At 36.7% G+C, this 144,179-nt stretch overlaps 2 protein-coding genes across 2 annotated transcripts; both read right to left on the minus strand.

Moving 5' to 3' along the window:
• Window positions 1-5,346: 5,346 nt before the first annotated feature.
• LOC114471451 (sodium bicarbonate transporter-like protein 11) lies at window positions 5,347-42,906 on the minus strand. The gene is made up of 20 exons (XM_028460274.1): window positions 42,618-42,906; window positions 27,002-27,052; window positions 24,194-24,286; window positions 23,972-24,015; window positions 23,634-23,853; window positions 23,455-23,536; window positions 22,622-22,745; window positions 19,661-19,873; window positions 17,354-17,438; window positions 17,142-17,267; window positions 16,901-17,014; window positions 16,620-16,752; window positions 15,113-15,186; window positions 13,799-14,075; window positions 12,380-12,486; window positions 11,178-11,343; window positions 10,839-11,012; window positions 9,240-9,435; window positions 8,014-8,183; window positions 5,347-6,483 (listed from the first exon to the last, which is right to left on the minus strand). Exons 1-20 carry the CDS (start codon window positions 42,676-42,678, stop codon window positions 6,417-6,419), a joined length of 2,577 nt encoding a protein of 858 aa, XP_028316075.1. The 5' UTR covers window positions 42,679-42,906; the 3' UTR covers window positions 5,347-6,416.
• Window positions 42,907-60,964: 18,058 nt separating this feature from the next.
• gfra4b (GDNF family receptor alpha 4b) lies at window positions 60,965-119,958 on the minus strand. The gene is made up of 8 exons (XM_028459852.1): window positions 119,653-119,958; window positions 76,840-77,115; window positions 76,037-76,117; window positions 71,740-72,085; window positions 69,839-69,948; window positions 69,027-69,161; window positions 63,524-63,684; window positions 60,965-61,682 (listed from the first exon to the last, which is right to left on the minus strand). Exons 1-8 carry the CDS (start codon window positions 119,693-119,695, stop codon window positions 61,539-61,541), a joined length of 1,296 nt encoding a protein of 431 aa, XP_028315653.1. The 5' UTR covers window positions 119,696-119,958; the 3' UTR covers window positions 60,965-61,538.
• Window positions 119,959-144,179: the final 24,221 nt, after the last annotated feature.

The following is a 144,179-nucleotide window of genomic DNA, read 5'->3' on the forward strand; positions in this document are numbered from 1 at the left end:
CAGAGGTGGGCAACTTCTTTCTCATCAGGGGGCCACAAAATCCTGTTTGTTTGATGGAAGAGCCATATTACCAATATTCATGTCAGCATTTAGAATAATTATTAATCTGAGCGTTAACACAGGAAAGAACAAAGAGTCTTTATCGTAATTTTGTGTCTCTTTCTGTCATTCTGGTTGTTTTGAGGCATTTTTGTGCATTTTTGTTGTCCTTTTCTGTATTTTTGTTGTCGTTTTGCTTGTTTGTTATTACTGTGGGTTTGCAGATTAATTTTAAAAAACTTTTTTCTTGTCATTTTGTGTACTTTTCTTGTCATTTTCTGTAATCTTGTATCATTTTTTAGTTATTTGCACTAAATTTGTGTACTACTGTTATTGTTTTGTTTATTTTTGTAGTAGTTTTGTGTATTTTTGCAGTATTTTTTGTTTTTCTCGTCTTTTACTGTATTATTCTGCAATATTGTAATTCTTTGTATTTTATGTATTCTTGCTTTTGTTTCGTGTATCTTTCTGTCATTTTGTACGTTTACTTTGGGGGCCGCATAAAATTAGACTGAGGGCCGCATGTAACCCCCGGGCCACCAGTCGTCCATGTCTGGTTTAGACTGCACGATGTGAAAGATATCTGTCACTATTCCATACTTCTTGTTGAAATGGAAAGAATGAATTCCATCGCAGTGTCAACACTGTTTTTGTGTGTATTTTTGTATCGAAGGTGGAAATATCCCTCACACACTCAAAGTCTATTAAATATATCTGTCACAGCAATAATTCAAAGCTAAACTTTTCCATCTCTGAGGCATCCTCACTAACCCCTGCGTTATTCTGCAGCTCGAGCTGCTCTATAGTTATTAAAGAAAAAAGCTGGATAGAGGTTGATGTATTTTTCTTTCTGCTTGTTGAGAATGGCTTTTGCTGGAACTAAATTTCTTTGCATTTCAATAGAAGTCTAGTAAGCTGATACACACTCCACACTAAAATCAATCAGCATTTTCTGATGGATCATTCTTTCTTTTTTTTCCCATTTGTCTCAGAATTGTAACAAAGGTTTATCGATCTGAGTGCAAACAACAGCCATAACATCAAAAAAGAAATCTTGGACTATTGAACATTTGTGAAAAAATGGCAGTTGGTCTGAGGTTTAACTATGCACCAGTAATTGATGGGTAGGAGGTTTTCTCCTCGCTTGTCTTTTACTTGTTATTAGGTGGTGGTTGTTGTTGTTGTTTGTTTACAGTCTCTGTATGCCTTCGTTTCTTTTCTTTATTGTGGTTTGAGTTCAATTCAGCATTTGATTTGTTATGTGGTTACACAACATGTCAGCGGCTGCAGTCAGACGTATAAAATGTGGAAAACTGCAGACAGTAAAACAAAAATATTTGAAAATGCCACTTTGTGCAAAACTTTTTATTGGCACCTGAACTTTTAGGGCATTGCTGAAGATGCCGAACTTATTCCTCAACCTATAAAATGTTTACATATATACTGTAGCAATGAAACCAAACACCAACTGAAACTGTTGTTTTGCATGTGTAGACGTCAGTGGTTCTCAAAGGTTTTGGGCTGTATTCAAATGAAGGGTATCAGGGGTAATTAGGGCCTCAGGGTTGTTTAAGCTTAGAGAAAGCTTGTAAGAACATGGTTTAGTGTGTTGTGCTTTGCACTCATGCACATTTCAGAAGATGGACTTAAAAACCTGTCCATGTGGGGTTTGCTTCATAGCCCGCCAGGTATGCAAAAAAAATATGTTTACTTCTGGAGGAAAACATGATCATTTGTACATGGGGGTTTTTTGAGGATGTTGGATCAATTTTTAATTGGATCCATTCTGGCAAACCAACGTTTCCCGCTCAAAATAAAGAAATCAAAGATGGCCGCCATCCGTATTGCCAATTTGGATATTCATTCATAACTTTTGTTATATTTGACAAAGAAGTGTCGAGCTTAATTTGTGCCAGATCCTGCCTGAGCAAGATCCGACACATCTGAAAAAGATCTAAAAATTTTTAATGACCTAAATTAGGCTAAATTAGTGGTGACTCAGAGTGACAGACGGATGCGCTCGGTAAAGGGCGATTGTCCGTGCTTCTTTATCGCTGATTCATCATTCTTTTATTAAATATTTAGGTGAATTGATTGTTTGTGTTCACGTGATGTAATTGGTTCATTTAGTAAGCAAAGGGCACTTTAAAAAAATGTATTCTGTGACATTTTTGTCTCTCTCTCACTGCCACTGCCACGTTTGTTCCGGGACCTGATGAGGGTAAAAAAATGAAATAATATTTCCTAAAATACCAGATCCAATATGGCCGCCATCCATGCAAATTTCATTCTTACCATGACTTCCGTTCTGTTAGACGTAGAAACATGATCGTTGTGGCAAAATATAGGGTTTTGGGGACAAGGAAATCTCTGAAAATACTGTACATTGCATTCAGAGCAAGATATAAGATGGCCACCACAACACTTTACACCTGGAGAGGGTTAAATTGTGGCCTTTGCAGCCAAAAATGTATACGACAAAGATGACTTTTAAAGGGTGAATGCTTTGATTTAAACACCCATCAAAACATTGATTAATATATCTATTTTCATTTATGTCTCAGGAAGATTATATCCATTGTAATCCTGGTGCCTACATGCATAAGCATGAATCTATTGATATGTTTATTTTGTTGGGGTCAATTATAATTGTAATCGCTTAAATGATAACAGTAATTGTAATTGGAAAAACATGTTGCTGTTGTAGTTGTAATTTAATAGTAATTGAGTTCAGATAATTGACTTTTTAATTGTAGTTGGCATGGAAATTTTATAAAAACATATTTATCATTTAAACACCAACCTGTGGAACCACGTTACAGTTCTATGGCTTACACATACGTACCTAGCAATTATTAAAATATCTTTCATGTAAACTTTTTTCACATAAGTCACTTCTCTTGAGGATCATTTCAATATTAGAAAAACAAAAATTTAAATCAAAGGGTACATTGACAGAAAAAAATGGTCAAACACCCACACCAAAAATATTAATACCAATATTTTCATGGATAAAGAAGCCTAACAAGGTAACGAAGAGATGAAAAACAAATTCCATGATAGACAATATTTTTTAATGTACTTTACAGCTGATTTAAGACATTGGTCAAAACCGACCCATTATCAAAAGAGATGCTAACACAAGCGGAAGGCTATGTTTTATGGGGTTATTTATTTCAGGCTCAGTAATTGTAATTAATTGTAATCTAACTTTAGGAATTGAGTACGTAATTGTAATTGACTTTCAGGTGAAAAATAAAAATTGTCATTGTAACTGGAAAAAATGCTGGTCAACGTAATTGTAATTGAGTTGTAAATAAACATGGATAATTAAAGACATAATTGTAATTAAAAAATGTAATTGATCCCAACCCTGAAATGAACGTAACAAATGTTTCAATTATTTTCAGAATTGAAATATTGGTTTCCATTAAAAATGGATCTGTCTTCCAGAGGTGAACATTTTAGCCTAATATCGCTGCATATCTGCAGCTATAGTTTTCTTAATTACAATGAAAGCAGCTTCAAATGTTCCTATTAACCAGTTTAGACTGTTTTTGTCTGCGTGTGCAGGTTAACCCCCAGTATTAGGTTTTAAACTCAGCTGTCCTGCTCTCTAAGACAGGAGCTGATGGGTGTCTGATCAACTTAGTGAAGAAATACTCTGTTGCCTTTACCGGGCATCAAGGGAAGGCCAACTGCTGCTGACAGCTCAGAGACTGGGGACAGACAGCAAGTAGACAAGGCAACACAGGTTCACTGAGTTTTCTTTGAATTCGTTTTTCCCTCTGAGCTAAAGAAGAAGCTGGTCTCTGAGTGTTTGGAAAAAAGAGAAGATAAATCAGAGCTTATCTGTGATGAAAAAAAAGGTGTTCCGTGCCACTGGAAGATGATAAATCCAAGAATTTCAAAGTGGCAAATTAGTTTGCATCATAATGATGACCGGGGGGCAAATATATCTCTGTGATGGTATATTACATCATCTCTGTGGCTCCTCTTTTTCATAATCATATTATATCTCTGCCGAACAAACCAATTCTAGTAAATCTTTGTCATTGGCTGCATCTATAAAGTAGAAGCTTGGTTGACTGATGATGTTGGGCTGTAATGAAAGATCAGCTTCTGCTTTTAAATTGACCTTAGTTTATTAAGATTATTTTGGATTTTTTTATTTTTATTTTTTCAGGAAACAGGCCTTTTTAAAGAATTTTAAAACATTTAACATGCCAAAACTCATCAAATCAAAGTATTTAGTTATCTAAAGAAAATACATATTTAAAGAATGGTCTTCAGTTGAATAAATGATGTTTGTATTGACCAAAAAACACACATTCGTATATTACAAAGACATTCACATGCTCAATATTCCCATTGCGGAATTTACTTCACAGATGACAAAAAATAAATAGATAAATTGCTCTCAATTCTATAGTGTGCCGATTGTAAAAAAAAAAAAAAAAAAAATACATTAAAAAACGCATGTGAATTGTTTTGTTACTTTTGACCAGATTTACAGCAATATTTGTGAAATTTGTGATATTTTTTTTGTGCGTAAAAATATGATGTCAATGTTAAATCTAAATGTTAAATTTAAATGTAAATATAAATGTTAAATGTTAATTTAAATGTTACATTGAAATATACATGTTAAATCTAACTCTTAAATGTTAAATCTAAATCTATTCCGTCTATCGTTTTTTCAGTGAACTTTTATTTTGGTACTTCCGGTGAATTTTCATATTGGCTAAATATTTAGTTTCACACGTGACATTTAAATTTAACATTTAGATTGGAAAGTAACATTTAGATTGGAAAGTAACATTTATATTTGAAAGGAACATTTAGATTTACATTTAACATTTTGATTTAATATGCAGCATTTAGAAATAGATTTAACATTTACATTTAACATTGACATTGTATTTTTTACGAGAAAAGTAAAAATCACAAACATTGCTGTAAATCTGGGCAAAAGTTACATAATAAAAATTCCCATGTTTTTTAAACGTGGTTTGTTGCTAAATGTTGCAAAAAGTTGATGTTTATTATCCCATAAAATTCTAATACTTTTATGCCATGCTCCTGTTCATTACTTTGTAATTAAAGGAGGTAATTGTGCAGTAGTGTGCAGTCTCCTGTTGTCAGTGTGCTCAGGCATGTATTGTTTATCTAAGACATTCAGTTCAGGTGGTGAGTGTTTCCCAGGAGAGGAGGTTTGTGTTGATGCAGACAGAGAATGGAGAATTAGTAAAGGTGGCCTTTTACAGAGTAAATAAAAAACAAATACAAGAAAACACGTAAAGGTGGTGACTTCTAAACTCATTATCTGTTTAATCTTAACTTTATTATCCAGCATTTTTACTTTTCTTTCTGTAACATGTTCACGTTCCATCCAGGAGACAAACCTCTACTGCCATCTGTTGGGGTGGAATCACCCAATCATAACCCTCGAAACTCCCAACATTTGCTCAATCAAAGTGAGAATAAAGCTGTTATGAGGCTGTATTAAGTAGTTTGGAAGTTTATGAATAAAATGTGGCCATTCAGACCTTTTAAATGCATCAATGTTGATTAAAAACTTCTAAAAGCAGGTTGATTGAAAAAAAGTTATTTATTTTTTTTTTACAAAAATGTCTTTTTAATTGTACATTAAATGCTGAATGCTTTGAGGGTATTTTATTCCATATCAGAAGACTGGAGGAGAAATTACTACATATTTTATTATGTTTAATATTTAATTTGTAATTTTATATTTATTCCCATTTCCTTTGGGACTAAAACTAAATAAATGAACAAAAGTGAAGCTGAATCTGTTCAATGTTTTATTCTAAATCCATTGTGGTGATGCCGAACTAGTGTTGAAATGCTGAAGATTGCTTTACAGTGTAAATGTTTGTGTGTGTGCCTCATTTACAAGAATTAACATTGGTAATAATTCTCATAAGCCGATAATGACACTTGATCCAGCAGCAGAAATGATGGGAGTTTCTCAAGTTTACACCGATGTTGGTACATCTTTCATTCAGCTTATCAATATTGCACCGTTTAGATTAAGTTATTACATTACACTGTTTGACTCTATTTTGATAACATTTGTATTCTTAGTCTTTACATCAGCATCGTATTCATTACACTTACATAATAATCCTGTAGGAGAACCTTCATTATACTGGTGAATATGCAGGAATGTCACATGAACAGCAGATATGTTTAATAGCATCAAGCATAGAGGGGAGGAAAAATGAAAATTGTAAAACATGTAATGTATACAACTGAAGCCCGAGTAGAAATTTTCTGCATTTCAAATAGATTTTTTTTTCTGTTCTTGTCCATCTAAAATGATAAATCATTCATTCAAGGTCAACGTGTTGCATGTGCTACATGTGCTGAGCGTCCATGGTGTCCAGATATTTGGCTTCAATCATTCTAGGCAGCAAGCTGGTCCTGAGATGGAACACATAATAAAGACAAATGAACATTTAATGTTGTGGATGTCAGAAAACAATATTTTATGATAACAGTCTTTAATGCAGTTCAATTGCATTCTGTTGGTGTGAGACAAAAAATAGAAGCTCACAGGATTGATTTGTTGTCAGGGAGCATTTTTTTTGGAGATTTAAAGACATTTAAAGAAACTCAGTACCGGTGACTGTGTCATTACTAATGGTCGGACGATAAATTGAGCGACAAGATATCGCTTAAGATGAATTGTCAAGGGAACGAGTTGTATCGTGAATCGGGGCTCAGATAAGAAAAGTTCCTCCCTATCTACTGCACACCAGATTGTTATGGTTTTTGGTGTTTTTTATATTCATTTTTATTAAGTTGAAAAGATAATACTTAGAGTAAGTATGTATGTCCAGAGTTGAAGTCAAATAAAAACGTTGTTTTTTCAAATGCATTTTTTCTGTATCAGTGTATTATTCAACTGATACATTAGGGTTCGCCAAAAAAACACTTTTTCCAAGGAAAACACCCTCCCTGGAGGAAATCGTGTTCCTTTTGAGGTTAAAAAAAAAAGCATGCCAATTTTTTTTATTTTGATTTTGAAAATGATTCTCTAGGTTCCCACATGGCCCCTCAAATCTGATCAATGTTCATGAAATATGATATTGTATGCATGTGGAAATAACATTTCTATCATGCAAAATGTAAGAAATAGATGGAAATGAAACATATGGGACGTTTTACATCTTTCATTCAGTTTTATCTCTATCATTGTGTTATGTAACAGTTGTAGTTTTTACATGAAAATGATGAAATATCACATACCGTTAACCCATATAATTGTTTGCTAGAGCACCTACCCACTGTCTGTACTGGTTAGTGCCATCAGGTGATAACTTTTCATCACTGCCAGATAGGGTAACACGACAATATTTTCCCCATCCTTTTCTTAGGTGTCCAATTGAGAAGAAAGCCACTGGCCAGTGTAATCAAACTCATGCATTCTCTCATATATTATATGATAAATATTTTATTTATTTTTTTTACCCCAAAAGGAACACCATTTCCATCAGAAGTGTTGCCTGTTCTTTAACTTATAATAGAATAACTAATGTCCAAATCAGGTTGAACAAAACTATGGCTGGATGCAGCTTGATGGTATCTTGCTTTTTTGAATAATGAACATCATCTTTCATACTCAATAATTATAGTTTGCAATACAAACATCCTAGTGTTTCAAAAATCCAACTCAGAGCTACAGATTGATCATTTCTTCTCTGAAGAGAAGTTCACCTGACTTCTAGAGTCTCCTTGCAACATCCCTCACCCTTAAGACTCATTAGCATTCAACGCTGTGAAAGGCCTGATGATGAAGCAGCCTTTCTAATCAGCTCTGTAAAACATGCAGGGCATAGGACCTCTCAGACTGGACTTCGACACCTAGGTTCAGGGTATCATGCTAGATCCTATTAGCTTGTGGTCAGACAGAGATGCCTGTAGCTTTACTGTTGCCTCTGGTTATCTCACCTGATGGGAACCAGCAGGATCATCAGGAGGGGGAAGACCATCTTCATGTAGGGCAGAGGATACATGCCAAAAGCACACAGGATAATCAGCTGAATCATTTGCAGAGCTGTGAAGTAGTGGATCTTCCTCTGCGGCACACGGCGAATGTAGTGGGTGGGAGGATAAGACGTCTAAACAGAGAGAATGAGATGAGAATTAATGTTTAAAACTGTTTATTACGGCCTCAATTACTGTAAAAACAACCATCTTTTTAATGGACTTCAGCAACTCACTTTACTACACATACTATTCACTACAAACTATTACAGAAAAGGTGAAACCAGACTAATTTCCTTTCAATTCAATTGAACTTTATTTATATAGTGCAAATTATAACAAAAGTCATCTCAAAGTGCTATCAAAATATAAAATTTGTAAGAAAAAACAAAAAAACAACAAATCCACATGAACAAGCGTTAGCGACAGTGGGAAGGAACAACTCCCTTTAAATATAAAACTGAATTTATTTTTACATCAAAAAGTTTCAACCAGAGGTGTAAAGAGTACCGATATATCCTACTTAAGTAGAAGTAAGTCAAGTAAAAGTTACTTTCATCCCCCACGTTTATTTTTGGTATAAATATTGCCACGGTTCCCTATACAGTAAACATCCCCCGTATAAACTTAATAAGGCACAATTAGAAGTTGATTTATTTCCTACAAAGGCATCTGTATAAAAGAAGAGGTTTGTCAAAATGTACAATTATTTAAAAAAAATAAAATAACATCAATATATTCAATTTAAGATAAAAAAAAAAAAAAAAAAAATGTATCAGGCTCTAAGTATAGCTGCATTTATGAACAGAAAATAAAATCCATTCAATGCTTGTTTTGGCGCGGTGCATTACGTTTAATCTGATTGGTCGGCTATGATGTCATGCATTTGATTGTTGCCTGGTCATTTTTTGTAGTTTCACAATGTCCGTTGATCATTTTGAAACCAAAAATTATAACGTAACAAATTCCTTTACTTCATTTAAAACTTAAGTGCAAGTAAAATTACCGACGTAGAAATATACTCAAAAATGTGCAAGTACCCATAAAAGCAACTCATTTACAGTAATGTGAGTACACCTCTGGTTTCAACCAAGCTCATCACAATACTTTACTTTTCTTTTAAGTCATCAGCCTATAGAAAACCAACCCAAAGAATCAGATTCACATCTCGTTACATCCTGTCTGTTTACCTGTTCCTTTAACAGCAGGGCCATACGATCCACCATCTGGTTTCCATCTAAGGAAGTAGCAGCAATGTAAAGGAAGAGCCCGTAAAGCACAGGCTTGGGGATCCACTGCAAAGGTATTGGCAGCATGAACACAGACAGGCCGATCAGGATGTTGGCCACCAGTGAGGTCAGTCGTGTCTCTCTCACGCTGACGATACTATCAGGAACACACAAAAAGGCTTTGTTGTTGTGACCCATTCCTGCAACGTGAACACTGAATTGAGGCCGTTGGCAGTTTTCTTTTCATCCCTGGTAACTACAGATGGCCAAAATTATCGATATAATTTGCAATAAAATTTGGTATTGGTCGACATCGGTAACAGTTTTTCCACAGATATCGAGAAACCCATATTTGACGCGTCGTGGCAAAACCTAAGTTGGCTTGAGAGAAACAAAGAAAAAGCACAAAAATCTTACATTTCTGAGAAAATAGTTTTGTTTTTTTTCTTTGCTAAATATGTTAGTTGTAGTTATAAAAGCACTCCCTCATTCACCATATTGGAGGTTTTAAAACTGTAAACTTTGTCTTTGAAAAATGCTTTTTCATAGCAAGAATCCTGCTGAGTTGCTCCTAAACTTCATGGCAGTGAATTCAGGTGAGGGGGTGGGGTAGGGGGGGAGGGAACAGGGAGGAGAGACTCGAGGTGGTAAATGGAAAGGGTGGGGAAAAGTTGAATTCAAACAGTTGATCAACATACCGACTTTCTTTGGCTATACAAACACTTTTATTATTGGTTTGGGTCAAAAAACTACACCTTTCCTCTCAGATGGCTGCTCTGAATCTTTGAAGACCGTTTTCTCCCTTGTGTACTTTCGAGAGTGACATCACTTCTTTTGATTATTTTTTTTTTTTTATTTCTATGTGTGACATCATTGAAAAGCTGACTAGTCAATTAGTAGTCTTCAGAGGCCCTATTATGTTTAACAACAATATTATTTATTCTAAACGTTAATAATGGGGTTAATAAGGGTTAATGACATTTATTGTGGAATCACCACGCATTCTCTTTAAGAAAAAAATATCAAAAGTAATAAAAGTTAGTGTAAAATTTTGCCATGATTTGATGGATCAGTTATCAATACTGCACCAGACCTATAAACCTATAGACCCAGACCTAACAGATTTAAAAGTAAGTAAATTGTATTTATAAAGCGGTTTTCACAGGTAAAACCCACAAAGTGCTGTACAAACATTTAGTAAAGTACACGATTATCTGTCCTGGTCAGAATGTCTACGGCAAGCCAGATAAAAAGCACACTGATTACATACACCAAGGTCTCTGCACGGACTCCAACATGTTTTGACTAACGCTATCAGCAACACACATAAGCAGAGAGAGCACCAAACATCAGCAGATCCATAGAGAGACACACTTCTATTCTGGTTAATCTTTCTGTCATTTGCTGCAACCTTTGACAAATAAACTGTGTCCCCATCTGACCAAACAACCCTACAGCTTGACTTCATCTCTGTGTTAAAATTGGCAGAAAGAATTAAAAATCAGAAGGAAAAAAAAAAATAAATCAATGTTAATGGGCAAATATCCACTCTGTCCTCACGTTGAGTAGACGTGTCCATTCTCCACGTGCTGTTCCACTGTAGCAAGCTGACGGGCGTGCAAAGAAGAATGTGGAAAGGCAGCGTGCATCCATGGCAACCCCAGGCAGGACATGAGGATGTTGATAAAGCCAGTCAGAACTAAGTCCCAGTGGAACGCTGTGCCTTTTAGCAACCTGATAAGGACACACATGCACAAACACACACACGCACAAGCACACACACACACACATTTCAGCAGTGTTTATTTTGATAGTAGTGACACACTCCTATATAAATCTATTCAACAGTAACACACACTGTTGGAAAAGGGAGATAGTGTGAATAAGTTGTTTTCTCACTTGTGTTCAGGCACGTGTGTTAGCGAGATGACAATGTTCTGGTCGATAAAGATTAGCAGTGCAAGAAGAAATCCTAGCCCGACTGCACTGAGAGCATTCAGTCCTGACAGCTTTTCAAAATTAGGATATTTGAAGACTGGGCCATCATGAATGCTGAATACTGGAACTGTTTGGAGCAGAAGATTCAAAAAGAAGACATTATTAGCCTTTTTGTAAAATACATAAACATTCATCAGTCACCAGGGTTGAGGTCAGTTACGTTTTTCAATTAAGTCTTCAATTATCCATGTTAATTTACAACAACTCAATTATGATTACGGTGACCAGCATTTTTTTCCAATCACAATTATAATGATTATTTTCCCCCTGAAAGTCAATTACAATTACATTCTCATTACTAAAGTTCAATTACAATTTATCACAATTACTGAGCCTTTAATAAATCACCGTATTTAACTGAACCTTGCTCTTGTGTTAGCTTTCTGTCAGCATCTCATATGTCTTAAATCAGTTGTAAAATACAACTAATATCATCTAATTTGTTTTTTATCTCTTGGTTATCTTGTTAGGCTTCTTAATCAATGAAAATATTGGTATTAATACTATTTTTTGGTGTGGGCGTCTGAGCCTTTTTTCTGTCAGCATACTTCTGGAAATGGTAAAATGATCCTGAATAGAACTGACAGGTCGTGGGAAAAGTTGATATGACACATGTTTTAATAATTTCATCAGTAAGCCATAGAACTGTAACATGGTTCACCAGCTTTGTGTTCAATTAAATTCAGTTTTTGTCGAATTTCCATGAAATTCCATAGAAGTTTTCATAGAATTACAGTTATAAAGTTAATTATCTAATCTCAATTACATTTCAGCTATGATTACAACAGCAACCTAATTTTTTCAATTACAATTTCAATTGTAATTAATTACAAGTGTAATTGATTATCAATTATGTGATTACAATTTTAATTGACCCCTACCCTGTCAGACACTGTAAAAATGCCAATATTAGCTCTAAGCTTTACCAAACAATCTCTAGAATTCAACCTTTGACAATCCAGTTTAAAGTTCACTTTGAGATAATGTTTCCTCTTTTTTCCCTTATGCTAGAAGATTTATGAACAGTAAAAGGTGACATATGCCAAGCTGTGACTTATGTGAGTCTCAAGGGTGCTCTTATTTCCCGTGGGATATCTACTCACGCTTTATGTCAAGGAAAAGGTAGGATCCAATGAAGGAGAATATCACCACTGAGATGGGTAGAGCACAGTCAGACACCACCTCTCGGATTTTACTATTCAAGTATGGGCTGGAGGGGGAAAAAAAAAGGCAACACATATTATAAGTTTTGCAACTAATGTAATAAATTATACATGTAGTTTTACAGCATTTTTTTTTTTTTAATGTAGTTCTCATTTCCGTGTGAAATATGCTTCACCACACGTCATTAAAGTTTGCCATAAAGAGTAACAACGATATTCCATTATCCCTGGAGTCAGACGTCAAAATGCACAGTGGCAGCCTCGCGTTGCCTGATGTAGTAGAAAAAAAGGGAAATCAAATGACAACTTTCTACCTGACTCTTGAGACTCTCCACATTCAGTTTTGTGCACCATCAGCTGTTACCACATGTAGAGACACTTTTTTGTTGTTGTACCGGGCCGCAGAATTTTTTTTTTAATATAGTTTTTGCAATCGATTATACAAAAGTAGGTATGCATAAAGATTTTTGCGCTTTTAAAGAGAACACTCATGGTACCGGGGGCTTTAGAAATGTCATAATACCTAAGGTTGGAAGCACCAGGAAGAGTTTTTGTTTGTCTATATGTGCAGGTGAAACTATGGAACAGCCTGGATTTACATCAGAAGCAATGTATTCAGAGTTTTAAGTCACTTTACAAACATATGGTCTGGTTACAGTACAAGGAAATGGGGTTTAATGCAACTAATCTATGGCTAGTCTTGTTTTTATCTGTGAATGTGTTTTGCATTGTATTCTTGTTTATCTATTCTGTTTAGTGTTTGTTTATATATTTCTAGAAGTCCCAGCAGACGAGGAAGCAATATGATAAAGTTGTATAATTAAGAAATGGGGGTGGGATTCAGTAAGTCTTTCTTCTTTCCATTCCTTTTCGAGCAAACGTGTTATTGCAATTATAAGTGTGCATGGATTGTACATATTATTTTTGAACGTCTTTGTTCTTTCTGTTGAGGTTTCCTTGTACACAAAGAGTTTTTGTTCCTTTTGTTTTCCTTTTTTCCGCTGCTCGAAACAAACAAATATATTAATGTAAAATGAATAAACTTAAAGATATATCAGTTCAAAAGGAAAAAAAAAAATCGATACCAGAGACTATTTAAATGAAAAAGTACACATTAAAAGATCACATAAAAAACAAAAAACGATAGTTTTGTTTCTTTTTCATTCTTGATGCATGAAGTGTATCGTGCACATTTACTGTATATTTTGAATTTCCATCTTGCTTAGAGTTGGTCTTTTCAGTGCTTGTTGTGTTGCTAGTTTGATTTTGCTAAGTGTAAGGTGTTTTTTAGGTTTTCAGCTGATCGACTCTTCCCAGTGAGCTTAAGTCAGATAAATCCAACTTCACATGATGCTGTACCTCCTTTTGATGACATAAAGTGCATAACCCAGCCACAAAGTCCCCAGCATGAGCAGCAGGCAGAGGATGGGTCTTTCTCTTGTACATAATACAAAAGTCTCATCCAGAAAAATGGGCGGCTGGCCTTGAGTGTTTTTCAGCATAGATTCAGTCTCATTATGAGGCGTGGGCGTGTTTGCAGTCTGGTTTAATTCCTCCAGAATGTGATACATTTGTTGAAGCACCACTGTGCTGTTGTCGGTCCCCAGTATGGGTCCATGGTAGTACTCGTTAAAAACTAAAGAGGAAAAATAGAAAGAGGAAAGGGAAGACAGAGGACAAAGTGAAAGACTGGTATTTGAATTCGATATTTTTTTTCTTATATAAGCCTTTACCCTGGGTTAAGACGAGGACAAATATTTATAAAACCATAAATTGTGTATTATGTGTTGTGTTATGAAAGGGTTTTGTCAACAATCTTTGCATACATGTAGCACATTATTGGTTATATTTTGTCCTTTTCTGCTTTTTAATGCATATACAATTTGTTTTCAGTTTATTTGTTTGTTTCAGTCTAAGAAAAAAAATATTCCAACATAAATCACAATTTAAAAATACATAACAAGACCGAAACAGGCAGAAGCAAAAATGCTTATATGCCCAAATATAAATAACATTCAAGTTACCTTTTCTAATAACACATACAAAAGAAATGCAAGCATTCAACAAGTACATTAGAGTTACCTTTTTTAAAATAATGCAAAAAAAAAAAAAAATAATAATAATAACATATATTCACACACACATGTACTGGTGTACTGGTTCTTTCCTTTAAATTTCTACTGCTTCACATAACTCACTAAAATATATTGTGACATTTTCTTTTTGAAATCAGTGTGTCACTCATTTTAGTTTTTTTATCAACAGTATTCCACAAATGAACTCCTAGAAAAGACAGAAATCTTTGTTTAACTTCTAATCTTGCTTTTGGTCAAATAAACATAAATTGATCTCTTAGGCTGTATTTGCTGGTCTGTGGTGAGAAGTATTTTTGAATGCCTTCTGGAAGTATTTATTTTTGCTTTGAACATTATCTGTGTATTTAGAATTTCATACGTTTTGATTTAACAAATAATGGATGTGTGTAGTCATAATATTCTGCTTTGTTTATCAATTGAACGGCCTTTTTTTGTAATAAAACAATATAATTGATTATGGTTTTAAACAATGACTCATTTCCTAGTATATTGGCTGGGTTCTATCAATGTTAGCAGTGTCCATGTTTAATGTAGTCCGAAAACGATCGCGCCCACAATCGACCTTTGCTCAACTCACTTTTGACTGTGCTTTTCACTGCATCCACCACGAATGCAATGGAGATAAACAATGCAATAACTTCCTCTGTTGACCTGTGGAGACAAGAGCACGATCACTTGGCTTGTTATCAACACTGTGCTTTCCATGCACGCATAGACAAAACAACCCATCTGAGACATAATAAAGCATTAGATAACCAAAGTAAACATTAAACAAAACAAAAGATTGGGAAGGAAATCAAATGTCGGAATAAAAGTAGTTTTAGTATCTGAAATTTTCCTCCAGAGCAGAGATGGGCAACTTCTATCAGAGCAGGGGCCACAGAAATGTGATCGTTTGATCCAAGGACCAACACTTAGAATAATCACTCATCTAAGAAGCAATACAGGAACGATTTTGTTGCTGTTTTGTGTTTTTGAAGTCATTTTGTGTAGTTGTTCTTGCAGTTTGTTTAATTTATTATAATTTTTGAGTATTTCTGTTCTCATTTTGTGTAGTTTTTTATGTTTTGTATATTTTTTTTGTTATTTTCGTAGTCATTTGTGTGTTTTTGGATAATGGATTTTGATCATCTTAGCTGTCTCTTGTGTATATTTTGTCATTTTATAACTTTCCAAGTTTTTATGGATTCATTTTGTGTATTTTAATTGTTTTAATATTTCTTGCAAATTAAATAATTTATTGTCATTTTGAGTATTTTTCTTCTCACTTTGTGTATTTTTCTGTTAATTTCTGTTAGTTTTCATGTGCTTTTGGAGTAATTTTGATTATTTTAATTGCCATTTGCATATGTTTTGTCATTTTATGTATTTTTACATAACTTTGTTAGTCTTTATAGATTTCTTTAGTCTATTTGAATTTTTTTAGTTTTTGTTACCAATTTGCATAATTTATTGTCATTGTGTGTATTTCTGTTATCATTTTGTGTACTTTTGACTGTTATTTATATTTTTCCAAACATTTTTGTGTATTTTTGTAGTCATCTTCTGTGTTTTTGGAGTGATTTTGATTACTTTAGTTGTCTTTTGTGTGTTTTTTTGTACTTGTGCATTTTTTTTTTAATAATTATTTATGTTTCTATAGAGTAATTGATAATGTTAGCATTTTTTGGGTGAGGAGTAAAGATATAGTGGGGTTAGGTAGGGTTAGGGTTTAGGATTAGGGTTAGGTAGGGTTATGGTAATGAAGGGTTGAGGTTAGGGTTAGAGTCACGAAGAATACTTAATGACAGCCTTCATGACACCTAATTCATGCTAATTACAGGTGTCGTGTCATAATTTATGTATGAAACCTCATGTAAAGTGTGACCGAATTATTTTGTATATTTTTGGTGTCATTTTGTGCGTTTACTCCAGTGCTGCACAAAATTAGTCCGAGAGCCACATCCCGGCCCACTAGTTGCCCATGTCTACTCTAGTACGTGACTACTAAGTGCATGGTTGAGGCTCACCCAGTATAAACGAAGTGAGACACTTGGGTTTGTGGTTTGTGATGGAGCAAATGTTAAATCCTGTTGTGACCTCACCGCTTAAAGAGCTTCATCATCAGGCTGACATTGAACAAGCCTCCGAGGATGAGGAACAAACTGTTCCATAAACCGATGCAGGCGTAGAAAGCGTCAAAGTCGAGGTCATAGTCATCACAGACACCCCTGATAACTGGAAGTTGATCACACAAGCCCAAATCAACAACACAAATATTGGACTTTGCATTTAACGTGTCCTAGTTGTTGTCTAAAAAACACATTTGACTTATATCTCTGATTCAGGCCATTCATTCTGTTTAAATGTTTAATTAAATACAAACCGCTAATGAAGATGGCCAGCGGTGCAGTGGTCAGAGGAATGACGAGTGGAGAGCCAGCAAACAACGCATAAATCACACCACCAATGCTCTGACCAACAATAGTCTTCTGAACGTCTGTACAAAAAAAATTGAAACAAAAGCATTGAATGTGCATATTTTCAGGGGAAAGTATTTTTCATTCTTCTAATATATCCCTTGGCTGAGAAATGTACATTCTTCTGTCAGATAGAATAGTCCGTACCTATTTCCCCTCGAGTGCTTTCATCATTCAGAGAGCCAAAGGCAATCGCAGGCAGCAGAATAGCAATGTAGAGGAAAATGGCTGTGGTGGTGTACTTTAGGAGACAACGATCCTTGCCAGTCATACCTGGATGGATTATACAAACTATTACTACTTTTTTATACAGACACAGCAGAAACCATTGTACTGAAGTCAGAAGTCATTGTTCGTACCGTCTGTAAAGTCTGAAGGGTACAACGGCAGTCTGCGCCGAAGGTCAGTATAAACACCTTTGCCAACTTTAAACAAATCACAGCACTGTGAAGAGAAATGCAAAAGGAAAGTCAGGGACAAGAAAGCAGCAGCAAATGTGAAGGACAAAACATTTTTTTTTTTGTCGGAGGAAACAACCCCAGGCCACTGTAATTAATTTGCTATGACTAGGAGGAGATTTAAAAAAAAAAAAAAAACTGATTTTTTTGCAATGCACTAAAAAGCTTAAGAATGATGAAAATAAAGTCAAGGACAAAAGGATCTGGGAATAGAAACCTGCCTAACCCTGCAGTCTCCCATCAAAAATGAGTCATTGAGAAGAGCCAGATGAGTTGGCTTGGGCACATAATTAGGATGCCCCCCCAGACCCTCTCTAGTGAGGCGTTCAGCACATCCCTCCAGAAGGAGACTTCGAGGAAGACACAGGACACACTGGAGAGACTATGTCTCTTGACTGGCCTGGGAACGCCTCGGGATCCCCCCGGAAGAGCTGGAAGTCTGGGCCTCCTTGCTAAAGATGTTGCCCCCGCGACCCGGCAACGGATAAGCGGAAGAAAATGGATTTGACCCATTCCTCCATGCAGATCTCCTCTAGAGCAGTGATGTTTTGGGGCTGTTGCTGGGCAACATGGACTTTCAACTCCCTCCAAAGATTTTCTATGGGATTTAGATCTGGAGACTGGCTAGGCCACTCCAGGACCTTGAAATGCTTCTTACGAAGCCACTCTCGCGTTGCACGGGGTGGGTGTTTGGGATCATTGTCTTGACCCAGCCACATTTCATTTTCAATGCCCTTGCTTATGGAAGGAGGTTTTCACTCAAAATTTCACGATACATGGCCCCATTCATTCTTTCCTTTACACGGATCATTCATCCTGGTCCCTTTGCAGAGAAACAGCCTCAAAGCATGATGTTACCACCCCCATGCTTTACAGTAGGAATGGTGTTCTTTCTCCTCCAAACACGACGAGTTGAGTTTTTACCAAAAAGTTCTATTTTGGTTTCATCTGACCATATGACATTTGCCCAATCCTCTTCTGGATCATCCAAATGCTCTCTAGCCAACTTCAGACTGGTCTGGACATGTACTGGCTTAAGCAGGGGGACTCGTCTGGCTCTGCAGGATTTGGGTCCCTGGCAGCGTAGTGTGTTTCTTGCTCCCACAGTTGATTTCTTCATTCCAAGCTGTTTACCTATTGCAGATTCAGTCTTCCTAGCCTGGTGCAGGTCTACAATTTTGTTTTTGGTGTTCTTTGACAGCTCTTTGGTCATGGCCATAGTGAAGTTTGGAGTGTGACTGTTTGAGGTTGTGGACAGGTGTCTTTTATACTGATAACGAGTTCAAACAGGTGCCATTAATACAGGCAACGAGTGGAGGACAGAGGAGCCTCTTAAAGAAGAAGTTACAGGTCTGTGAGAGCCAAAAATCTTGCTTGTTTGTAGGTGACCAAATACTCATTTTACCAAGGGATTTACCAATTAATTCATTAAAAATGCTACATAGTGTCCCTCAATTTGTCCCTCATAGTTGAGGTAAGCCTATGATGAAAATTACAGGCCTCTCTCATCTTTTTAAGTGCGAGAACTTGTACAATTGGTGGCTGGCTAAATACTTTTTTGCCCCACTGTAAACAATGACATTAACTATAGAGTAAGACTTTTACGTCATGTGCAAAAACTTAAAGCAATACATTTTTATATTATACAGTATATTTATATATGTTCAGGTTCTGCCTTTCAATACACTTTGCAGTTTTTGATGATGGTATTTATTTTTCTTTATCACTCTCTTGTAATTCCCACTTTTAAAAACAGACATCTCATCTCTCTTTAATTTATAAGTGGGCATAATTAAGTCCTTCATTATCCCACGGCGCAGCAAACATTCAGCTGCCAGGTCAGTAAAAAAAAACATGTTGGCAGCTTTTAAAATCTGTCACCCCAGCTGCCTTTTCCCATTTCTCAAGCTCAATTAATAAAGTGTGGAAACAGACACTCAAATAATCAGGTTCAACTACTTTAGTGCACCACAACTATTGTATATGTGTTTGGTCTCACTGGTGAAATATACAGGTTATTTCCTAATCTGGAAATACAGGAAAAACAGATGATTGGTTGCTTCATCTTATTTTTTTATTTTTTTTGGAAATTGCAATTGGAAATAGTTTTTGATATCTTTATGGTTGTCAAATGTGTACTGGTTGCAGCAAACATCAGCATATCTCTCGATTAAGACAATGTTCATATTTGCTTTCTTTAATACACACCTTGAGTGACTTGCCTTTACGTGGATCTGAATCCACTTCTTCCTCTTCTTCGAACAACTTCTCAGTGACTACAGAAAGCTGTTGGCGCTGGTGGATGAGTTCCTGTTTGAACTCCTCTTGAGTGTTTGTCTCCAGAAGTTTCTGTCTGAAGGAGATGTCGGCGAACATTGTTGCAAATGTTCTTCCCAGTTCAATGGCTGTCTTTGTGCTTTTCTGAAAAACATTACGAGATAAGTGGATTCAGCTTTCTCATTTTTTCATTTTAACAATGTTTATTTGTTTTTGTTTTGTTTTTATTGTATCTGATGCCTCTTGGTCGGTTGATCCGTGGTTTTAAAAATGTGTCTTATCATTTTTATGCTGACGATATCCAGTTGTACTGCTCCTTTAATGACTCAGAGTTTCACTTTTTATCAGAGTTCTTAGATTGTATATCCTGTATCAAAAACTGGCTGTCATCAAATTATCTCCAGATAAATTCAAACAAAACAGAAACTCTGATCATTGCTCCTGATAAAAACATCCCTCTAATTAAAAACTCCCTTGGTGATCTGGGCTCATCTGTTAAAACCAGCCTCAGAAACCTTGGGGTTGTTTTTGATTAGTCCATGTCTTTGGAGGGACATTGTCGTCAATTGACTAAAAACTGTTTTTACCACCTGAGAAATATCTCTAAAGTGAGGCATCTATTATCAAAATCAGATCTGGAACTGGTCATACACGCATTTATATCATCTCGTATTGACTACTGTAATTCTGTTTTTACTTGTTTTAATAAGTCGACCCTAAACAGACTCCAGATCGTTCAGAACGCTGCTGCCAAACTTTTAACTGGTGCTTCTAGAACATCTCATATTACCCCCATTCTTGCTACTCTGCACTGGCTTCCAGTTAAGTTTCGCATAGAATATAAAATATTAGTTCTCACGTTCCGAGCATTACATGGTCAGGCCCCTAAATATATCTCGGACTTGTTGTGCCCCTACTCATCAGGGCGATGCCTTCGGTCTTCAGGTCAGGGTCTCCTAAAGACCCCAAAAACTAAATTTAAAACCAGAGGAGACCTGGAGTTCCAGGCTGTAGCTCCCAGACTCTGGAATAACCTGCACCAGTCTCTCAGGGAGCTCAACTGTGTGGACACTTTTAAAAAAACTGCTGAAGACTACACTTTACAGTAAAGCTTTTAGTTAACTGGATTTTAATTTTTATTCGTCCTTTAATGTTGCTGTTCTTATGATATTTATGCACTCTTGTTTTATTATTCTATTGTGTTGCACTTGTACTTTTACCACAACTCTGTACAGCACTTTGTGATTTTATCTGCAAAAAGCGCTTTATAAATAAACTACTTTCTTTCTACTTCTTTCTTTCTTTTTTGTTTTTTTTTTTAAGTGGACAAATAGTGAACACATCTTGGTTTCTTAGAAGATGACACTCTTGATTAAAATATTAAATTCACAAATTAAAGTGCACTAAAAACAATATTTCATTTTAATAAATCAAAATTGGTTAATGAGTTTATTTCTTAGTTGATAGCTTCTGCTGCATGCAAGTATGAAACAATAAACTGAGCCTTTGGGCTGAGTGCTCACTGTTTATCACCTCTGTAGACATTATTGTGTTGTTATAGTGTATCTACACCCTGAATGGAGTGTTTTCAGTATTGTTCGTCTTGCAAATCTAATGTGATCCAGCATTTCAAGGTCATGAGAGAAAGGAGGTAGATGCAAGGATCTGCAACCTGCGGCTCTGGAGCCTCGTGTGGATCTTTGACTCTTTTGCAATTGCTCCCTGTAGCTTTAAAAAATATATTAAAATAATGAATTTCTTATTTCCTACAGAAAGTGTTGATGATTAATGACATTAACTTCAAAAAAATTATGATAAAACAACTGGCTAAGCTAAAAATAAATCACGTTGTGCAATAACTCTGCCACCTTCATGCGTCAACTTCTGCAACCTCTACAAACTTTCCTTGCACCTATGGCTAACCTTAACTTTTAAATCCCTTGTAAGATAACTAGACTAACAAAAAGACTATTCTGGAAGAAAATAAAGATTGTATTAGTGTGGGGAAAGATGTATTTCATTGCCAACATGCACATGGTTAGCACATGGTTTTATATTTGTAGGCAACATATTTTATTTTTATTTGGTAATGAACAAAATTGCTCTTTAAAAAATCATGAAACATGAAACACTTAATGTATGATTAAACAGTAACCACAAAACTACATTTTCTGCTGAAAACAAATGTGTGGCCTGTCCAGCTCTTAAAATTTTAGTCAAAATATTTAAATTTTGTTTTGTCAAAATGTAAGAGTGACTGTTCACTATGGATTTAAACCTGGATATTAGAATCAAATTTTGAGATTGGCTGAGAATGGTAGTTTGTGACGTTTTCTTCCATCACAAACCACCACTGTTGGCTCCGCCCCTCCTATAAAAACTAGTACCTGCCGACTCTGCAATATGTGGAGAGTAGCTCGGATCGGGAGACTTGTGAATAGAGAGAAATGGTGAGTAGAGAGTTGTTAGCATAGCATTGCATAGATTGTTCTTTGGAGATTTTATAGCATAAACTGGTGGGCGTGCCTTAACGGTTTCAAGAGCCCCGCCCATAAGCAAGGCCATTTCCAGCCTAGACACACGTCAGCAAATCCTCAGTGTTTAGTTTCTCTTTAAGTCTATTATTATTGCAGTATAATAACCACTGCAGCACTAAAATGGTGTCTCCTTTTGGGCTTATTTTCTTGCTAGAGTTTGCATGATGTCCTAGTCTTCCTTCCACAGTCCAAAAGTATTTTTTGTTGTTCAATGGTATGTATAGCTAGTTAAAAGTTGGTACAGTATCTGTAAAAGCAAGTGTTCTTTCCAGTACCGATGGCAGCATTACTTCCCTTGCCATAGAAGTTGTCACTGTTTAAATGTTGGTGTTAACATTTTAAAAACAACCCTCACCGTTTTTGGTGGAGCGAGGATGAGGATGACGTAGCGAGCCTCGCAGCAGTTCACTCCCCAGTTCTGTGGCCTCTCCAGCCGAGCGATGCATACATGGCGTCTCTGCAGCTTCCTCAAATTTGTTCTGAGTTAATAGCAAAGAACAATTATTTCCAAAGTCAGTGGCGTGTGCATAGAATGATTGATTGTGCTGATTTCTGTATTGGCAGGTGTGAATTGGATCCTCACATGTTTTTGTGCTGTCAGCAGAAATAGAAATAATTCTTTCGAAAAAAGTTTATTTGAGTTTAGTAGGCTTGAGGAGCCTTAGATCAGGGGTGTCAAACTCATTTTAGTCCAGGGGCCAAAAACGGACCGGTTTGATCTCAAGTGGGCCACAGACCTTTGGCAAAGAAAACGAGTAATTTCAACACTAATGTGCCCTAGTTTGCACTTCCACGTATAAATAAAATACTAAATATGTAAGGCACCAACAATATTTAAGCAATAAGTGACGGACATTACTCCCTGCAAGATCTTTACTTTAAATTTCCTTGATTATTTGACCAATTTTTATCTAATTTTGAGGACATTCTGTCGACTAATTTGGGGAAAATGGCAAAATTTTGGAGAAATTAAGAGTCAAAAACGGAATGTCATGTGATATGCACGGGAAAACTGTGAGCCCTGTGGATGTTGTAAAGTTTCATTGAATTTGTGTACTTGGAGAGATTGATAGATCTACAACTGTGGGCCAAATCGGATGCTCTAAAAGGCCGGATTAGGCCCCCGGGCCTTGAGTTTTACACGTGCATTAAATACTGAGTTTGTTTTAGTAATGCAGTCAAACTCACAGAATACAAAGCCAAGACTGCTGGTAGTGAATCCCAGTAGGAGTGGAAGATACACCTTGAATGGTTTCTGACAGAAGGTGAACTATGAAAGACAACAAACACAGAAATGATCTACTGGTTATTCTTTCTTTTGGCCCCCATTCTTAAATTAAAATGTAAAATTAAAACTTTTCGCCCACCATCTATATCTTTACCCCCTGCATCTGTGAACAGGGAGTTCATGACCTCATCCACGTCACAGTCCCCATCTCCAAGCTCCACTACGTGTGCCAGCATTTGTCTCAGGACTTCATCCAGAGTGGCAGACTTTTCATCCAGAAGGATGCTGGCCTGGGCCAGAAACCCGTCCAGGTCTCTGTGAGCCCGCACCTCCTCCTGGAAGTCCATGGGCTTCACATACTGGTGGGAACAAGAGCAGGTAGAAGCTGATCAAGAAACATTTAAATAGAAAAATTCAGCTTTTGCTTTCAGAAATACGACTGCCCATAGATTCAAATATTACAAAAGTTTGTCTTACTTTCCGAGTTGTGTTCAACAGCCCAAATCCAGGCCCTTCATGATCTGTAATTTCAGTGCGAGATGAACATTTAAAGTCACATGCATGCACTGATATTTCAGATCTGGATTGTTTACTATGACCTAAAAAGTTGTGAATGTTCCAACAAGAAAGGTTGGTTTAGCTGGGTAGTAGTGTCAAAGTACTACTGTATGTTGTAATGCTTAGATAAAACATTGACACCTGAAGTATTGTTCTGGATCGTGTTGTCATAGATGAGATCTTTGAAGGTCGGTGAAATCTGCCCACAGTCCTCCTGCTCCCCATCCTTTAGTTCTGTACAAAAGACACAAACCAAACCAGAACAGTCCAGTAGAAAGTAAGAACCTTCTTAATTTGTGTATTTATTTTAGGAACTGTCTGCAGTATAGTAATAACCTAATGACCAATGACCATGGTTGGAGTCAATTATAATTGTAATTGGGTAATTGATCATTAATTACAAGTATGGAATTGTAATGGAAACAAATCTGTTGCTGTTGTAATTGAGTTCAGATAATAGACTTTCTAATTGTAATTGACATTGAAATGTTATGAAAACTTTTCAATTACCGTTTCATTCAACACTGCACTGGCTTCCAGTCAGTTTTAGGATTCAGTTCAAGATACTGTTGATGGTTTTTAATTGTCTGAATGGGTTGGCCCCATCCTACCTTTCGGAGCTTTTGTTGTTTCGTGATCCAGGTCGAACACTGAGATCCTCCAATCAAATGACTCTGGTGGTGCCTATAGCTAAGCGCAAAACCAGAGGAGACCGGGCTTTTGCCGTAGCGGCTCCGAGTCTCTGGAACAGCCTTCCTCTGAATGTCAAAATGGCCCAGTCCATTCATGTTTTTAAGTCATTGTTGAAACCCCATCTTTTTGCTTTGGCTTACAACACAAGTTGAGCAGATCCCATGTATTTTATTACTATTGTTTTATGCTGTATATCTTGTGACTGCTTTTACATTGTATTTTATAATGTTTGCTGTACAGCACTTTGGGCAGTTGTAGCTGTTTTGAAATGTGCTATATAAGTTGACATAACACAAAACTGTGGAACCATTATAAAGTTCTATGGCTTACACCAGGGGTGTCAAACTCATTTTAGTTCAGGGGCCAAATGCGGAGTAGTTTGATCTCAAGTGGAATTTTGTGGAAATCTTTGTGAGTAATTGCAGGATTTATTGAAATACTTAGAGTTCTTTCCACAATTTGGAGTTAAAAATGACTGCATTCTAGTAATATAAGCATGGGGAAACTGTAAGCCTCTAAAAAATATTCTGGAATTATATTATATTTGTGAATTTGAGACATCTATAACTGAATTATTTGATATTAACTACAATTAATGTTTTATCATTTCTACTGTCTTCTGTGGGCCAAATTGGATGCTCTTAAGGGCCAGATTTGGCCTTCGGGCCTTTAGTTTGACATAAGTGGCTTATACATATGTAATTAACCAATATTAAAATATGTTTCATATCAACATTTTTTCCACTACCTGTCGGTTCTCTTGAAAATAATTTTACCATTTCGAGGGGAATAATGACACAAAAAAAAGCTCAGACACCCCCACAAAAAATATTATTACCAATATTGTCATAGATAAGAAGCCTAACAAGGTAACCAATGGATGCAAAACAAATAGGATGATAGATCATTGTTTTTAGTGTATTTTTAAGCTGATTTAATACATGGTCCAAACTAACCTGTTATCAAGATACTAACAGAAACCTAACACAAGAGGAAGGTTACGTTTTATTGCGTTATTTATTAAAGGCTCAGTAATTGTGATTAATTGAATTTGAACTTTAGTAATTGAGACAGTAACTGTAATTGACTTTCAGGAGAAAAATAATAATTTCAATTAGAATTGGAATAAAATGCCAACAACCGTAACCATTTAAGAATGTAACTCTAACTGACTTTCAGGGCAAAAATAATCATTTTGATTTTAATTGCAATTGGAAAAAAAAATGCTGGTCAACGTAATCGTAATTGAGTTGTAATTGAAAAGGAATAATTGAAGATGCCATTGTAATTGAAAAAAATATCCCAACCCTGCTACTGACCAAGAAAAGTAAATAAAGCCGATTCTGTCAATACATGGAATATATTTGACAATATATAAATATGGCTTCAGAGAACCAGTGGGAATATCTCCTCAATAGGTATTAGCAGTAAAATATACATAAAATATTGTGCTATTGGCCTTAATTTCATTTACTTTTTGTCATTTGATATAAATTAGAATAAATGACAATTGAGACCTTAAATAAGTAACAATAGTCACATTTACTCTGTCTCAGCAACTACTTCATTACGATAAGTCACAATGTGATGGAACATTTATTCCTTGTCTCAAGGTTAAGAGGCTTGTCCACATTAACCGTGTCTCCAATATGATCTCATTTATTTTACCCTCCCTCCTCTCTGCCATCTGTTGACAAGCGCACAGCAAGAGAGAGCCAATAAAAAAATCCCCCTTAAACCAGACACACAGCAGTATAACAACAGCCGCTGCTCATAAATTCCTTCATTGTATGGAAGATAAATATGGCTTCTCCACTGCTGACTTTTATGGGGAACGAATGAAACAACCTCAGAATGAGATAATTAACCTTAACCCTTCATGTGCAAAGCTTTGAGCTACGATTGTTCCCGCTCTCCATCACTGACTCTGAGATCATCTGCCTCATTATTTACCAATTAATTATCCTCTTAACACACAGCGAAGGGACAGGCTGTGCTCACCCGCATGCGAAATGGGTCATCAGTCATCAGCCAGACATCATCTGCATTACCATAACTGAGGCCCTACATTTAAATATGTATCGCCCCCTTCATCCTGAAGGGGAATTAAACTGAATAATGTTTTGAATAGTAGGAAGCATATTAAGATCTCACATCTCGGCTTAGAGAAACAGTGTGTGTGTGTGTGTGTGTGTGTGTGTGTGTGTGTGTGTGCGTGTGCGTGTGCGTGTGTGTGTGTGTGTGTGTGCTACGCACCCATCTCTTGAAAAACATAGCCATTCTTGGACATGCCAGTGGATGGAGCTTCTGTAAGAGAGAAAACCAACGAGTTACTGTATGTCCTAAACTCCCAAATTGTCCAAAACTTTTCTTGGAATAGTTGAGAGCATTTTCAAAAGCAGACAAAAACTGTGTTTGTGTTAAATGGCTTAAACAGACATCAATGTTTTTTTTTTTAATATTTTATTTTCACCAGCATTTATTCATTTGTTTATCTGTTAGCAGGATTACGACAACAGTGGGTAACGGATTTTGACCAAAACTAGACCTTCAAACTAAAAAGTCCGGAGGCAAAAACCAACCCTTTAGGCAATCCAGTTCAGCCTGCAGGAGAAAGTTAAAAAAAAAAAAAAACATGAGTCATTGTACGTGTAAATTACCAAATAATCCAGCTGTAGATATCTCAGCACTGCTAAATAGACAAATTCAATGAAACTCCACAATATTTGGAGGATCACAATTTCCCCATGCTTTTATCACATGACTCCAGTCATTTTAAACCTTAAATTGTTCAAGTTTCAATATTCCTGAAATTATTTCTCATAATCTCCCCAAATTAAAATGAAATTTGTCACAAAATCAATGAAATTTAAAAGAGAAAATCCTGCAGGGACTGATATCTGTAATGTATTGCTTGGATGTTGTCAGCACCTTACATACTTTATGTATCATTAATACGTCGAAGTTCAAATTTGGTCTGCTTGGGAACACTCTGGCTTCTGGTTGAAATACTGCAATGGAGAAAGACAAGTGGATAAAACGAGGGCAGTATGCCGACATTGTTCAGCTGAAATCGGGTGTGTTTCCGGGAACACGACGAACACGCTAACTCACTTGAAATGGCACCACCCGAGAGCAAATCTCACTGTGACAAGAAAGAAAATGTCCTTAGTGCAAACGCAGTTGACTTCGGCATTCAAGCAGCCTCTGCCGAGCAATTCAGATCTGGCCAAAGCTGTAACAACTGCCATCGGAGTCTTAATAGCAGCAGATAAAAGCTGTTTTTTGTAATATTTTATGTATTTTTTGTTTGAGAATATTATTATTACCAGGCAGCACTTTACAACAGTATAGTATTTTTTTTTTTGTTTACTTTATTTTCATATTCTATATAATGTTAAATACATCGTTGGTTTACTAAAGATTTAATGAACAAGCAAATTTATGTTTTGCATTTGTAACTACCAGCAGATCTGCACTTACTGCAGACAATGTGGACAAGTACATTTTTCTGGCCAAAAATATGAAGGTCTAAACCAAGGGCTACATGCTGGAACTGTGCTGTACTTTTTGTTTGTTAAAAGCTGTTAACAAGCTGTGAGCTTATTTCTAAAATATTTCATGTATTTTTTGTTTGAGAATATTATTAAGCAGCACTGTACAATAGTATTGTATTTTTGTAACTTTATTTTTAGATTCTGTATAATGTTAAATACATTGTTGGTTTACTAAAGTTTTGAATAAACAAGCAAATTTATGTTTTGCATTTTATTCCATACTGTATCGAAAATTACCGGAACGGTGACCTCAATACCGAGGGGCGTATCGAACCGTGATTTTTGTGTATCGTTACACCCCTAATGTGATCATATATTTATTTCAAGTTGCCCTATTTCCATGTTAGTTTTTTTAAATGCGTGTATTATTTTGTACAGTGTTCAGAAGGTAAAAGAAACTCATCGTAATGACTTCATGAGCTTCAAATAACAACCAAAAATGTCAATTACATGGTCACACTAGCACAACCGCTGTCACTAATCCTGCTTTGAAACACTTCATAAACAGGGTCAACAGGTCAGAAAACAGCCTATTTTGAGAGGAGGTGGTTTGAATGTCATGGTCACGGTGCCCCATGTGGGAAAAACACAAGTCTTATTTTACACCTCTGTCACTGTAAATGCCACCAGATTGCACCGTGAGCTCGGTAATGACAGCCATGCTTAGTTGCCAGCATGCAAATTGACAAGTGTAAGCCATCTGCAGTAGTGTTAATATTACGCCTGATGGACTCTCACTTTGGACTTCTATTGTGTTTAAACAAAGACAGGTAGAAGAGAAAAGCAGGAGATTTTGGGGTAGTTTTTTTTAGTGGCAGTTTCCAGAGGTGAAAGTAACAGATTACAAGTACTTACGTTACTGTAATTGAGTAGCTTTTATGTATACTTGTATTTTTTTTTAGTATATTTCTAAATCAGTCATTTTACTTGTACTTTCTGTACATTTCAAAAGAAGTTACATTTCTACACCCAACCGTTACTGAGTAAATTATTATTTCTTTGTTTTGAAATGAATAACGTACATTGTGAAACACCACGTAGCTCATACTACTTGAAGACTAAAGTGTTTGTGCTCGTCTGTTGTCGGAGTTGTGGAATGCTCACAAAATGATTTGAAGGTTTGTACAAACATTTGTCAATTTAAAAAAAATGTATAGGACAAAAAAAAAAAAAATCTGCCAATATGCTTTAGAATGTCAACTCGGGGTGTGATTTTTAAATTTTGATTTGTCAGTTTTGTCATTTTTAGGTTATTAGAGAATAGTGAAAATTGCGTGGACTGACGGGTTTAGGTTGGCGGGGTAATTAATTATGTAATTATTATGTTAAGGGGTAAAAATATAATAATTTTTCTTACTGCTCCTTTCCAATCATGAAAATGTTTCATTTTGACTGTGATATTATATGATGTAATAATCTATGTTGGTTTGCATTTTCAAGAAAGGAACAAATAAATAAATAAATAAATAAATAAAAAATAAAATAAAATGACCAGACAACAATCAAATGCATCACATCATAGCCGACCAATCAGTTCATAAATGTAGCTATACCTAAAGCTGCTATCCGGAGTTTCTGAGAAACATCTCAATGTCCCGCCCTAAACAGCCTCACTTCCTCCCCCTGCCTCTGCAATCTACCAGAAGCCACACCTCTACTTTTCTGCACGCACATCAGGTCCCACTGATATATGTCTATGGGTCAGGTCAGAGCCAAAATCTAATTTACCTGTTTGCTGCTGTGACGCGCGGCCTTGTTTCCGTGCACAGTTCTACATTCACTTTGATTGACAGTCTCAAAAACAGGAAGTCGAAGCCTATTGAATGGGCATACTGGGTGATCGTTTCCATTTGTATAGGGGTCTATAGGAAGAAGGAGGGACTTAATGTATATGAATGACCAGCGGCAGTAGATCATAGTAAAAGACTACTTAGGTATTTTTTTCTCATTTCAAGAGAATCCTACATAAACATAGATTTCTCAGAAACTCTGGATTTCAGCTTTAAAGCTTGTTTTTTGTTTTTTTTCCCTTTGAATTGAAATCATTGGTGTTATTTTATATAAAGAAATAAATGTAAATTTTGACAAACCTTTTATTTTATACAGATGCCTTTGTGGAAAACAAATTAAGTTTCATTTCATTTCTCAGTTTATACATGAGATGTTTACCGTATGCAAGGGAACATGTGGCAAGATTTACCAATAAACATGGGGGGTGAAAGTTACTAGTATAACTTTTACTTTGAGTACTATTTAATTGAGCTACTTTTTACTTGTACTTGAGTACAATTTCAATCAAGTCACAGTACTTCTACTTGAGTAGGATATATCAGTACTCTCTACACCTCTGGCAGTTTCCGTGTTAAATCTTTTACATTTATGCCTCTAAAACCAAATGAAGCTGAACTTTAGGGATATAATGAGGTCAGAGGTCTCCGTCGTTCCCCACACAAACCCAGTTCTGGCACAAACAGAGGAATTGGGTGAACTGCAGAGCACCCTGCGGTCCGTTCAGGCTCCTGTGATGTTGAGGAGGCCTGGGAATGTTCAGTTTAATCTGCTTTGAGATATAGCCTCATCTCGGGAGGCACTGGGAGCCATATTCTGCCTCAGGCAACAAAAAGCTCCTCTATGCAGCTGCAACCACTGTCTGAGAGATACTAGAGCTGCTGAGCAAACATCAAACACAGCTGGCAGTAGATTTGTCTTGTAACTTAAGGGTAAAAGGATTTCTCAGCATGTGATATTCGTGTTATTGTAGCCAGTTTTTCTTCTTTATCGTTTCACTTGTTATGAAGATATGTTAGTTAGGGGCTGAGAACTAGTAGAAACTTTCAGATCATCAACCTGCAGGTGAACGCTCCCTGATGGCTGTTGCTTGTGTTGTGGAGGCAGCTACTGGTTGTTGTTATTATAAGTTCCAGGGTCAAACTCAGGGAGAGGTTTTACATGGTTTCTCACCACACCAAACAGCTTGAGTAAACACAGCAAAAAAGATCGCTCTGAGATGGGTTATCAATGCTGTGGTGCAACACGTCTGTGATAATTATGTAAATAAAGGGATTTACATCTGGATCAGGTCCAGATGAAACTCGACATAACTGAGTCAAATTTAGATCAGTCGATTACGAATCAAATTTTTTCTTATGATGAGAGACAGTGATCTTTTCATTTTTGAAACTGATCCAGAATCAGCATTTTTGTAAAGAGTACTGCTATATCCTACTCAAGAGGAAGTGCTGTACTCAAAGTAAAAGTTACTAGTAATTACTTTCACCCCCCAATGTTTATTTTTGGTAATACATGTTTTTTAGTTCAAATAACACTAATTCAAAATAAAAACTTATCAGGCTCTAAGTTATATAACTTAATTTATGAACTCTAAAACTGTTAAAATAACTGGCATTCAGTGTTGTTTTGGTGTGGTGCATTACGTTGAATCTGATTGGTTGGCAATGATGTGATGCGTTTTTTGTAGTTTCACAATGTCTGTTGAGCATTTTAAAACAAAAAAAATAATAATTTACTCCATAACGGTTGGGTGCAATTAATTACTTTACTTCTTTTAAAACATGCTTAAGTACAAGTAAAATTATTGATTTAGACAAACACTCAAAAAAGTACAAGTACCTATAAAAGCTACTCAATTACAGTAACGTGAGTACTTGTAATCCATTACTTTTACCTCTGAGAATCAGTATATTGATCTGAATCCCCTCCAACATTGAATGGACTCTTCCATGGTGTAGTGAGGTCAATCCTTGGTTAAAATGTTGTCAAAATCTGTTAAATACCTTTGACGTAAACTTTGATGAAAATTTGTAAATATTCTTTGCCGTTTTGTTCTTTTCATAATTTAAACATGTCCTAAATCTGGTGTTAGCAATTTGGTGAAAGCTGCAGAAACTCGATAAATTATCACACAGCTTTTTGTGCCGTCTCCCAAAATCCTCCTCTCCATTTATAGGGAGTCTGAAAATGTCACTTTTATTGAATCTTGTTATTTGGACCAGGTCAAATAAGTCAATGAGCTATTACCGGCACAAGTTTTCTACCCTCGCAGATATTGTAGGTTCATTGTTGAGGAGTTGAGTTCAAGACGGACAGATTCCAAGCGATGTTTTTGTGTTGAGTGTCCTTGGGCAAACGCTGCGAGTGAAAGACAAGCACTTTGCATGCTAGTTCTGTCACATACTGTAGCTCTGTGGAGGGCAAGTGTCGCCAACAATATAAAGTGATTAGGAACTACTGAATATTTAATAAAGCTCTGTGTAATGTCAAGCCCATTTGCCACTTCTATTACCATTTTCATAACTATTGTTAAGTCATACGCACAAGTTTTGATTTAGGAGTGTGGGAGGAAACCAGTTGACCCAAACCCATATAAACCCCACATTTTAGCAATGATTGTTTAATAATTTTATCTCAAGATTAATTAATTATTCACAAACAAATTTTCATATCGCGCTATTTTTCACCCATCTCCATTTGTTCTAAGAACCCCAAAAACATAGTATTTGAGGTTTATTTTTCCAAACTAGTCTGTTTTCCAGAGTTTTAGCCTCTGAAAAGTCACTTTCTGAACAACTCTACTCAAATGGGCTGATTTGCGGCCTACTTTTGCATATTCATGAGTGGGCGTGTCTATAGATGGGACACTGACTTCCTCCTCCCTGCACGGTGATGTCGGGCCAGAGGACGGCCCGCCCTCCTCCCACCCACTCCGTAGCCAAGCTCATGCTGTTTTATAAACACGAGACAGAGCGTGGGGGCGGGGGTTTTGCCGGTACATACATAGACTAGAAAATACATACATAGCACTGCGCGAAGGACGCTGAAATGCTCACCTTCGTGGGCGTGTCTGTTTACATGTAAATCACGGCAGAGAGCTTCTTGGAGGCGCGGCTTCTCCAGCTCAGTGCCGCGTCAAATTCGTCATCAAAGTGGGAACGCGTCATAAAATTGGAGCGAGGTGTTTCACCCTCTAACTCATGATTGAGGGAATCAATGAAAAAAACACTTTGGGCATGTGTAGGAAGCCCCAATAGCACTTTAATGATGTTTAAAGCACAGAAAAGTTGATTTAGCGTAACCTTTAACCCTAACCCTACCTCAGGAGAAACTGGTCCATGCTTTTATATCCAGCAGACTGGACTATTGTAATGGTCTTCTGACAGGAATCCCCCAAAAGAGCATCAAACAGCTACAGCTGGTTCAGAACGCTGCAGCTCAGGTCTTAACCAGAACAAAGAGGTCAGAACACATTTCTCCAGTTTTAAAGTCTTTACACTGGCTCCCAGTCAGCCTCAGAATAGAATTTAAAGTTCTGCTGCTGGTGTATAAATCTGTGAATGGGTTTGGTCCAGAATACATCAGTGACATGTTAGTCAGGTATGAACCCAGCAGGTCTCTCAGATCTATGGACACAGGTCAGATAGTGGAGCCCAGAGTTCACAGTAAACATGGTGATGCTGCTTTTAGTTGTTATGCTGCAAAGAAGTGGAACAAACTGCCAGCAGAGCTGAAGTCAGCATCCAATGTGAACATTTTTAAATCAAAGTTAAAGGCACTTTTTTTCTCTACTGCATATGATTGAGAGAGAGATTTTTGGTCATGTTGTTGATGTCATGTGTTTGTTGATGATTTTACTGATGATTTTAATTGATTTTACTGGTGATTTTAATTGATTTTACTGGTGATTTTAATTGATTTTAATTGATTTTACTGGTGATTTTAATTGTTCGTATTGATTTTAAACAATTGAATGTTTTATCATGTAAAGCACATTGAGTTGCCTTGTGTATGAAATGCGCTATACAAATAAATTTGCCTTGCCTTGCCTTGCCTTACCTAACCCCACCACTAAATCCCTCCACCTAACCCAAAAAATGCCAACATAGCTCCATAGGTGTCATAATTTAACAAACGCCAAACCCTTATTCATGCTAATGCCAGCGTAATGTCAGCCTTATGTATAACACCTCAAGTAAAGTGTTTCCGGCTTGAGAAAGTGATGTTACTCAAACAGAGAACAATAGTCAGCAACAGGAAGTATGAAGTATGCCAATATCTGATACCAATAATGGATTTGAACACCCTACATTCTAACCAACGCATGCATCACTGAGCAGGCTAATTACAATACATTTAAAGGCCTCTCTCTCATTGGGTACCTTCTTTCAAACCTGAATAATTCTTGTAAGGTTAACTGAAGATTATTAGAAGATTTTGAGACTTTAGGTCCAATGCTACAGTCTTGATGTCATTTCATGGTACAAACAAGGCAGATTATATTCCCAGAAACTCGGTTATCTGTAAACTGGTGGTTTTGTCATTTCTCAAATAAAAAGTCTTTGTAGGGTCTCTAGTAATGTAGGAAAGATGAGGTGCTCAGTTATGAATTTAAGCAAAGGATCTCTCTCTTTTTGTCATTTGATACGACTGAAAATGAATTTTCTTCTTATGCTCTAGCAGGGGCCTAAAGCTTGTATTAATACCAGCCATAATGTACACATTGATATTCTTTGTTTTAGATCAAATAACAGGAAGGAGGAACTACACTTCATTCCACTTCAACACCTTAAATGCTGGGGATCAATGTTTGTCTATCCAGCAGCGGCAGTATCGCCCCAAGCACAGTAATCACAGTCAGACAACTTCAATTCTGCCTGCCTCAGTGCACATCTGAAGAAGAAAGTAATTCCCTTTCAATAAAACATGTTAATCTGACACATGGCTCTAATCCTAAAGGGAGACTGAAAAGATTACCCGGGAAATGTTTCAATTATTGCCTTCAAGGTATAAGAGATTCAATCACATGGTTGATTCCTTAAGGTTTTAGATTTGGTTTTGAGCATCAAATGACACAAATAAACATTTAAAGTTGTACAATTTGCCAGTTAAGGATCATAGACATTTTTCTGGTCGATAATCTTCTTAATCCTTGACCTGTGAAAACACGAGCGGGACTTTTTTTTTTTAACCCATAAATGCCACCAAATGGACAGAGTTTCTCATTCTGCCAAAGACGCAATAGGTCAATTATTTTACAATTGCAATAAAAAGAAAGATTCTTCTTTTCAAATATTTACATACATTTGTAAAGAAAATCCCTCGATGGAAACCATTTGAGATTTCATTAAAACCAATGTGCCATTTAACAGGTGTGATGCTTTCAAAGGATTTAATCAAAGGATGAACACACAGCTTCTATTTAAAACCCTACCAGACCAGTCAAGTTAGCCATTTATTGCCATGTTGTAAATGTTGACTCATATGCTTTCTCGCTCCCCTAGCAATGAAAGCATGCTATCTTATATCCGGTGCCAACAGAATATGAAGATGTAAAGTCTATAAATGGGTTGATACGAGTGACTGAACAACACAAGGAAATGTATCAGTAATTATACATACATTACATGATTCGTTTTACAAATAAATGTGTTATTGGGTAAAGTCTAATATTTTTACTTCATATAGTCTTCCACTTGAAGAAAGATGAATACCCACGTGCTGTAAAGAAAGGCTTCCTCACATGTTTGACCTATGTCTCAGGTTGCACCAGGAGGAAACTTCTCACCCTGCCTCAGGCAAGTAAAACTTACCAGATGGGACGAAATGCAGCACCTTTTTCTCTTCCATAGTCCCAGCTTTTCCTGGTCAAACCCTCTCCAAAGGTCAACCCATCATCGTTTCCCTATACCCTTCTTGAGTGAGTCAATGACTTTCAGACACAGAGCCAACACACACACATAGTGAGGTAAAAAAAATAAAAAATCACCACCCAGAAGCACATGTGGTTAGTAGAGGAGGAAGAGGAGGAGGAAGGGCAGGAAGAGAGTATGAGAGGGTTTTTTTTTTTTTTGTTTCTGCTGGGTCCTTGTGCCTATGAATAGGAGAGGTCTGAGGCTGATCAGAAAGAGTTAGCAATGAAAAATGTGTGCGCACTTGTGTGTTAGCACGATTTTATAACGATTGAGGATGGCGTCGTGTCCAGTATTCATACACCGTGTATGAGAAAGTCTGTTATACACTTTTGTTATGATACCACATAATATATATATATATACATTTTTATCTTTTATTATTGTATCACGGATCCCAGAGGTACCGCTTGAGAAACCTTGAGGGTCCTTGGACCCCAGTTTGAGAACCACTAGCCCAAACAACTCACCAGTCCATCAGATGGACACGCTGTTCATAGTCACTATATAAGTATGGTAAATTAGCATGATAAGGGATTAAAAAACTGACAACACAGACAATGAGAACACAAAGAGGTCCTAATATATTAATCATGAACTAATATTGATCCTCAGGGTAGAAAGGCAGGATACTATAGACACTAAAGACATGTGGCAAGTCCATGCTGAGATGGAGGTCATACATTCACTTTAACGTTTAGAAATTTAGAAACTACAGCAGTTATAACACAGGGTTTACATGTTTGTAAGAACATATTGTACAAACAATATAATCATATTGTTCATCTTGTCAAACTTTATCAGTTACTGAATTGGCATCAAAAGTATCTTTAGGAATAGTGTTGATTAGAGTCAAGTAAGGTGAGCTATAAAAAAGTGAAAACGTTCTATAGTTTTATTATTATTATTATTATTATTATTATTATTATTATTATTATTATTATTATTATTATTATTATTGTGAATGGCCAATGTGAAGAGTTATAATTGTATGATTAAATGTTATTCATAAAGGCTGGAATGTTTTATTCATCATACACTGAACTAAAATTTAAACGAATGTTTTTGTTTTTGCTCTAATTTATCATGAGCTGAATTCAAAGTTCTGAAACATTTTCTTCATACAAAAGACCTTTTTCTCACAAATATTTCATGTGGCCAGCCTAAGGCACACCTGTGCAATAATCACGCTGTCTAATCAGCATATTGATATGCCACATCTGTGAGGTGGGATGGATTGATCACTAACACACATTTTGACAGATTTGTGAACAATATTTGGGAGAAACTGTTTTAGATCTTTGAGTTCAGCTCATGGGAGCAAAAACAAAAGTTTTGCGTTTATATTTTTGCTCAATGTATTTATTAAAATCCAACCCAAAAAAAAAAAGGAAACGTGCTGATGTAATGAGCCACTTTGCCACAGGATGGCAGCAGAGTTCATGTGTTTTATTGCTTGGCTTTTATTGTGGCTTTAGTTGTGATTAGAAACAGCTGGAGCATTGTGACAGGAATATTACAGTAGCTGCAAAAAGTTTGTTTTTTTACCCTTTAATCTCCTTTACATACATAAAGTCATTGTTATCCTGATCTGCAACTGTCAGCTCATAATTTATAGTCACTTCATGGAGTAAATTCAAGTCAAGTTATGGTAAGTTAAAACAGATTTTAATGGTTTCCAGTTTAACTAAAGTTACTCTAACAAAGAGAATGGACTGAGACAACAAACATTAGCATTATTGTATAAACATTAACTGTGATGCATCTGCAATCCAGTAGATGGCAGCACTAACCATGATTCTCTGCCAATATCTACATCACAGAATGAGCTCATATTATATTAGCCCAAAGTTTAAGCATGAGTAAACTTCAATCATTCAGATTTAAATACTACACATAACCATAAAGCAACAGACAATGGTTATCAAAGCTGTTAACTTCTTTTAAATGAGGTCCACATCAACTTCAGGGTTGCTTTGAAAGGAATGGATTTCACTTCAGGAGTTTCGAAGCAATGTCTATACTGTGGGCCCTCGAGCAAGGCATGCCCCAAGAGCCTGGTAGTGAGAGCAAAAGACCAATTTCATTTCTTTGTTTGAATAAAGTATGTTAATTTAACCTAAATAACTTCAGATGGGTGCTCTTACAATTTTTGGTCCAAAGTATTTTTTCAATAAACAATCTGCATTTTTTATTTATTTATTTATTTAAACAATATATCATGACTACTCAAGATCTGACATCGGCAAGCGGCGGCTCGGGGACCACATGTAGCCCTTGGGCTAATTTTGTGCGGCCCCCAAAGTAAACGCCAATGTCTCTAAACAACATGTAAATATACTGAAAAATAACAAAACATTAAATAACAGTAAAATATGTCAAACACAAAGAAGGCCTCATAACCAGTGTTTGGAATAACGGCTTTAACATAACGGTGTTATGTAACGGCTGTTTTTCAGTAACGGGGTAATCTAACTAATTACTTTTTACGCCGTTACAACGCCGTTATCGTTACTGAACATTAAATGCGGTGCGTCACATGTATTGATTGAATAAACTGTTTTCCGAAAGCATCCCTGGCTTCATACTCAGCTGTAGTGAGGAGGTGGCTTAAAAACAAGGTGAGCGAATATGATTGGCTTAGGCGGCGTCATGTTTCATGGTAGCCAATCAGAGTCAATGTTTTTACACATGTGCCAGCACACACACACACACACACACTGCAGATTTGATGAAGCAGCAGAAATGGTGAGTGTTGAGCAGTCTGATGAAAAGTTGACATTTTTAAGGTGGCGATACAAACACTACTTTAAATGAATTGTGGTCAAAGACGAGAACGTGCATGTGAAGTGTTCATTATATCCAGGAGTGAAGACTTTGTTGACATCCGTTGTAAGCAACTCAAATTTAATGAAGCACCTCACAACACACGCATCTAAAGAAATTTAACAGTAACGCAAATAGTTACTTTCCTTTTATTATAGAGTAATTCAGTTACTAACACAGTTACTTTTTGGAACAAGTAGTGAGTAACTATAACTAATGACTTTTTTAAAGTAACGTTCCCAACACTGCTCATAACACACAAAGCAACAACAAAGTTATCCAGAATGAATCCATAAACACACAAAACGGCAACAAAAATATACAAAACGATTCATGACGCACATCAAAATGTATCAGAATGACTCCAAAAACACATAAATACAAAACAAAAGTAAGAGGTTAAGTAGATTTTTCATGGATTACTAAATGAGGTTGTGTTTGAAGGTGGGACGTCAGGGATATTTCGGCTTGTTGTGAAATGTGTAGAGTGATAATTATTGTGTTTTCATATATTTTGGCTTTTAGCAAGGACACTGTAGGGAGTTGAACCCCATCTATTCTGATTACAGTTTGTTGTCCTTACAGATCTGGATCTCCTCAGACCAGAACAGACTCGGTCCGGACTCGTTAAGTGTCATTAATCCACAACTGTCAGATTAGATGCACTAAAAAGCATTTATGAAATAATTTATTAAAGCTATCATTGCGATCCAAACAAATCCGACGCCGCACATCAATCTCGTGCTTCAGCTGACTCAGCGTCACGTGCACGACGCATTGCCTGATGTTTTTTGTTCTCTCTTTGTACGACTGGCTTTCGGCATATGTTAATATCCACAGGTAGGTGAATATAAAATTAAAACTACAGGACTCTGCTTAATATTGGAAAATGAAAATTATGTTTTGTTGAGAGTTGACATGAGTTGAATATGTCTGCTGTCATTGATGTCTAACTTCACCACTATAATCATCAGAAACTATTCAAACTGGTAATTATACAATCTGCCCCGCAGAGATATTTGAGGAACACGCACACACACAGAGTAGAGTAGAGATGTCTCCAAAAACACACAAAACAGCAACATTAATAAACAAAATGACGACAGAGAAACAAACGAAACAAACAAAAAAAACACAAAAATGCCTCAAAACACACTAGGCAAATACAATGTAATCAAAATGCAACAACAATGTGCAGAATGATTCATGACAGAGAAATAAACAAAATAACAACAAAAAATAACAGAAATAAAGAAAAGAACCTAAAGGAAAAAAAAACACAAAAATTACTCATAGTACACTAAGCAACAACAGAATTCATCAGAATGTCTCCAAAAACACACAAAACGGCAACAAAAAATATACAAAATGATTAATGACAGAGAAATAAACAAAACAACAACAAAATATAGAAAATAATTTGTTCTTTCTTGTATTAATGCTCTGATTGATCATTATTCTAAATACTGTCACAAAAATTGATGACATGGCCCTCGGTTCCCAAAATCCCATTTATACGGCTCCAACTGTGATAAAAGTTGCTCATTGCTGCGCTCGATGCAATGTTAAAATTGCTCTGGATAGATTAATGGATGGATGGATGGATGGAAGAAAGGAACTAGGGAGGGAGGAATTTATTCCATTGTGCTATAGCTAGAGAACACAGTGATATCTAATTCACAAATTCTAATTTAGATTTCATAATTTGTTGATATTTTGATTACTTAACATCTAGAATTTACTGCTACAATGTGTGAAAACCATTTCAGATTTTATCTTATCTACGTGTCTTATCTCAGGTACATGATGATCCATCATAAAGTCCAAACTGTTGTTTCTAATTCCAGATTCCTCTCATGGCCCTTTAACGTCACTTTGTAAAACACAATTTACATTTAGGTTACGAAAACAAGATTTATTATAGCTATAATACACCTTTGATATCAATTCCTTTTGGACCTTAGGATAACTACTTACCCCAAAGGTCATATTTGAAAACCAGATTTTGAGCTTCCCATGACCTACCTCTATATTTTCTTTCGGTAATATTAATGTGCTCATTCATCACATGAAACAAACGCTAACACTAAGCTAGTGAAGAAATGAAATGCATCATTAATAAAGTAATGTCCCGTGGTCATGGGGTTTGTTGAAAGTAAACACTGAGGTTGGTTAAGTCTACTGTGAAACATTAATCAAACTCCACCAGTGCCTTCAGGGCAGAGCTGAGGAAAACACAGCAACAACAACAAAAAAAAAAAAAAAACAGCAGGTGGGAAATTTCACAGAAATAAGACATTTCATTTTCTAATTGCTAATGATTAATGACAAGACAAGCTTTTACTTTCTTGAAAAATGAAGGTGCAAGAAGGTCAGGTATTAAGGATGTTTTAGTAGTTTCATGAGCCAGTACTAGATGACATATAAAAGCTACTGGATGGGTTTGCTGGCAATATTTCACAGATGGAAAGAGATAAATATATAACAGAGTACACGTCTTAACTCACAAAGAGCCTTTGGGCTGTCAAACATTAAAAACAGACACACCCTGGCAGACTGATGCCATGCACGTGCTGAACAGTAGGAACATGAACACAATGTGTATCAAAGGGTCTTGTTGATTTAGATGTAAAGCTGTGATGTTGTATATCACATGTGTCAAACTCAAGGCCCGGGTGCCAAATCCGACCCTTTAGAGCGTCAAATCCGGCCCGCTTGAGAAAGTAAAAATGACAGAAAAAACATGAAACAAATTGTAAATTACCAACTAATTAATCTGTAGATATCTCAGGCCCTCCAAATATCACACGACGGCAGTCATTTTCAATCTCAAATTGTTGAAAGAATTCTCAATATTTTTTCCAAAATCTGAAAAATTTTCCATGAAATTTCCCCAAATTCCCCAAATCAGATAAATTTAAGTAAAGATCATGCAGGGACTGATGTACTCTCATAATATGTGGAAGTGCATGCAAATGAGGGCACAATTATGTTGAATTTTCTCTTTTTCCTACCTAAAATCTGTGGGCCACTTAAGCTCAAACTGGTTCGTATTCGGCCCCTCAACTAAAATGAGTTTTACAGCCCTGTTGTATATGGTCTTCATCCTTTTTATAATCATTTTTTGAGGAGATTTACCTCCATGTCGGCTCAAGCTTATCCACATCTAATCAGATGCAAGGCAGAGCTACTGTAAATGGTAAATGGACTTGATTTGTATAGCGCTTTATCACCACACTGAAGCAGTCTCAAAGCGCTTTACATATCAGCTCATTCACCCAATCACTCTCACATTCACACACCAGTGGGACAGGACTGTCATGCAAGGCGCTAGTCAACCACTGGGAGCAACTTAGGGTTCAGTGTCTTGCCCAAGGACACTTCGACACATAGTCAGGTACTGGGATCGAACCCCCAACCTCTCGATCAGAAAACGACCTTCTACCACCTGAGCCACGGTCGCCCACCGTGGATGCTTGTCACACACCTTTCACTCCCCTTAACTGATTAAGGGACTATAAACGACTGTTTACAATAAACTTTTTTGAAATGACGAAGAGAAGGGAAACACGCCCTAAGAGAACATGAACATTCCACACAGGACTGGTCAATGTATCGGCCTCAACCACATCAACATTATTACCCCGATCTTATTCAACCGTTAAATCTCTTTTCGAATAACATGCCTGACATTTAACATGTTCAGACATATGTAAGAAGAAACACATCATATGGAATTAAGCAAAAGCAAGACGAAACAACTAAATTTTGTCTTCAAATTCTTACCTTCAGCAAAACGATTCACCGTAACTTCTGACATCTCTTCAGCTTTCTCTTTAGTCTTCATTGAGCTGCTGTTTTTTAGGCAAACAGACGAAAACTTTTTGGCAAATGTAAAGCAAAGTTCTGTTCACACCGGCCTGAAGTGGTTGGTGTGGATCTCATGGATGAGTTGTAGCCTGAGTAGTCAAGCAAACAGGCCCCGAGGTACAATGGTACCAATGAATAACATCTTAATGTCTTCTCTGCCAATCACAGCCAAGCTTTGCTTTAGGTGCATAAGGTAGTGCTGGGCTATTGAAGAGTTGAGATAAGGCTGATGTGAGAGCAAAGGGAGGAGGGACTACAATACTTTAAATGCGTAGAGAAAGTCTTTGATATTGTAATGACTTCTATTTTGAAGATTAACATTTAAATGCCATGTTAAACCATGGAGTTTCCCAGGGTAGATTTTATTTACTGAAAGTTACTTCAAAGTACAATCTCTACTCCACTCTGTGTTGGTTTTGCATTTTAACAACAGAAAAAAAGTTAGCACTTGTGTGGTAGGATTACTCGGCAAATCTGAGCTCTGTGTTTCTCTTACAAACCACTTTGTTCAGCAGCTGTGTTTGGAAGCATGTTCTACCATCTATGGAGTTAAAATCATGTTTTTACTCACGCCCAATGATTCACAAACAAACGTAGAGTGGTTTTAAAACAAACAATCATTCACCAACTAATGCATTTTGATTTCCAAATGAGAAGTGTACTTATCAAACAAATACAACATGCAAAGAGACATGTCTTCAAATACAAATAAATATTTTTCAACAAAGTAAGGTTCAAACTGAAATCTTTCATGTGCAAAAAAACCACATAATTCTAGTATAAAACTGGACATTTCTTAGAAAGTGTACTTGCATGTATGGGTGAATCTGCAAAGTAGAAAACAGGAACAGTTTTTTTGTTGATGTAAAATTGGGTGTTTTTGTACTTGAAGGATATTTTAGCAGTTGAAGAAGTGGGATTTTGTTGTATCTGTAAAGCTGTATTTGTTTCTGAAGTATAATGTATTTGTCTGATAGGTATGTTTCTTATACGCCATACAAAGTGCATTAGTTTGTGAAAAATCCATCAAGTACAAAAAAATCAATGCTACAGCAAAAAACTTTTGGGCAACATTGTTTTCTCGCTTTGTTGATCCACACACAAATGCCAGTAAAGTTTCTAAGAAAATTCCTGATTTGTACTTTGAGAATTTGTGTCTCGACCTCTAAAAGCTAAAGACCAAGTCCCAAACCTTAGCGTTCTGATTGACTCAGATCTGACATTCTGCTGTCAGATCAAATCTATCACAAAAACAGCTTCTACCACCTAAAGAACATCTCCATAGTGAAAGTTTTCATGACCAGGAGAAAATGGTCCATGCTTTTATCTCCAGCAGACTGGACTATTGTAATGGTCTTCAAACAGCTACAGCTGGTTCAGAACGCTGCAGCTCAGGTCTTAAACAGGACAAAGAGGTCAGAACACATTAGTCCAGTTTTAACGTCTTTCATTCAGCATGAGAAAAACAGGATTTTGCACTAAAATAACTTTATTACTGTTTTAAAATATGTGAGTTCTGAAAACGGATGATGTTCTTCATTTTTTTCAATCAAATTTACCTATTTTGTTTCCCTTTTATGAATCAGTACTTACGCAGGCCTGCGATGAACTGAAAAGACTGTATACATCACTAATGAACATATGTTTCTTCACACAACGATGACATGTTGAGTTATAAATTAGCCGACTCCAACCGGAGTCGGTGTTAATACCGTAACTTTCTCTGACTAGCAGCTGAGGTAATGCAGTCTGTTTGAGTTTGGCATTATTGCAAGAAGGGCTTGGTTTGAATTTCTCAGGAAATTCTATATTTCAGGTCTCTCAATTGAAAATCAACAACATGATATACATATTGGCATGGTTATCTTTAGATTTTTATTAAGACTAACCCCTACAGCACAGCGCAGCCTAAAGACAATTATGTGAGGCTTTTCTTGTGGGCAGCATTATGCCCAGATGCAAAATCTTTCCTGTGTGGCGTTGAGGTCCGATCCGCACGTCAAGTGCTTTGGCCGTGCGAGCGCGCTCCTAATTTTTCATCATATCCGCACATCCGCAACAGTTGAAAATATTGGACTCTTGCGACCTTTTCTCATGACGAAAGCCATTCAGACTCTTTGTTGACGATGATGTCAGGCCGTCAACACGGACACCGGTCTGTTCACCCATTCAACCATGGAGTAGAAGCTGTGTGTGACCACTTGGAGCTGTATGACACAGCCTTTATAACGGGGAACGGACTAGGAAGGATTTGGCGTGGAGGAGAATCAGCGAGGAGGTGGTAGTAGCAGGTAAAAGTTTTCTCTGTAGTTTTCATCTTTGAAAGTCGTCACTGAGCTAGGATAGCATTAGCAGCTTTTTTCACTGGTGGTTTATGTTTATGAGTGGAGAAAAAGGAGCGGAGCTCCTCGCTTCAGCAGGCAGTGAAACTCACCAAGTTAGATGTGTCGCTGGTGTCACGTCTGAAGCGAATGGGGACATATTTTGATCCTGCGGACCCTGCAGTACGTTTCATATGGCAGATGCTTCCGGTGCCGCAGAAGACACATTCGGTGTGAACGCAGCATTATAGTGTAGTGGTGAGCCAATCTTCTCAGAGCAAAAAGACTCATGAGGTGACAACAAGGCAGCCACTTCTGTGAGGAGTTAACATGATCTCCCCATGCATCCTGCAAAGCTTTAAAATCTTTCTAAATTTGAAGAAGTATTCATTTAATTCTCCAGTTTTCACATAGGGTTGAATGGACATGTTGTTTTTGGTCCATATGTTGGTTCTGAAACAGACTAATCCTGTCTGAGATATAACCCACCTTGTACCTGACCTGATTCATATTTCGTATATTCCCATGATCTATGATCTATGAATGAAAGAATGGATATTCCTGACTTTCTCTCGTTAAATTGAGCTATGAAGCCACCACAGTGGAACTTGTATAATTTAGAGTAATCATTCACTCTCTCAGATATAATTTGTTACCTATTGTGTCAGCTTGTACAGACGGAAACCACACGCATTAAAAACAAATGACTGACCATAACACCCAATATACTCCTCCAATCAGCTCATCAACACACTAACTATTCAACTGTTTAGGCTAAAACAAACACACATTATTCACGAAAAATTGTAAATCATAAAACTATATAAAAGTTGTATCTTCCTTTGAATTTAATTTGTTTTTGGGACACTGCCTTTTTTTGGAAATGGATTAGTTATGGTGTTGCAGTGAGTGAGTTTAATTCCTATAATATTCTCCTATTTGTTGATGTTCTTGATTAATGGAGGTATAGCGATAGGAAAGCGAGTAGCATTCCCAATTGTTTTGGAGTTAATGAGCAACAATTAGCTAATGATTGACCGTGGAAGAGATTTCCCCTTCCAAACTAATACTTGGAGCTGTGAGCAAAAAATAGAGCATTAAAGCACAGATAGGTGACATATTTTCTGGTTGAGTGGCCCCGGGGCACTGAGGCTGCACTAATAAGGTGACAGAAAGAGAACTTTGGTCAAGCCAGTGTGTGTGTGTGTGTGTGTTTGTGTGTCTGCTTCTCTTGTGTTGGCGCAATTCAAGTGTTGCAAACACACTGAATTTGAATGAATTTCTTTCCATTCTAATTTAATATAATATCACATTTAAAAATACAATGCTCACATGACTTGGCCAAATGTGTACAAAAGTTCATCTTTTCTTTTTCCTAAAATATTTTAAATGTGAATGGTTTTCTTTAATAAAAACCCTGAATTTCAGGTCTCCCAAAAGGTGAAAATACAGAACTCTCTGTATAAAAACCACTAAAAACTGTATGCTCATTGCCTTTGTGTTATAGTTGATGTGTAGCTTTGACGGGAGTGCTTACAGAGCAGTATGTACAGTATACATACATTACTCATGATGAGGCTGTGGCTGTAAATTCCAATAGTGAGGGATGTAATGTTCTTCCAAAGCACTAGAAGGCAGTAAAAGTCCAGGTCAAATTCCATCCAATTGTCCTGTTATTGTAATTATACAAAGAGAAAAAAATTGCAATTTAAATTTTTTTAGCACATCAATTCCAAGGGATTTATACCAAAAATCTTTTTTTACCTGAAGAGTGTGCAAAGCTTGTACAGAAGGACAAAAGTTGTACTTTTCATCATAGCCTCTAAAAAAATAATTACTTGTTGGATTAAGAGGAAGAGTATCAATATTAAAGTGGTTCTTGTCATGCTTTGACCAAAACCTGTGAAATTGTTTTGTAGGTTAGGAGATTAAAGAAATAAGATAAGAATAATGGTTTAATCAATATATATATATATATATATAAAAAAAAAAAAAAAACTCTTCCTCACCCTCCGCGGGCGGTCTCTTTTTTTCCTCTAAGCTCGGGTCCTCTACCAGAGGCCTGGGAGCTTGAGGGTTCTGCGCAGTATCTTTGCTGTTCCGATAACTGCACTTTTCTGGACCGAGATGTCTGATGTATTTCCTGGGATTTGCTGAAGCCACTCCTCCAGTTTGGGGGTTACTGCCCCGAGTGCCCCAATGACCACGGGCACCACTGATGCCTTCACCCTCCAGGTTTTCTCCATCTCTTCTCTGAGCCCTTGGTATTTCTCTAGTTTCTCGTGTTCCTTTTTCCTGATGTTGAAGTCGCTTGGTATTGCTATGTCGACCACAACGGCTGTCCTCTGCTCTTTGTCCACCACCACAATGTCTGGTTGGTTAGCCATTATCATTCTGTCCGTCTGTATCTGGAAGTCCCACAGGATCTTGGCTCGGTCATTCTCTACCACCTTTGGAGGTGTTTCCCATTTTGACCTTGGGGTTTCCATCCCATACTCTGCACAGATGTTCCTGTACACGATGCCAGCCACTTGTTATGGCGCTCCATGTAAGCTTTCCCTGCCAGCATCTTACACCCTGCAGTTATGTGCTGGATTGTCTCATTGTCTCTTTGCACAGTCTACACCTGGGGTCTTGTCTGGTGTGATAGATCTGGGCCTCTATTGCTCTGGTGCTCAAGGCCTGCTCCTGTGCAGCCATGATGAGTGCCTCTGTGCTGTCCTTTAGTCCGGCTCTGTCTAGCCATTGGTAGGATTTCTTGATATCCGCCACTTCAGTTATGTTTCGGTGGTACATCCCGTGTAGGGGCTTGTCCTCCCATGACGGATTCTCCAACACCTCATCTTCTGTTCCCCATTGTCTGAGACATTCACTGAGCACGTCATCTGTTGGAGCCTTGTCCTTGATGTACTTATGGATCTTGGATGTTTCATCCTGGATAGTGTCTCTCACACTCACTAGTCCTCGGCCTCCTTCCTTCCTGCTAGCGTACAGTCTCAGGGTGCTGGATTTGGGGTGGAACCCTCCATGCATGGTTAGGAGCTTTCGCGTCTTAACATCTGTGGTCTGTATCTCATCCTTTGGCCAGCTTATTATTCCTGCAGGGTATATGATTACTGGCAGGGCGTAGCTGTTTATTGCCCGGGACTTGTTCTTGCCATTGAGCTGGCTTCTTAGGACCTGCCGTACTCGTTGGAGGTATTTGGCCGTAGCCGCTTTCCTTGTCACCTCTTCGAGGTTGCCATTTGCTTGTGGGATTCCGAGGTACTTGTAACTGTCCTCAATGTCTGCTATTGTTCCTTCTGGGAGTGAGACCCCTTCCCTCTCTTAGTCATCATCCGACCACATTTCTCTAGTCCGAATGACATCCCAATGTCTGCACTGTATATCCGGATGGTATGGATCAGTGAGTCGATGTCTCGCTCATTCTTAGCGTACAGCTTGATGTCATCCATGTAGAGGAGGTGACTGATGGTGGCCCCGTTCCTAAGTCGGTATCCATAGCCAGTCTTGTTGATTATTTGGCTGAGGGGGTTCAGACCTATGCAGAACAGCAGTGGGGACAGGGCGTCTCCTTGGAATATGCCACATTTGATGGAGACTTGTGCAAGTGGCTTGCCATTGGCTTCAAGGGTGGTTTTCCACAGCCTCATCGAGTTTGCAATGAAGGTTCTTAGAGTCCTGTTGATGCTGTATAGCTCCAGGCATTCAATGATCCAAGTATGTGGCATTGAGTCGTAGGCCTTCTTGTAATCAATCCATTCAGGGCTCAGGTTAGTATGTCGGGTTCTGCAGTCTCGAGCGACTGTTCTGTCTACCAGGAGCTGGTGTTTGGCACCTCTGGTATCTTTGCCGATTCCCTTCTGAGCTGTGCTCATATATTGATCCATGTGCCCGCTTATCTTAGCCGCTATGGTGCCGGACATGAGCTTCCACGTTGTGGAGAGGCAGGTTATTGGGCGATAGTTGGATGGGACTGTACCCTTTGAGGGATCCTTCAGGATCAGGATTGTGCGCCCTTCGGTTAACCATTCAGGGTGATTCCCATCTCTCAGCAGCTGGTTCATTTGTGCTGCCAAGCGCTCATGTATATATACTGTATATGTATATATATATATATATATATATATATATATATATATATTCTTCACTTTCTACTTTCTTAGTTCGTTGTTGGTCCTGTAATCTGCATTTTATTTGTGGTTGTCTTGCTGTCTGTTCATACACTCATACACCCTTTTATCTTTGTCTCTGGAGAATACGCGTCTTCCATCCTAAAGATTGATTCATCATATAACAGGCACTCAAAGCTCAGAGTCGCTGTAATCCTATATTTTCTTTGATTTTGTGCATATGATATCTTAGGAAGTAGGGCTGACGTAGTGGTACTACCGGCCTAAATGTTCACAAATTCAAATCACCCAATCAAACCAATCTTTTTATTCATTTCTGAAGAATTAACACTGTCAGAGCCTCGGTGGCCATTTAGGGTGAAGTGCTTTGCCAAAGTTTCCATGAACTGGTGCTCAGGGTGTGTGAAATCACCCCTTTTCTGACACTGTTTTTCCCTTTGATGGACTGTCCACCTGTCTATAGTGTACCCAGGGGTGGACTGGCCATCTGGCACACTGGGTATCATCCCGGTGGGCCGTCAACCCAAAGTGGGCCGGTCCGGTTCGCTACGTTTTTTTTTTTTGACAAGCGAGTGGAGGCAGACATGCTAACAAGAGGCTAAGCATGGTCCAATGGAGGAACTAGGTGGCATGTTATAGGCAAAATGTGGCAAACAATAGTGAAAAAGGACAAAATGTGGAACAAACATAGGCTAAATGTAGGGGAAAAATATAAACAAGTTGTATTTATTGGACAAAAGTTAGCCTTTTTGGATAAAAAGTGCCGAAACAAATTTAAGAGAGGACAACAATTTGATGTCTAAAAAAAAAAAACGTGCAAAAATTGACAAAAAATAGGAGAAAAAAAAGGGATATTTATTGGCAAGAGGTAGCTGAAGTCCATTGTGAAAAGCCTCTGCAGCTAAATAGAAACACGGATAGAGCAATTGTCAAATCTCTTCAGAAATGCGGGAGGACTACACATATCCTAACTATAGGATCACCCTTTTTCTTCAGGCCAATTTTGCAGCTTGGTTCACAATGATATAGCAACTAAACAGGGGCATGGATGGTATCAGAGGTTTATGTAAACTGACAGTCAGCCCACCAGCCTGTTGTCTTCAGAATGTCTCATTTAGCAACCGAGCAGAAATACAGACAGAAATGCTCTGAAATGTTACAGTCAGTGAACAGTTGGTAACACCCCTCATTCAAAATGCCTGTGTAAGTGCACCAGCGGACCTACGTATAATATGAACAATCATGAGGCAGCAGAATATTTGTGCAGTCAAACTAAGTTGGCACTGATTTTTATCATTTTAAACACCTATAGCACAGAGTTCTTTATGAAGACGTTTGATGGCCATTGACCTGGAATTTACTGCCTCAGCATTCAAGAGTGATTTCATGAAAATGTAGATGCGTTTTTCACCATCAGGTCATCCAACTGACTCAGACACAGGGTATTCCTCTCTCTGCCATCTGCTTTCTTTTTTAAATCTAAAACACAAAAGCAGCAAATTCCATTCAGCTCAAAATCATGCACACAAATCTGCCCTGTAACACAAATGTTTCATTAATTATTAAAATATGCAGTTTGTAAAGGAATAAATGTGTCTATTTGGATACTTTATTAGACATCTCATTAGTGACAGTGTTTTTTTCATTGATTATTGTCTCCTAAACGGATAATGATTTTCTTAGTTTACGTAAAAATAGGAAGATTATCTGATAACCTTATGCTCACTGTAATAACAGCTCACAAGTAACCTTTCCTATTATTTTGAAAAATCCTTCAGTGCAGGAAAACAATTCAAATGCTGATAATATATTGAACATCAGATAAGGAAGGACTTGCAAATTTCAAATTAAAAGTCTACAAAATTTTAATTAGATTAATGTTGTACAAGTAAGTTAAATAGTGAGAGCAATGGCACCCAATAAATTTACCAAGTATTGGGATTCGATCTGTGCAAGGTGCATGTTTTCCCATTTGGTTTATATAACTGTAGGAGACCATGTCTGTGACTTGTGACAAATACTACGGCATACCTTTTTAACTACAGAAATAGATCATCTAAAGCCTGATTTAAGGTTCTGCATAAAATCCCTTGCCATAAACGCATGTAGGCGCACGTTGGCATTGACCCCCTCCCCCATAACTTTACTACCGCCTTGACGGGTAGTCAGCTAGGGCTGTGATTGGTCAGCTCCAAACTTCAGCCCCGGTCACTGCCTTTTCCAGTCACACCGCCATGTTTCAACGTTTTGCGGAGTGATACAAGAGTTATTTCTACAGTGGATTGAGTCAGAGAGAACCTAGACAAACCAAAAGTGCCAGAGTTGTATTATTTCCTTACTGTATGTAACCTAGAATAAGGTTACATACAGTAAAGTTACAGTTAAGTGTTCTTAATGAATATCTCCCAGTAACGTTGCAAGCAATATACCATGCTTAGTGTCAAACTGACCAGGAAAATATGATCACTGCTCTCATCTTGCTTTGAAGGTTATAATTTAACTGTATTCTGAGCTATATTCCAATTTCTTTTCCAAATGTTTTTTTCATCCATTCATAGAACACACCCAGGAACAAACCAGCCCACAAATCACCCAACTCAATCTGATTGGCTGTCACAAAAAAACGTCAACCAATGGTAATCACTTAAACCCAGATACAGTATGTCATCACCATTATAAGACCAGGCACAAAATTCAAATCTTTGGATTTGATAGGAGCTGGTCGCTGAGTCACTCCATCATGATGTGCTTACAGTATTTTGTTTTATTAGACTTTAACTAAACTTGCACGCTCCAGAGAAGAAAACCTCCGGTTCCCACTGCTGCTGAGCCGAGCTGTGATCCAACACAAGAACAAAACCTGCATGTGCTGATCAAGGACCAGGCCTTCCACAAACCAGAACCAGTTGAAACCTGCTTTCTCGGAATGAGCTGTTAAACCAGCTGCGAAACCAGCGAAAGACTGACCAAGTACAAAACCGGGCACTTCAGACGCACTGCATGGTCCAGAACCCTGCTTCCTCACTAACCCGTCTGACAAAGAGACGGACAACAGACTCTTTCATCAGAACTCGAGGTACACTCTGGATCTCAAATTCCAATTGGGCCTAAAAGTACTTCACAGTCACATAGTCCTCATCTCCATACTGATCTCATCATAGTTCTCACACACACACAATGAAACCACACACTGTTGAGTGTTCTTTCTTTCTTCTACTAAGCTTTTAAATTGCATATACTGGATCATTTATCCTTAGCTTAGTGAGCGTAGCGCTCTTTTAGCTTATTGTGTAAATAGGTTTCACTTGTTTGATTAATAAATGTTGATACTTTTACTAATTGTCTGTGGTTAATTCAATATAATATGGTTTGTTATTGGAAAGTAGAAAGTTTGACGAGAATTCTCAACCTGAATGACAAGGTATTAATAACTATTTAAAGTGATCTAAGACACTATACACTCTATCTTAGATGGCACCCTTGGCAAATTAATGTAATATTAATATTAACTAAGATTATCATTCTTATCACTCATTGTCTACTCCCCTTACATAACCAACAGGTTTTCTCATCTAACACAGTCCTACTAAAAGCCCAAATAGACAGGAGGTCCATTGGAGTTTCAGCATGCCAGCACACATTCTGCAATAAAGCGGTGTTCAAACGCCACGTATGCACTTGTGAAATGGAAACAACAGAAATGTGATTTACATGCTTGTAATTAAGGTGGTGTGAGATGCACGTGATCTACCTTTCATGCATGTTCATGTGGAGTTGTTGGGGTTTATCTTAAGAATTTTATATTTGGATAAGCGCTACGAGATGACTATTGTTGTAATTTACGCTATATAAAGTGGAATTGAATTGAATCCTGAAAAACATCCAATGTGGATGAAAATTGGTTAAAGAAAATAAATGATGGTGTGTTATCATAAGCAGAGAGGAAAAGGGGTAGGTGATTCAGGGAAAGACTCTGGGTTATTGATTATATCCCTTGAAAGAGGCTGCATTTGGAAAGCTGGCAGTTTGTAGAGCTAAGTTAAGCTAACAGAAGCAGGTATAGATACTGGGCAATAAAGAGCTAGAAAGCCTGCAAAATCATTGTTGTTTGGACAATCGATTTGGCAGAGATTGACCCTGAGGATGATGAAAATGCTCCACTTTAGCATCCATGGACATAATTTAGACCCACGTTCAAGGTTGCTGAAACAAATGTCAGCAATTTATTGCTACTAATATAAAGTCCGCATTAAGCATTGCATTTTATTCGTTTTTTAACGTTTGTTAAAAATATATCTCATGATGCTAAAATAGTGTTTAAAGTGAAAAAAACCCCAAAAAAAAACAGTTGTACTGATGAATGCAGTTGAGTTGTTGTTAACTCAGACGTCTTACCTTTACGTGAGTAATATTGAGCCTATTGAACAAAAATTGGTGATTTGGATGGTTTGATGTGGTTTTATTAAACACAAAATATACAGTATTATGGTAGTTCATGACAGTGTTTAACAGTTGTACTATAGTACTCTAGAAAACATGCAACAGATTGTGACTCAGTGTACTTCACTTAACAGTTAAATTTACTTGTGTTGGAATGCCATAGTTTTTGACAAGTATATGTACATTTGATAAAGTTATAAAAGTGAATACTTTCATAAACTGTAAATCATTTTTCATTGCTTCACCTTCCACTGCTTGAAATCACCAATAGTTCATATTTCTCACGTACTTGCCATTTACCATGCACATATCTTAGTTTTTTTTTATGATCTTCGACCCAATCCCACAATGCATCGCCCAACTGAGATGTCAAATCTGTCTATTACAGAGCAGTGTTGTTGTCATGGTGGTGGGATGTAATCTAAGCCAGGAGATGGCATTTCTGAAATGTCAAAAGGGGTGAGAAGTGCAGAGCTGCCTACGACCTAATCACTGTGCCATTATGACACTATGAAGATTATGGATTTAATTTCATGGCGTTTGTGTTCAGGAGCAGTGGGTCAGTTCCCGCTGTTGGAGAAACTAAAGTATTGCGGTAGCAGCAATGGTGCATTTAGATGAAAAAAGCAATTCCTTTGTATTGATTGTGGGGCAAAATGACACAGTCACATGAGCTAGAGATAATGGCCTTGTGACACTTTGAGATTTAAAGGTGACAAATAAAATATTGTTGTTTTTTTATACACCTTATAACCTTGGCTGAAGATTTGCTATTGTTATAGTTGTGATAGATTTTGACTTAACAGTCGCCATTTTACTAACAGATTTTTACCTCCAAACCCATCAGTTAATAGATAATAAACAAATCTCAACAATCTTTAAAACATAAGCATGAAAACAACCTTTTTTCAATTTACCAGTAGAAAAAAAACCCAAACACAAGCTTTAAAAGCAAGTAAAACTACTACTGTATTATTGGTTAATTAGTGTGTAATTAATTAGTGTGTAATAAGCACAAATAAATGCCAATAAGTGCTTATAAGACGTTTGCTAACATTTATGTATACTGTATATATATATATATATATATATATATATATATATATATATATATATATATATATACTGTAATAATGGTCTTTAATTCTTAATAAGCACAAATCAACAGCTAATAAGTGCTTATAATATGCTTGTTAACATTTATATATATACGTATATGTACTGTAATAATGGATAATTAATTCTTAATAAGCACACATTAATGTTAATAAGCACTTATAGATGCACAAAATAACAGTTACTAAGCGCTTATGAGATGCTTAACATTTATACATACTATATACACTATAGTAATGGATAATTAATGCTTAATAAGCACAAATGAATAGTTAAAAAGCACTTGATGGTATATTATCAGGTAATAAGCACGTATAAGTGTACTTGATTATTTACTTTCAAAAAGACCTTTGTGAGACTTGAAGAACATAGTGTGAATGCCCTATTTCAGTTAAAAAATGCTTAATTATGCACATATTAACAAGTAACAATGCATATTGCAGCTACCGGATCTAAAGTGGGAACAGTGCCTTATAAAGGTTAATAAATTGTTATGTACTTAATAACCACTTACAATGCATTTTGCAGCGTTAAATTCCCACTGATCATCTAATATGACATTACAAAATGAAGTATTTAAATGAATTGTTCATGTTGTAGGAAGTCATGTGTGTTTCTGTGGCAAGAATCTGTTATTTACAGTTAGGATGCTTCAATTTTCAGATATTTTTTTGTTTTATTTAGCTATTTGTTTATTTAATTTTCTCACTGTTAATTAATTTGAGGTGTATCAAGGACTATCTAACAAGAGGTGAACACATCAAAATGACAAGATGTTTACACATTTTGCCGTTTGATGGACACTGATTTACAGTCTCATCGGACAAATAACGTGAAAAAATACTGCATCTCTCCTAATGTGTCAGTAACGGCAAAAGGAATGCATATGGAAGCTTATGCCCTGAAAAAGGCCTCTATGGGGAATACTGTACATCAAGTGCAAACAGACAAACAATGGCCTCCCATGAGATAACAGCAGTGGCCCATTAGGATGAAGACAAGCCACGGATTGCTTAGTGTCGGAAATCATAACCTTCCAGCTGCTCCGTTCAGGAAAGTACAGCCTCTGTGGACAAATTTGACAAATACAAATAAAGTAGAATAATGTAACATCCATCTGCACATGCTGAGAAGAAGCAGGAGATCATCTACATCATGTTTTCTGCATGTACTTGAATGAAGACGCATATATGCATGGACACATACTGACGAAACAAAAACGGATGTTTGCAGACACACGCCTACATGCTTCACACATGAGGAGGCAAACATGCGTAGAAACACAGATGTGAGTGGACTTATGTGAACATGCAAGTCCAGCTGGGGAACTGGCAATAAAAAAAAACAACATTTTATACTCATGGACATTCTGCCCCAACTTTGAAAGTCAGTAGCTGGGTTCCCATTGTCCATGGAAATGCGCAAAATCTAAATAGTGCAAAAATAAAAACTGGTAATGGAACACCTGAATTTCGACAAAAAAACACTCAAATATTACTAATACGTTTTTACGCTTTCATGAGGAGGAATTTCAGATGTTTCAATATTGAAATGTGTCGCAAAAGTGTTATGGAAACACTTTTTCCGCAATTACATGTCACAGAACGTGACGTACCTGGTCACATGACCACTTCTCTCTGAGAAAACATGGCGCGGTACATGTAAACAGAAGAGGAGACCGAGACATTTCTTAGCATTACACTTTTAAATTATTACTGCCACATTAGACAGCGAACAACAAAATAATACAAAGTGTTAAAAGGGAGTTTTAAGTGCATCTTCCTGCAGCGAAGTCTCACGAGATGAGATTTCACGGGAGTTACGAGGCTCCTGCCCAAAATAACTTTCAGTGGAAACGCGTTCAAAGCGCAATTATACATTTAGAAATATCGCTTGTATTTTACTTAAAACTGTAATGAAAACACAGCTAGTTAATGCGTATAAACCAAATGATCTGTCTGTCTCTGTGATTTTAAACCAATCCATGATCATTTTTCTTCTACCTCAATAATTGGATATTTTACAGTGTAGTATTGACTTTATAATAGATTTGGCTTGCAGTGAGGATTGATGTCCTTTAAGTTAATGATTTGGACTGAACAAAGTCACATTTTCTATAGGACTAGAGGCTCTGAAAGATCGAGGTTCAAAAACCCCTTTACCTGTTGGTTTTTAGTAATTCACAGCATGTAATTAAAAAAAAAAGCATCTTTCTCCATTAATAATGCACGAGGCAAACCTGCTGCGAGAAAACACATTTGAAGAAGTATATCTGACAGATATCATCCTTGGTCTCACTTCTGATGAGCTGCCGATAGTGCATGGACTCCATTGTTTAAAACACAAACACAAATAGATCTGTATGAAGTCTACATCCACAGCAGGGTTCTGTTGTGTATTTCAGTATTTTAATCTGTTGCAGGTAAAATGATGGCAAGAGATGTTGTGAGCCTGGAGCTACATACAGTATGATTGCTGCTATTGATTGTCATTGAATTCAAAACCACTGGTAGGTATAAACTGCAGTAATGGAAGGGGCAAGGGCATTGGAGGAAAATTGATCGAAACAACGGGGAAGGGTTTAGAACAGAGAAAACTTTTCCCTCCTGAACCTGTTTTTCTGTAAGAAGTCAGAAAATCATAAATATTTAAGGCAACACACTGACAATCAACCACCCATAGTAACACAAGACAATGTTTGCTGATGTGTGTGTGCAAACCGGCGAATCTGTCCACAACCAGATGCTGCAACGTTAAAATTAGAGACCATGGCCTCTCATGGGTCGTGTGTCAGTGCACCAGGCTGTGGCTGTGTTATAGACACCATTGATCTGCATAGAAGGCACCAAAAATAATGTGAATGTGCCGGCTGGAGCTGCATTGGGCAACATTATACACATTGTTGTGTGGCCAACATCTGCGAGGAATATCATTGCAGACATTTGTAAGAATAACAATGATTGCTTGAATGTTTTTAAGTGGATAACAACAAAGTGAACTCTCCAGGTCTGTGTAATCAATATTTCAAAAAAACACTGAAATGTGTGTGTAATAGTGCCGATTTAACTTTTTGAAACTAGTAAACAACAAGCTTTGCTTTAGTTTGTTTCCTTTCACTAATTTACATGTTCACCTTTAGTTTTTGATTTATTTGAACTTCATTTGCAATAAACTAGGTACAAATTATTGCAAAGTTTTTTGATTAAACTTTAAAATGTTGTGATATGCGATAAAGAGGAGATTGAGTACCTACTAGGCCTGGGCAATACAGTGTATCAAGAGTCGAGATATAACGCAATTTCTGTTTTGGTGATATAGAAAATTACAATATCTCCTATATCGATATATATATTTTTTTTTTATTTTGTAGTTTATTTTGTATTAAAATACTTGTTTTAGGAGTTGTTGCTTGGTTTGATGGATTTCTGAGTGGATCGTAAACCAAACCTTCCCTTAAACAAGCCACACTACAGAACTCACTCACACATGCTGTCCCTTAGAGGAGAAAAAGCCAAAAGCTGTTTATGTGGCATTTTGCATCAGCAAATTAAACCCAGAATTGTATTTATTGCAAGACTTTAGTGAGTTATCAAGATTTATATTGCATATCGACATTTTGAGTTAAAATATCGAGATGTGAGTTTTGGTCCATATCGCCCAGCCCTAGTGCCTATCTATGTCACCTAAGGTTTTTAATAGGATAATCTGTGAAGGACTGCAAAATTTGAAACACTCACACAAAAGACCAAAATATGAGGTGAATGCACAAATGAAATTTCAGCAAATTTAAATACTTCATTAACTTAGTTGATTTTGCTTTTTTCCTCCCTCTGTGGTTTGAGCTAAGTCAGATTGCATCATTTTATCAGACTGTTATCTTCCTTAAACATTTCACCTATTGCATGAAATCATACTTTCTCCAACATGCCAATTAAAATCCAAAGGAGATTAAATCCCTTGCTTTACTTCCCTTCCAGCTGCTTTACCTCTATCTTCATATCTCTAGCTAACTTTCTTATTTTAACAATAATTGTGCTCACGTCCACAGTCCCTATACTCCCACCTCCACTTTCCTCCCCTTCATCTGGTCCCTCCTTCTTTAGCTGACAGAAGCTAACAGCCCCAGTGGCAGTCTCTGCTAACACAGGCCTTGACTGATCCACTATGGGTATTGTAGTTGTGATTTCCATATTTTAAATAGCAAATCACTTACAACACATGGCGTTCCCGACACAACCCCCTGCTTGAGCCTAGTGCCAATGCTACATATTGTTTCTCATCAAAAGCTAGACTTTCTCAAAAACTTCAACCACAGACTCTTAAATTTGATATCAGAGCCTTCAATGTTCAGGTGTTAAAGGTTAGAGGTCATCACGGATTTCTTCTTATCACGCTAACTTTCAGGATTTATTCGGTGTGTGCTGTGCCACGACCCTGGATAACTTCGGTAACACTTCACTTGAAGTTTTATATATAAAGGCTGACATTACGCTGATATTATTATGACATGATACCTGTCATTATCATGAATAAAGTGTCATAAAGGCTGTCATTAAGTGTCATTCGTTACCCTAACCCAACTCGATCCCTCCATCTAACCCAAAAAATGCCAACATAGCTCCAAAGGTGTCATAATTTAGCAAAAGATGTCATAATTTGGCAAACAACACTTAATGACAGCCTTCATGACACCTACTAATGACAGCATAATGTCAACCTTATGTATAAAACTTCAAGTAAAGTATAACCATAACTTCTTACCGGTGGTAACTGAGGCTGAACGTCTAACCTGGTCAGGACCAGGTTTTGTTCTAGTTAGGATGTGAGCGAGTATAAAGCCCCTCCTCCTGACCAATCAGCTCTCTTAAAAAACTACCTGTCCAATAAAAGGAGGATCACTCTGTGAACACGTCGCTGTGTGGATCTGATCTGATAGCTGACAGGAGAGAGAATATTTAGGCGTCGATGCAATCCTCTCATTTACCGATGACATCATATAGGAAACATATAGATTTATATCTGATGGACTGTCCTACGTAGTCAGTTGATAAAGCCTGCAGGCGTCGGGCACTTTCAAACCGATAAATTAATTAATTAATTCATGTATTCTGTGGTGACACAGAGAGCCTCATTCCTGTAAGATTATATAAAATACAAATATTGTCCACCTTTGACGTTGGCTGATCTGTATGAATGCAGCATCAGAGCCACAGACAAGGTACAGTATGTGCCTTTATAAAGTGAAAATGATCAGTGTCTGTTAATTTAAGCATTAACAGTAATTAATTCCTGCATTCCTTCCTTCCTGCTTTTACTGCAGCAAGTGTTGTTTTTGGTCTGAATTACGGATTTAATTCTTCATATTTTTCAAGAAATATTCCCTAATTTGTGATGCAAGTCTGCACGGTTTCTCTGTTTGTGATTGGTCACAAGAGCGCGCACGTAGCCAGGCTCAAATCCCATGTCTCAAGTGAATGAGTTTATATCCTTTTTTTTTTTTAACTTGTCTGCACATGCTGTCAAAGGTCAACACTACAATAAGTGCAATCATTTTGAGACAGCAATGCATGTTTTGTTATTGCAATGAAATAAATTAATTTATTTTATTGCATAATTGTGACCATCACCCTATGGAAGGGTAAGAAACATTTTATTATAAGGAGGATATAAAAAGGGAGAGTAGTGTTACACCTAGGTGAGGGAGTGGTGGGAGAGGGGAAGGGAGCAGGGAGGAGAGACTCAAGGCAGGAAATATGAGTTTATATCCTACTTCGTATTACAGCTGCTCTCTGGCAGAGAATGTTTGGTTAGGTGAAGCGCGCTAATATAGTATAGATATCCCGGACATACAGTACTTATCCAGCGTCATAGTACAGGCCCTAGGATACTGTTCAGCTGGTGAAAAAGCAGAATAAAAGCAAAAAATGTGTTTAATAAAAAGAGAAAAAAAGCATCAGGCTTACATTGTTGCCTTTACATAAAGATGAGATGCCTTTTATTTGCAGCACTACAGGTTCCCCTTCATAGCACATGATACAGAATGGTTTGTCACTGTCACAAAGAGCCTGTACACAGAAACTGTGGGTGAGCCAAAAAACTCTGAGCTCCTTATGTTCACTTATACAATGAGAAATACACGAACAAGCACAAAGTGCAGCAGCTACAGGAAAAGATATTTACTGCTTCTCTGCATGTTTGGGAACCTGTTTTCATTTTAAAAAAACAAACAATCAAACAAACGTGTATTGTCGGCTATTTATCAGGTTGAAGCTTCAGTGGAAGCAAAGAATGTGATCTGAAAGACATGGACAAAAAGCAATAGTCGAGGGATATACTTATGCAATGTGGTACGTCACATCTTCTTAAATATTATAGATTTTGCTGTCTCAGATATGTAAAAAAAATGGGCACAGTGGTCTCTCCTTTGTCCCACTAATATTTGTCCTCTTTTATCCATTGAGTCATTTGTCTTGTTTTTCCTGTTCACAGCGGATGCGTCCCTCGTTTCCTTCTGTAGTATTATATGTACAAGCTCCTGTAAATACAGAATGTCTGTCTAATAAACACCTGTGTTGCTGTTTTTTATCGTCATTTGAATACGAACACAGATGAAAAGGGGAAATCCTGGTTAGTCCAAGGGTAACATCATTTCAGCTCGTCTTTATTGTAACATTAATGTACAAATGAGCAGCGTTCAGCAGGCTCTGGCAGGTATAACCAGTCTGTTTAGACACAAAAATAGAAAAACAATTTTCACTGTACATATATACAGGGCAGAGGTTTGCCTTCTTGCTATATGTACTGTATATGTAGAGTGCTCGTCAGGTTTAGTATCCATTGTACAGGAAGTGAAGCAGCACCAACAGGAAGCTGAAGGCAGAGCGAGGCATTGGACTGTGAGCTGAGGAGGAGTTTGGGAGACTGTTGAATGGCAGAGTAGAGTGACCCACCAAAAGTTCATTCCCCAAGGCCTGAAAAAAAGACAGGGATGTCAGATTTTTTTAGACACATAGTGATTTTTGAGAATCTGTAGGTTTACTTAGACCAGAGGTTGTCAACCTTTTTTGGATCGTGACCCCATTCTGATATTACAAATGTCCAGCGACTCCAGAGACACTGCTTTTTCGAGAATTCGTTTTTGATCATGTTTATTGAAGTTTGTTACAAATACAGAAATGTATATATTGCATTTTACTAAATTTATATTTGAGAAAGTTTAAGTCATGGATACAGTTATTTGATATTTATTGTGCGTGATGTGTATTTGAAAATTACTGTAATAATAATTCAAACAATTGTAAATGTAGACTTTTAATCCTTTTTTACTTACTTTATTTTTAGTTTTTAACCAATTACTAGACATTCATGCAACTCTATTTCAATTCCAGGCGACCCCACATAGGGTCCCAACCCCAAGATTGAAAAATGCTGATTTAGATGGTATTTCATGCTACAACATTCCAAGCTTTACAGGGGTGATTTTTTAATTTTTATTCTCATATTGAACAAGGAATAATATACCAAAATATATTTGGCAGAAAACCCAAATTAATGCAAATGGAGGCAGAAACCTTGAGTTTTAATTCATTCTGCAGGCGTATTTTTTTATTTTATTTTTTTTATTTCATTATATTCTCTCTCTTTTTTTTATCCCAAATGCAATTGATGTTCACAGTGCATCAGTTCTATAATTATTATTTAAAATATCTTAAAATACATTTCTCAGTAGATATAGCTACCCAATTTCTTTCTTTTTTGTATCAAAATGAGCATAACTTCAACATCTGCAGCACCTGAACCCACTAATGTGTTCACTTAACCACGCAGCGTACTGTAAACTCTGAAACTAAGTCATTGAACAACTTGTCTCACTTCAACAGTAAGAGTTACATGAGTAGAACTTACTTTTCAACCTTCAAGACACAAACTTTCAACACTCTAAGACGGTTCTCCCCTCATTTACACATTTATTTTGAGTAGCTTTAGGATTGACTGCTACTGCACTGAATAATTCAGCATCTACATCTAACTACCTTTAGATATGCAACTTCTTTTGTTTTTAGCTCTCTAGAAACAGTTGTAAGAAAAACACCAGAAGATGCATAAGAGTGAAAAAGACCTTGTAAAACTTTTTTTTTTTTTTTTTTTTGTCAAGAACCATATTCAATTTTGTAAGAAAAGAAAGAAGGACTTACTCAATTGTGTTGATCACATATATATGTATTAATAATTTCCCCAAAACTTAAAACAATCAGAATTTCTTTGTAATCAGTTTCAGTCAAATGAAACTAGATTGAATTAAAATGTAATGTGTTCTTTCAGATTGTTAATTGGGAAAACAGTTCATTGTTGCTTTTTCATATTTTCATAGTTTTTATAGACAGTGTCTGCTCATTCTAAGATATTGTGCCTTAGATAAGGCTGCAGCAGATATTTTTGAGACCCAATTAACTGTTAGAACCTCATTAAATCAGCCGCTGTGTTGCTATTGCCCCACATTACCAGGACTGTATGACAAACTAAGAATAGCTGTGATCAAATTACATTTCACACTAACTAAATTAAATAATCAGAGCAATCCATCACATTTCTAAATCATTCCCTTATGTCGTGGCAACATTACTAATAAGTAGCTAACATTTCGAAACAAAAAAAAACCCAAATATTTCTTTTAAACAGCTACAATTAACGCTCAACCACTTTACTGACTAAATTGAAAAATGTCCATTATATTGCAATGCAACATTGTATTTTACATTTAAAAAAGTACAAGTATTTGAATAAAGTCATATAAACATTTAGAAGATCACACCTGAGTTGGTAATACTGTATCTAGGACGTTCCTCGTAGATTCGGTGGTTTGCTGTGGAGACGTGCTGTTGTTTTCTCTTCTGCTATTGCCAGGTGTGCTTTGCTGGCTCAGTCGAGTCGGCTGTTGTTCTGCATCACTCCCAAACATCATGAAAGCCTGGCCTGAAGTACAAGACACAAGAGTAAAAAGAAAAAAACTTAGCCGCACCATGACTATTGTTCCTATTCATTTATTACTCTGCCAATTAAAGCTGCAGTATGTAGAACCGTGAGACTTGTATAGAAACAACCATGCTCCCCCCTCCCCTCCCTGTTTTGAAAGCTATCGTCCCTTGCCGGTAACCTCATGAACGCACACAACTGTGGAGTCCTGAGCAACTTTTTTTACTAATAGAAATTACTGACAAAAGTAGGGACCTTATCTTGTGTTTTTGGAGACTTTTCTGATGTTTCAGAGACATGAAAGCACATATCACTCTCTGCTGTGAGGACAGTTAGAAGCTCATAGCCGCTCCTCCACCTCCTGATCGCAGCTGCTGAGCAGACAGACACTCCATGTCCATGCAAAAAACTTGAATTTCATATGTTCTCTCCTTCTTGAATTTATTTCTCTTAGGTTTACGACCGATTTATCACTCTCTCTTTGACTCGATATGTGGGGCAGACTGTGCACGGACTGAAAGCGGATCGCACGCAGTCCACCCCATATACCCAGTCAGAGGGACAGCAATGGAGTCCGTTCCGCCCAAGCAAGTTTGTGCCTGTAAATGGTTGCTTCTCCACATCGATTTTCCTTTTTCCGCTTGCTTTCCGTGTAACCACGGCGTTTTATGCCGCAACGGGGACTTCTGCTGGAACGCCCGCTATTACACTTTTAATATCAATGGTACGTGAATGCGCTTGACTTTAGTCGAACAGTCAATAGTAACACCCAAATCAGCTCAGGGAGCACTTTGTTTGTAGAAAGATTGGCTGAAATCCAGCATCACGCTCCTGTATTTCTAAAGCCTAACTATAACGCTGACAGAAGGAGTAGATGTTCACTGTTCAGTCAGAACACTTTGAATTACAATATTCTCATAGATGATTATCAATTTTTGACCAAATGACGCCAAACAAACTTGCATACTGCAGCTTTAAGGATAGAATATTTTCATTGGCGTTTATTTATTTGTTTGTTTCTCTGTTAGCAGGATTACATCAAAAGTGCTACACAGATTTTTACAAAGTTTTCACCAAAGATAGACCTCACCTCATGGAAGATGTGGAGCAGATCCCTCGATCTTTATATTTGACCTGGTTATGTTGGATGGGTTCTTAAATTGCCCCATTGTGTTTCCTCCAGATTGGATCTAGATTGCCCACATGCTATTTCTTTCTTTTAAAGCCTCTAAAGGGTGAATGATCTTGGTGCCATGATCAGGATCACTGATTCCCATAACTGAATATTTGGCAAAGTTGATATCTGGCAAGTGGTGGAGATTTGAGTTCTCTGAGTGCTCCTATTGTAAATGCCATCAGGTCCTGCACAATGTGCATCTGTACATAAATCTGTCTGAGCTTATTCTCAATGTCATCTTAGTATGCTTTCCAAACCCAGATCAAAATGCATTCAATTTCAAGTAAAAAATAACAGTCTACAGTATTAAGAACGATTTTGTGAAACTTGAGGCTACACACACTTGGTACACCGTGGCCGTGCTCTGTCATAAACATTATTCTTTCAATCTGGTGCTAAAAATAAGACCTTGTACTTGCACGGTCTGAATGGGTCAGTAGAGGAGGACTAAACAGAAGACACTCAGTATTCTCTTCGAGTTTCCACACTGCACCTGCTTCTCCACAGCGACCTCATTAGCTCCTAGAGCACTCGCAAAGGCCAAATTACTGTGAGACCTCTCTGTATCTTTACAAGGCTGCGAGCCATGAGAAAAGCTCGGCCGAGGATTCACCTCCATACACATACTCAGCAAACATAACCATTATGTGTACGGAATGTGTGACAGCGACTGAGGTCACTAATAAGGACATCAATTATTCACAAATCAGAGCAGAGGTGAGCAGAGAAAGCTGATGATGTGAAAAGGAGGCAGAGAATTAAACTGGAGACAATAATTTACCAATCAACACCAGTGTTGGTTTGAAAACAGAGAAAATGGCTTGATTCAGAGATGAGTGTTGACTCATGATGTGGGTCAGGTGTAAGTGATGTAGCAGGAGCTACATCACTTACAATCCACCTCAGTGAAAACAATTCATTGAGGTGGATTATTTTCCACTTTTTGGTGGAAGATAACTACAGTTAGAAATATAATATTCACTGAACATGTTCTCAAACTAGATTGTGGGCTCAGAGCACTGCACTAAACATTACAATGTAAATATGTGTTTCTGTACTGTTCCCTCTCTCCATGTCGATGGATTTTTGGGATGCATTTTGTAAAGGAGCTGGATTATCTTTGCTATGGCTAAGACAAGCGGTCAGCCATTAGGGCACCTTTTTGCAAATACTTCAGTTTCTTCCTGAGATCTCTTTATAATAGTTGTGTCCTTCTAGTTTTCCCAAGACACAATTTAGGTAATTTATTACTATAAAACAAGTGTTTTTTGTCTCTAATAAAGCTTGCTATGATATTCAAGAATCCCTTGGTGGAGTCAAGTAAAATTAATGGATGAATAAATGGATGATATATAGTAATTTAGGATGAATTCAGGGAACATCTCAAAATGCAAATTGAGAAAAGTGAAAAGTTGACCATATTTAAGAACAAGTATGGTAATACTGACCCTTTCTACATTCAAAACTGCCTTAATGTGATGTAATAGGCTGATTATTGTTAATTGTGCCTATCAAATGGATCCGTGAATGTCTGAAACAGTGTATCATGGTTTGTTGTATATTCCATAGATTCATAAGGATATTATTGTCTTTTTTGATGACTTTGGTGGTGGTAATATTTTCACTGCCGTTCACCTATCTGTTTGTTTGTTAGCAGGATCATTTCAAAAGTACTCAACCTATTTAAAAGTAGATTTTAACCAAAGATAGACCTTAAGTCATGAAAGATCCCATTAAATATGTGGAGGGGATCCAGATCATTATACTAATTCTTGACCAGTTTGAAAAATAAAAAACATTCCTATAGCTCATCATTGGTGAAATTTCAAAAATGTTTATCTTTTCATTCATATTCTATTCATATGAAATTCAACTCTGTTATGTATGGTTGGTAAATCGGTTCCAAAATTAGCTCACCGAGTTTCATCCAGATCGGATTCAAATTGCGAATTTCAATTCAATTGTCAGAAAAAAATGAAATTATTTCTGAGCCTTTAAAGTGTGAATGATCACAGTATAGATCACTGATCCAGATATCTGACAAAGAGGGGATATTGATCTTGGCTGAGATTTGTGCTGAGTGCTCTTGTTGAACTTGTTTTTGTCAGTGTCTAAAAACAGTAGGACAATACAGTTGTTTGTTTTTTTACAATAACAATGGCAAGTGAACATGGGAGTGTGTACAGGCAGATTAAGTCCTAATAACTGAAGAACACAAAAAAGCCAGCCTAAAAATATCTGTTTATTCAAGTTACAGGTTAAAAAAACATCTGCCTCATCCTAGTGGTCCTATCACTGGAGCTCACCTCATGTCAAACTGGTTTTCACACCTTCTGTCAAAGGTTCCCTCTGCAAATTACCACCATAACAAAGTGCCACTTTAGTGTTTTTCCTCACATTTATCATGCTCTATTTGCAGAGCTATGGCAGCACATTTAAATCCAGAAGATTTCACATGATATGAGGGCATCAGTGCATTGCATTTTCAGCAAATTACCAAAAAGTCAGTAACGAAACTGTCTGTGGCGTGTTTAGAGGATTGGCTATCCATGTTGAATTTTCTCTCCAAAAATGATTACAGTGATTTCTGATGCAAACAGTCAAAACAGTTGTGTGTGGAGTTTCATGTCTCCCCTTGTACATGTATGCGTTGCTCAATGTGTGAAAAAAAGAAGAACATACCGTACTCCAAGTATGAGCTGTGCGTGTTCATTAAATACTACTTGTGATGGCAATAACTCCGGAAAAAATAATTGCACGCTTCTAATTTTCTAACTCCATCAAGGTATTGATACCCTGAAGCCACAGACCAAATTTGGTTATCCTACCTTAAACAGTTTCTGAGAACAGCTGTCCCATTTAACTCGGACGGACGGACGGACGGAGCCCAAACCTATATATACTTTGTGGCGGGGGAATAAAAATACCACTATTCAAAAAGTCTGCTAGCTTCATGCTATGGGAAACCCCATGTATATGCTCATGCTAACATTTGCCACAATTGCCAGTGATTTTTATAACACACTTGTGTATGCCTAAGTTTCACAAACACAATCTTAGGGGTGTTATCAAACAGTACACTTAAACATACTCACAAGCATATGTTTTTTTCAAGCCGAAAATACAAGAACTTAGCTAGTGCAGACCAGTTGGCCATGGGCTTTCAAGATGGTGACTTCCGACTACTACGGCAACAATCAAAACACACAAACTCACCCAGAGTAAAGAATAAACGGAACAAGGGCGTTAACTCCGGAAAAAATAAAAAATAATTGCGCACTTTTCATTTTCAAACTCCATTAAGGTTTTGATACCCTGGTTATCCTAACAGATTCTGAGAAAAGCTGTCCCCTTTAACTCGAACAGACGGACGCATGGACAAATGGAGCCCGAACCTGTATCTCCCTTCCACTTTGTGGCGGGGGATAATAATATAAATATACCTGTAAAACATATACATTATATACCCCACATGACTTATTGTTGTATGTGGCGCTATATTAAAATAGGTTCATTTAGCCTACATTTTTCGGTAACACTGTATTTGAAGTTTTCTACATAAGGCTGACATTACGCTGTCATTATCAGTCATTAGCATGAATATGGTAACATGAATCCCGTCATTAGGTTGTCAGTAAGTGTCGTTGGCTAAATGATGACACCTTTGGGGCTATGTTGCATTTTTTGGCTTAGGTGGCAGGATCTAGTGGGGTTAGGATTAGGGTTAAGGTTAGGGTTTGGTTTAGGTGTTAGGGTAACGAAGGATTAGGGATAAAGAATGACACCTAATGACAGTCTTCGAGGCACCTTATTCATGCTAATGACTGGTGTCATGTGATAATTATGAAAGCGTAATGTCAGCCTTTATGTATGAAACTTCACTTGTTACCAATACTTCTATGTATAATCTTGAATGACATCCAGCTTCCAACTATTTTTCACTGGATAAAGCACAAGTGCCGCCCAATTGAACAGAAGTAATTTCAGTTAATTGGTCTTTTTCATCTAACTTTCTGTCCAAGTGTAGGCTTGGGTCTACAGACAGAACAATTAGGGTTGGAAAATAACTTAAAATAGATAAATTAATACAAAGACATTTTTTATAAAAATAAATTGCCGTAATAAAAAAAATCTTTATTTGCTTTAGAGAGCTTTAGACACTCACTGAGGCAGACATTGTCGGTAAAATATCCCAGAAAATGATCACACTCCTCTCTGCGGCTTCCGCTGGCTGAACAGGAGCACCATGGGGCCACGCTGGATGTGGAGTTGTCAACGTAGTTCGGAGTTATCGTACTTCCTGGAGAGAGACAGCACTGGGCTTTAATCTGTATTAAATATTCATTGGCCTTTGAGTTGTTGCATTGTTATCACTGAGCTTTTTTCTTCTGTAACATTAGTGGACATTACATTTCCTCTACACTCTGACCTCCAGCAAACAAATGATAATAATCTCGTTAGAATGGTGTACGCTCACTCTAATGGCATATGAGCTTATAGAGCGTAGAGAGTAATACGCCTGCTTTTCAGCTTTCAGAAGAGTCTCAAGTGTTGGGATTTGTCCTCTGTGGCTGCTGTTGGTTCTTTCTCCAGTGACGGAGGAATTTTTAGTGCTTTAATAAAGACAAGACAGGAATGGAGATGCCATGTACATGCATTGGATTAGCTTTTTTCCCCAGTGTGTGGAGAAGGGGTGGCTATTGTTTTCCTTGATGCCCTTTCATACAACAGATTAAATTTGAAATTGCATTGAGTTCTTTTGTGTTTCAGTTTGGAGTGGGAGCTTTTTTTAACCTCCATGTACTCTGGATGTTGTAATTTCTCCAGCAGTGAGCATTTGGCGCCTGTGCTCCAATGTTCCTTTCCCCCCTCTCACACAGCAACACAGCAAGTGCCTTTATTCACAGTATTTGCTTTCCTTCTCCTAATTTGGTTCAGTTTTTCCGGCTCTGTCTGACCTCCCAGGTGTGCACCTACCTATCAGGCCTGTGTAGGCAAGTAGACAGGCTCCATAGTTTCCTTGCTTGCAGCCACTGGCAGCAGTTTTTGACGGCTCGCAGTCATAGTGAAATTGAGCCAGGCGTGACCTAAAAAAGAAAACAAAGTGTCTGGAGATTGCCTCAGTATGAATCCCTCTTGTTGTTTGTATATAACACATTTTTCTGAACTTTTTTTTTGGGGGGAATGAATTTCATTTCTACAGGTACAAATGTGTTTTGCAACAGTCGTCTCACAAAATGTGTTGCAAAACTCAAGCAGCGCAGATTCATGCAAGAAAAGAAGTGCATGTGTAGTGGCATATTCAAGAAGTTGTAGCCGCAGAGTTGTGATTGTAAATGATAATTGGCACAAGTAATTAAAAAAAAGAAAGAGTCTATTCGTACGGTTGCCGTAAGGACAACCCCCGGTGCAATTGGTAAGTTTACCGAAGTGCACGTAGGTAGCGCCTTAGGGTTAGGGTTAGGTTATAACTATATTGCAACAATTTTTAGGATTAGGGTTAGGTTTACGGATAGGTTTAGTCTTAGGGTTAGGGTTATCAACTGACCAATGAAGGGTGCTGCTTACGGATAGGAAGTCAGTAAACAGATTCGGCAACCGTACGGATAGCCACTGCCTAAAAAAAAAACATGCCGGTAAATGTTGGATTACAAGTTTGCAGCTGTCATTTTATTTGTGTAAATATCGTTCTACACATTTTTTTTCCTGCAAATTTACATTCAGATCACGCATGTGTGAATATGTTCTTTGGGTTAATTCTTCAGGTTCACATTTTTTTCCATCATTTGTGACATAAAATTAATTTCGTGTGTGTAGATTTTTTATTTTTTTTTAAGCTCACATCACATTCTACAAGCTCTCTCATTTTAACCTTTTTACTTAAAGCTGGTACCCAAAATACATTTTTATTAGATAAAAATCAAAGTGTATGCCTCATTGATTAATGAATCAAATATTGTTTAGTTAAAAAAAGAAAGGAAAAAGGTCAAAATCCTAAACACCCAATTTGTTGACATTTTCACGCATTGCATTGTGGGATGTGAAGTCCCGTAAACAGGTGCATAGAAGTGTTTTTACTTCATTCTTACTGTGATTTTTTGTTTTATTTGTGTTATGCCAAAGCAATTCGCTTGATTACATTTTTGTTCTAGTTTGTTCCTATATTTCCCTCCATATCAGAATGAAGTAAAACCACTCCATCTGATCTATGAAGCCTACAATATGTTTTATCTATAAAAAACTATCAGGGTTGCAGCATTTTGCCTCTATACCATACAGAAGTATATGCAGTAGTGGTTAAGAATGAAAGCACTGGACTGTATTTGTGAAAGTGATCTAAAAAGTAATATATTTCATCTTCCAGATCTAGGATCATTAGTAAAGCCCTCAGAGTGAAATTGGGCTTTGGAAAAATAATGGCCAAAGCTAGAGATAGCAATGAGCGATAACGCTGATCCATCTAGCTCTTTATATGTGCTAAATATTTAATGTGTTATTCCAACAGGCTCTCTGGGGTGTTCTAACCAACACTGGTGGAAAGCTTTAGGGTGAAACAGCGAGCCGTTTTGTTGATTGAGTGGCTGTTTATTTGGTTCTAAAGAGCCAAAGTACTGAAGTACTTGTAAGATATTTCTGACCCAAGAAATGTTGGGTGAGAACTATCTTAACTGAAGGATTTATGGGAATAATTACAGTTTGGACTCATTTAGATTGGGCTACTGTGTGAAAAGATCAGGACCATTAAACAAAACAAAAGTGGTGATTACAGAAATATTAAATCAATAAATTACTGCGGTGATGTGAGAGGCCAAAGTGAGGTTTAATCAAACATCTGTTATTACAAACTGGAGACAAAGACTAGTTAAACTCCATCTTACCTGCACACATAGTCAGCACTGCAGATCCTCATCTGTGTGATGCAGTTTGGTCTTTCTGAGCTCTCGTAAGAGCAGCTGGGCACGATGGTCTGCCGTCGGCGCTCTGCACACGCTGTGTCCGTGCACGGACAGAAGAGCAGCTCGTGCGTGTAATCGGCAGGAACTCGGTCAAAGAATCTACGCAGAGCCTTGTTGCATTTGGGCCGGTTACACAGGCCGGACTTGGCCGTGGGTTTGATGCAAGCTGAGACGTATTCTGTGCGGAGCTTCTGGCACAGGTCGTCTACGTTACAGGCCTTGGCTGCATCCAAGCAGTGGTTCACAGTGTTCATGCTCACATCAGTATCTGAGGATAAAATGGCATTTCACAAACGTGGAAAAAAGTGATGTATGACCTGCTGGGGAAAATGAAGAGTTAACATGCTGCAGTGTAAAAAGATCATCCGATTTATCAGTTACTGTGTCCTTTTCTGATTGAAGAAGAGTTAAGCGTAAATGGAGACCAGTGGTTCTCCAACTTTTTTGACTCAAATACCCCCTTTCTCTAACTTTTGAATGCAAGTGTTCACTTTGACCGACTAACACATTTTGCTCAGAAATCTGTGAGAAAAAAAAACAAAAAAACTATAGAGCATAATGATGGAATGAATGAGTGATAACACACATTTTAAAGATTATCATTTTGTAAATAAGTGGAAAGAAATAGTATTTAATGCCTCCTGTGTAGATTTATTTCTGTAGTTTCTATCATTTCTGGTCATCTCCCTCCTGGTGTGGGACCAAGACTGACCCTTGTATTTTCATTTCATGTTGTAATCAAGTATTCTGTTGTTGTTTGTATGTTCTTTTTTGTTATTCAGTATATTTTGCTCTTATTTTGTGTATTCTTGTTGTCATTTTTGTGTGTGGTTGGTATTGTATAAATAATTCTCTCTCAGTGTGTGTGCTTTTAGTGTCGTTTCGTTGTTTCTCTGTCTCTCTATTTTTAGTGATCTGTATTTTTCTCTCATTTAGTGCATCTTTGTCATCATTAAGAAAAAACATTATAAAACCCCATATTTCTAATGCTTTCATTTGTACATTTTCCTCTTTCTCTCTCTCTCTCTCTCTCGCTCTCTCTCTCAAGTACCGTAGTGCCATTGCGTACCTCCATTTGAGAAACACTGGTCTAGACCTGTACAAAATTAGTCTGCGTAAATTCAATAACGGCTTGGTCAAAGCGAGGCGGTAGTACTTTTCTAAAATTACTGCTAAAAACGTCAATGATTCTCACACATTGTTTTCTGTAATTGAAAAGCTCACAACCCCCCCAGATCAGATAGCCCCTGAATCAATCAATAAGGTCAAACATCGGCACAAACCAGCAAAATAACAAAAAGCTTGCACAGCTTCACCCACATGAGGGATGTTTTTACTGCTAATTTTCAATGTTTTTACTGCTGATTTTAAAGTTCTTGTCAATTTTTAAACTGTGAAATGTTTTCTGTTGCACTTTGTAATTATGTAAAGCACATTGAATTGCTTTGTGTATGAAACTTTAACTTTCACTGCTATGCTGATGATACCCAACTGTATGTATCAATGAAGCCAGGTGAGACAAATCAGCTATCTAAACTTGAGGCCTGTCTAAAGGACATTAGGGCCTGGATGGACCAAAACTTTCTTCTTCTTAACTCAGACAAGACTGAGGTTATTGTACTGGGCCCACGACACCTTAGAGAAACCTATGCTAGCCTAACTGCCCTAGATGGCATTACTCTGGCACGAAGCACAACTGTTAGAAACCTTGGGGTTCTATTTGATCAGGATTTATCCTTCAACTCTCACATAAAACAAACTTCAAGAACTGCCTTCTTTCATCTCCGTAACATTGCTAAAATCAGATCTATCCTGTCTCAGAGCGACGCCGAAAAGCTAGTCCATGCTTTTGTTACCTCTCGACTGGATTATTGTAATTCTCTTTTAGCAGGCTGCCCGAGCAAGTCGCTTAAGACACTTCAGCTGGTTCAAAATGCTGCAGCACGTGTACTGACTAAAACTAGGAGAAGAGATCACATTACTCCTGTATTAGCCTCTCTGCATTGGCTTCCCATAAAATATAGAATAGAATTCAAGATTCTTCTTCTCACTTATAAAGCCCTAAATGGACAGGCACTATTCTATCTCAAGGAGCTTGTAGTGCCATACAATCCCCCCAGAACACTACGCTCTCAAAATGCTGGCCTACTCGTTGTTCCATTTGTCTCTAGAAGTAGTATAGGAGGAAGAGCTTTCAGTTATCAAGCCCCACTTCTCTGGAACCATCTACCAACCACGGTTCGGGGGGCAGACACCCTCTCTACCTTTAAGGTTAGGCTCAAAACATTCCTCTTTGGTAAAGCTTTTAGTTAGGAACCAGCTCATAGCTCATAGTTAAGATGCAATAGGCATAGACTGCCGGGGGGGTCTGGCATGCTCGGTTGGAGAGAGGTTGGAGAGGGCATTAAGAGAGAGGTCATTTAGGTTAGAGAGGGACCGGAGAGGGTCCCATTCCTCTCTCTAACACTCCCTCTATGTCTGCTTCTTCCCTTGTGTGTTTGCTCCTGTACTCCTTCTGGCTTTTGTCTTGCAGGTCCATGGGATCCTCAGTGTGGAGTTACAGAGTCTCAGCGGCTCTGTCTCCACCCTTTCCTCTGCACACACCCAACACAGCATAACGTGGATGGCTGTTCATCATAGGAATGGGATCCACACAAAGTTCCTGCTGCTTAACAGAAGGTTTTCCTTGCCGCCATGATGAATTCATGTTGGGTGTGGGATACATATGTATGTGTATATACGTATATATGCATGTGTGTATCCATAAAATGAAGAGTCCGTCCTTAAGACTGCTCTACTGTAAAGTGTCTTGAGATACCATTGGTTATGATTTGGCGCTATACAAATAAAAGATTGATTGATTGATTGATTGAAATAAATATGTGTTCTTGTAAAAAAATCTAATGTATTAATAAATGTGGCCCAAAGACATCAAAATAAATACTCATGTTTAAATGACCTGTGATGCATAGTTTCCTTTTGTTAAAAATAAACTTTTGGATACACACTGAATGGAAAACAACAGTTAGACTTAAAGACTAATGACTCAACCTATTGATCATGGTTTTATAATGATAACAGGTATCAGACAACCGTCGTAATATTTGACTCGCAAATAAAGAAGAAATCAACTTTGGTTTTTTTTTCTTTTGGGGCCCCAAACCGAAAATCGGGCTCTGAGCGTCGATGTGTACACATCTATAGATTATACCTACCAAATTTCAGCCTGATCCGTTCACAAATAACAGAGGAGTAGCAATTTGAACGAGTGTACACAACAAGAACAAGAACAAGAAAAAGAACAAAGTGAGTAGTGTTTTGTTTTGGTAAGTGATTGTTCAAATGAAATATTTGGCATTTGATTTAGATTTAAGATTGTGTTGTAAAGTTGAGTTTTATTTTGCCGGTTTCTTAATACATTTATAGGATTTAATGAGATTGAAAATTAACCATACAAAAATGCATAAAAATTAAAATGCAATTAAAACAATAATGGCTCCAAATTAGCAATGCTGCATTTCAAACAACTTCCTGTGGGACTTAGTTATGAAATATAATTGATTTAATGTTTATTTTTTTTTGGATGTTACACAAATAGCTCAGTGATAATTGTTGCCATACACACTTAGCCACAACTAAAACTCCACTTACGCTTTCCCAACAAGACCCCTCGCTATTTAATAGTTTGCATATATTACTGAGGACATATTATATTTACACAGAATGGAAGAGTTCCTTATTGGATTCTCAAAATGTATAATGTAGGTCCACATATGTGAACCTGATTACCCATGTCTGGGTTACTGTTATTCCTTTATCAGACTGACATCCTGTTCTAGTTAAACACTTGGAGTGAAACGGAATAGTGTCCTGAATAAATGGTTTTTATGTCGGTGTAAAAACAGATTTCACCCTTAATAAACAGCAACTGATTTTCAGAAACTTAAAAAGGGCTTCTAAGAATTTTAAATATATTATTTCTAAATTCTGGAGCATAAAATACATTGTTATCAAATAGTTTGCTTAATGTTAGGCTCATTTTGGGGAAATGGAATAAAAAGTGTTTGGATGCCTTTATGCAGAGTGGCATTTATGGAATATCACCCTATGTTTCCTGGTACATTATGTGCTGCTACAGATGACTGTTTGGGCACAAGCTCTTGTTGTTAAACCAAATGGTTTAAATAGTGGACAGGAAAATGAGGGTAAACAAAATTACCAGCTGTAATGGAAGCCAGACGGACATAGTCATAATCCCGCTGAACTGTTTCGTAAGGGTAACTCTCCACCAAGTTGAGGCCTGAAAGAAAAAAAACAACGCTTAAATATTGTAAGTAGAATAATTATCTTGTATCAAATAGACTATAGATAGACCAGGGGTGTCAAACTCATTTTAATTTAGGGGCCAAATACACAGCAGTTTGATCTCAACTGGGCCACAGATTTTAATGTGAGAAAACGAGCAATTTCAACATTATTGTGCCCTAGTTTGCACTTGTACGTATACATAAAATACAACATATTTAAGAAACCAACAATATGTAAGTAAAGAACGACAGATATCAGTCCCAACAGGATCTTCATATTTAATTAAGGGAAATATTATGTAATAATTTGAAGTAATTTGAAGGATTTTGTAGAGTTTCTTCAACTGTTTAACATTAAATATGACTGCTACCATGCAATATAAGGACCAGGAAAACTGTGAGCCCCTGCAAATATTGTTTAATTTAATTTACACATTGATTCATGTTTTCATTTTTACTTTCTGCTGCGGGCTGAGTTGGATGCTCCAAAGGGCCAGATTTGGCCCCTGGACCATGAGTTTGACACATGTGCTGTAGACTTTAAAAATGGATACCAAATTGTCATTTTAATCCAGCCACTAGAATCCAGTGGACTTCATTAGAATTCTACCACACATTGTCAACCCTTTATGCATTTGTCAAAAAAGTTGTTTTGCTTTAATCAACAACAGCCTCAGGTTGCAGACTTAATAAGATGTAAATCACAATGACAGACCATGAATGATGGACTGGTGCAGGCTCCAGTAGATGCTCAGGCAGTTCTTCTCCCTCTTCATTCCTCGTTTACACTGGCATCCATGTAAGGGGCTGGACAGAAGGGCTGACACCGCGTTGGCACACTGGCTCCTGGCCCCGGGGCCCAGCTTCATGCTGCCGTTTCCCGCCACACACTGACGTAGCGTTCTCAGACGTGGACTGCACGTCTCATCACTGGAGCACGAGTCGCCCGCCACCAGGCAGTCCCTGCTGGCCAGTATAACCTCTAACAGAGCTGCATACAAGGAAATGAAAGCACAACACACGACAGATAAGGGGTTTTGTAGCAAGATAAAATGGAAATATAGGGATTAGGGAGATTACACTTAAAAGTCAGATCAAATGCCAGGGTAGTAAACAGAGGAACACTTTGAGTAAAAGAGGACAGTTATAAGTAAATGTGGAGCGTGGAATAATTCAAACCAACAGGAGATGTTGTAAAAACATTTCAGTGCAGGTGATGAATTACAACTAGTGCAATACAATATAATACAAAAACCTCATTCATTGTCAATCTGGTAAAACTGTCGTCAAGCTTAATTTGCCTTTACCAAAGAAAATTTCTCTTTGTATACATTTTTGTAAACAATTTCCTCCTGTTAGGGGCCCCCAGCACTGTGATTGTGAACACCTATGGTGTTATGTTGACCCCTAAGTTGTGTTCCAATCCATGGGGGGGCTTTTCTGTGGTTATTTTCTTTTTTTAATCGGTACCGTCATAATAACTGTCGCACACTTGGATACAAAAGGGACTTCCAAGTGTGTTGGTTGTCTCTTTTTAATCTGCATAACCGAGAAACAAATACATCAGCTGCACCATCTCTTCACTACAGGCAATTTTCTCGGATGCTCCCGTCTTCACCCGAGGACCCCGAGGACCCCTGTCGCTACTTAGCTGCCCCCGATGTTGCCTGTGTGCATTATCCACTTGATAACCGTAATCACCATCCAATATAAACAACGTAGTTCAACCGCTAGCTTGTAGCGGTTGAAGCACGCACATGACGTTGCTCATCATGTGTATAACTCGCACCGAATCATTCTACATGCGCGCAAATGGAATAGTGTTGGGTTGTAGCGTGTTCGGGCTTAAAGAGACATCGGCTTCATTTGTGTCGGATGGGTTTGGACCGTTTTCTGTTGGGCTTAGGTCTTCTTTTTTCAGCTCAATTAAAGCTCTACTGTGTCCATCCTCTGCTTTGTAACCCATAATCACTGTCCAATATAAACAGTATGTTTCATAATCTAAACTCTCACGTTCATCATGACCCTTCACCAATTCAACAAATAACTTTTGGTTTTAAAGTATATATATATATTTTTTTTAAAACTTTTTTAAACTAGCTTTAATTCACAAAATTTGGCCGTCAAAGGTTTATGAATTTCCAAATTTTCCGGGTGTCAGCGCACCAAGTGATCCCCCTACGCTGTGAAAAATTGTTGGTGAGAACCCTGAGACACAAGTACTGTATCTTGAAAGACAGTTATTCGTGTGTGCAAATGGATGATTAAAAGGAGCTGCTTTGTAAAATTGAAAAACACCACCAAAAACTGCAGTGAACTATAGAAAGAATAGTTAATACAGTTGATTGGAAACAATGAACATGTACATTTGTGCTATAGATTTGACATTTGTATTTTAAAGCATGTTCACTTAACATATTCAATGTCTAAAACAAAGAGAAAATCCTTTAACACAAAAATGACATTAAAACAGTCTGTTGAGTGGTAATAACCTGCTGACCCAAATGCATCCTCAACATCTGGAAGTTTTTCTTTTCTATTTTAAATCATTTAAAATATAAAATTAATTTAAATGCACTTCAATTAAATGCATGTGTGGATATTATTAATATGACATATTCACAAACCAACTTGTTTTCATTAATGCAGTCGATTCTTAGAAATGTCTAAATTTCTATTCCTTGTTATTCTGAAATCATATTCCTCAGCACGGTCAGTAGCAGATCCCACGATTCAAATATTATAATTTCATAATGTATTTTAAATTGTCGGATCAAATCACCATTTTCCATTTCATGGTGTTTTCTTTTGCTTCCATTACAGGTAAATATTTATCTCGTGCTTTGTACTCATGGACAGAATCTAAAACACAAACGCATGCTAAAATCAAATATTGGCTTTTTTTCTGACAGCACGACAATATCTCTAAGAAATGCCACCATTCGTGAACCGTGGGTAGGTAAGAAAGTCTTTGCCTAGAAAAATAAATGGACATTCAAAACTCATGGACAGAATATTGCGCTTTCCTTCTGCAGCCGTGCATCAAAGTGTCGTAAATCAAGAATGCAAATAAGTTGCTTGACTTGACATTTCCAATAAGCCAGTCTCGATGTACCAGTTGGTTTAGCCAATAAACCCTGTCAGTAATCAATGTCTTCAGAGGCTCAGTTAAGTCCTTGGTTTCCCTGCTACATAAATCACTGGAAAATTAGCTGATCAATTACCCTTGTGTGCTGACTTAATTATGTCCACTTGAAGAGAGATATAATGCAGAAGGAAGCTTCATGAAGTCAGTGTGTTTACAGTCACTCATGGAAAGATGTGAAGCTGTAACATAGAAATACATTATGGGATTGATGTAAATATTTGTTTAGCTTTAAAATTACATCATTATTTAATTACTAAATAAATGAAATGTGATGGGAACTAATAGAGTTTGTCTAACTACAACATTGTGATAAAAGTTGAAGGTTTGCTATTAAAGTGAAATCTAAGGAAGCAGAATAGGGCAAATTCACCATATATGACAACAATCTCCATTAAAACTGGAACTTATCTGTTTCCTCAATAGATGGACTGACTGCTCCACCTCTTCCAAACTTGATTGTTTTTTTTTTTCCTTCTGAATAGATTACATTTTTAGTAAATCTTTTTGTTAATAAACCCATCTTTGAAGTATAGCTTAACGCATTCATCGATACACAGATTTTTGTAGACGGAATTGTCCCTCGTCAGCTTCCGTAGATTTGACTTTATTCATTTGAGTTCATTTTCGAAATTTATACTTTAATCTCGACATTAAATTTCAACTTTATTCTTGAAATTTCAACTTTTAAACTCAACATTTTGACTTTATTCTTGACTAAAATAATTTTCTTGATCAAAATTGACCCTAATCTGCTTCTGTAGAGCAGTGATGAATGTAGGCACTGTTTCTTTTTAAGGGCTTCATTATTATTGTTCACACTCATTTTACCACTGTGACCTTTTCAAAAAGGTTTTTTTGTTCTATTGCAAGAAACGTTAGTCACTTTGATTTCATTTTAATCTTTTTGTTCTTTTTTTTTTTTACAATACCCAATGAAAAGGAAGTAGTTATAATAGAAGAGAAAATAATAAAATAGAATCACTATTGTCATTGTAAAACAATTTACAATGAAATTAAAATACCATCCCATCACGGCATCATTCATAAAAACAGCAACAACAATGTTGAGAATTTGTTCCAAATTTATAAGTCACTGATCTTCAGTCGAAAATAGTTTCAAATATAATGATTTTGAAGTGGGATGGACAGACATTTTTAACACTAATTTGGTAGAAAAGTCTTTAGAATTAAATGTTTTCTCCTGGATCCATTTTCATTTTCTGCCCCATGTGTCCACATGTAATTCATTTATCTTACGACTTTCCTATTGGGTCATGGGGGTCTGCTGATGTCTTTCTCCAGCTTTTAAAAGGCGCGAGGTGGATCTTCTTACTTTATTTCTTGGCAGACGTACCAATCACTACAGCAGTTTGCTGCTTGTGTCCAGATTTAGTTTTAAATTATTAAGATAACTTGATAATAACAAGGTCCACTTTGATATTATCTCATTCTCAAATAACCATTTTTTACAGTTTACTACAGTTTGACAGAATTCCCAGTCATTCACTACCAGCTGCAGCCCATGTTGGATATATCAGAAATCAAATGACAGTAAATATTTTTATTTTTAACCGAAAAGGTACTATTATCTACAATATAATAATTCTATAGGATTTGTTATTTGAAACGTAAACATTTTATCAAACCTTTCGTTAAACCTCCAATATTATTGACGTAGAACCCAGAAACAAGTGTCCTCTTCTTTTGGAAATCCAAATATGGTCACTTCATTTACGCATCTAGCATTAGGACACCCACGGCATCACATAATGGCGGTAAAACAGTGATTAAAATCATTTTAATGCCAAAAACAATATACAATACTTACTATGTTCACAAATTAATTACTGCTGTTAAGCCTGTATAACTGAGTACAGTAATGCAGGCTTTATCTATGTTCCTTCCTTCAGATTTTAAATTAGCTGCTTTTATGAATTTCAAATTAATTTAAAATGCTTTTTGTCGTGTTTTTAAAGCCTTACGTGAATCACTTTGAATGCCTTGTTGCTGAAATATGCTACATAAAAAAGGGAGTTTTTTCTTCCCACTGTCGCTAAATGCTTGTTCATGTGAATCTTGTTGGGTTCTTTCTTTCTTACTATGGACTCTATTTTTTCTTAAGCACTTCAAGAGGACTTTGTTTGCGCTATATTAATAAAGTTGAATTGAATTGAATTAGATAACGTTGCCTTGCTTTGTTTGGCTAATCAAAAATTGCCATTCAGAATAATCATAGCTTTAATCACACAAACATCATTGCTCCTATTCTAATTTTTCTGAATTTTCAACTGAGAAAAGCAGAGTTCAGATGAAGGGGAACCCGTCTTTTAAAGTTTTTTTTATATTAACTTTTATTAACTGGCCTGATCAGTAATCTGGGGGCCCACCCACAATCAAAATCCTGGTGCTGCAACTGTATTAGGACAACCTCCATACTCCACTAATAGCTGAATGTAAAACATGTAACACCTCTATTGTACAATGTGTACGTCACACATGAGGTCAATATGAATTTGCTTTAATAGTCCTTGTGTGCTGTCGGTGAATTGAAAGTTGACCTCATCCTTAATTTCATTACCACTTTGTGTTCCTGTAAATGAGTTCATTATTTGTTTCTCTTGGTAAGATCCTTGTGTTTCTTTTCTAATAAACTCGTCAAACTTTGAACGGTTTCTAATGAGAAAATGTGTCAATATGACTCATAAAGAGGAGGGAACATTTCACAATAACACTGCAGTAATAACAGATACATGGGTCCATTAAACTCAATCAAAAAGACAGTTCTCCAGGCATTGACTTGGTCACCTCATAGGTAAGCTGTAATCTAAGTGTCGTGATGTATAATGTTTTATTCTCAGTAATTGCAGGCTTAAAGGCTTGATGGAAGCAAATTTCACATTTTCCATAAATCACGATGCATTTCATTTTTTCGCTGTCTCCAATAACTCTCTGATTCAGACGCCTATGTTATTTTAGCTTTTGATAAATTTGATACAATTCCGCTTCATTTCAAGTCTATGGAGAACCGAAGCAGGGTTACAGTTTGATGTTGCAGATTAAAGTGCACACAAAAAATTGTCACAAATGAAATGGCTGATGTTGACAGTATTCGACTGAACAATAGCATTTTCAGATTTCAGTGTTTTAAGTTTCTAATTTATTTAGAGGTTACCTTTTATTATTTTCTAACAAAAAAAAAAAAAAAACAGTGTAATACTACTACTTTTTAAAATCTGTATATATTTGTATGTTTTATGATGTACTGCCATGGTTGCTTGACCCTGACTGTCCTGTGTGCTTATTGAGTTGCACTCGTAAGCATTTTAGGAATTCTATTTTTATATCTGTGTTATTTATTTGTCTTACTGAGGACTCCAGATGCAAATTAGCTGCTAGCTAACTCTGCTGCATTGTACATTGTACCTCAGTCTAATAAACAATAAACTAACTCCTAACTAACAAAACACACCATCTCCTCCTAATTTATCAAAACAATGACTTGATCTGATTCTCTAAACCTACCATGAAAACCTAATGTTTGACAAAACGCCACAAATTTCTCTTTGCGTTTAATTTAATTTTTTTTTGCTATCACACACAAAGTCCTGACTGGAGCTCAATTAGGTCAGTGTTTCTCAAATGGTGTATGTGTAACCCTAGGGGTACTTGATGGCACTACAGGGGGTACTTAAGAAAAAATAACAAATAAAGTGTCAGTCTTGGTCCCACCCCAGGCGTGAGATGACTGGAAATGATAAAAACTATAGAAATAAATCTATTCGGGAGCCACTAAATCAGTGTTTTTCAACCTTGGGGGCGGGACCTAATGTGGGGTTGGCTAGAGTTTAAATGGGGTCGCCTGAAATTTTTGAAAAATGTAAAAACTTTTAAAATTTCTAAATTATTATTCTTTTTTTTATTATTATTAATAAAGCAACACAATCTTAAACAACTGTTTTCTATACTTTGACTTTGTGAAATATAAATCTACTTAAAATAAAATGCAGTAAAAAAAAAAAAAAAGTAATATGCTGTATATATCTGAGCTCAAACATGATCAAAAATGAATTCTAGAAAACGTGATTGGAGTCACCAGAAATTCTTGAGATCAAATAGGGGGTTACAATCCAAAAAAGGTCAGGAACCACTGCACTAAATACTGTTTCTTTCCACTATTAAAAAAAGGAGATTTTTTAAAATGTGTGTTATCACTTGTTAATTCCGTCATTATGCTCCACAGTTGTTTTTAATGGTTTTCTAAGCAAAATGTAGTCAGACAAAGGGGGTACTTGGATTCAGGAATAAGAGAAAGGGGGACTTGAGCCAAAAATGTTTCAGAACCACTGCCTTAGGTTGCATGATAGAGCTACAAAGATCAGCTATGCTAAGTGAGCATATAGCATAGATGCACATTGAATACCAATCTAGGCTGTGTGGAGATTTGATGACTTGAAACAATTCCTATTTACTTTGTGTACAGGTGCATTATTCTGATTGAGTGACCTATGCTATTAAAAACAATGTTTCAATGGGTGTACAAGGGCAAAATGAAAGCTAAACTCAGGTAGGTTCAACACTAGCATAAGGTTTCCCAGCAGAAAAGCCCTCAACCCATAATGCATTTAGCCATTGGTGGGCAGAGCATCAGACTCAAAAACGACACAACTAAGGAAGATTATTTTACTGCTAGGGTGTTCCCATGAGAGCTAAAGTGTGGAGTAGTGTTGCTTTTGTATTGATTCAATACTTGCACTGTTTGTAAAGTCTGAGAAAAATCCTCAAGTTTCTTTGAAGATGTCAAAAACATATGTTGCACTCGTGTAATTCAACCTCACTTACAAAGACGTCACCTTATCACTAAGCAGTCAATGCGGTGTCTTGCTTCCCTTTGTTTGTGTTATGACTGGAACCTAATGAGCAACACACGTCCACCATGTGGGTGTTCTGACTCCTCCTGAACCACTGTAGTACATTACAGTAGCTATTCTAGAGGGGGGAAAATATGTCTGTTTTATAAGACATTGATGGAAGTACTCTGAAAGAAATAAAATATTGCATTTAATATAGAATTTCTTCTACTACTAAATGATTGGACTCAAATTGACTGGCATATTACAGTTACACACTTATTCCCAAACTTGTGGAAACATTTGGAACAGTTGTGCCTGAACTTTTATTTTACAAAAACGTGTATCTTTGACCTGTTTATTATTAACACCAAACTTGCTTCAGTTGATGTCCATACATTAGTTCAATTATTTCTGCCTTTGGAGCCTTCTCTATTGAGAAATGGCTTTATATTTGATGTGAATATCTGGGTTTTTTAAGGTTTCTGTATTTAAAACATCATGTTGAAGTTTTTAAGAGCATTATCTTTTATAGGTATGTGATTTTTGGAGAAAAGAGGCTGGCGGTTAACAGGTTAAAGAAATTCAATTCAATTCAACTTTATTTATATACAATATAATTACAAAGAGCTATCAAAATATAAAATTCGTAATAAAAAGTAAAAAACCCAACAAATCCACAGAAACAAGCATAAGCAACAGTGGGAAGAAAAAAACTCCTTTCTAACAGTTTTTTTTAACAAGAACAAAATCTCCAGCAGAACCAGGTCAAGAGGTGGCAGCCATCTGCCTCGACTGGTTGGGGTGTAAATGGTGTGTAAGCAGTGTGAGCAGTGCGATAGGTATACAACGTATACAACAAAATAAAACATTATATTTAAAATAACATTTTTATGTCATCAGACTAACATCACAGCCAGGGGGTGTGATTTTAGTGGGGCGTGCAAAAATGTGGAAAGGGAGCGATACATCTTTGAGCAGTCATGCATTCAGGGATCTCCACAAGCGCAGGCGGCAGGGGGAATCACCTACTACTCTCTTTCTGGCCGCCTTCTACTCTAAAACATGTTCATAAATTATTGCGTACCCCTTTCGCACCGAAAGAATCATTAAAATCCATGAAAGATTTAAGTTTTTCACACTCTCGCGAGAGTTCATCACACGCACCACCAAGCAGCTAGCCTGGAAAAGCCACACCCACTTCCTTCCTTGTTATGAGGAAGTGGGTTTGGTGATGCCGCCATTTCCTGAGCCGAACAGGAAAAAACGTAATATCCCGTGCGCCAAGCAGTGTCAAAACAAAAATGGCGGCCGACATGGAAAAGATGTTCGAAACCACAACAAGAAGAGACTTTAAAACTGTAAGTGTGTACCGTACTACACGCTGTTTTCGAGAAAAATAACTATGCTTGTCGCGCTACTGTGGCCAGGTCCGCTCATCGTTTGATTGGTTGCTCTGCTCGTGTTTGTCCCGCCCCGCTCAGCCACTATAACTCAAACACCAGTATGATTAATACAAGAAGATTAGGATGAATTCCAGGCTACCAAGCAGCAGCTTTACACCCCTCTCCCATAAGCCATCATTAGCATAAACCCGACCCTGCTGCTGAAGCACACCAAACTTCCGCGGCCTCCAGTGGGTGCAATTCGGTCCCTAGCCAAAAACAAACCACATATTTGGACTCGGGGGAATAAAATACGTCTGTTGGTGCTACAGTTGTCATAAAATGAGCACCACGATTGTGTGTTTTGCCCCTAGAGGGCGCAGTACGAGTCAAAGCCTTCTACTTTTTTTTTTTTTAGCCTACTACTTTTTTTTGCCGGACATCACTGGGTATTCAAGGCAACTTGGATTTTGGAATTTTCCAACCTCCTATTTGAAAAAGTGTAAAAACACCCCAACCTTCTTCGTAAATACTGTATTATCTTAGCCAGCCATGCTTTTGAGATATTTCGACGTGATGTGTCTGGAACTCTGGAATTTATGCATCATCAGCTGTGAACTTTAGGGCAGTGCAAATTGCACCTCTAGTTGGTGCAAATCTGGTAAAAAAAAAAAAACAACAACAAGGTATATATATATATATCTTAATATTTCCAACTTCTTTACCTTTAATTTTTTTTTTTTATTTCATGAGCTGGTAAATCTATAATCTTACACCAAAAACTTGAGTTAATGCAAAAAATTGTTTTCTCATTCACTTGCACTTTGTTTTAGCACATAATCTAATAACTGTTAAAAAAGCGTAACTTCCTTCCTTTAAACAAATAAGTGCAAATACATTTTTGCATTTTAATGACAAGGGTATTAGAAACAGATAGTAATCCATCAAGCAACAGCTTACTTATGGAGAACATACAGAATCTATTTTCAAATCCTGTCTTTAAAAAATATACAAATTCATATTTTATCTGTTTTTATATAAATCTCTTCATGATCCAGTTCATATAGTCAATGCCTTCACTACAGGTTCATCCCACACGGACATGTTCTTATACTAAACGATGATACCATCCCTCGTGCCTTATTTTCATTTGATTGACTTTGACAAATGAGGATGTCTAAATCCTAACAGGTCTGCCTTGCTCATGCCATCACGACTGAACAGCTGGAAAACATATTTTGGCTCAGGCTTCTTAAAGTGAGTGAGTTTATTAAGAGGCCCGTTTTCCTGTAAGGTGAGGAAAACATTTATGCCAGTGCCTGTCTGTGCACAGTGATAAAGTGTTAACCCCATCTCAGTTCTGATGTTGTGGTCTGAACATAATGCCTTCCAGCTGTGGCTGTCATTCAACAGTCGCCACTGGACGGAAGAGGGGCCGCGCATTTCACTGTCATGATTGATGGGCACTTTTACTGATGAGAATCTTTAATAGCTCTCTGTCCTCTGTGGTGCTCAGACTCTCAACATGCCCCCAGTCCTTGAGGTCAGTCAGACAGGATGTTCTCCTGTGGAAGCAAAAGGCGCTCTGTGCATGGAGCTGTCACCTTAAGCTAGCATTCTTAGAAAGAGTTGTAATACAAGCATTTTTGTATAATTGTAGTTTTTGAGGCAAGGAAACCAAACACTTTATGGCCCAGTGGTACCCAATCTTTTTGTTTCCTTTTATTCACTCTTGATTGTTTATAGCCATGTATGTTTTCATTGTATTCATTCATATTATATTTTTTATTATTTTATTTTTGTAATGTAAGGTGATCTTGAGAGGTTTTGAATGGTGCCTGATTTTGATTTCACAAGTTTCTGGCGACCCCCGAGACAGCGAGATATTTTTATTATTTTTTTTAAATTTAAATTTAAATTTTTTACCAGATTTATATTTGAGGAATGTATAGAATACAATTGTGTGAGATTGTATGTGGTGTTGTGGTGTTAAAAATTACAAAACTATAATTTAAATTGTCATTTTTATTTAGTTAAATATTGAATTATTACATTATTATACTGATTTGTTTTTTTGTTTTTTTTTTACTAGATTGATAATTGAGGAAGTGAAAGTATAGAATACAGTTGTTTGATAATGTGTGGTGTTTTATTTTGAAAAAGAATAATAATGTTAATTAAAAGAAAATCACCAAAATATGATTTTAATTGGTAATTTTAATAACTGGCCATTTCAGGCAACCCCATTTGAATTCTGGGCGACCTCACATGGGGTCACAACCCCAAGGTTGAAAATTGTTGTAAATTTAGTTGTTTTTTTTTAACACCTACTGTGTTGCACGGCGCTGCAAACAAATATTTTTTTTGAGTACAGTGTTAATGTTGTTGATTAAAAATGTTCATCAGTTTTAGTCAACTACATTCTTGACAATGATGAGACTATGATTAAGTAAAAAAAAGTGAACAACAACCATCTGAAATGATTGATATTTTTTGTTAACTGATAAAAGCAAACTACATGGAGTGTTGACCTTTTGCAAACGAATGTTCACATGGGACAAAATCCAATCAGAACTAAGTTTCTTTTTTGGAAGGTGCCCAATCAAAAAGACTTCTGTTGCATTAAAAGATTTATGCTCCCTCTTGGTGATGTCATCAGGAAACATGGAGTAAACTTCCACAGTTATGCTGATGATACCCAGCTGTACATCTCTGTGTCTCCTGATGACACGAGTCCAATGAATGCTCTTTTAACTGTATTTTAGATATCAAATCTTGGATGGCAGAAAACTTTCTCCAGCTCAATCTGGACAAAACTGAAGCCCAGAGAGAGATACTTTCACCTAAATTACAAGCCGCATCTTTAACTCACTCTTCACAAATTAAAAACCTGGGCGTTATTCTGGACTCTGAGCTTACCTTTATCCCTCATATTAAAAACAGAACAAAAATAGGTTTTTATCATTTAAAAAAAAAATTCCCAGAGTCCGTCCTATTCTCTCTCGGGCCAACACAGACGTTAATGCATGCTTTTATCACCAGTCGAATTGATTACTGTAATGCCCTGGTCTTCCTAAAAAAACTATTTCAGGTTTACAACTATTACAGAACTCTGCAGTACGTGTCCTGATGAACACACAGGACTGACACTGGCCTTCTAGTAATTCCCAAAGTCAGGACACACACCCACGGTGAGGCATCGTTTCAGGTTTACGGCCCCCCGTTTGTGTCTTAATGTTTTTAAGAGTAAACTCAAGACACACTTCTTTTTAATTTAGCTTTAAACTAATTATTTTTATTATTATTTTAAGCTTTATTTATTTAATTATTTCATTAACAGTCACTACAGTCACGTTCTGAACGCACCCTATACAAACCCCGCGTAAACAAACGGAGCAAGCCGCGGAAAAAAACTAGTGCGGGCATTTACGAATCGAAAAAAAGAATCAAAATGCAGACATGTTCGTAACACCGAACGTTAGGAACCGGTGCCCAACCCTAATCACATTTTAGCTTATTTTTATGTTGTTTTAGGACTACCATTTGTTTTATCTTTTGACTATTTTTATTGCCCTTAATTATCTCTTTTATCATCCAGTGTTTCCTCATGGAGCCGTCTGGATCTCCCGGTCCAGACGGCTCCTGTGATAGTGTCATCTTATTGGAGTCTCTGTAGCCATGCACGTACCATTGCCACCATTGTGTGTTTATTTTTATCCTGTGTGCCGTTTGTGTACGTTTGACTGTCTTTTTGAGGGGTGGATGTTTTGTTCCTTTTTTTTACTATGTAAAGCACTTTGAGCTGCATTTTCTTTGTCTGAAAAGTGCTTTCTAAATCAAATGTATTATTATTATTATTATTATTATTATTATTATTATTATTATTATTATTCTATGGATAAACCAAACGCCACTTCTCTTTTTGTGCTTTGTCTCAGTGGATTGCTGTGCATCAAAAATAAACATAGAATTCCTCAAGGACTTGTTCTAACCCTGGTGTAGCATAGACTCCAGCAAAGCATGAAAGTGAGTAGGAAGGGCCCCTGTCACTTTGTCACACATTATAACAATTTGGCGAATGTAAAAAAAAAAAAAATCTGACATCAAGATGACGACAGAAAAATACAGGCATTAAGCTGTTTAAGCATAACCAGATGCTGACTTAATTTCATTGCCTCAAATGAAGGCGTTTGGTGCCAACAGCAGTTGTGATTGTCGAGCTTCTGTACGATGACAGCTAGTGGAGAGATGAGGAAGGTTCCAGTTTAAAGCCAGCTCTTCCAGGCAGTACCAAGGTTGTTAAAAAGAGACCTCTATCTTTATTCATGATTTTATTAGCAATAACATTAGCATACACATTTAAATCTAATTAGAAACAGCTGTTACTTTGCTTTAAAATAGGGGTATACTAGTCCCATGCTCGGGCCAAACGTGCAAAGAACCATTTCATATTTGAATACCTTGATTTGGCTTGGTTTGCGTGCACTATGATGAACATTTTGAATCGCTCTAAAGTGACAAGAAAAACCAAGTCAGTTACAGAGTTGCTCGTTTTGATGTTCTGATGAGTTTCTTCAACACGTCTGCAATAGGCCAGTTCTAATGTTGTATATTGGGTTTTTCTTTTTTAACTTTACTCAGCTCTTGCAACAGAAGTGTTGATTGCAACTGCACAGCGACCTAGGAAAATAATCCGATAAGGTAGATATTGCTTCCCTGATGTGCTCTAGATTTACAATGCATATTAACATAGGCTAAAAAAAAAGCAGCAATAAAAAAAAATTAAAAAAAAAAAACGCTCTAAAACTAGTCTGTGTAAATTCATCCAAAGTAAACATATGTTTGTGGGATTTTACTGAAATGATTTTGCATCACAGCTTCATAAAATGTGTCACAATTGTTTGTTTTATCATTGTCATTGTTGCTAATTTCAGTGCATTCAATTCGTCTGCAATCAAATAAATATGTCTGAACATTGGATTTAATTACACATTTACTAGGGAAAATTATTGGCCAAAACCGAGCACCAAAAATGAAAAAGCCAAGGTCAAAAACTGATAAACCGAAATAAATTATCAAGCTAATAATTAGTCCCATTACATTTATGGCTCTGAATGTGTACTAACCTCACTAAAATGAAAACATTGCAATTGTAAAAAATTAATATGAATCTTTCAAAGAATAAATCAATCAACAGACTGGAATATTTTTGGTGGCTGGAACTTTGGTGAACACTAAAATTTACTTTGTGTATATAGTGTATATATATATATATATATATATAAAGTGTATACGTATGTTGTGTTGCTTCACAGGGAACTGCAAATTCTCAGTTCTTTAGTCATTTGCTACTTAAAGCTACAAAATAAAAAGCTTTAAAAAATGGAGAAGAAGAAATGCTGTGTGAGAGTTTGTGTGTTAAAACAGGGTTGTTTGTCTTTCAGGTGCTCCCAGGAATGATTGCAAAGGATATGTGAAAGTCATTCTGCACGGATCGCAGCGCTGGGAAGCAATTTGTCATCTTCAGAGCTGTCAGTCAAGTCAGCACTGTTAAGAATGAATGAATGAATGAATGAAATTTACTGTTCAGTGCTGAAGTCTTTACGAGGAATACATACAGGAATGGATAATAGTCAAGCTTCCACATTTTTGCACCATTTGTGAGCATGTCACTTCAATTGATCAGAATACTTCCTGAAGACTTACGTGGCTTTTGAGCAGCTCTGATAGACTGGTAATTATCATGTTAGTGATTTGGTTTTCACTGTGCTCTGAGATGTTGTTATCCTCTTTGATTCGTAGCAATCACTTTCTCTAGTGTCAGTTGTGTTTGGGAAACAGGAATATTAATTTGTTTCTCCACACCAGATTTTTTAAATTAAGTTTTTTATTCCCATCCCCAGAAAAATCTGTGTAATTACTTTAGGGAAATAGAAACAATGACTGAGTAAAACATTTCTCTATTATTCAAACAGAAAACCCATTAAGCATTTCTGTCACAGTTTATAGAACAAAGGGACGTTTCATGTGACAATTACAATTTTCTTTTCGTGTCACTTCAATTTCACTGCCAATGGAAAACCAACCGTAGCAACGTCCTAATTCATTTCAGTCCCTGAAATTCATCTTTATTTTGTCAAACACGCAGGATTACAAGTCGTAACAGCACATGATTCATTATTATTGGATTCATTAACAGTCTTTGCATTCTCTCTGTAAAGGTAACGACGCAGAATTGAAAGGTATATGGACACAAACAGGCAAGCTGTGCATAGAGTGACAAATACAGCAATCTGTGCACAAATCCATTACAACATGTACATGACAGCAACTATTATTCCTGCTACTTCCATTCACAATCCTTGAGGAAAAAGCTTGTAATTACATTTTCTTCGCAAACCATGCCACAACTTGGTTATGATTGCAAAAGCTTTAATAAAGAGTGTCAATCATGCAGGAAACATGTAACACCAAATATGAAGTGATTGGTAAGACTTAAAGAACTATTTGTGTGTTATATATATTCAATATGTCAGGGGTACATACATACTTCATGATCTAATGTGTTGGGGGATTATAATTATAAATAATTCTATTTTTAATATTTACACAATTACAGTTATTAAATAATGATTCGTTATTTGTCAAATAAAATACTGAAACAGTAACACTTGGATTGAAATATATTTTAAAAATGTAAATACAACCAAGAAAAAATATTTTGAAAATATACAGAATAAAAATGTAGCCTTTCCTTTTCATCGTACACTGTGAAAACACTGTGAAAGTGTGATGGTCAGCAGTTTGTTGATCTCAGAGCTGCTCACTTCATCAAAACCCCACAATTAAAACCACACTTAGCGTTGCTAGTCATTAACACACAGGGTGTTTGAGTATTTTTTTGCTCACTTTGTTTTTTAGAAGAACTTCAATGCCTTTGTTGGAATGGATTATTATTCATGGTTTCCTTTTGTGAGTAACACTATAATTATGTGTCTTTATACTCAATAAATCTATTCATAAAATATGTTCAGGTCAATTTGTTCACTGCCATTTTCAGGACAAGGACACGCAGTTTCAGAACATCTAATTTCAACTTAATCTAAATCTAAAAACAACACAACCATGTGCGTAAGCGAAGAGACAGATATGATTACCAGACAGTAAGATTAACACTAAAAAAGACAGTTTGACCAGAATGCACAAATCAAAATCATTAACAAATAAGAATAATTATATATTAAATATTAAACTTAATACACATTATACAACTCATATAGACATACCTAATAAATCAAATAAACAGACACAATAGACCCCTAAATGATAAATAATAATAAATCAATCAATAAATCTTGAACATAATTTGTACTGCTTTAAATCAACAGTAAATTACATCTTTAACTAACTACAGTAACTGATCATTTGATCTTCAAATTAAAATAATACTGTAAGAATTAAAATTCTGAAAACTGCATGTATGTCTTTATCTTTGATGAGCTCTTGTTTGACCCTGACAATCACAAATGTCTTGTGTATCACAACAAAAGAGTCGAAGGAGGAGAAACACGAGATAACAACATAGAATAAAAATGCTGAGAAATATACGTTCGGGGCCCAGGGAGTGAGCTGAGTGTAGAATCTTGGCCCACCCTGAACTCGGGTCGGGTTTCATTTTTAACTTTTTTTTTTACTCTCTTTTATATCAATGTTATTTTTTAATAAACACAAAACACTTTTATATTGTTGTGGTATCATTTCTAAAGTGATTTCTGCTAGCGGTGGGACAGATATTGCCGGCGTTGTGTTGCGTTTAGTTGTTCAGCGTTCACATTCACTGATTATATATACTGATATTATTTGCTGATTTTGCTCATTCCTCACTTGCTGATGGAGCACAGGGAACAAATATGATTGCGTGCTTCAGTCAGGCTTGTGCTCCACGCACAGGCCGCCTGGTCTGGTCTGCAATGCTGTAACGAACTGGGTTCTATGTTCTAGTTATGTTCCACTTGTGTGCGTTCAGTGATTAACTGATGTTGAGATTTCCCATGGCGGAGAAGGCATCATGGTTACGTGCAGCTTTCTCTACCAATGTGTGTCTTTGTTTACATGTGTTGTGTGTGTTGATTGGCTGGGAGGCTGGGGAAAGAGTGAACAATTCTGTTCCCACGGTAGTGTGAGTGTATGACGGTGTAAAACGGTTCTTTGTGTGTTTGATTGTTTATTTTTGGTGTGTTACTACGACTTCCATTAAAACCTGTAAAACTGTAAAACGTCATTACAATACCTGTTGGGCAGCGGTGAGTGTGAGTCCGCCCCCCTCTCTGCCCCCTCGTTGCGCGAGGCGCCGCGCTACTAATCTACCGGCTGCAATACGTTCAATAAAATAATAATTTACGTCGGGTTTGCTTTGGGCTTGGGCCTACAATTTAAGTTAGCGGGTCGGGCTCGGGTCAGGCTGGATTTTTTGGGCCCATCCTAACTTTTACCCTGAGGTCCTGTTTCTCCTATTGACTTAATATGACTTGTAGATTCATTTTCTGTTCATCTGCAATAAACCGATTGATTGATTCAAAGCAAAACCTCCCACTGCCTCTCTGTATGCAATCTCAGGTAGTGAACACGAGAGTTAGCTCAAAACTCTACCACCTTCCACACACGTAGGTTTGTCTTATGAATGTACCTGGTTGAGCCGGTGTGAGCGGGAATGTGACCGCTTTAATGTTGCAAATGAACAGATTTGTGCCACAAGCGCCCCCACAAATTGTGGTCCAAAGCTGAATTATTAAGTTTTGTTGCTGTTGTCATTCATTTATTTAGTCACGCGGCCCATGCATGTGCACGATCGACACAAAATGCCTCTGCGATCGACAAGTAAATCACGATCAATGCATTGGGTACCCCTGCAATAGGTCATACATTTTAGTGTAAAGTGGATCAGAGAATAGGATTGGACTCTGGATAGCTTGATTGCAAATGAGTTTACGCCTCTGAAAAACAGCAGCATAAGTAAAGTTTAAAAAGGACTCTTTACAATATTTTTTTCTCCATGTTTTTGATTATCATATAGACCATGAGGTAAATCTAAAATAAACTGCTGATTAACTGTAACTGCTAGTTTATGTAGTTCAATAACATATTTTGATAATAATAAAAACAATATAATGATAAACTGGATGAAGTAACAACTCAGTTATTAATTTAAGCAAGCATCACCAAGCATCATGTCTGTCAAATATTTCATAAACATTGGACACTGCTGTGAGGAAGCAGCTTTTTGTATTAAAAATTATTTGCATGAACAGGAACAAGTGAGTGAAAAGTAAGACCTTGTTATACAAGAAGAAACTTGAGAAAGTAACATAAAAGGGAGCAAAATAGATGTGAAAAGTAAAGTAAAAATCTAATGATACCTTAGTGATTATCAAGTGTACTTTAATGTAATAAATTGTTACAGTGTGAATTGTTTATGTTTCACATTAACATGTGACATGCGTATGAACTAGCCCAGTAATAACAGGTTTTTGTGTGCACTAATGGAAAAAAAATAATAGCCATTACCAGTCAATCAAGTAAGTCAACAAAGGCCATTAAAACACTGTTCAGGTCGAACATAGACTTTAATTCATCATTTGTATGATAATCACATAGATGGCTTTGTTTCAGTTTCTTTGTCCTCAGGTACAGAGACTGTCAAGGCTAGCTCATAGTCAAAGCAGTGTGTGTCGCCTCTTAACAGCCTGCTCAAGGCTTTCTGCTGTGGGATACTGTTTAAAAAACTAATACATATAGTCACATTTTAAAGTGATTAGCCCATAGAAAGGACCGCAAACTCAAGGACAGTTAGAATGCAGTTAGTATTTAAAAGTGGCATCGTAGAAAATGTAAGACCTCAAGGAACAAAACATAAAGCACACTGGCCACGTTTACATTCCCCTTTAATTCAGAATAAAAGTTAAATCCTTTTTAAACTGACCTTGTGAACACTTAATTACGCATGAAAATGGTAATTCTGAGTTAAACCTAAATCCAAATTTTACCGATTTTAATTCAGAATTAAATAATTCCTTGATCTTGTAAATGCTTAATTCCACTTTAAAATAATTCCGGTCTTTCTACGCCTGCTCGTCCTGACGTGATGACGCGCTGGTACATAATCCAAGATGGCCGCCCTGACTCAAGTCAAGACTATTTATTTAATGAGTTCTTATTATATGATCTTCTATGTTGTAGCTGAAAAGAAAAGATTTGTTTTGTATTTTTTGACGTGATATGTCATGTTCACTCCCTGTCCAATCAGAACCCGTTCCAACCCCCAGCGGAATTGAAAAAATCCAAATAAACTCTGAAATTCTGAAAATGTCCCCTTTGTGGGACTAATAAAGGTTATCTTTATCTCTATAAACCTGTTTTTCATGTAAACTTCAATTCAGAATTACTATTTCTACTTAAACATGAAGCAGAAAACTTTAATTACGAATAATTTAATTCGGAATAATTAATCCAGAATTGGTTCATAATAAAAGTTTGGATTCATACATACACATTTTTCAAAATATTTTGAGAATTTTTTTATTTTTGTAACCACACTACAGTGTAACATCCTCTCTGATTAAAATCATAGTCAAATGTTTTTATTTATTTATTTATTTTGCGTCCCCATTAGCTGTACCCTGGAGCACAGCTAGTCTGCTTTACATCCCTCCACAGTTCATCCATCGAGATTTGCACGGTATAAACTCTACCTTGATTAAAATAAAGCACTGTATGGCAGTAGAAAATGTCATGTATTAATTAACTCGACTGTAATATCATCACATAGAAGCAGAAATAGCCGGTAGCGTGTGGGTATCTGGCTAATTGTTTATGGTAATGATGATGTCCACCCTCTGAAGGTGTTTGAGTGATGTGCTCATACATTTTACATACGCGTACAATATTTTATAAATGCACATATGAAGTGTTCATTTGCAAAAGCAGATAACTCTGTTTTCATAAGTGTAGGAGGTTTTTTCATCCCTGTGACCCTGAAAAATGTTGGATGGAGTTTTTACATAATTTAGTTCAGGTTATTTGAGCGAAATCAAAGTTGAAAAGAACTCTTCATATAAGAAGATAGTCAGTGATAATTGCTCTGAAGCCAACAGTTCAGTAAAATGTGATACAAAGGCTTGTTTTCTTTCTTTCTTTTATTAGAGCTCATTTGTTGCTTTGGCTCACTGCAGCCATGTGTGTGCTAGATGGAGGTGATTATCTTTGGTTACAGAGGAAAGAGGACTGATGTCACAGAGTACCCTGAATCTCCATCTTTAAAAGCTAAAGACCAAATCCCAAACCTTTATGTTCCGATTGACTCAGTGTGACTCAAATCTATCACAAAAACAGCTTCTACCACCTAAAGAACATCTCCAGAGTGAACTCTTTCATGACTCAGAAAGACCAGGAGAAACTGGTCCATGCTTTTATCTCCAGCAGACTGGACTATTGTAATAGTCTTCTGACAGGAATCCCCCAAAAGATCATCAAACATCTACAGCTGGTTCAGAACGCTGCAGCTCGGGTCTTAACCAGAACAAAGAGGTCAGAGCACATTAGTCCAGTTTTAAAGTATTTACACTGGCTCCCAGTCAGCCTCAGAATAGACTTTAAAGTTCTGCTGCGGGTGTATAAATATGTGAATGGGTTTGGTCAAGAATACATCAGTAGCTGCATTTTCATTACCCTTGGAAATGTGCAAAATGTAAATAGCACAATAAAAAGGGCTTCTAGAAAATCAAACTTGCACTCAGTAACGACGTCATGAGGGAGCGGCCATTCACCTGGAAAAGGATTAGGGGAAAATTTTATAATTTTTCAAACTTATTTAAATTAAATGTATGTTAATGATGATGTTAAAATGTATAAGTCCATGGTCACTTGCTTATCTACATTTAAAATCAGTTATTGTACTGTAACATCAACCTGCCCAGGGACACTACAGGTGGAAATTAGGAATGTCCCAATACAACTTTTTCACTTCCGATGTGATACCGATATTGACACTGGTATTGGTCAATACCGATATTGATCTGATATGATATCAGCACAAATCATACATACTTTTATTACTTATTTTGTAGTGTGGAATGTTAGAAAAGGCTTGATCAAGTGATGTTACTCAAACAGAATAATAGTCATTAACAGTAGTTACTTTGTTGGAGTGTGAACTACAGTCACCTATGGATAGAAGTGCTGGAGCGGAACATTTTATCGGAGAGCTTACATATGTATATATATATATATATATATATATATATATATATATCTGATTTTAGATGCAGTTCGATAAAATGAGATGTTCGTTTTCTGGCTGATATCGGACCGATATCTGATATTATCAATATTATTATTATTATTATTATTAATATTGGATCGGGACACCCATAGTGGAAAATAGCATTTCCACTAGGGGTCAATGTGGTCAATGTTAAATTGTGCACTGTCCCTGTCTAAATAAAAATCATACCATACCATACCAAATACTGACCACTTCTCTCAGAGAAAACATGGCGTAGTACATGTGGACAGAAGAGGAAACCGGGACATTTCTTAGCATTATACTTTAAAATTGTTACTGCCACATTAGATGTGAAACAACAAAGGAATGCAGAGTGTTATAAGGAGGTTTGGAGTGTCCATCTTTCTGCAGCAAAGTCTCGCGGGATGAGATTTCACGGGAGTTACGCAGCTCATGCCTAAAACAACCTTCAGTGTAAACACATTCAAAGCGCAACTATAGTTTGTCGACATTCAGAAATATTGCTTTAACTTGCAAAAATCTGTAATATAACCCCAGCTAATGAGATGTTAGTCAGGTCTCTCAGATCTATGCACACAGGTCAGATAGTGGAGCCCAGAGTTCACAGCAAACATGGTGACGCTGTTTTTAGTTGTTATGCTGTAAAAAAGTGGAACAAACTGCCAGCAGAGCTGAAGTCATTATCCAATGTGAACATTTTAAAATCCAAGTTAAAGGAACTCTTTTTCTCTACTGCGTATGATTCAGAGGGAGATTTTTAATCTTATTATTGTTGATTTAATGTGTTTCTGCTGTTTTTAATGTCCCTATTGATTTTTAAACGGGTAAATGTTTTCTGTTGCACTTTTTAATGATGTAAAGCACATTTAATTGCCTTGTGTCTGAAATGTGCTAAACAAATACATTTGCCTTGCCTTGTCAGAAGCTTATTTTGCACTTTAAAATTTGAGTACAGCGGTGTCAAATGATCTCACATTCAACGTGTGTGTTGATTACATTGTATGAAACAACCGTTCTTAAGCTGATTTTTTATTCTCTGCCTAACTTTGACCTTGAAAAATCTGTTTTCTACTGAAAATACAATCAATATTGTACAATCAAAGTAATAGTGCATTAAAAACAAGCAGCTCTGTAAATGGCATGGTTTTGCGGTCACTTTGGAGCAGATCAAACCAAGCCAAATAAAGGTGATAGAATTGTCAGCTGTTGCCCAACTATTTAGTATGAGTCTGAGACTATACCTGTGTGACAGCAGCCATAAACACTCCTACTTTGCTCTCAAGCTTAACTGAAAGGCTTTTTTCTCACTGCTGCAGCATAAGCAAGTATCTTGAGGGAGATATCAAGCTGTGTTTCACAATACCGACAATGTGACCCACAGGACAAAGAATCGCCATCTAAAAAACACACAAACTGTAGGAAACCTCAAGCTGAGACCCCTCAGGGCTGTTTTTTCCAGAGTCTGCTTTGCACTTTTTATGAGCTTGTCATTTGACCACGGATATTTGTATAAGCCACAGTCCTTTTTTTGATTTCTTGGTTTATATTTTAGAGTATTGACTATTATTTTTTAGTTTTTACTATTGAAAACATGATAAATTGTGTTATGGTGCATTTTGGTCAATATCATACCGTATAGTAATCTAAACAACAGTGCAAAACAACAAAGAAGTTCCGCTTAAACATAAATTTTCCATATACACAAGAGAAGTTGACATTCTTTTCTTAACATTAAAATCACATGTTTTAGGAATTAATGTCAGGATAAAAAACTTCAAACTCTCACTAACTTACTAGTGATGCACCAAAAATTCGACCACCGAAAATGACCCAAAAGTGCATTTCCGGATTTTGGCCGAAACTTCTAACACTTTTAACTCATTGACTGCTAAAGACGTCTATAGACGTTAAATGTGTTTTTTGGCAGGGGTTGTTAGGAGACAGTGTGTAACCCTAACCCTAACGGGTGCCATGTAGGTGGCAGCAGTGCACCTTTGGATGAGAGATCACTCATGTTGGGCAGAGCTCAGAGGGAGAGGAAAGGAGTTTACAAGACAGAAAATGGTGCTACGAGAGTTGATGCTGAAGCTCCCAGCAGCTCACACTCGACCAGAGCATGTGTGGAACTAAGTGGACTAATGAGTGTCGTGATAGTGAGGGAAATTGATCAAAAAACGGGGCAAGCGGTGAGACTCGGCATGTCCGGGAGGAGGAGGAAGTTGCGTGTGTGGAGAATGATGGGGGGAGAGACTTGGAGGAATGCCAAAATACAATAACAAATCCATTCAATTCTGACATAGATAGCAAAATAATAAAAATGTTTCCATCAAAAGCCCAGTCTCAGTGTTGCTTTTGTAGTTTTATAGTAGAAAACTCATGTTGAGGTGTCACTAAAGCAAAAAAAGTGTGAGAATTGCCTCTATTAAACTGCTGATTACAGAAGAACAAAACGAGCTAGAAACAAAATTATTTTTTCTGATGAAACTAGAGTCGAATCTTTCAGATTGTCAATTTTGGCCCGTGGAACAAGGTTTTTATGAGCATTCTTGGCTAAATTGTGGGACAAATGGTCTGTGACCCTTGCTAATTTCCAACATGGGAATTTATCGTTTCTAACGTGGGATGGCATATTCTTACTGGTGAGAATATTTTTGACAATATATCGTCAATGATAACATATCGTACATTCTTAATACACTGTCATAAATGCAATGCTGTAGTAATAATTGGCATTATCATTTTTTTCGGTTTTTAGCCTTGGTTTTCTCATTTTTGGTTTTCGGTTTCGGCTAAGAATTTCCTTTTCGGTGCAATCACTAAAACTTACTGTTGCTGCTTCACAGCATGTTGAGCCAGCACCACAATGCAGCATTGCTGTTGAATCTTCAGAGAGTCAATGAACCTAATATGGAGAGTTTCCTCTTCAGAGAGATACACATGAAACAAGGCTGCCCTTCCATTGTTATCACTCAGAGGGCTGCTTAGTGGCATTTACTTGATCCAATTAATTAGAGCTTAAAAAGGCATTGAGATGAAAAAGATTTGGATCCAAAGGGTGATGGAAAAGTGAAAGTCTGCCACAAACAGCTAACGTTAAATCAAATTATAATAACTATTTGATTTTATGTGGAAAACCTTTTGACAGTTTAAATTGTTTAAAACACTTTTACTCTCGCAAAATCTTTTTTCACTTTTTACTCAAGTTTTATTGCCGATATAAAGGTTGTTGATTCTAAACCCTAAAATATATAAACATTAAACCCTGTATTCTTTGCTTCTCAACATTAAAGCCCGACGATTTATTCGGTGCGACCAATTTTAGAGATCACTGGAAGCTCATTGTTTACAGTAACATTTTGCTTTTTTGATTCGTTCTTGTTTACTTTTTGAGATTTGAGCAACTTTATTTTTGAAAATTTTTTTATATTTTATTTTGGAAATACCATTTGCACAAGTTTGCTTTTTATTATTTATCCGTGACTTTACAGTCCTTATACTGTCACTGTTACTTATTAAAGTTCCTCATTTAATTCATTAGTGTTTTGCTTCTTTGTCTTAAATCATATTTCAGGTATTATAATAATTTGTGTTCATGTACAATATATATTCTGTGCAAATCTATGTTCATATATCATATCTCGGCTGTCGACTAATAAATCCGCAGATACATTGGATGTCGGCTTTTTTTGAAAAATATTGGTATCAGCCCTAAAATTCTCATATCAGTCAAGCCACCATTATAAGTTTGATAAATGAAATGTTAGTTTTCTTTGTTTATTCATTTATTGATCAATTTCTTGATTTCTTTATTAATTCATTATTCATTTATTGACTTCATGTGTCATTTCTATTGTTACGTTGGATCCAGTGTTTTCCAGAGAGACGCTTCCATCCCCGTGTTGTTCCTAAGCTGCAGCCTCCTCTGCATGAAGCAGACGTAAATCCACTGCAGCTCACAGACACACACAGACAGGTGCCCTCTAGTTGGTTCCTGTCTGCTGCCTTTGTACCCGCACACGTCTCTCCCTGGAACATTGGAGAAATCGAGCAGGCTTTATCAACACTGCATTACAAGACTGTACAATAAAGTTAAGTCTGACTAACCGCAGAGGAAAGGAGCTCAGAGGAATAAAATGTCTAGACTTCAGGCAGGATTGGAGTATTCAGACTAGAGCGTTTCTCAGTAGAGACTTGTACACTGATCGGATAAATGAGCTGTTTGCAGTAGCATATGTTCAAGTCATTCCAAAGACACTTTGAAAGCACCTGGTGGGTATTTCTTAAAATAACACTATTGGAACACTTTTGAGTTCGCATTTTAGATTTAAAGTGCTCCTTACTTTCTCCTATAAACTTTACATTTTTGAGTTTAGGCAAAGAACCAACTTAGTGTAAATTGATGGATATCACTTACTGTATAACACATCATTCATCCCTGTAGCCGTACAAATTAAGTAAAGAGCAAAAATATAGTTAGTTTAGGATAATTGGCTTTGAAGGAAATTGGAAAAATCAATAACATTTTAAAATCACACTTGATGTGGGACAGAGTTCAGCAATAACATGACATTTTTTTTTGGTGTAGTACAGTTTCCGATTTTTGACGTACACTCACTTTTAGTGTAGATTCTAGGGATGTAACGATTCACTCAACTCCCGATACAATTCAATTCACGATACTGGGTTCACGACACGTTTCTCTCATGATTTATTTTACAAAATGGGACTGTAGAAAAATGATGACTGAAAAATATTCCTTTATTTTTTTGGGGGGAAAAAACTATACTGTTTTCCTTTTATTTTTCATCGTCAAAATAATCCCTTGATAAACTATTCAAAACAATGCAATTTAACTTAAAATAAATCTTGAATGAAATAAATAAAGGAATAACACAAATGAAGAAGAAGCCTATTAATTTAAATTCTGGTTATATAGTAAACAATGCAAAACTGCATAATAGTTCTTTTTAAAAGTGCAACTGAAAATGTATTTTGTGCCTTAACAATTGGACTTAAAAAAAAAAAAAAAAACATTTCATTGTACTTGTAATTGTCATTTCACTGTATTTAGGTCAAATATTTGTTTGGACCAGCAGAGGGCGCTGGTAACAAAGTGGTCGGTTGACATGCAGATATCTTGCAGTGAAGAAGAGATGCTATGCTAGCAGACAGAGCTAATAGAAAAACGTGACTTTTACAGATATTTACATAATATTACAGATATTTTTTGGTGCTAAAGGTGTAAGGAATCATTTCTGAACATGTTTAAAAGTAGAAGGCGGCCAGAAAGAAAGTATTAGTACATTCCGCCCGCCGCCAACACTTCTGGATATCGTGATACCTATGAATCGATTTTTAACTGCCTTACGATTAACCGTTACATCCCTAGTAGATTCTAAGATTCTACTCAATGTTTTAGAAATGAGGCCCCAGATTGTTTTGAGTGTGAGTGAAAGGGTAACGTACGCAACGCAGTTATACGTATGCAGCGTGTGAGCATTCTCCACAATAATTCTGGACATTTTATGGTTCCAAATATGGATTAAAAAAACATTAAGGTGAGAATCATGCGTTGTGCAACGATACAGTATTTCGGTTTTAAAATGCTTGCAATAATGCCACAGCATGTGAAATCAAACGGGAACTCGTAATCCCTCTAGTAGTTTCCTTCTGGCGCTATTGATCTGAGAAGAACTACATCTCCCAGGATCCCCTGTGCATGCAGGGAGAGCCGAGCAGAAAACTTCTACTAGGTCAGTCCATGTTGCAATCTCCTGGCTTCTTAAAGGTTTTAGTTTCAAAAACTTAAACAACCACTGATTCTCTGTGTAATATTCTCTGCACTGTAAACATTTAAAAATGATCTTGGTAAATTGTTGTGAATCTGAACCATTAATTTAGATTTTTGGCGAATTATCATTCATGCAAAGTTATGGCAAACAATAAAGTCACATAATAATAATAATAATAATAATAATAATAATAATAATAATAATAATAATAATAATACAACTTCTAAGGTAATTTTATTTTTAAGCTGCTGCAATATCAGGCATTTTAGGCTGTAACAATCACACAAACTGGCCACAAAATCCTGGAGTGACTGAATAAATATGATTATAACATTTGTGTTTATCCTTGACATTCCTGACACTTAATATTTCACACTATAACTTTTTTTGTTTTGTTTTTGGCAATACTGCAATAATAACATACCATGGCCTTAATACCGTGACGATATTGGACCGTGAAATTTTGATATTCTTGATTTATTTTTTTTTTTTAAAGCACTTGTAAATAAAGAAAAAAAAAGAATTATTATTATCCCTAATTGCTAGTGTTAGTGCACCCTTAGAAATGGACCATATCTCTATCATCTGAATCAGGATATATGGTACAGATTGTAGTGGTTGTAGGACAGTTGCTCATCAAACATTTCCCTCGTAAATTAGGTTTTTTTCCTTACACTATTGGTGTTGGGCAATTGTTCCTTTTTGTGGGTAGTGGTAAAATATCCTTGCTGGCACCAGATATAGCATGGAACTGAAATACTGCCAGACCTTTGTATTTGTTGATTACACACATCACACTAAGAAACAAGAACAAAAACTTGAGAAACAACAAACTTTGTAATACTAGGTGCTCAGCTTCATCTTTGTGTTGTACACAGGCTCTGAAACACAATTGAAACCTGTTTCTTAAAAGAGCAATTTCTTTTCTCTGCACAAACAACCTACAAATGTGAAATACGTAACAGCAGCTTTGTTATCTTTCAACCATGAGGATGCTTGACCAACTTCACCCGCCTGAGAACTCAGTGGTCAAGTGTTGGCCTCTACTGCGTTGCTCAATTATGTCTCTGACCTCATTTCAACATGTGTAAAATTCACAGATGGCTGCACAAGAAAATGCTCTATTTTGTCTTTTTTACATGATTAAGTTGAAATCACATAATTAAATGATTCCAACAACTTTCTGTTTTTACCAGGGTTCCGGTCAATTATAATTGTAATCGCGTAATTGATTATTAATTCTAATTGGCATTTAAAAAATGTATTGCTGTCATAAGTTGTAATTGAGTTTAGAAAATTGACTTTGTAATTGTAATTGCCATGAAGATTCTCTAAAAAATGTCAAACCATGTTTCAGTTTTATGTACAGTTCTACACATATATAGTAAACAATTATCAAAATATGTTTCATATCAAGCTTTCCCACATATTACCATCTTAAAAAAAATGTATTGTATTGTTTTCAATAGTTTTTTAAGGGATTCTTCTGATAATGAAAGACAAAGGAAAATAGTACAATATTTTTTTCCAATAAAATTAAAGGAATATTTTTCAGTCATCATATGAGTGAGTGAATTGTTACATCCCTATTTTTTGCAGTTAATTTAGAACAAAGTAAAACGCTACAAAATCTTTTTGTCAAAAACAGCTTTGACGTCTTCAGCAACTTAAATAACAGTAACAGAATAAAGTCAACCCGGAATAACTCATTGATGGATGCTGTGTTACCATCTTCCTGTTATTCTTGCATTTCCTGTACTTCACATTTCTCAGTCTAGACAATAATGTAATTTTTATTGTGCAAACAAGCATTTCCAGTCATTCCGTTTTATTGTGGTTACAATATGGCTACAAACTGATTTTGGTGATTTGATTAACTAGAGAGATCCTCCAAGGCATAAAAGATGCTGAATTAATTTAAGTGAAAAATTGTAGCTCAGCAGCTCTGGGAATGCTGATAAGAAACCATTCCATTTACCAGCTGAACTGCAGTGTAATTCACTTGCCTGGGCATGTAAACAAACAATGAAACAGTAATTACATACTATAAAGTCTGAGGCGGAGCTTTTTTTGTTCTTGAATTGAATAATAATGCTTGTATACCTGTGGTACATATGCAGAGATCATAAAACCTGTTTTGGAGCTACAGTGATGAAAGCTTCTGCTTCTGAAATAATGTCAACGCTTACTTTCCCAGCTTTAACATTTTTTTTTTTCCCTTGATTTCTTTCCGATTTTAAAGAAGCATTTCGCCTTCATAAAGGCGAGAGCAGGGGTTTGCAACTTTGGGGTCACCTAAAATTTAAACGGGGTCGCCTAGAACAGTGATTCTCAAACTCTTTTGGCTCGAGTACCCCCTTTCTCGTAATACTGAATCCAAGTAACCCCTTTGTCCGACTACAACATTTTCCTCAGAAAACCAGTAATAATGATAACATTTTAATTAATATCATTTTGTAAACAAGTGGAAATAAACTACTTTTATCACAGTGGGTCCCAACCTTTTTTTCGATCGTGACGCCATTTTTAAATAAAAAAAATTCAGGGGGCCCCAAAGACACTTTTTTTCTTCTTGAATTCGTTTTTGATCAAGTTTGTTTTACTCTGTCACAAATACAGAACACAGCCAGGATTAGCGACAGGTTGCGCCAGCTCAGATACATCTGTAGTGTATTTTATTTTAAATAGATTTATATTTGAGGAAGTGAAAGTATAGAATACAGTTAAGACTGTGTGTTGTTTTAAATTTAAAGAATAATCAGTTAAATTATTACTAGACATTTCAGACAACCCCATTTAAATTCCAGACAATCCCACATCAGGTCACAACCCCAAGGTTGAAAAACATTGATTTAGTGCCTCCAGAATAAATGTATTTCTATAGTTTTTATCATTTCCCGTAATCTCATACCCTAGTGTGGGAGCAAGACTGAAACTTGTATGTTTAGTTCATGTTCTAATCAAGATCATTTCTATCATCATTAAAATTAAAACCCATATTTTTCATGCTCACATATTTGTTCATTTTCCACTCTCTCCCTCTCAAGCACCCCCTGTAGTGCCATTGCGTACTATGCTATTCCTTTACTTTCTCAAATATAAATCTAGTTCAAATAAAATGTAATATAAAAAGAGGAAGAAAGAGAAAAAGTAAGTATCGGCTATATCGGATCGACCGATATTTAGCATTTTATGCAATTAATGTGATCGGTTGTAATGTCTTAATTTGCTGATCCGATCAATGACAACATTGTCGTGATGAAACTTTAGATGCTCCCATTGCATTGTTTTGTCCGTCTCATTTATACCGAAGAGTTGTTTGCTTTACTTGACACGGCTTTATTTCCCTCGTATTTGTGCGCCAAAGGTGAAAACCTATGAGAGAACGGCAAAAAATGTCGAGTGGAGCGGCTGAGCACCGGACTTCTTCCCCAGTCTATTGGCTCTGAAAGCTGGGACAGCGTCTGCTGTTAGTGTGTGTGGGTGTGTGTGTGTGTGTGTGTGTGTGTGTTAATTTTGTTTATTCAGCCCTAGCATGTTAAAACAGAGAGTCCTAAAGCAGAGCGATGCCTCCCGTTTACTTTCACTTTCATATCGGAATATGTGAATACGGACTCTGGGCAACAGCAGGTTTTGCGATGCCACAGTTAGTAAATTTTCCTAATGCTAATGCTAATGGAGGCTTCACGCAGTTCCAGTGTGGTCAGCCTCTGCAGCTTCATCTCCAACTCTCTTGTAGTTGCTTCACAGCAGTCATTGAGTATGACATGGGACTCCTGTTTAATTTAACAGCTGCAATGTTGCCAATCATTAAAGGCATACAGCTTATAATCGATCTGCTCTCTCTCACACCACACATGGTCAAGCAACAAGGGAATTAATTCGCAGGTAAAGGCCCACGCACCCACACACACAGACTCTGACAACAAATGTTATGGAAATTCTTCAACTCTTCCACTCCCTCACAGTCACAAGGCTGCGTCTAGGTCCCAAAAAAAAGTACCATTTGATTTTCCGTGAATCTGTATCAGCCAGTATCAAAGGAATTTGGTCGTTACCTAAAAACACAACCTGAATTCATATGATTGGATTGGTGATCGTTTTTTTTTTAAACTCACTGATCGGTGATCAGAAACTAATTCTCGAAAAAGTGATTTGGGGTCGCCAGACATTTGGGATATAAAAATGGGGTCACGATCCAAAAAAGGTTGAGAACTACTGGGCTAGATCATTGGTAAATTGTTACATTCACCCAAAACTAATTCTAGACCAATTAGGTTGAAGTGAACAGTTTAATCAGCACTAATGAGCTAATGATGCAAATTAAATGTTGTGTTCACATTTACTGCTGGTGGTGTGATGTCATACATCTCTCCTGACTGTTAGCAGCTAGGGCTTAGCCTGTGATATCACATTGAATAAGAATGAATAATAATGCATTAATAATCTCTCTTTGTTCTTTCCTGCAAGCTTCATGGCTTTGAAGTGATCTTTTCTCTCTATCCCGTTCTATTATCTCCTTACTTTTCACTCACCCCAAACAGTCGAGGCAGTCCATATCCACTTAGCCTGGTCCTCCAGCTTTAATAAGATATGTTCAACTTCAAAGTGATATGGATCTAATAAAATTGATTTAGGATGAGTTGAGATTGGGTACGAAAAACTGTAGAAAATAAATGAAAAAAAAATAAAAATAAATAATGCTGACAATTTCCTCTAGAAATACAGAGGACAGCAGCTTTATATTTCATAGAAATTGAAGAGGAGAGGAAAAAGGGTAATAAAACATCAAAGTCATCATTTCTGTAGGACACGAGGCAGTTCATCCAGACGTCACTCATACCTTCACTCTGTCATTATTAATACCAAAAAGTCAGAGAGGGAACCAGCAAGGTTGATGAAAAATAAGTTCAGAATCCACTCAAGGTTATTACATTATAATAAAAGAGAATGATTTTTGCTAATCGTGTCAAAAGCAGATTTTTTATCTGATGACGAACTGACATTTGGGCACTGCTTACATAATCAATCGGAACATTACAACAAACAGGCGACGAGTACTTGGATTAGAGCCAAGTGTTTCCCACATTCATTTATGTGTAGCGGATTGCCACAAATGAATTAGGCCCAGCATATGTCATTAAAACTATGGTACATTTAGCGACGGTAAGCAACGCCTCTGCCTATAAAACCAAAGAAGAAGAAGCACTTCTTAAGGCACTTGGTCAATATTCTCTAACATGTTAAACATACCTTGTGCCTCTTCAAGGGGGCAGCTAAATATTTTATCAAAATAAAAGCATAACATATTAAACTGGAAGATAACTCCACCTGATTGTAAATAAATGGTGATAAGCACCAAAATAAAACACTTTAGTCCTTGTTAGTAAACAGAAATGTACCTGGGGTTATTTACATTTGTTGTGAGTGTCAAGAATGTGTCGAATCACGCAGATTTGACATTCGTAACATGTTGGGGCTCTGTGTAACCCCAGCATTACATTTGAACAGTGTCTCCAACACTGAAGGAGAAGAAGAAGGCAGAAAGTAGAGTTTGAGCTCCTCATTTAAAGGCTGTACTTTTTCTGCAGTCGTCTTTTTTAATAGATAACTACTGACAAGTTGATTTAATGAGTGTCTTTGTGGCCCTTAGAGGTCACTATGCATTTGTCATATCAGAGTCATTTTTTACATTCCCTTGTCCCAGCTGGTTAGTGTGATTAAGAGTTTTTATCTTTAAAGTTTTTTTATTTTTTAAAAACACTACTATGTCTTTTTGATTGTGATTGTAGGTGTTCTGTCTTATCGTCTTATTTAAAGAGACATATTGAGATTTTCACGATCCGAGACGAGACGCATCTGAAGGTAGAATCAAGTATGAGAGTTTTCTTGAGGTTGGATGTACAAGCGTCATTTTGTGAAGCAACAATAAGCTCTTTTTTCTGCACCGATGCATGCTGAGACCGTGCACTCGAAGCTGAGCCGCTGACGTTAGGCCTGATTTAAACTAGTTTAATACTGTTTATATTTTAATTACTTCAATCACATGAATCTGAAGCTGTAAAACCATTCTGTGGAGAATTAACAGTGATGTAACTAGAGGCACTTGACTACATTAATGGATTGAGGCTTCAAACTTGGCCTCATTTAATTCTCGCCCACATACAGTACTTCTCTGCTAATCAATGCTAACTGTGTGGCACTGACCCTCCCCGTGCTCAATCTGACAATGTTTAAGACTTCAAGACACGTCAACTCTACGAGCAGAACTTTTGCTCTGAAACTTTATGCACTGCTCAAAGTTATAATAATTTCATATTGTGGGCAGGTGATTACGTGAGAAATTGAATAATGTCGTCGGTAAAGGTCAGAGCCATCAGCTAACTGACATCAGATGAATGGAAATGTGACACCTTAGGAGCAAATTTTGAAACCTCAATAATTAAATACAAAGGCTTTTCGGGAGCTCACAGAGTGGCGAGAGAACAAAATCAGCCCACAGGAAAAGGTATAACAGTCATCCTGTCTCTGAAGCTTTTAAGGCACAGCTTTACCAGCAAGTGGCTGCTACTCAAAGGTGCTCTATTGATAGGGATTAGATAGAAAACTCACAATCCTTCATTTAATATTCTGTCGAGCGAGAAGCTCAGGAGACACAGCACTCAATCTGGAAGTCGCAAAATGAATTGAAAGTCTGGAATTTGTTCAATGCATTAAGCTATTAATCCAATAGTTACCCCTGTCTGATTGTCCAACTATATCTCTTCACCCCATTATACAAAAATATAAAATAGAGAGTAACCTGTTGCATTATAAATGTGTGAATGGGTTTGGTCCAGAATACATCAGTGAGATGTTAGTCAAGTATGAACCCAGCAGGTCTCTCAGATCTATGGACACAGGTCAGATAGTGGAGCCCAGAGTTCACAGTAAACATTGTGATGCTGCTTTTAGTTGTTATGATGCAAAGAAGTGGAACAAACTGCCAGTGGAGCTGAATTCAGCATCCAATGTGAACATTTTTAAATCAAAGTTAAAATCACTCTTTTTCTCTACTGCGTATGATTGAGAGGGAGATCTTTGGTCAGGGTGTTGATGATGTCATTGTTTGTTGATGATTTTAAATGATTTACTGGGGATTTTAAATGTTTTTGCTGCTGATTTTAATGTTCTTTTTGATTTTTCTATTGCACTTTTTCATCATGTAAAGCACATTGAGTAGCCTTGTGTATGAAATGCGCTATACAAATACATTTGCCTTTGCCTTTGCATTAAAACAATAATCAAATTACTAATCAATGCTAATATGATTAAAACTTTAGTCATGGGCTGTGTTCGAATTGCCATACTAACGTACTACACACTCAAATGAGTCTATACAGTTGACTATAAACAATTAGTATGATTAGTATGGTGACCGTTCCCATTGAAGTATACTTCCAAATTTCCCAAGATGCATTTCAAACCTACAACGACAAAAACCTGAAGCACACTGAGGCTAAATATCTCCTTTGATTCTCCACCTCTGAAAGCCTTTTAAGTGAGAAACACGTTTAATTTCAGAGATCCTCCATTGTGCTACTGACAAAACTTCAGGTTAACTTCAAAACAAGAGCCCTATTTACAAAAGGGATCAAAACTAATGGAAGACAGGAAGACATGTTTCTGTCCTTCAGAGGTAACCCACCAAACCATGACACCAGACAAAAAGATAAAACAGATTAAATAAAAGCACAGTAAAACAGGGTCATAATAGTTTTGTCCATGTGGAAGTGGGACAGCTTCACAGTTCTCCTCAAAGTTCAGTGTTAGCAATAATGGTCCCAAGGTATTTGTAGATTGAACACATTCAACATTGACTCCCTTGATGGTCGTGATGTCATGGTTGATTGTTGTCAGTCTTCTAAAATCAATAATCATATCTTTGGTTTCACAGTGTTAACTTCTATATAGGATTAATCGCACCATTTGATAAAATCATCAGTTATAGGGCCATGGCTGCTCTCGTTGCCCTGGAGGAGACTAACGACCACTGTATCATCTGCATACTTTAAAATAGAACAATTTTTAAAAGTACTCTGAAAATATATTTGTGTACACAATAAAAAGCAGAGGTGACAGCACACACCCCTGTGGAGATCCAGTGGAAGAGCACACTATGTTTGATAAAAACCCGTTCACTTTGACTCTCTGTGTTCTGTTTGTTAAAAAGTCTCAAATCCAGCCCACAAGGTTATTACATAAGTTAAAATGATCCGGCGGATGTTTGCCTTTTAGCTTGAAACTGGTCACCTTGCATACTTCAAAATGTCCCGATATAGTATACATCCGGGTGTTTCTCGCGTACTCAATCTTTCCATACTATCTAATGTGAACGCATTACATACTCTTTTTGACGTCAGTTAGTTAGTTAGTTAGTTAGAATGCTATTTAGTGTGCTTTAAGCCACACTTTGAGTTTGGTTTTAAATATAGGAAATGTGGGACATTCCCTAACAGTGAGAGGGAGACTGTTCCATAACTTAAAGGTCTTCACAGACAGAGCATTTTGACCAAAGGCTGTCCAACTCGTGGCCCGTCAACCAAAACCTGGGGTTAAAGTTGAGTCATGGGACAATATCTTAAGTTCACAGGATGGGACAACATACGATACTGGGCTCACAATAGCGATATGGAACAATATCTTTGGAAAGGGTTGCAGTTTGAAGAATATCCATGCTTTTATTTGTCTAACTCTGGGCACTCTTGCATACTTACTCTGGGTATGACTTTTTCAACTCAAATGAATATAAAATAAATAAAAGCGTTTTTTTTTTCAACAATATTAACATGTTTACATTTTCTATTATGTCTTTTACAATTAAAAATACATGCTTTCTAGGGACAGATGTAGCAGGAATGGAAAGGCTTGCGTCACACACTCGTATTACAACTTGTATATATCTTGTGACATTTTAATATTGCGATATCTTGTCCCCAATCTTTAGTCAACACTGAATCATCCCACACAGCTATATAAGGTATTATCAGCTCAGTAACAGAAGCAGGAACGTAGGTCAACTTTAACACAGGAAAAAATCCAGATGAAACACAACCTGTGGCTTCAAATTTCTGCATCAAATTGGTATTAATGTTGAAGTTAAAGCCCATGACTGCGCAAACATGATCAACTATTGCCATTTTACATGGATTATTAACCTAACCTATCTAACCCACACAAAGAGGAAAGTATGAGCATTTGATGGGTGGTCTGTTCACCGTGGGCAACACTGCCTCAAATGAGATTCATGACAAATCCTCCCTACAAGAGTCCGGCCAATATGCCAGGTAATAGCATGCTTGGCAGTACTTATCTGTCTCCATTAAAGACACAGGTCATATCCTGCAATGTCAGAACCATTAAATCAAACACTATAGCCTGACGCTGGTAGACTGGGTGCTGCTACAGCTTTAAAAAAAAAGCTAAAGCTATGATGACAAAGGGAGATATAAATACAGTCTTAGATGGTAAAGAAATTGTCATTTATAGGTAATTAAATATGCTTAAATGTATAATTTTATTTCTTAAAGACAAGAAATTAAGACTGAACTGAAAAAAGCTGCTCAGCGGTTCCTCCAGAAGAGAAAGATGTGGTTTTGAATCAGATCGCTCTAACCGGTCCCCATAGGAACACCCAGCCCCCACGCTCTGTTCGTGGCTTGACTGCTGCGGTCCGCTTCCTCGGGTTGGGTATTCTACGAAGTTTTTACACCTCAGATCAGGTAACACTTGTGACAGCTCACAGACTTTGTCCCGAATGTCCAGAAGTGTCTTACGATCATATTTCACAATGGCAAAAGTTTCACTTATGAACACAAACAACATAAAACATACGATGCACGCCAGAGCTTTTGCGATGGCGCCCTGCCCTCGGCGCCATTGCAACCTGACACGGCGTAGCCACGTACGCGGTACAGCCAGTCACGAATTTGGGCATGACTTTTCCTTTCAAAAACCAACTTGTTTTGGACCACCTGTTGTTTTTATGTTTGTCCTCCAGTTTGTCAAAGTTTGAAGTTGACCTAGGGCTGGTCCAGTTTTGATATGGACCAAAACTCATATCTCAATATTATTTCTCAAAATAGTGATATACGATATATATCTTCATAATTTTAAATCAAATAAAGTCTGACCAGAAAGGCAATTCTGGGAAAAAAATAAAAATATCTTGAATCTCAATATATTGCTCAGCCCTAAGTTGACCCGCTGTTACGGCTGGTGCCTCCTGGCCTCTCAGTCTGCCCTTCCTCCCTCTCACCTAAAACACCTGATTCTGATCAGTAATCAGGTGGAGAGGGAGGAGGAGCTGTATAAAAGTGCTGACAGGACCAGAAAAAATGACCAGCAGCAGACATGAGGGGAGAGTTAATTTTGGCCAACAGTTGTGAGTTTGAGCTAGAGATTACTGGTAGTCCTGTTTTCATGGAGATTTAGTGTTTTGTACCTTTTTGTAGGGTAGGAGTTCTCAACCTTTGGGGTTGTGAGAGACACTGGGTCACCAGATGCCTTCAAATAAATTAAGAATATCTTTACTGTTTTTCTGCAACTACACCAAACTTGTGATATTTGAACCTATTTTCATCACTTTTTTTCTTGCCATATTTTTGCTCATTTTTTTTAGCTACATTACTCCCACTTCTGCAACACATTTCAATGCCTTTTCTGTACATTGTTTCCACTTTCAAGACATTTTCAGAACTTAAAAACTCTAAAATCCACTTTTCTAACCTAATGTCAAATTTTTTTAGCATATTGTCACTTTTTAACCTCTTTTCACTGTATTTCATGCTTATTTTTGACAATTTAACCACATTTATGATTTGTCATGCCAATTATTTGCCAGTTTAAACTAATTGTTCCTACTTCTTACATTATATTAACCCAACCGCACTCCCTCCATTTCTGCCACTTTATACTCAATATTGACACTTTTTTTTTTTTTTTACCACCTTTTCCACCATATTTTGATCTATTTCAACCCATTTTATTTCTGACCCCCCCCCCCCCCCCCCCCCCCCTTACAGATGGCCCTCTCGCCACATGACTGTTCTTCAATGTTTGTCTGTGTTCAACCACCATCAGGTACAGTGGAGTCCCTGGTCTCTGGAACCTTTATTTTGGGGGTCGGGGGCTGAAAAGGTTGAGAACCACTGGTTTAGATGGTGGATGCTGGTTGTGATGGCCCTGTATGGGGTTGTCCCAAGTGTCCTCTAAACATTTGTTCAGTTTGGCCAGGGTCTCAAGTCCCTTTTGTTTCTTTAAGTTATACATGCAAACTTAACACAGAGAGCATGGAACAGCAGGGCTCCAACTCATAATTTTTCTGCTGTAAGGGCTGCAATGCTAATCATCACAAAGTGGGCTTGCACAAAAGTGACTTAATGTACCACTTGTGCAAATTAAACACAATCATCATGGCTAAGCTTTGATATATATATATATATATATATATGTATAATTTAGTGGAACATTAAGCCACTTTTGTGGAAAATATCCATATTGTGCCTCTATATTAAAGTAGAGAACCATGGGATTTCTAACAGCTAATCAGCAGATTCAGATGCATGCGAGGCCCCTGCTGATTAGCGTTGTGGCCCTACCCGCAGAATAATTATGGGTTGGAGCCCTGCTGCACCAAGTTCCATGTTAAGTTTGCATGTTGCAAATTCACTTAAAACTTTGACAAACTCGAGGAGAAACCATTTTTTGTACATGTACATGTAATGTGGATTTCTCAGAGTAAGCAGTAAGCTTAGTTGCACATATATCACACAGATCAAATCAAATCATGGCCGTCAACTGCAAGCCCTGGATTTTTTTTATTTATCATTTCCTATAACAGCAGAGCCTGTTCTGTAATAAGTTCACAACTTGTCTAAATGTGTGTGCTGGCTCTCTCTGAGATTAATGTCTTCCTTGAGAACCAAAGGGTCTGACTATAAACCTCCTCACTACTCAAGAGTCATGTCTTCTAGGACCAACCAACCACATCCTGAAGGAAAGGCAAATAATTCTCAACTACATGTCGACAATACAATGTCATTGATTTTCAACTGGTGCTCTTTTTTTATTATTTAGTTACTTTTTGTTCAAATGAACTAAAGTTAATTAGTATGATTAGAATGAACATTTGAAGCAACTCGTTAAAATGGTTTATAATAAACCAGCTGATCCACTACTTCACTGAAGACTTTTTGATTGTAAACATTGCGACGTATTTTGTTGGGCGGGGCTTAGCCTGGAGGGAAAACCACGATTGTCTTTGTTTTTCTGAGCACGAGTGTTCACTCTAATCCTATAAAACTTTAATTTATGTCCACTAACGGTATTTCTCCTATTCTGGCACCCAAACACACAACAAGACGACATTCTAAAGCTGTAACATTACCAGCCTCCAGTTTTTAGCCAGCGGCGTTTCCTGTTTTTTTGCTTCCAGCTAGATTTGTGACGTCACTCGTTTCGTGAGCTATTAAGGGATTGATTAATGGCTTTGGTTGTTAAAAATCCTTCTTGAAATATATATGCGTAAAGCAAAAATCACACACAAATTGCTCCAAAACTCTCTCCAACAATAATAATTCAATCTGCGCTGCTAACCCTAAATAAATCTTGTCTTTTTGTGGTGTCTTTGCAAACAAACCTGTAACTTAACTGGTTGGCTTGTGCGAGTCTGTAGTTATCTGGGGAAACATAAAAACCAACACAAACCTCTCATGGCTGTAACCTGGATTTGTTCTACAAAAAGCGAATCATATTTCTCCCTGACTCTTGATGTGTGCACCTTGTCTGGTAAATTGTGGTTGTTTTGAGACTGCTTTATGCTGGCTTGTAAGTGCTATAAGATGTTCAATAAGCTGCATAATGTGTGTGTGGGATTCTACTTTTCTGTTCTACTAAGCCAGAGGCGTTCAAGTCATTGTTGTCCAGGTTTGATGCTCAGTGCCAAAATTCATCCTACGTGGACTGAATCAGAAAAAAGACATAATTCACGCCTCTGCATCACATTATTAGGAAAGCCTGTTTAGCTATTAGTTAAAGCAAGTGTCGGAGCTAAAAAAAAAAAAAAAAAAAAGCACATCACAAAGCAGCAACTTTAATCTCAACACAACACGACAAACTTGGGATGGACTCCACCACCAGATGACCTGACCATGTGACCAAAATCTATACTGCTTTTTATTGGTGTCATTTCGATAAACTTTAATAATCCTAAAGATGTTTCTTGATTATAACAATAAGTTCACTGAAATCCCAAAAGCCTTCAATAACCAGATCTCAACTGAGAAATCTTTGAGCACCTTTGGGACCATGTGTCAACATAAAAAGAAGACAAACACATTAGTATATATATTATATACAGTTGTGGTCAAAATAATAGCAGTCCCGCATCACTAGCAAGATAAATCACTGTTTTTGTTAGAATTTCAACTTCTACACTGCAAGTAAGTTTCTAGAAGGTTTAGTAAAGGTATAGAAAACCAACAGACTCAATAGGGATGACGTGCATGCTGCTGATTCTGTGAAACTGAATCATTTACTGAAAGGGGCGTGTTCCAAGAAATAGCTGTGCCGAGTTCAGTTAGTGAAAGGTTGTTGTTATGTGAAAAAAAAGGGGTGTGAAACAGGTGGCCCTTATTTAAGGATCAAGGCAACTGACGCTGCATATGCTGGCTGTGTATTTGTCCTTGAGAAACGAGTAAGAGTTAAATGGGTCGTTCAAGACACTGTTCAGAAGAAGAGCGTTCTTTGATTAAGAAATTACTAAAAGAAGGGAAAACCTATAAAGAGGTGCAGAAAATGATAGGCTGTTCAGCTAAAATGATGTCAAACGCCTTAAAATGGCAGCCAAACCCAGAAAGGCGAGGAAGAAAAAGAAAAACAACTATTCGAATGGATTGGTGAAAAACCAAAATGGCAAAGGCTCAGCCAATGATCAGGAGGTTAAGATTGCCTGAGTACTGTAACAATCAGACAACATCTATGTGAAGCCAAGCTACCAGCCAGAAGCCCCCGCAAAGTCCCATTGTTAAAAAAAAAACGCTAAAGCGGTTACAACTTGCCAAAGAACACATTGACTGGCCTAAAAAGAAACGACGTATTATTTTGTGAGAGATGAAAGTTAGATTGTTCTTTTTGGGTCTAAAGGTCACAGAGAGTTTGTCAGACGTCCTGCAAACGCTGAATTCAAGCCACAGTACACAGTGAAGACGGTGAAGCATGGTGGTGCAAGCATCATGATATGGGGATGTTTCTCTAACTATGGTGTTGGTCCTATTTATCACATACCAGGGATCATGGATCAGTTTGAGTACATCAGAAGAAGTCATGTTGAAGAGGAAATGCTTTTGAAATGTGTGTTTCAACAAGACAATGACCCCAAACACACCAGCAGATATGTCAACACTGCTAATTGTTTTTAACGTTATATTTCTTGACTCTGTAAAATATTATCAAATTCAATTACTTTTTTCCAATGTTCTTGCTTTGAAATAGAATGTGCAGTGTGCATTAGATCATTAAAATACAATTTAGCTGAAGAATTTTTAGGTTTACTCACCTTTTTAAACACACTGCTATATTATAAACATAACTATATATATATATATATATATATATATATATATATATATATATATATATATATGGCCCTAATTTGTTTTCACAGCATCACACTTATATTGTAAAAGTGCAGTAGTAATGATATTGTGCTATTAGTGGGTGAGAGGAGGAGACAATAACAAGTGAATAGACCAATACGTGGGGGAAAGGAGTAGATACATATATATATGGGGGAAAAGGAGTATATGTGGGGGAAAGGAATAGATATATATATATCTACTCCTCTCACCCACTAATAGCACAATATCATTACTACTGCACTTTTACAATATAAGTGTGATGCTGTGAAAAAAAATTAGGGCCATTATTGATGGAGAGTTTGGGCAAATCTAGAATAAAGTCTAAATGTTGAGAATAAAGTTGAAATTTTGAGAATAAAGTTGAAAGTTTATTTTCAAAATTTTGAATTTAATCTTGACATTTCAACTTTATTCTTGATTTGCCCAAAATTATTTTCTCCATCCTATTTTCTCCATTGGCCCTAATTTTCTTCCATAGTGATACAATTCTAGGCAGTGGATGTATGTGTAAAGTCTCTTAAAGGCAGCAGTTATGACCATAGTATTATGGTCTCAATTTGTGAATCACAGGCAGGGTGTATTGATTTCCATTTGGCTAATCCTACAGGCATCCCCTTTCATATCTCTAATGAAGACCTCCTAAGGTAGTATCAATAATGAATAGAGAGGTGAGCTGGATGCACATCCCTGTCTTGGTTAAGCAGGCAGGCCCTCGTGCCAAGAAAAAAGGTGTTCTTTGCTGATATGGGACTGATCATAATAAGTACAACTGAGACACACACATTTGTGAGTGTGTGTGTGATGATGATGATGATGACAAAGAGATGCTGGGAGCCAAAGATGCACAGCTCTCCACTCCAGTCAGAGTGTGGATTGTTGTCACCAGGATCAATATTCCAGCTTCATTCAATTACACAGAGAGCAAGAAGCCGTCACAGTATAGCAGCATGACTGATGTGCTGCTGCACACGGTCACTTTGAAAGGATGAAGGAGAAGAAATGGAAACTTTGAAGAGTTCAGGATTAGAAATGATATTATTCAGTGAGTGATAAAGGCACGGGGAGGCTAAGCATGGGGAGACATAATGGATATTATTCTCATTTTCCAGTCTGTGGTCCAGATGCAAAGCTGGTAAACCCTGAGAATGCAAACTACACACTGCAGCAAATAAGTCACACGAGCCAGCGCACGCACACACGCACGTCTATTTCATTTGAAATGGACATTGCATGTGTATTTCTAACAATCAGGTTGGATTTAACTCTTCTTTTTTGAACTTGTTAAATAATTTCCTCAGTCATGTGGAGTATTATCCCGCTCTGTTTCTCTCTAAAGGCAAATATCACGATATTTTCTATAAAACTGTTGTGACTTACCCAAAGTTATGAGGTGAAACAGGTAAAGTCCCCACAGATCCATCTCCGTATGGAATCAGCTTCTCCCTTTACGCGTTTTTCGCCCACTGTTGGATTTTTTACAGGCTAAGAGAGTGATGCGCCTTTAGGTATATGGAGATCATAATTCAAATCACAGCTCTCAAAGATTCTAGTTTAGATATATTTTTGTATCTCAGAAACACATCAGTATTAGTTCCAATGCAATGTTGAAGTCGTGCGCAAAGGCGCAGCCATGCGTAAAAGCAGCGGATGGAAGTTGTCCTGCGCGCTGTACAGTCCTGTGTGTGGAGGGGCTGAGAGCTGGAGAACCTTCAATCTGCGGCTCAAGGGATGCTCGGTGTTGTGCCAAGCTAAGTATCCCCGTTAAAAAAAAAAAACGGTCTCCCTGGCCACGGGAGCGCGCATGGATTCAGGGATTTTTTTTTTTTTTTTACGGCTTCATATGTGGGTCACGCAATTCACCTTTTTCACTTCTCACCTCTTCCACGTTGAAGTACAGATATTACACAACCATCAGATGGACAGCATGCGCGCTCCAGTGGCCAGGGAAACACATTTTGTTAGGGATACATGGATTGGCACAACACCTGGAGGAAACAGTGTGTGCGCGTGCACGAGAGAGGGAGAAGAGAAGTGTATGTGAAGCATTCTGGTTACATAGTCATTTGCTCTGATGCACAGTGGCATCGTGTGAATTCTGCATCGTAAACACTATTAATTTCATCCGGACCTTCTGGGAGTGTGTTGTGGTTGATAACAGCAATGCATGTGCTTTAGATTTAATAAATATTGTTTGTAATTATCACTCCATGCTTTATCTATTCCTGAAATCAAAGATCCTACATGAAGAAATGAGCTGCAGATCAAAGTCCTAGATGTAATGTTTTAGAACCTCCTTATAGTTCTCTTATATAAGGTTTTCCACCTGCATTTACTTTACAATCCGTCCTATAGAAACAGAACCAACCATTTACATGTTACAGTTCAGAAACAGTCTGGGGTCTTTCTGATCTGCTCCACAGCCTGAAAGCCAAACCTTAATGCTCTTCATATTTGACACCTTAAAGAAATTTGATCGTCTGTACCTTTCATATACGTTCAAAACCCAGCCTTTGATCTTCAATGTGGCTTGTCTGTTTAATCCATAAGTGAGAAGAAAAAATCTGCATTTATTGAAGAAAATGCACATGAGAATGCCCAATGCTGAAATGTATATGGGGTGCCGAATGTAAAAAATCTGTCATTTTTTTCATTGCAAACATAGTTTGAAGATTTAGCTCTCTTTCCTCACATTTAGCTCATTTTTCTTTATTTTGAGACAGAATTCATGTAAAACAGCATGTTATACTGTAAATTATTGTTGAAAATGTGTACACATAAAAAATAAATCTAAACGTAAATGTTAAATCTAAATTTTGAATATAAATTTCAATGTAAAATTCACATCAAAATGTGAAATCTAAATCTAAATGCTAAAGCTGCCGCCAAGTGTAAAGCCAAATGTTTCGTGATTGACAGACGCTGACCAGCCCACTTTGTGTAATTCCTAAACACTTACCTTTACACCATTTAGCTTTACATTTATATTTAACATTTATATTTCACTTTTACAATTAGATTTAACTTTTACAATTAGATTTAACTTTTACAATTAGATTAAACTTTTACTTTTAGATTTAAGTTTTACATTTCGATTCATGTTTACGCATGTTTTAACAATGATATGGAACAGGGCTATTCAACTACACTTTGCTGTGGGCCATATTGTCGAAAGGCTAGTTTGTGGACCAGACATTCCTGGTACAGTTGCTCTCGTAGTGAACTGACAGAAAGCTCCACAACATTTTCAATATTTTTACCGAACTCTTATAAATACTATAAACAGCACCAGTTGGCTTTTTGTACAAGTAATAAAACAATACAAGCAACCTCAAGTTTCATTAAATAATAATCACAGCACCTGCTGGTTAAAAAGTGCAAGAAATAGATAGACAATTTCTGGTTTCATTAAAAAACAGTAACAGCACCTTCTGGCTTCTTGTGCATGAAAAACAACATAACTAGCTTCAGGTTTACCTTAAAAAAAATTAAAAAAAAATAAATAAAAGCTTAGTCACAAAGGAATACACCTGCTAGCTTTCTGTGTAAGAAATAATAAATAAATTGAAAAACATGACCAGGTTCTGGTTTAAATAGCAGGAACAGCACCAATTTGCTTTTTGTAAAAGTAATAAAAAAAAAAATCAGCTTCAAGTTTAATTAAATAATAATCACAGCACCTGCTGGGTAAAAAGTGCAAGAAATAAGTAAACTGAAAACGTCTGTGGCTAAAACATCCACCCTTCTCGCAGTTGTCGTATTCAACAGAGGAATTCCCCTAACCGAAGATATTACCTGTTTTACTTTATCTGTTACCACCAAAGAATTATTCATTCTTTCACCGTTTCCGCATTGGTAAATGACTGTTTCTTTTTTGTGAGTATCCATGCTACTCGGAGACAAGCTATGGTCGCGTTCTGCTGCAAGTGTGGGAGAATATTCCCGAGTTTTGCTAGTAGTTTGAAGCAAGTGTTTTCAGTTTTGTCACCCGAGCGTCTGAACCCGGTGAATAGACGTTGTCAAAGTTGTCGTGGGTCGTCTTGAAGTACTTATCAGTACAGTCTTTATTGAACTGTCTATTTTCTGTGTCAACTTTCCGTCACTTTTCCTTTGAATGTGCTATGCCTGCTGTTTATCTCAAGCACCTGAAAGCGGCAGTGCTGGAAAACAGTCACAACGTGCCGTGAAGCTTCGCAAAGCCGCGTGTGTACAGTTTTTAGCAGACAGTAAACAACTTATTCACTAACCATGGATAGATGGGCCACGGGCCGGTTGAGTATGAGGAATGGGCCGGTTTTGGCCCGCGGGCCACCAGTTGAATAGCCCTGCTATAGAACATGCTGTTTTACATGAGTTTGTGTCAAATGAAAGAAAATGAGCTAAATGTGAGGAAAGTGAACTAAATGACCAGATACATTTAATACAGAGGAGCTTTTTAAGAATGATTTCTAACTCATCCATCTGCACCCTTATTCAGAAAATACTAAATCCTGTCAATCTTTTCCATTAACACGCTCCAAACATGTTTGTTTATGTTCAAATTAATTCATCACAAACAAGACATCCCAAATACCTTCCTTAATTGTTTTTCAGCAGACCTCCACTGTTATTCAATAAGAAGTCGGATGAACTTTCATTTACCATATTGTCGTACATCTGCTCATAAATGCTTTATAAAATTTTGCGGTTCCCAAATATGGAACTCTGTTGACAAATCCTTAATAAATAATTCTACATACAAAACATTTAGGGTTAACCTAATTAAGTATCTTTTGTCAAGCAATAACATATGATTAACAGTGTGGAATTAACGTCTTATTTCCACTACAATGCAGCTTTATTCTGTTGTCTTTTTCTTTTTTTCTTTTTAATTTTCTTTGCTGTTTCTTTTTAAGAACATTTTGTAAATTGTGTTTTTGAGCGGAGGATATTTTATAAGCCATAGGCTTCATTCCTCTCCTGCACAATCCTTTGTTTGTTATCTTCACATCATATATCTGCATATGAATGCAAATAGAAAAAAAAATTATGTCGTCTATTAAACTGTGACCGACTTTTTACATTCGCCACCCCATAGAATTGCTCTGCTGAAGAATGCAAAAGTTCTGCAGACACGAACAAATGTTTAAGCATCATCAAATAGTCTGCAGACTTCATTATTCATTATTTCCCTTGGATTTTCTCATTAAACACATTTTATTACTGTATTTAGAACACGACACTTTTTGTGATAAATTTGTGAAATAGAATATAACAAAGGTATCGACTTTTTAATTTCCCCACTCATTCAAGGAAGGTGAGATTTCTAGTGGTGGCAGTAACAGGAATATGATGTTAGGAAGCCAAAATGCCTGCCTTTGACATCATGTTTTCAGGTAGAAAAGACTATTATACATTGTTTAAAAGCAATTTTATGTTGCATTTGTCTTTACAAAAGCTGAAATCCTTTTAAACCTCTACCATATAGTGGGTCCATGAGGTCCTTGGCATGTCCAACAATCCAAGCTGCAGTGTTACACTTTCAGAGCTGCAAAAGACAGCTATTCTTCAGCTTTAAGATTTCAGATTTTGCATCATTGGCTCCGTTTCTGGTTCGGACGCTTTGAGCTTTCTTTTAGGGACAACGTCATTGGACGAGGATGTGCATTTAATGTTTGCTGACTTCAGTCTCTAAAACAGAAACAACAAACAGAGTTTCTATATGATCCATGTAAACAAAGCTAGTGAGGAGCAGATAACAAGGGAGCTCCATGTTAGATGTGCGAGGCTTAGCGACTGTGCTTCACTGAAAGCTTCTGCACGAGTCTGAGTCCGTCACAAAAAAACCCTGGAGTCCAAGAGGATGATCCAGTCTGTCCCCCAAGACAACGTCAACTCCACAAAAGAAACATTTCAGTCTATTAATACCAGTTTTACTAAAATGCAGAGCAGCTACAGTATGAGTCAGATACATTGGATTCTGGTGTGTCTCGTTTTTTTTTTTTTTTACTGAAGACAGTGATTTGAAATGTGTCCTACATTAATTACCAAATCTATTAGGATATGAAGTACTTTCAAAAAAAAGTGGAGCACATTTAACTGCTTTCTAAATCTTTAGAAAATGGCTCATCATCATTATTTTTAATTCATTTCAGTTCAACTTTTTTTATATAGTGCATATATAAGATAATATGAGAGTTAAATGTGGACTGGCGCCCTATCCAGGGTGTACCCCCGCCAAGCGCCCTATGAGAGCCGGAGATTGGCACCGGCAGACCCCCGTGACCCTGTTAAACGGGAATAAGCGGGTAAGAAAATGGATGGATGGATGGAGAGTTAAATGATAAGTCAATATCAAAAGATAACGCCTACGTTTTTGTTTTTTTTGTTGTGGTGCAGGGTGACAGAGTAATAACTGCATAATTTGTCTCAGAGGTTCTATTGGACCAAATAAAATCACTTCTGTTTTATCGTGGTTAAGAAGGAGAAATTTACAGCTCATCAAGGATTTAATGTTTTTAAGACAGGCCTGGAGTTTTAATAACTGATGAGTTTCATCTGATTTCATTGACAAATAAAGCTGTGTATCATCAGCATAGCAATGGAAATTTACATTATGTCTGTTTATGAGCACATGTTTGGAGCTGGGATTGGACCATTGAAATAACAAAAAGATAAACTGTTAAAGACAGTGATAGTTGTGAGCCATTGGAAATATCTTCAGTAACTTAAATGTTTTTTTTTTTTTTACAAACCACAAACACAATAAATAATCTGTGAATTTTGTTTGTCAAAATGTATTGAAAACTTAAAACTAACACCTTTTTTTCCCCAAATGCAACCAGTATCATTATTCAAGGACTACATCACAAAGAAGATTATCATAAATGATCTGTTATGGCTGGAGAACATGCACACTTTACAATAAAAAGTGTCCAAGTCGACAAAAATGTAGAATAATTCCTAACAAAACCAAAACATTACAACACCCTTTTGGATCTATACAAAGATTTTGTTTCACTGCTGTTATTGAGCTGGTATCACAGAGAAAGAAAACTTCCACTTTCTGGAATTGAAGGTAAAAATCAATCTTTCACAGTTTGAAATCAGTAATTCAACACACGTATCTTTACTTTTAGGTATGAATAAGGAGTTAAAAGCCCAGGCTTAGGTCAATGCTATACTTATGATATTGGGCAAAGCCACAGTGTGTGTGTCAGACTCTGATGGGGTAAACCAATGGAAGCAGCCCATGTGTGAGCTCCCCTCTCTCCCAGGGTGGTGACGTCATGTCCACACTTGATTGCAAACAGAGCGGTGATTGTTCTGTGTGAACCATGGGGACAATTCACTTCCTCTCTCCGAGTCCTTTGTAGCAGCTTAGCGGTTACTTGCATGCAGAGGTGAAAGTAATGGATTGCAAGCACTCAAGTTACTGTAGTTGAGTTGCTTTTATAGTTCCTTGTACTTTTTGAGTACAAGGAACACCCAATTCTACACCCAACAGGTACTGAGTAAATTATATTTTTTTGATTTAAAATGATCAGTGGACATTGTGAAACCATAAAGAAATGAAATGACCAGAAAACAATCACATCATAGCTGACCAACCAGATTAAACGTAATGCACTGCACCAAAACAGCATTGAACGTCTGTTATTTTCTCAGTTTTAGAGTTGATAAATGTAGCTGCACCTAGAGCCTGAGGCCTTGTCCACACGTAGCCGGGTATCTACTAAAACAAATGTATTTTTCTACAGTTTGGCTTGTCATCCATACGAAAATGCAGGATACGGTCATTAAAAACAGGGCTTTTGAAAAACTCCAACCAAAGTGAAGATTTGGGTGTTGCGTTTTAGTGTGGACACTGATATTCGTTTATAAAAATACCCAGCTACGAGTGGACAAGGCCTGAGATTTTTTATTATTATTTTGAATTAGATTAGTTGGTACATTGTACATTTTGGCTAAGCTTTTATTTTATACAAATGCCTTTGTGGAAAATAAATTAAGTTCCAATTGTGGTAGATTTGGTCTCTTCCTTTTTAAGTTTCTACATGAGATGTTTACTGTACGCAAGGGAACCGTGGCAAGATTTATTACCAAAAATAAACATGGAGGGTGAAAGTAACTAGTAACTTTTACTTTGAGTTCTATTTATTTGAGCTACTTTTTACTTGTACTTGAGTATTTTATGTATGACGTACTTGTACTTGAGTACAAATTCAATCAAGGGACAGTACTTCTACTTGAGAAGGATATATCAGTACTCTACACTTCTGCTTACATGACGAAAGATACAAAAACTTCTACGCCAAGAATGTGTTATTTTTAATATTTAAAAACTTTTAAGACTTTGATAAATACTAATTATCAGATTACAGTTCAGATGATAATTTTTTTTACAGTTTTTATTGTTTTAAAGAAAACTCATCTGTTCCCTCAAGTGTTGGATAACGTGCTGAAATTTTTAGCTGAATGCAGCCATAGTGATTTGAGAAAAGCAACGCCAAACAGAGCAACTCTGTGCCAGACTGCAAGGCTGGCACTAGTACAGACGGTGGCTCCATTACCTCTCACTGCAACAGATGGTGTGTCTCTCATGCTCACACTGTGTGGAAGGTTATGTTGCTGCTCTGTAGATGCCTTGTTGTGTCTTAAAATCCATTTGAGCAACAGTGCCAACACACCCGAAACAGAAAAGACAGTTCTGGAGTGTTAGGTATGGGAGCAATACATTATGTTAAGAACTTCATCACTCACCTTTCCTTCATTATCCGCTGAAGGCGAGATAAATGTTGTCGCATTGTTAAAGAGATCCTCCACTGTTTTTACAAATATGGCCTAAAACCTTTTAAATGTCTTGATTAGAAGATTTATGCCTAACAAAACACATTATTTTGCACTATATTAGTTGTATTAATGTTTAAAAATGGGACTACTTTACCATTTTAGAACATGTATTCCACCATCTTGAAATCATGTGATTGAATACGTCACATGCCCTATAAAAATACCATTGTTTTCTATTGGAGTAAAACATTCAGCCTACTTTTTAGATCATTTAGCAGCTTTTTTTTGGTCAAAATGCCAATTTGTGCTGCTTTTTGGTGCAAAAAATAAACAGGAATAGTTCAAAATGCCCATGTAAAAATCTTTTGTTTATGGAAAAAGGAGGAAAACAGTTGTGACCTGAAAAATAATCTATGACCGCAGGGGACGACAGACTCAACTCTGCGGTTTGGTAGTAAACAATGAAGCAGAGCAGAAAAGCTCTCCGAAGGGACCTTTACTTTCTCTAAAACAGTGTGCAGCTGATACTCTGATGGCTGAAGTTAGCAATTAAATCACTGTTGAAGATGCACAAACCCTGAGGATTGAAGTCATTTTGGATGGGTCCTTCAACAGTTTTTCTTTTTTTTTTAATTTTTAATTGTTTTATTTCTTTAATCCTCTTTCCATAAACAAAAGAGGTTTACATGGACAACTTTAACTTTTCCTGAGAATTTAGAGCAACCAAAAGCAGCATAAGTTAGCATTTTGAGTGAAAAAGCTGCTAAACAACCTAAAAAGCAGGCTGAATGCTTCACGGCAATAGAAAACAATGATATAAAGGTTTTAAAAGTGTACATTTTTAAAAGTTACTAAAACAAATATGGTGTAAAATAATGCATTTTGCTAGAAATAGATCTTCTAATAAGTACATTTCAATGGTTTGAGGCCACATTTGTAAAAACAGTGGAGGATCCCTTTAAAGTTTGATTTGGTTTCAGTCAAATCATTGAATATTTGTAGATGAAAAAAAAGCTCAGGTTACACTATGAATTCTTTCTCTTTCCCTCTCACAGGCCATCTATCTCTGAAGTAACTTTAAAGGGGTGATGAGGTTATCCGTGAACATCTATCATGATGTCCTGACACTCATGGTGGGCAAAAATAATCAGATGGCACCTGGATCAACAGCACAGGGTTGTAGCTGTAAATCATCTCCTGGGGATTCCTGAATGCTACTGCAAGGTTGTGTGTGTGTGTGTGTGTGTGTGTGTGTGTGTGTGTGTGTGTGTGTGTGTGTGTGTGTGTGTGTGTGTGTGTGTGTGTGTGTGTGTGTGTGTGTGTGTGTGTGTGTGTGTGTGTCAATGATGGCTTGGATATTTTGTCAATATAATTTGTTGGAATTATTGAAGAGTACTGGTACTTTTGTTGGTGCATGCTCTGAGCAGATGTTTGTGAACCCCCCACCCCAAAAAAAACAAAAAAACAAAAAACAATCTGATTGTACTTTACAGACAATAAGTATCTATTCTAGATCTGTGTATACTCCGGGCCGGCCGCCAAATGTTTTAACAACCCCAGTTTTGGGGTTTTTTTTCCACTTGTGTCTTCCACAAACTTTGGAGTAACAACATATTAAAGATGTCAAACCAAAGTGATTTTTCAATTCAATACCTTGACATTTTGTCACTTCTGTTTTGACACTGATATCTATAGCAGAGATGACAACTTTTATAAAAGCAGGGGCCACAACAATGTGATCGTCTTATCCAACAGCCAAATTATCAACAAACATGTCAGCTTTAAATACAGGTAGTAGCTAAGGGTAATATTCATTGGGTTGTCTTTGTGTGTATTTTTGGTGTCATTCTGTGTATCTCTGTTGTCATTTTGTTGTTCTTTTATTTAAGTTTTGCATGTTTTGAGTCTTTTTGTAGTCTTTCTGTGTATTTTTGCTGGTTTTAGTGTGTTATGAGTAAGTTTGTAGATTTTTATTGACATTTTGTGTTTTTTGCTGTAATTTTCATGTGTTCTTTGGAGTCATTTTGTGCATTTTCTCTTGGTGACCACACAAAAGAAGTCTGAGGGCCACATGTTGTCCCCAGGCCACCAGTTTCCCACATCTGATCTATAGGCTACTTTAGCCTAGCATTAAAATTAACTTTAAACTTAGTATGCATGGTTGTCCACTTCCTTTGAGTGTTTCATTTGCATTTCAGATGTTGATTTTATTGACTATTTTGTCTGTATTAGTTGGTTTCTGGAGTTAGTGCTATAAACTATCATGTTTAGTATAAATATGTATTGTAGAATACAGAGCTTGTATTTCTCAGCTATGCATTGATATCCCTATCGTTAATTTAAAAAAAAAAAAAAAAAAAATGGATGCAGAGCTTAGGTCTACCCTGCATTTAAACCCTGCATTGTGAGACCTAGCTCTCATAAACATAGGTTAACCCTCAGGTTTTACATTTCAGACCATCCAACACCATTCAGTAAATCACAGCTGCAACAGCTGGGATTTACCATGGCCATTTAAACAGTTTGCTTTAAAGCTTTAAGCGCAGACTAAATGTAATGCCCTTTAGGTATTTACGTCTAACAAACAAACTGATTATACTGTTTATGCTCATGTAACAACTTCAAACAATTTATTTTTTAATTTTGATGAATTTGATGAAACAAAACAACCAATCTCAGTGATAAAAAAAAAAAAAAGATGGTTCAATCAAAGCTTTTAATGTAACAAACATTCCAGCGCTTCACAATTATTTCACCAACAAAAAAGATCCTTGGCTTTAACAAACGCCTCCAGATATCCTTGTTTAGCGTCTTTGCAAAGTTTGTTATAATGACTTTTCCATTCTTATTGCTCCTGATTCTCATTCTAGTCTTTGTGAATTGTTTTTCTGTTTCGAGGACAGACTCCTGCTCATTCTACTGACATTAACAATCCATACCTTGATACTTTTTTTAGATGAGATTTTCAGTTATTTAACAAAAATGTTTTGATAATGGCTGCTTCATCATTCTAGGTGATTTCTTTAAGAGGAAAAGATGATTTTACCACATTTTCAGGTCTCTTTTGGAGTCTCTTTTATGCTTTCCAAACTTTATTTTCAGACACAGATGGAGGGTAATTTCACAAAGCACAATAAAATGGCAAAAGGTGGTTAAATTATAGGTGCAGACAACTGCTAAGTAATGCCCAGATGTAATTTCTAAGAAGATTGTACAATGTGTGGGTTGACTGACTGTATTGCTTCAGTGGGGATTCAACTAAAACCTGTTTGGAGCAGCAACAACGACAACGTCAACAAAAATTGAGAAAAAGTTAAATTCAAAATTGCAGATTTCCTGTTGGATTTAGGTTATAGGTCCAAATTTTTGAGTGCTAACGAGTCCTGAAATTGCATCAAAATACTACACATAAAATGTTTCACTAAACTATACCCTCCTCCCAAATTTCATAAAAATGCACCACCGGAAAGGGCCTAAAAATCTAAGTAAAGCGTCAGAAGAAGAAGAAGAAATGTCAATGCTGGAGGAAAAGAGCTCATATTATACTGAAACATTGTTTACAGCTTTTTAGATGATGTAAGCTATAAAGACATTGGTTTTTGGCATTATTTCTGAGGCATGATATCAGTCGGTTAAATGAATTTCACCCCATATCAAAAAATGCCTTTCATACTCAAAAAAAAAAAAGCAGTGCATGATTGTGTTCTATAACAGTTTGTCATCAGTTATGGTCATAAATCAAGGTTACACTAAATATCTCAAGGTGAAAAAGTGAGGGAAACTACACAGCAGCCTTCAGCAAGCAATTTTGGACCATGGATGCATTGGAATAAAATAAAAAAGAATAGAGTAGAATATTTATTGTCATATCAAGTTTACAGTGAAATTGTACTGCTTCTGCCCCAAGTGTGTAGTAAATATAAAAACTCAGTAAAACAGGAATAATTCAACATAACTTACAAGGATATCAAACTAATTTTAGTTCAGAGACAAAAAAAAGCCACAGATTATAGGCAGGAAAAACAAGCTTTTTCAACATTAATGTACTTTAGTTTGCATTTCCACGTATAATTGAAATGTAAAGTATGTAAGTCACCAGCAATATCCAAGGAAAATTATGTAAAATAATTTGAGGAAAGTTGATGTATTTTTGGCAAATTTAGAGTAAAAATGACTGCATTCTGGACATAAGCATGGAAAAACTCTGAGCTCTGCAAATATTGTAATGTTTGATTGAATGTATGTATTTGGAGGGGCTGAGATGTCTACAACTGAATTAGATTGTAATTCACACCATGATAAATGTTGTATTTTTGTCATTTTTATTTTCATTCAGACCAAATTGGACACTTTATTTATTTATTTATTTATTTATTTATTTATTTATTTATTTATTTATTTATTTATTTATTCATTTATTTATTTATTTATTTGATTGGGACAACACAAGTTGTACACAAATTGTAAATGTGCCAGATTACAGCAAAACTTCTCATTTACATCTGTAGTCCCAAGGCAGGTCACACAAGTAATACAATGTACAATTTAAAATAATACAAAACACAATATAAAAACTATACAAATGAAATTTTAGTTAAAATGAGTGTAGGACTGATTTACCTTTAGATGATGTTTAAGTTTTTTTTGTAAAGAGCTATAATTCGGGCATTCTCTTATGTCTGTTGGAAGGCTGTTCCAAAAACGGACCTCCTCTGATGGACAGTACAGTTCATCCAAATATTGTTCTTCTGTGTGGGATCTCCACATCTCTGGAGGAGGCTCTGGTGTGGAGATCCCTCACCGGTTTAGGTTTTATGTAGTTAGAGAGTGGGGGTGGGGCAAGACCATGAAGTGCTTTGTAAACAAGGCAACAGTTTTTAAAATTTATGAAATTTTCAAAATAGAGCATTTCATATTTCTAAAGGGCCGGATTTAACCCCGAGCCTTGAGTTTGACACATGTGGATTAGTATAATAAAGATTCAGAAAACAACATGCAGTAGATACTGTACATAATTTATACTAAAGCACACACTCACCTGATGGCACGTGTGTTGGTCCTGCTTTGGAGGCACCTGTACCTTCTGCGTACCTGGGTGTGAGGGGTCAGCAGTGACCGCCCCTGCTCTCCTGAGGCTCGGCGTGCTGACAGGCGTATGTGTTGTGCAGGTCTTAATGAGCCTCTGCGGGTTCTTTCTGTCTGCCACAGTGCAGTTGCAAGAAGCCCTAATGCAGTACGTGAGGACGCTCTCGACGGTGCTGCTCTAAAAGGCCACGAGCAGTTTCTCCTCCAGACCGTTCCAACCTGCCTGCAGCTTGTTGACCTCGACCCTGTAGCTACGCAGAGCAAACCCATGCTGCATTAGAGCAATACTGCGTTTGTTTGCATTCAAGTGTATCTGTCCTTTTCTTAAAACAATCAAGGAGAATGCTTGGCTTTCTATCACCACGAATCAAAAGTGACAACAGTTGTAATTGATCAAACCATATTTGGCAAAAAGTGTAATCATCCTTTTACTTGTGATTGATTTTACTTGCACACACGTGAGACTGGTTATAGGTCTTTTGATGCAGTCATGTTGCAGTTTAAAGTGTATATGACACAATTTTTGACATTTTATGTTAAAACTTCTGATATCTGGTAATAAAAGTGCCGATGTTCGGTTTGACCAAAATCTTTAACGAAACATTGTCATTTCCACTTCCGCCATGGAAGCACATTGAAGTTTTATTTATGGAGAAGTTCACTTGTGTGGCTATACTTAACGCTCAGATGTGAATTACTCCGAGTCATTGGCTCCGTTTAAATAAGGAAACTCCAGCATTTACAGTAAATCTTCTTACAATGAGTTGCTACACAGGATCGAGTTTTGGGATCATTTTTTTGTGTAATGATATTGATGCTATCTAACTCCATAGGTGTCGTCATTGTGAGCCAAACCAACATTGAAAATCAAACTTTAACATTAAGATGGACATAATAATGTAAAATATTAGGGACACTATTTAGGGTGTGTTGTTACATTTAACATCAACATGGAAAATTGTGTCGTATGCACTTCAAGTGGGGAATATTGGGATTTGACATTTAACGTTTAAGTTTAGATCTAACATTTAACTTGTAGATTTAACATTTATATTTTGATTTAACATTTAACATTTGTATTTAACATTTATATTTAACATTTAGATTTAACATTTAAATTTAACCTTTAGATTTAACATTGAGATTTAATATTTAGATTTTTATTTAATATTTAACATTTACATTTAACATTTAATGTCACTTTTAGATTTACCATTTAAATTACATATTTAACATTTAGATTTTTACGAGAAATAAAATATCACAAATTTCACAAATATTTCTGTAAATCTGCTCAAAAGGAACCTAAAAAAAATTACATACAGTTTTTTTAAACGTGGTTTGTTGCTAAATGTTGCGAAAAAAGTTGCTTTTTATTTTATCATGCACGACTTTACAATTGGCGTATGTGTTTCATACAGGGCAGTTTATAATTTCTACTCTCTGTAACACGCTTCCTGATGCAAGGGCTTAAAATGACTAACAGGAGCTATTCTCATCTTACTTTACCGCATGGCTCACGATTACCATGCATGCAGTCCACAAACAGCATACGTGACAATTCTGCAGGAGCTAAATCATTTCACTGACACAGGAGCTAAATTCCTGCAGGGCCGTGTTGGCAGCTCCATGCTTAAAATGAAAGTGTTTGTGTTTTAGTAGATGCACGACAACCAAAGTCTCCAGGGATTTGTCCTGACATTCCCGGCTCTCCTCAGAGGTTTGTGTTGTGAGATATAAAAGTGCAGATTTCAGCAAAATGGCTGCCTTGATGATGCATTGTCACTGTGACAGTGAGAGATGGGACTCATTTTGTATACATGTCTTGGTTATAGCTGTTCTAACTTGGACCTGGCCTGGAACAGATGCACCCTCCCTCCTTATTGATTTAGTCCATGACAGTTGTAAGTGTGCACGCGTGCGTCCTGGTGGAAAAACACAATTAGCCAAATTGGGGGAGTAAGTGCAAAGGTTAAAATGGGAGCTAATGCTGTTATCCATACTGGCTGCTAAAACAACAAACTTAGGTAAATGTGCTGTGTTTAGCTCTAAATTTGAATCAAATGATTTATAAAGTGCAATTTAAAAATAAATAAACATTATAAGAAGTATATAAAATCAAGATCATTCTTAATACAAGCAAAATATTGTAAGGATTATATTGCTCTTTGCATCCAACCCACAAAAAATGGGTCCATTTTGGGCCGTGACGTGCAGTCAAGGTTGGCAAGGTAGGCAGTGACTACCCAAGGGTGAATTGATATTTGATTATTTATTTTAATTATAATATAAATATGAATCATTTATTTTTCCATTTCTGATAGCCTACAGTACCTACAGTATAACTTTGAAAGTGTCAGCATTTTGGGCTTTTCATAGCCTAAATGACTAAACATTGCTATTTCCTGGTACGGCAGAGACGCTGCACAGTCTCACTCCGCTGTAATGCTGGATGAGACCACACCCTCTCCAAAAAGCACGTGGCTGCTCTGCCTCTGGCCCCATAGCGTGTTTTTATGTGTTTGCACATGCTCAGTCAGCTCCCCAAGATGAAAACCCTTTAAGTAAAAAGGCAGCTCTCTACGCTGCCTTTGGACGTAACCGCGCTATGCTAAATGCTATACGTAAGTTCAGAGTGCATTAGTGACTTGATAGAGCGTGGCCGCTGCTACGTTCTAGCTAGTGGGCTGGAAAACACTACAGGCAGGATGACAGCACTAGAGATGATAGAGAAACTTTCTTTTGAGGAAAAACAAAAGCTTTTAAAAAATGGGAGACCAACACCTGAGCTACCAGACCTTCAGCAAAGGTAAGGTCAGAAAATGTTTTGTACTTTGCACAGTGAATGGAACAAAAGAAAGGATTGGCTTTGTGGATGCTCCTCACTGAGGCTGTTCGGAGTTGTTGTCTTTGTTGTCATTTTCTCCGTGTTTCTGTTACGGCTGGTGCCTTCTGACCTCTCAGCCTGCCCTTCCTCTTCTCTCCAAACACACCTGGCTCACATCAGTAATCAGGTAGGAGAGGGAGGAGGAGCTGTATGAAGGGCTGAGAGGACCAGAAAGCAGGAGGCACAACAACAGACCAGCAGCAGACATGTGGGGAGAGTTCTGCAGCTCCCCACTGGACATATTTGTAAGTTTGTTGTTTTAGTTTGGACTGGAGATTTCTGGTAGTCCTGTTTTTGTGTTTCTGTAGTTTAGTGTTTTGTATGTTTTTGTAGTTTAGAGGGTGGACGCTGGGACGATGGCCCTGTATAGGGTTGGCCCAGTGTCCTCCCTACTTTTGTTAAGTTTGGCCAGGGTCTCCAGTCCCTTTTAGTTTGTTCTGTTGATACTTTTAGAATTTTGTTAATAAATACTTTTAATAACCTTTGATTTCTGTGTGGCGTCTTGTTTATGTTGCGGCCCCTCAAGCCTTGACATCACATCCTAGAGGGGGTCGTAACAGTTTCCAACACAAACAACAGATGCGCTGCCGTGTCATTTGATATATCTTGTTGGGAGAGTATGGAGGCTGCTATTGAATAATTGTTTATGTTCTTTTTTAATGGTGTTTTACAATCTTAATTTTGTTCGATTAACAGTTGCCAGCAAAAACATATGAAATTGTCATTGGTGTTGACAACAACAACGCCCTGCCTACCCAACTCTAGTGCTCACGGCACATCACTGGCCATGACCCACAACTTCAGACTCTGTTTTTATATAAAAGTGATATATACGTATATATATAGTGATAATATATAGTTATATAGTAACAAGTGGTCAGAAAGTGGATGGATGGATGTATTTGTATTACTGTATTCATGTTTTCAATATTTGTATGTCCTTATAGTTTTACTCCTATCTGCCAGATTCACTAACAAATTCTATCCCAGTACAATATGGTTATTGACCACAAGAGCTGTTTAGTCAATTCAGACAATTTGTAACCTTGCAATATATGTATCCTTGTTGTTCTCATTATTTGTTTATTTATTTGTTTATTTATTGTCTTAGTGGCTCCCCTTGTAAATACATGTATCTATCTTTCCCTTTCTTCTAATTTATTTTTTTTTTCTCTGTATCTTGCACCACGAGAGTTGTCTCTTAATTTGATTGTACTTTATGTATAACAGCAATAAAAGCATTCTATTCTGTTCTATTGTATTCTATTCTATTCTGTTCTATTCTAAGGGACCGGATATGAAAATTAGCCATAAACTACAACGTGCGTCCCCTATCAGTTCAATGAAGGCTGTATTTTAGTTTTCAGGTACTGAAAGGGCTCTGGAATGATTTTTCACGTCAACACTGGCCCAAGGTGTCACTGTACCGTACACTATGGTGAACTCTGTGTGCAGTGTATCGCATTTCTTCATGAATTATCGATGGAGTTATGGAAGAGGTTAGCTCTCATTCAGTGCTGCTCTCTGATGCATATACTGGTTAAAGCCTGGATTGTGTTTGCTTTTATTCAGAAGCAGAACTGAATGTAAATTTGAGATAAAATATTTTTCTATTTGTTGAATACTTATTATTGTGGTTTGTGATTTATTACTCTGCAAAGCCACTTTGCAAAAAGATAAAAAGCTGTTTTGAAATACGAATGGGTTTAAAGTTTTATCTTATCAATTTTATGGTGACTTCGTAAACTTGCAATCATTTTTTAAAAATATATTTTATGGATCATTAAAATAATGCCTTGAAATCAATGAGTGTAAATTGTCACCGTTCTCAAAATAACAATTTAATTACAATGTTCTGCCCACAAACAGTGCAGCCTGCGTTTCTCTTGTAGATACAGAAATAAATTAAACTCTTATGTTTTAAAGCTTTTATTTTGCTTTGTCATCCGCCTTATTTTTGGGAAGCAGATCTTTCTACCCTCATAACCTTACAGCTCTATGGAAACGTTTTTTTTTTCTTCTTTTGAGAAGGTTTTACTAGAATATCATGACAATTATGGCTGCGGCTAATAATAATAGGAAGGTTAATGCATTCATAAATGACGAGTTCATTCATGATAGGTTCTCAGGTCGAGCTTTGTTCTACGTCCGTGTATTCTAATATCAGCTCAATATAATGATTGGGTTTGTGTTTAATCAATTGTTTGAAACCGGCCTGTGTTGTGTAAGAGGTGGAGCTGTTTAATTATTTAGCCACAAGAAACATAGTCAGAATTTCACTTTGGCTGCTGTACTGTCGTTGTAAAACTTCTCACATAATGTGTTAGCAGGTATTATAAATAATATCACGATCTGCTGGAAGGTCCATCCCCTTATGCTTTAATAAATACATTAACTGTTCCAACCACTGGTCTCCAAATCTCAAAGTGCTCACAAGTCTTTTTAATACAGTGTAAAATGTGTTGGACATTTTAACATTAACTTTCTAATCCTCCTGTATCCCTGCAGACATATTTTGCCAGTGATTTCTTACTTACTCCTGATTTGTTGCAAAGTGTAAACATTTTGTGATCAAATCGGTTTTAAATTAATTTGTGTACCGGTAAAAACAAACTATCGATAGCAATGGTTTTCAACCTTTTCAGCCCGCAACCCCCAAAATAAAGCTGCCATAGACCGGGTAATCCCACTGTAGGAGGAATAAAGAGGAGAGGTTTTTGAGCCATTCATAAAGTCAGAAAAATGATTGTTCACTGATCTATGAATCTGTGATGGCCACATTTATTTATCTAATTATTTATTGACTTATCTGAATATTATCCAGTGTTATCCATAGGTTTATTATTATTTGCCCCATAGTATATAGTCATCTTAAAGATGTAAATACTTGTTATAATCAGAAATAAAATGGGTTTACAGTGACCAAAAATGGTGGAAAAGGTGGTGAAGTGGGATTTTAAAAACTACAGAAATTGGTTAAAAGTTGCAAATTTGAGTGGCAAAAAATGGACATAAAAAGTGGTAAAAAAAAAAAAAGAGTTCAAAGTGTCAATATTAGCTTAAAAGTAGGAACAAGTATTTTAAACTGGCAAATAATGGGCATCACAATTGTGAATGTTTTTAAATTGGCAAAAAATAAGCACGAAATATGCTGAAAATCAGAATCAGAATCAGAATCAGAAATGTTTTATTTGCCATGTACAGTTTTAAGGACAGTACAAGGAATTTGACTTGGTGGTTGGTGCACAAAACAAGCAACAAAAAGAAATAAAAGAAATAAAAACAAAACAACAAAGAACAACCCAGCAACAATAATAATAATAATAATGATAAATATAAAGGATGAGGGATAATTAAAGGATAGATAGAGAATGAAGGATAAATAGGATAAATATAAATATATAAAGAGGTTCAAAGTGACAATAATGGGGGTATGGGTTTATAGGTGCCGAAAATGTCTTGAATTTGGAAAAGATATGCAGAAAAGGCATTGAAATTTAATGGCGAAGTGGCAGAAATGGGAGTAATGGAGCAAAAAGGCATTAAAAGGAGCAAAAATACGGGAAGAAACAGTTGTGAAAATAGGTTTAGTGTAGTTGCAGAAAAAAGGGATTAAAAAGCAAAAATGGGCTCAACTTGTTCAAAAACTATACGTTTCTCAAAGGCATCTGGCGACCCCTTCCCAGTGTCTCGCGACCCCAAGGTTGAGAACCCCCGATCTATAGAAATTGTAGTGTAGTGTGAGTGTGATTGTGTTAAGTTGTGCATTTAGTTGGTGACTTGCTTAGGATTTACACTCCCTGCACTGCTTAAACTGGTAAAACCTTGCTCCAATCATTGAATATAGAAGATTGATGAAAGGGTTTAATGTAATGCAATGTGCACACCTACAATCAATGAATCAGTTCAATAAATCAACAAGCATATTTTAAATTAATACTGTACTTTTGTGACCAATCGCTAATCTGCTGCTTCTTTTAAAAAGTGCCACTTGTGTGATGTTTCACCTTGGATATGATGAATTCCTTTCATTTTCAGGTTTACTTGTACTTTCATATGAACGTGATACAATCCAAGCTGATTGCTGAGCTCATCAGGTCATAATTAATCTCATGCTGTTGAGAATAAAACAAGGTTGATGGGAACTTTGAGCTACAGTGAATGCTATACATAGAAAGTACCTCTGCCATTGAACTTTAATTTGTAATCACAGTTTGGTTTGACATTATTGCAATAAAAACTTGATTACGCTATAAAAATGTATGTGTAATTAAAAGTTAATATTTATGTTGTTGTAGTGACTTGTTTTTTTTTTCCATATGTCAGTGGTGTCAAACTCATTTTAATTCAGGGGGCAAATACGGATCAAGAGTTTTTTTTCATCAATTTGATATTCAAAAATCACTGTAATCATGTGATATAAGCATGGAAAATGTGTAGATTTATATCCATGTACTGTATATTTGGAGGAGCTGAGATATCTACAACTGAATTATTGTGTAATTTACACAATGATGCATGTTTTTTTTTGCCATTTTTACTTTCTCTTGCGGACCGAATTAGATGCTCTGAAGGGCCGGATTTTGGCCCCTGAGCCTTGAGTTGGACACATATGTAATAAGTGATACTGGAGACATTTACCCATATATTGTTTTAGAGGATTTTTGAGCAAAGAAAGCCTCTGTAAAGTGGTTTGATCCATGTTTTTTTTTTCTCCCAATAGTGTGTGACACAAATGGAAAAACTTACAGTGGGTGAAGAGAAGGGTTGGGGTCAATTACAATTGTAATCATAATTAAATTGTAATTAAGTTCAGATAATTGACTTTATAATTGTAATTGCCGTGAACATTCTATAAAAACTGTATAAAAATGTATAATTTAAAACAAAACTGGGGAACCATGTTACAGTTCTATGTACAGTTGTACACATATGTGGTTAACAATTACTAAAATGTGTTTCTTATCAAGCTTTCCCACATTTTACCGTTTAAAAACAATGTAATCAAGGGGTATACTGACACAAAAAAGGCTCAGATGCCCACACTATAAATATTAATACCAACATTTTCATTGATTAAGAAGCTTAACAAGGAAACCAATTGATTAGAAACAAATTTGATGATACATATTTGTTGTTAGTGTATTTTACAGGTGATTTAGGACCCGTTATAATAAGAGATACTAACAGAAAGTTAACACAAGAGGAAGGTTTACTTTTATTATTGATTAAAGGCTCACTAATTGTAATTAATTGTTATTTAAATTTTGTAGTTGAGAACGTACTTGTAATTTACTTTTTGAGGATTACTAATAATAGTTATTTAATTGTAATTTTAATTTTGTAGTTGAGAACGTAATTGTAATTTACTTTCTAAGGATAACTAATAATTGTAGTTCAATTGTAATTTAAATTTTGTAATTGAGAACGTAATTGTAATTTACTTTCTGAGGATGACTAATAATTGTAATTAAAATTTTGTAATTGAGAACGTAATTATAATTTACTTTCTGAGGATAACTAATAAGTGTAATTTAACTGTAATTAAAATTTTGTAATTGAGAACGTAATTGTAATTTACTTTCTGAGGATAACTAATAATTGTAATTTAATTGTAATTTAAATTTTGTAATTGAGAACTTCATTGTAATTGACTTTCTGAGGATAACTAATAATTGTAATTTAAATTTTGTAATTGAGAATGTAATTGTAATTGACTTTCTGAGGATAATTAATAATTGTAATTTAATTGTAATGCTGGTCCCTGTAATCATAATTCAATTCTAATTGAGCATTGGTATAGCCGTATTCCTGCTAGCCGTGTTTTAACTGAGTAGGATCAAAATAATTTGACATCATTATCACCTGATAAAACATTCAATATTTATGATAAGTGAAGGGAGCCCAGACTGTGTGCAGCGTAAAGACATTTTTATGATATAACTCTGAGGCACATACACAGCAGAACAGAAATACATGCAGAGTTATTCAGGTCCATGGGAAATGTGCCCCTTGTGCCCCTTGAGTGAGAGTGAATGGGAAGATTCAGGCTCCGTTGGGTTGGAGAAGGATTACGTCCCACAGAGTCCCGTGGGGAGGCTGACACAGATGCTGCATTGATCCTGCTGATAAACACTGAATGACTGGAAGCTCAAGCAAGTGTCGGGTTCCCCAAACGGAAACACATGAGCAAGGCTTGGCTCCGGAGTCTGGAGTTATGCATTAAATATCCAAGCCTGCAGCATGTGAAATTAGTGGAGCTAATGTGTGCAATTTGTCAATCATTTCCATAATTTTCCCACTGCAATTTCATTTCTGGAAACAAGAATATAACGGGAGGCGAGATGTGTGTAATGTTCTTGTGTTAGTATACTTTTGTGTACACTTTCTCTATTTCTTGCAAGCATTTTGTCTTTTTATATAGAGTTAGAACAACTTTGTTTTGCTTACAGCAGCTATTCTCAACTGGTGGGTCAGGACCCAAAGGTGGGTCGTGGACTTGTTGTGGGTGAGTCGCGGACAGCTGGTCCAAAAAAAAAAAAAAAATACCCGATGTCTCATATTGGACTTTTCAACAGCTATTTTTGAACTAATAAATTTGGTTAGTTGAATTCTACGAAAAAAAGTGGGTCACAATTTATTGACTGTGGCAAAATGTGGGTCCCAGGGTGAGACCAGTTCAGAACCCTTGGCTTACAGAATTAACTTTCTTAAACACTAATTTAAAAAAGATTGACAACTTAACTTAAGAAGAAAAAAAAAAACACTTTATAAATTATTGTTGTCATTTTTATATTAGGCGTTTTATTCAAGCACTTTGGCAAATACTTAAAGCTGCTATCTAGAGTTTCTGAGTGAACTTCTCGATGTCCCCCACAGCTCTACTTCCTCCCCTGCAAATTACCTACCCTACCTTTAAGATCAAACTACTTTGTATTTGGCCTCTGAAATAAAATTAGTTTGACAACTCTGCTTTATGCTTTAGAATATTTTGGATTTAATGTTGTTTTATTCTATTATACTTATAAGTTTAGATAATTCATTAAAGCATAGATGCATAAATAAAAATTGAAACAATTAGAGTATTTGGCCACTAACCTGTGTATAAAATGTGATGATTTCACGCTCAGAAGTGAGAAAGATAAACTGGTTGTTTCCTCTAGGATAATTGCATCATAAATTGTTTGTATTCCTACAGTTAGTCTGAAATGGTTCTGTTCACGATCAAAACCAATTTAGCTTTGAGAGAACAGATCACAATGGACAAAAGGAGGACCTCTGAGTGGTCACCCATTGGGAGTGACTCTACTGACCACACAGGACATGCAAGGGAAAGGCCGGATGCTGCACAGTGGAGGGAACTAAACAATCTCACTCCTGCAGTTCTTTGATTTGCGCTGCATGAAACAACTCTCCTGTTTGCCACGGCCACCCATTAGGTGAGGGCTTTGGAGAGGAGTTCAAGAGGCCCTTGTAAATTAGGGGTAGCTACACTGGCTGGCTCTCCAGGGAGGTCTGCTGATTGCCTGCAGCTCTGCTAATTGATTTAGTGCAAGGTCGCAGCCTGACTGACAGAGGGTTCAGCAAGGAATTTCCTGTTTCTACATTTATAATTCAGTAGCTTCCTGTGTGCAAGAGTAAGAGGGTGCATCTGTGTGGAAACAGTTTTATCCATTCATACAATTGTGCATGTGCGTGTGTTTGTGTGCGTGTGCGTGAGTGTGGGCGTGAGTGCGTGTGTCCGTGATTGAAATACATGTAATCACAATCAAGCAAAAGACATATGGATGTTTCACTAAAGATTTTTTTTTTAAAACACTCAACACTCTTCTTCTTCTTCTTCTTCTTCTTCTTCTTTTCTTCTTGCTCTCTCAGTCTCTTCTTCTCTCTGTCTTCTCTTCGTCTTCTTTTCTTCTGCTTCTTCTTACTTCTTCGTCTTCTGTCTTCTTCTCTTCTTTCTTTCTTCTTTTTTTCTTCTTCTGTCTTCTTCTTCTTCTTCTTCTTTCTTCTTCTCTTCTTTCTTCTTCTCTTCTTACTTCTCTTCTTCTCTTCTTCTTTCTTTGTCTTCTTTTTCTTCTTCTTCTTCTTCTCTTCTATCTTCTTGCTTCTTCTCTTCTTCTTCTTCTTCTTCTTCTTCTTCTTCTTCTTCTTCTTCTTCTTCTTCTTCTTCTTCTTCTTCTTCTTCTTCTTCTTCTTTTTCTTTTTCTTTTTCTTTTTCTTCTTTAATTTTACTAAGGTTAATTAAGAACTTGGAGAGTTATATTTGCTTTGCTTATGCTGGGATATTTTTTGACAATATTCTGCTTATTTTTTATTCTTCATGCATTCAGTAAACCTATTTAATTTTAACAACAAATCAAACCCCCTGTTGAGGATACTATTTATTGTCTTGGATATGGCTTGCTTATCCGTAATGGTGCAGAACACTTTGTTGGTATGTGCCTGTCAAATAAATGAGATTAGGTTGTCGGTTTGCAAGCTGTCCAAACACTCACCCCGGTTCTTTCTATTTGAAGGTCTGATGGGATTTCCCTCTGTCTCAAGAATCTCAAACAAACCTCTAGCAACATGAGAGAGCACTTAGTGTTGGTTCTTTTCGCCAATGTTGCTTGAATTATCCCGACACAAATGTACAACACTACAATGTTGCAAAATCAATGATGCTTTCTGCAATCAGCATTCATTCTCTAATAGAAGGTGGCAGTGTTGTGTGGCCTAACCACTGATTGTGATTGTTTGTCACTTTTTCTCATTTTAGATTTTTCACTTTTTTTCTTTTTTTTCATGCCTTACTGCATTTTCACCCCAGTTTAAGTATGCGCATCATATTTGCACCAGTTTTGAGGGTCTTGTGAATGCCTTACCTCCTTTTCGAGGTGTTAAAAATTCTTTTGCCAATTTTTATGCCTTACTATAGCCTTTCCTCGGATTTTGGGTGATTTTTCTTTTTTGTCATTTTTTGTGCCTTACTGCTTTCTTAGCCATGTTTAAGTATGTGCATTATATTTGCAGTGGTTTTTAGGGTCTAATGAAAGCATTTTTTTTGAAATTTTTGAAAAATATGCCTTACCATAGCCTTACCTCCGTGTCGAGGTGTTTGAATTTTTTTTGCACGTTTTTATGCCTTACCATAGCCTTACCTCCGTTTCGAGGTGTTTGAAAA

Source organism: Gouania willdenowi, chromosome 10 (assembly GCF_900634775.1).
Source record: "Gouania willdenowi chromosome 10, fGouWil2.1, whole genome shotgun sequence".
In the NCBI taxonomy this organism is placed as follows: Eukaryota; Metazoa; Chordata; class Actinopteri; order Blenniiformes; family Gobiesocidae; genus Gouania; species Gouania willdenowi.

Bases quoted from the DNA above. Each gene is read 5' to 3' on its own strand.
- LOC114471451 (XM_028460274.1), bottom strand. From the start codon at position 42,678: ATGAAGACTAAAGAGAAAGCTGAAGAGATGTCAGAAGTTACGGTGAAT. The intron at 16,753-16,900 runs GTTTGTATTTAA...ATCAACTTCCAG, and splicing joins GCTGGCCATCTTCATTAGCG to TTATCAGGGGTGTCTGTGAT. The intron at 8,184-9,239 runs GTAAACAGACAG...CTCTCTGTTTAG, and splicing joins CCCTGCTGTTAAAGGAACAG to ACGTCTTATCCTCCCACCCA.
- gfra4b (XM_028459852.1), bottom strand. From the start codon at position 119,695: ATGGATCTGTGGGGACTTTACCTGTTTCACCTCATAACTTTGG. The intron at 69,949-71,739 runs GTAAGATGGAGT...TTTCTTTTTTAG, and splicing joins AGTGCTGACTATGTGTGCAG to GTCACGCCTGGCTCAATTTC. The intron at 61,683-63,523 runs GTGTGATCTTCT...TCTTTTTTTCAG, and splicing joins ATACAGTATTACCAACTCAG to GCCTTGGGGAATGAACTTTT.